The 109,724-nt window shown below is 44.8% G+C and overlaps 2 protein-coding genes and 1 long non-coding RNA gene across 4 annotated transcripts; all 3 read left to right on the plus strand.

The window, feature by feature from the left end:
- The first annotated feature begins 543 nt into the window (after positions 1-543).
- On the plus strand, positions 544-28,021 carry MRPS15 (mitochondrial ribosomal protein S15). The gene is made up of 8 exons (XM_069756877.1): positions 544-749; positions 873-923; positions 15,862-15,937; positions 20,358-20,406; positions 24,725-24,809; positions 25,539-25,597; positions 26,478-26,669; positions 27,770-28,021. The coding sequence occupies exons 1-8, from the start codon at positions 629-631 to the stop codon at positions 27,875-27,877; spliced, it is 741 nt and encodes a 246-aa protein (XP_069612978.1). The 5' UTR covers positions 544-628; the 3' UTR covers positions 27,878-28,021.
- Positions 28,022-40,563: 12,542 nt separating this feature from the next.
- Positions 40,564-49,554, plus strand: LOC138669964 (uncharacterized). The gene is made up of 4 exons (XR_011319273.1): positions 40,564-40,999; positions 44,856-44,992; positions 46,487-46,587; positions 49,297-49,554. It is a non-coding gene; the product is annotated as an uncharacterized lncRNA (long non-coding RNA).
- Positions 49,555-50,849: 1,295 nt separating this feature from the next.
- Positions 50,850-87,665, plus strand: OSCP1 (organic solute carrier partner 1). Of its 2 annotated transcripts, XM_069756880.1 has the most exons (11): positions 51,002-51,221; positions 58,883-58,912; positions 64,558-64,712; positions 64,886-65,053; positions 66,910-66,990; positions 67,364-67,467; positions 67,984-68,112; positions 68,240-68,309; positions 76,509-76,648; positions 77,687-77,750; positions 85,526-87,665. In XM_069756880.1, the coding sequence occupies exons 1-11, from the start codon at positions 51,110-51,112 to the stop codon at positions 85,640-85,642; spliced, it is 1,170 nt and encodes a 389-aa protein (XP_069612981.1). In that variant the 5' UTR covers positions 51,002-51,109; the 3' UTR covers positions 85,643-87,665. The 2 variants fall into 2 exon arrangements, with proteins under 2 accessions (XP_069612980.1, XP_069612981.1); XM_069756879.1 differs by lacking the exon at positions 58,883-58,912 and having other exon boundaries at positions 50,850-51,221.
- The last annotated feature ends 22,059 nt before the right edge of the window (positions 87,666-109,724 follow it).

Below are 109,724 nucleotides of genomic sequence, written 5' to 3' on the forward strand. Positions count from 1 at the left end.
TTAGATTCTCTGGAGTATTCACTGACACGTTATAGCCCAAAGATGCGTTCACATTGCGCTTTTCGTGGGTCGTAGTACATTACGTCTGTCTCCAGGTAACATGCCCGATAGTGATGCACGGCGGGGCGCAGGTTCGCTTTGTCGACGCCCTATAGTCTGTGGCCCGTCAGCGCATATGCCTGTACCCCGTTTTGCGGTGGAGGGTTTACGGTCGTCAGACCAGACGGGACCACAAACATGCTGAAAAGCGCAATGTGAAAGCAACCGAAGACCATTTTTACACTTCCATATCCGCATTTGGTCTGATCCCAAAGCCACACATCAGTGACTGGGTCCGTGCACACACCGTGCTGCATTTGTGTCCTGTCTGAAATACGCAGTGTGAATTCAACCTAAAGAACAAGGAGACGTCCTACTGTGGTATGGTGTGTGGACAGAACATGCCCAACGGGCCAATGAACGCGGCCAGCACCAGTCACGTGACCTGCAGTAATTCTATGCGCATGATCATATAATCACAAGGAGGAATGCGCGTGACGTCACTGCCGCTCCGCTATCCATTGCTTCAGCCTGCCAGTGCCAATATGGCTGCGCCCTTGTGAGCGCTGTCAGTGACCGCCGAGCCGAGATGTTTGCCTTTCGGACAGCCGTAATCCGGGGCATCAGGTCGGGGTCCTGCCTGGTGTCAGCCGGAGGGCTAGCTGCACGGTGTGAGACATGCCACGGAGGGACGGGGTCGCTGGCAGCAAGTATGTGGGTGCTGGGCAGTCCTCAGACCGGCTGCATGTGCCTGCGCGTCCCGTCACATAGCGCGAGCCCTCCTGAGGGCAGACAATAATGGATGGATTTACACTGTGTCTCTCTTCTTTCAGGGGCAAGTCTTCTCCATGTACCCAGGGCGTATGCCACAGTGAAGTCCGAAGGTATAGTAGTAGCAGGGGCGGACACAAGCAGCCATGGGCCCCCCTCATGCATGTACACTGTATATAAAATACCTATAATAACATATGTGTACACACTAGCCCTATATACACACACTAGCCGTATATACACACACTAGCCGTATATACACACACTAGCCGTATATACACACACTAGCCGTATATACACACACTAGCCCTATATACACACACTAGCCCTATATACACACACTAGCCGTATATACACACACTAGCCCTATATACACACACTAGCAGTATATACACACACTAGCCCTATGTATATACACACACTAGCAGTATATACACACACTAGCAGTATATACACACACTAGCCGTATATACACACACTAGCCGTATATACACACACTAGCCGTATATACACACACTAGCCCTATATACACACACTAGCCCTATATACACACACTAGCCCTATGTATATACACACACTAGCAGTATATACACACACTAGCAGTATATACACACACTAGCCGTATATACACACACTAGCCGTATATACACACACTAGCCCTATATACACACACTAGCCCTATATACACACACTAGCCCTATATACACACACTAGCCCTATATACACACACTAGCCCTATATACACACACTAGCCCTATATACACACACTAGCCCTATATACACACACTAGCCCTATATACACACACAGCAGTATACACATACTAGCCCTATATACACACACTAGCCCTATATACACACAGCAGTATACACATACTAGCCCTATATACACACACTAGCCCTATATACACACACAGCAGTATACACATACTAGCCCTATATACACACACTAGCAGTATATACACACACTAGCCGTATATACACACACTAGCCGTATATATACACACACTAGCCCTATATACACACACTAGCCCTATATACACATACTAGCCCTATATACACACACTAGCAGTATATACACACACTAGCCCTATGTATATACACACTAGCCCTATGTATATACACACTAGCCGTATATACACACACTAGCCGTATATACACACACTAGCCGTATATACACACACTAGCCCTATATACACACACTAGCCCTATATACACACACTAGCAGTATATACACACACTAGCCCTATGTATATACACACACTAGCAGTATATACACACACTAGCCCTATATACACACACTAGCCGTATATACACACACTAGCCCTATATACACATACTAGCCCTATATACACACACTAGCAGTATATACACACACTAGCCCTATGTATATACACACACTAGCCCTATATACACACACTAGCCCTATATACACACACTAGCCGTATATACACAGACTAGCCAAATATACACACACTAGCCCTATATACACACACAGCAGTATACACACACTAGCCCTATATACACATACTAGCCCTATATACACACTAGCCCTATGTATATACACACACTAGCAGTATATACACACACTAGCCCTATATACACACACTAGCCCTATATACACACACTAGCCCTATATACACACACTAGCCGTATATACACACACTAGCCCTATATACACATACTAGCCCTATATACACACACTAGCAGTATATACACACACTAGCCCTATGTATATACACACACTAGCCCTATATACACACACTAGCCCTATATACACACACTAGCCGTATATACACAGACTAGCCAAATATACACACACTAGCCCTATATACACACACAGCAGTATACACACACTAGCCCTATATACACATACTAGCCCTATATACACACTAGCCCTATGTATATACACACACTAGCAGTATATACACACACTAGCCCTATATACACACACTAGCCCTATATACACACACTAGCCCTATATACACACACTAGCCCTATATACACACACTAGCCCTATATACACACACTAGCCCTATATACACACACTAGCCCTATATACACACACTAGCCCTATATACACACACTAGCCCTATATACACACACTAGCCCTATATACACACACTAGCCCTATATACACACACTAGCCCTATATACACACACTAGCCCTATATACACACACTAGCCCTATATACACACACTAGCCCTATATACACACACTAGCCCTATATACACACACTAGCCCTATATACACACACTAGCCCTATATACACACACTAGCCCTATATACACACACTAGCCCTATATACACACACTAGCCCTATATACACACACTAGCCCTATATACACACACTAGCCCTATATACACACACTAGCCCTATATACACACACTAGCCCTATATACACACACTAGCCCAATATACACACACTAGCCCTATATACACACACTAGCCCTATATACACACACTAGCCCTATATACACACACTAGCCCTATATACACACACTAGCCCTATATACACACACTAGCCCTATATACACACACTAGCCCTATATACACACACTAGCCCTATATACACACACTAGCCCTATATACACACACTAGCCCTATATACACACACTAGCCCTATATACACACACTAGCCCTATATACACACACTAGCCCTATATACACACACTAGCCCTATATACACACACTAGCCCTATATACACACACTAGCCCTATATACACACACTAGCCCTATATACACACACTAGCCCTATATACACACACTAGCCCTATATACACACACTAGCCCTATATACACACACTAGCCCTATATACACACACTAGCCCTATATACACACACTAGCCCTATATACACACACTAGCCCTATATACACACACTAGCCCTATATACACACACTAGCCCTATATACACACACTAGCCCTATATACACACACTAGCCCTATATACACACACTAGCCCTATATACACACACTAGCCCTATATACACACACTAGCCCTATATACACACACTAGCCCTATATACACACACTAGCCCTATATACACACACTAGCCCTATATACACACACTAGCCCTATATACACACACTAGCCCTATATACACACACTAGCCCTATATACACACACTAGCCCTATATACACACACTAGCCCTATATACACACACTAGCCCTATATACACACACTAGCCCTATATACACACACTAGCCCTATATACACACACTAGCCCTATATACACACACTAGCCCTATATACACACACTAGCCCTATATACACACACTAGCCCTATATACACACACTAGCCCTATATACACACACTAGCCCTATATACACACACTAGCCCTATATACACACACTAGCCCTATATACACACACTAGCCCTATATACACACACTAGCCCTATATACACACACTAGCCCTATATACACACACTAGCCCTATATACACACACTAGCCCTATATACACACATACTAGCCCTATATACACACATACTAGCCCTATATACACACACACTAGCCCTATATACACACACACTAGCCCTATATACACACACTAGCCCTATATACACACATACTAGCCCTATATACACACACTAGCCCTATATACACACATACTAGTCTTATATACACACATACTAGCCCTATATACACACATACTAGCCCTATATACACACAGCAGTATATACACACAGCAGTATATACACACAGCAGTATACACACATACTAGCCCTATACACACAGCAGTAAATACACACACTAGCCCTATATACACACACAGCAGTATACACATACTAGCCCTATATACACACAGCAGTATACACACATACTAGCCCTATATACACACACAGCAGTATACACATACTAGCCCTATATACACACAGCAGTATACACACATACTAGCCCTATATACACACACAGCAGTATACACATACTAGCCCTATATACACACACAGCAGTATACACACATACTAGCCCTATATACACACAGCAGTATACACACATACTAGCCCTATATACACACAGCAGTATACACACACTATCAATATATACACACACACAGCAGTACACACACACTAGCTATATATACACACAGCAGTACACACACACTAGCTATATATACACACAGCAGTACACACATACACTAGCAATATATATATACACAGAGCAGTACACACACTAGCATATATATACACAGCAGTATACACACACACACTAGCTATATATACAAACAGCAGTATACACAAACGCACACTAGACAGATCAACATCCATCACATGGAATATGTACAGTACCTACAGAGAGTGCAGTTGCAGGGAGCTGGTCAGGCCCAGAACACAGGAAATGAGCAGGGGAGACATGGAGCCTGTCTAGACTGTCAGCTCTCATCCCTGCACCTGCAGACTCCCGGCGGGCCAGGCCTTCTCCTACCTAGAGTAGTAATTCCTCCTCCCCTCCCCCTATTTTCATGTGTATCCCAGTCCTGCTGATCACTGAGGCTCTGGGAAGAATGCGCACCTGCACAGCAGGGAGTCACAAGCAGAGACGCAGCTTCAGTGACTCCCTCACTCCTCTCTTCCAGCGTCTGCCGCCCCTCACCACACTGCACCAGTGACAGCCGGACAGCAGCGTAATGTATGCTAACAGGCGAGGTCAGGAAGGGGGCCCCTTTTTGACCGTCATATCATGTGTGCAGCAGAGCGGGGCCCCCTGCTTCTCCTGTTAGCAGTAATCCTGCCGCCGGCTGTCAATCACCTCACTGCTTTGTATGTTTGTCGGGGGCCCCCTCCCGCTCTGGGCCCCGGTGCAGTTGCAGAGGTTGAACCGGCGGTATGTCCGCCCATGAGTAGTAGCTCCCTGTATAGGGGGACTATTGGGGGATTGGGACGTTTTAGGGGTATTATTGGGGGATTGGGACGTTTTAGGGGTATTGGGGGGGATTGTGACATTCTAGGGGGACTTTTGGGGTAAAGATATTGTAATATAATATTTTATGACTATAGCGCAAACATATTCCGCAGCGCTTTATAAATTATGGAGGAGACTTGTACAGACAATAGACATTACAGCATAACAGAAATCACAGTTCAAATCAGATACCAAGAGGAATGAGGGCCCTGCTCGCAAGCTTACAAACTATGAGGAAAAGGGGAGACAGGAGAGGTGGATGGTAACAATTGCTTGTAATGTACGGTCCAGCCATCAATATAGTAAATCGGGTGTTCATGGAATGCTGCATGAACCGGTCACCAACCAGTATGTGTACAGACACAGAGGGCTATTAAAGGGAACCTGTCACCCCGTTTTTTCAGTAGGAGATAAAAATACCGTTAAATAGGGCCTGAGCTGTTCCTTACAATAGGGTATTTTTTGTCCCCTGATTCCCTACCTATGCTGCCGAAATACCTTACAAAAGTGGCCTTTTTCGCCTGTCAATCAGGCTGGTCAGGTCAGATGGGCGTGGTGACAGCGCTGTTTCTCCCCCACATCTTGCTTATGTTCCCGTTGGTGGCGTAGTGCTTCTCGCATGCGCAAGTGCCGAATGCACTGCGCAGCTGTAGAAAAAGAGCGCGCTCGCCGCTATTCAGCGGTTTCTCGGTGGGCACGGCCATCTTCCTGAGGCCGCGCGTGCGCAGGTGGAGTCTCCTGCTTCCCGGGGCTTCAGGAAAATGGCCGCGGGATGCCGCGCGTGCGCAGATGGACATCGCGGCGGCCATTTTCCTGAAGCCGAGATTCGAACTCTGCTTCAGGAAAATGGCCACCGCGATGTCCATCTGCGCATGCACGGCATCCCGCGGCCATTTTCCTGAAGCCCCGGGAAGCAGGAGACTCCATCTGCGCACGCGCGGCCTCAGGAAGATGGCCGTGCCCACCGAGAAACCGCTGAATAGCGGCGAGCGCGCTCTTTTTCTACAGCTGCGCAGTGCATTCGGCACTTGCGCATGCGAGAAGCACTACGCCACCAAAGGGAACATAAGCAAGATGTGGGGGAGAAACAGCGCTGTGACCACGCCCATCTGACCTGACCAGCCTGATTGACAGGCGAAAAAGGCCACTTTCTCTGTCGCCCATGACGGCACCACGGAGAGAGGGGATCCGCCCACCAAGGACAGGAAACCTACAGATAAAAAGGCGGTACCACTCTCCCGCATCAGTTGGTTTCCTGTCCTTGATGGGAGACCTACAGACTTACCAGAAGGAAGATCGTCGTGGGATTCCGGGGCCAATCAGTCCGACTCAGGCAGCTGGGGTCCCTCTGCCTCGGCTGGTGTGGTGACCCGAGGCACCACCGCTGGGGCTAGTAGGCCTTTAGGGTGTGTGGGGTAGGTGACATGGAGTTCGCGGTCACCTCCCCAGGTAAGATGCAGCAGCGGCAACATCCAGGGGGGTCCCTCTGTGGTTGCGGGAGGAGCGGCACGGCTCTCCCTTTGGAAGTGTCAGCCTGCACACTGCATAGCCGTCCAGCGTGCAGGGAACCGCGCGTTAGGGCAGGCTGCAAAAAGACCGGGAGCTCCAGTGGGCAGCGGGTCATGTGCGGCACCATCGTGAGCAAACTGCGCGTGCGCGAGCTGGTGGAAAGAGCGATAAAGGCACACTCCGCAGGCGCCGGCAGACAGCGTTCCTGCGCAGGCGCTGGAAGAGGCGCTTCTGTGCAGGCGCATAATTGGATCAAGCGGCGGGAATCGCCGCCGCATAAAAAGAGGCTGCTTCAGTAATCAGTTGTTAAAGGGCGAGCCGCAGCACAGGCCGCAGCGCAAACCGCAGCACTAGCCACAGGAAAATAAAAAAAAGATGCCGCAGCAGCGATAAACATACAGTGGGGTCCCTCTGTGGTTACGGGGAGAGTGGCGCTCTCCCTCCTGAAGCGTAAGCCTGCAATCTGCAAAAGCCGGGGCCCCAGGTGTGCAGCGTGGAAAAAAAAAAAAAAGCCGCATGCTGCCTCTCCCAGAATCTTCTCCAGAGAAACACAGGAGCTGAGCCCAGGGCTGAAACCCTCCGGGGGGGGAGTACCTCAGCCACAGAGCCCAGCGAAGAGACTCCTGGATGGAGCGCTTCCGCCCGCAGTGGAGGCACTCTGCGCCAACGCCGACTGGCAAGCCACCGCTACTTCGGTTGCCATGCCTGGACCTCATGAGGGAGAGAAAATCATTGACAGCAATACAGCATTCCTGATGGGACGCCGCTTCCCCTCATGATGGGCTCTCAGTGTTATCAGCTCCCCCTGTTTTTTAGCAGATATGGAGCCAGCACAGGTAAGTGCATGGCGGAATGTTCTGTTGATAGCTCATGCCTTTGTGCTAAGCTGTGCTAGAGCTTCATATGCGAGGTATGTTTTTACATATACACAGCCAGACCTTGGACCTCTAGGCTATAATAAGGCCATATGTCCAGGCTACATCTCATGATTTGGCTTAAGTTAGTTGCATGTCTTGTCTGCGCAGAGCCTTATGATTGGACTCAATATAAACAGGTGTCTCACTTTTCTTTGCAACTTAACTACTCTATGCCTTGGGAGGACATATAGTGTTAATGAAGCACTTTGTCTCCATTAAGACTGCCTTCAGCTGAGGCTCATTAGTTAGCTCCTTCGGGTGGGGTCAGTCGGACAAATGAGATATACTATTCAGTGGAGGCTTATCAGTATCTCTGAGAGATTGTTCTTTTGCTTTTAACTATGGGCCGGTTTGACATCTTCAAGCATGACTGTAGCTCTATGCTTTATATGGTGTGTGGCTGGACATCACATGGCATGTTGATACTTTTATGCATTATATTGAGTGCAACACGTTGCATTATGATTCTTCTATGCATCTTACCGAGTGCCCCTGTGTGTCACGGTGCCTCTAGGCATTATATTGCGTGTCTGAGTATCATATTGCTTCTATGCATTATATCGAGTGTCTCTGTATCATGTCACACCATAGTGCTTCTATGCATTATATTACATGCCTCTACGTATCATATTGCATCATGGTGCCTCTATGCCTTATGTTGCGTGCCTGCATCATGTTGCAGCATGGTGCCTCTGTGCATCTTACTGAGTGCCTCTGTGTGTCTTATGGCATCATAGTGCCTCTATGCATTATTCTAGCTGCCTCTGTGCATAATATTGCATCTTGGTGCTTCTATGCATTATATGGCATATCTCTGTGTATCATATTGCATCATAGTGCTTTTATGCATTATATTGCATGCCTCTATGTATCTTGTTGCATCATAGTACCTCTAGGCATCGTATTGAGTGCCTCTGCGCGTTGTATTGCATCATGGTGCTTCTGTGCATCGTACTGAGTGCCTCTGGGTGTCATATTGTACCATAGTGCATCTGTGCATCATGCTGGGTGCCTCTGTGCTTCATATTGCATTATTGTGCCTCTATACATCATATTGAGTGCCGCTGTGCATCATGTTGCATTATAGTGCCTTTATGCATCATATTGAGTACCTCTGCTTCATATTGCATCATTGTGCTTTTATGCATCATATTGAGTGCCTCTGTGCATCATGTTGCATCTTAGTGCCTCTATACATCATATCGAGTGCCTCTGTGTATCATATTGCATCATAGTGCCTCTGTGCATCACGTGTTATAGTGTTTCTTATTGCCTCTGTGCATCATTGTTGACAATGCCTCTGTGCATCATGTTGCATCATATTACATCATGTCGCATCATAGTGCTTCATATTGCCTTTATGCATTGTATTGCATCATATTGCATCGTGATGCTTCATTGTGCTTTTGCTTCACATTGCATCAATAGCGCCTCCATGCATCAAAATGTGTGCTTACGGTCATCTTATTGCATCATATTGCTTCAGTGCCCCTATGCTAGTACTTCGGTTGGCTCTTGGTTAGACCTTCTGATTTAGGCATGCAGCCACACACAAGGCATATCGTTGGTCTACCATTTCACATTTGTCTTGGGCCCCAACCCTGGCTTATAGAGTCCTAGTGGTTTTGTACCCAGTTCTAACTTCTGTTGATTCATTCTTTACAACAGGGCTTGGCAAGCAGCTTTGCTTTAATTGTCTGAGTAAATTAGCAGTTCTTCCGTATGAAACAGTTTTTCTCAACCTATAAAGAGACAGACTACTGTCCTGGGAGCAGAAAATACCAAGAGGTGGAAGGAAAAAATCCTTCCCAATTCCACATGTGACAATCGGGCTGGTTTCCTTGATTAACATCCAGTAGACAGATTCTCGTCCCATAAGTACAGTACATTGCATTATGGTTACCAGGGACGGCATGTCTGCCTTTGGCACCTTGTGGTGAATCAGCATCTCTCTGGTGGGAAGAATCCTGCTTTTCTCTAGCCATAGAGTATGGCTACTCCCTCCATGGCTGTCTATAATACTGACAAGCTTGCCTCTTAGGATATGTATATGCGTGTAGTGTCAGTAAAATAGGAGTGATGATCCACGTTTCCCTTTCAACATTTCTAATGAGAAGGCCAACTCTGGTGATGTTAGGAAATATTACCTGCCGGATTGTGTATTCCTTAGTTGCAATAACATCCAACCCTTGTTTAGGGTTTAGACACCTAAGGATTCGGAATAGACGTGATCTGGATGAGTAATGTGTGTACATCCTAATGCTCTGCCATTATCCATGTACTAACTGTTATTGGTTTGATCTTCCCGCAGTCCAGGACCGGAGGCTAGTGCGCATGCGCAGGGTGAGAACGCGCCCTTATGACGCAAGCAGACGTCGCGGTGCATGACTGGGTAATCCAGTCTGAACAGGCACATGTTGCTTCTCCAAGTCCCCTCCTCGTGGAAATATAGAGCAGGTGGTCGGGGGCTGGTACTCAGAGCCCTAATATATGGCAATGGTCAAAAGGCTGGTCACCCAGACTTCTCTGGTGCAACTCCTCAGAATATTAGCCATAATATTGATCGTGAATGTTTCCAGGAGTAGAGAAGACCATATAGGAACCACCAAACTGCTGGCGGGGAAGGGGGGGGAGGATACCTGGAGGAACTTCCTTTCAGGTTCCAAGTTAGAAGAGGGAGTTTCCAATAACAACTGTCTTAGCGTTTCTGCAAGGAATTGGAACAGGGACTAGCCACAAATACTTTAAAAGTTCAGGTCTTGGCTTTAAGGGCCCTGTACAGTTAAGACCCGGCTGGGTATCTGGGATATCCAGGTTCATCAAAGCGTTGGCCAGGTCTAGACCCATCCCCTCTCGGTTTACTCCTCCTTGGAATTTAAACTTGGATATTATATCCCTATCCAAACCTCCTTTTGAACCCCGGTCAGAGGCTTCTCTGGGAATCTGTCCCTTAAAACATCACTTTATGAATCGGTGGGTTTCCAGGTTCATCAGGGCAGCAGGCAGTTCGAGGCCACTTCCAGTAAAGTTCCCTTCAATGGGATTCATTTTCGGTCCTTAAAACCCTGTCTAAACCGCCTTCGAACCCTTAGAGGATATCCCATTAAAACTCCTATCCCTCAAAACATCCCTGCTCATCGCCCTCTCATCTGCTCGTAGAATAAGCAACATACAGGCACTATCTGCTAACCCTCCTTATACACGGTTTTTAGAGGATAGGGTTACTCTCAAAATAGATCCAGCATACCTCCCGAAGGTGGCATCCCGGTTCCGCAGAACTCAAGAGATATCTCTACCCTCCTTTTGTCTTAACCCTAAAAATAGGGAGGAGGAATCATTGCATACACTAGATGTCAGGAGATGCTTCATACAGTACTTAGAAGCCACCAGAGAGAGTAGGGAGGATGCCTCTCTTTTTATGTGCTTTCAGGATCCCTGGAAGGGGAAAAAGGCCTCCAAAGCTACTCTGGCGAGATGGATCACAGATGCTATCAGCCTATCATACTCATCAAGTGGAATGTCTGTTCCAGTGGAGGTCAAGGCTCACTCAACGAGAGCAGTGACAGCTTCTTGGGCGGAGAAGGCCGGAGCTTCGATTGACCAGATATGTAGAGCTGCTATTTGGTCATCACCTTCCACATTCTATAGGCACTATAGATTGGACCTTATCACCTCTTCGGACCTTACTTTCGGTAAAGGGTTCTGGAAGCGGTGGTCCCTCCCTGAATGTACTATCTATGCAAATCTCTCCGTGGTGCCGTCATGGGCGACAGAGAAAAAAATTATAGTTCTTACCGATAACGGTATTTCTCTGAGCCCATGACGGCACCCGTACATTCCCTCCCTTCACTCATGGGTGTGCACGTTAATATAGTGCCATAGTTTATTTATGACAGGTCACGCGGTATCTCAATTAAGTTAAGTAATATTGAAACTAATAAGCTGTTCCATAGTCTCCCATCGTTCTCTAGTAAACAACTGATGCGGGAGAGTGGTACCGCCTTTTTATCTGTAGGTTTCCTGTCCTTGGTGGGCGGATCCCCTCTCTCCGTGGTGCCGTCATGGGCTCAGAGAAATACCGTTATCGGTAAGAACTATATTTTTTGTAAGGTATTTCAGCAGCATAGGTAGGGAATCAGGGGACAAAAAATACCCTATTGTAATGCACAGCTCAGGCCCTATTTAACGGTATTTTTTTCTCCTACTGAAAAAACGGGGTGACAGGTTCCCTTTAACCCTCCGTCAGGGGCAACTGATCTGACAGGCGCAGCTCACTTAGTTTCATTTGTCTATTTTCAGTGGTTTGTCTGGGAAACGCCATACTTTTCTGGTTATTAAATATTTTTTTTACACCTGATTATGTGTATTCTCATTTATTACATTCCTATTAAGTTAACTGATCACTTTTAGAGCATTGACATTTTTTAAAAAAGGAAAATATAGCCAATTTTCTAGCTTGTGCCGGACAGGTGCAATGCCCCTAAACTCGTTATGAAACATATTGCCCCTGACGGAGGGTTAAGAGCATTTAATGTGTGTGAACAAATAAGAGGGTCATGATTTTGAAGACAATTTAGTCCTGGGTAATGTGTTCCAAATAACTGGCGCAATACACGATAAGTCTTGTATAAGTGATTAGGTGACTTTATTCTTTGGGTTGGTGCAATTACAGTGATACCAGACTTATATCGGGTTTTTATGTTTCGCTGCTGTCGCACACTAAAAGACATTTTTTATCGCAAAAACTAGTTTTTGCCTCACCATATTTCGAGAGCTTTAATTTTCCCATATTTTGGCCGACAGTTAGGTCATTTCTTCTTTAATGGGACGAGCTGATGTTTTTATTGGTACCATTTTCGGGCACTTGACATTTTTTGATCGCTTTTTATTCCGATTTTTGGGAGACAGAATGAACGAAAACCAGCAATTCAGGACTTTCTTTGTTTTATTTTTATACCATTCTGCATGTGGTAAAATTGGTTAGGCAGCTTTGTTCTTCGCGTCAGTCCGATTACAGTGATACCCAATTTACATTTTTTTTGTGTTTTGGGCTTTCACACAATAAAAACTATTTTATAGAAAAAATAATTATTTTTGCATCGCTTTCTTCTGAGAGCTATAACTTTTTTTTATTTTTCTGCTGATGGAGCTGTATAGTGGCTTGTTTTTTTGCAGGACAAGATGATGATTTCAGCGATACTATTTTTATTTGCATTTGTGTTTTTGATCGCACTTTTTGTTCGGCGGTATGATGATAAAAAAACAAGGCTTTACTAGGTTAATTAGTGAGACAGTTTTATAAAGCGGGTCGTTACGGACGCGGCGATACCAAATGTGTACCATATCTTTCGGATTATAAGAAGCTCCAGATTATAAGACGCACCCCAAATTTTGAGGAGAAAAATAACAAAAATATTTTAAAATAAAATGGTGGTGCTTCTTATAATCCGTGCGTCTTATTGCTTACCGGGGGTGGTGGCTGCGGAGAAGCGGGGTCCCAGGGTTGCTGCTGGAGGAGGCAGGAGTGAGGTGATGCTGCAGGCTAGGATGAGGGTGCATGTCCGGTGCTGCTGCTGGATGCTCGGCGGTTGCTGGCTGATGCTGCGTGGGTGTCCATATACCGTATATACTCGAGTATAAGCCGACCCGAGTATAAGCCGACCCCCCTAATTTTGCCACAAAAAACTGGGAAAACTTATTGACTCGAGTATAAGCCTAGGGTGGAAATGCAGCATTTACCGGTGAATTTCAAAAATAAAAATAGATCATTATTTCCCCATAGCTGTGCCATATAGTGCTCTGCACCGTTCATATTTCCCCATAGGTGTGAACCATATAGTGCTCTGCACCGTTCATTGTGCCCCCTAGCTGTGCCATATACAGTGCTCTGCACCGTTCATTGTGCCCCATAGATGTGCCATATACGGTGCTCTGCACCGTTCACTGTGCCCCATAGATGTGCCATATACGGTGCTCTGCACCGTTCATTGTGCCCCATAGATGTGCCATATACGGTGCTCTGCACCGTTCACTGTGCCCCATAGATGTGCCATATACGGTGCTCTGCACCGTTCACTGTGCCCCATAGCTGTGCTGTGCCATATACGGTGCTCTGCACCGTTCACTGTGCCCCATAGCTGTGCTGTGCCATATACGGTGCTCTGCACCGTTCACTGTGCCCCATAGCTGTGCCATATACGGTGCTCTGCACCGTTCACTGTGCCCCATAGCTGTGCTGTGCCATATACGGTGCTCTGCACCGTTCACTGTGCCCCATAGCTGTGCTGTGCCATATACGGTGCTCTGCACCGTTCACTGTGCCCCATAGCTGTGCTGTGCCATATACGGTGCTCTGCACCGTTCACTGTACCCCATAGCTGTGCTGTGCCATATACGGTGCTCTGCACCGTTCACTGTGCCCCATAGCTGTGCTGTGCCATATACGGTGCTCTGCACCGTTCACTGTGCCCCATAGATGTTCCACATAAATTTGTGCCGCCGCTGCCGCAATAAAGAAAAAAAAACACATACTCACCTCCCTTGATTGCAGCTCCCGGCGTCTCGTTCCGGCGCCTCCATCTTCCCGGCGTCTCTGCTCTGACTGATCAGGCAGAGGGCGCCGCGCACACTGTATGCGTCATCGCGCCCTCTGCCTGAACAGTCAGAGAGCAGAGACGCCGGGAAGATGGAGGCGCCGGCCGGGAAGATGGATCGGCGCCCGGCGGCTGGAACGTGGACAGGTGAATATAACATACTCACCTAGTCCTGGCGATCCTCGCGCTGTCCCCTCCTGTCTTCGGTGCCGCAGCTTCTTTCTCTATCAGCGGTCACCGGCACCGCTGATTAGAGAAATGAATAAGCGGCTCCGCCCCTATGGGAGGTGGAGCCGCTTATTCATTTCTGTAATGAGCGGTCCCACGTGACCGCTGAAGAGAGGAAGAAACTGCAGCGCCGAAGCCCGTGGGACGGCAGGGACAGCGCGAGGATCGCTGGGACTAGGTAAGTATACCTCAGCGCCCTCACCACCTCACCCGCCGACCCCACCGCTACCGTGACTCGAGTATAAGCCGAGGGGGGCACTTTCAGCCCAAAAATTTGGGCTGAAAATCTCGGCTTATACTCGAGTATATACGGTATCTTGATCCCGAGATCACCATCTGCACATGCGCTACCCCTGGCGGCAGCCATATTCCCGCAGTCCACCGCACAGGGAACAGTAGTATTACCGGGGCTCTGGCCTATCGCAAAATGTCAGCAGTGGCGGACACCTACGCAGCACCGCTGGGCACCGGAGACACCAGCAGCACCGACCAGCAACTGCCGAACACCCCCTCATCCCAGCCTACCCACGGTATCGGTAAGATATGTATTCTTTGTAAGACGCACCCCCATTTTCCCCCCAACTTTGGGGGGGAAAAAAGTGCGTCTTTACAAAGCAAAAAACACGGTACTTATTGTTTGTTTATTTACTGTTTGTTTAATGTATTCATTGGAACAATGTGGGTTTTTTTTCTACTTTATTTGGGGATTTTTTTTTAATGAATATTTTTACACTTTATTTATTTTATTTTTTTTATTTACTTTTTTACATTGTCCCAGTATGGGCATTGCTATTTGGTCTCATAACAGAGGGCTGTGTAGAGTATGTGCTTTTATGCAGCAATTAAACCGTAACATTTATGTTTTTATGGGTTCTACAAATTTTGTCTTTTGTCTCAGGAGGGCCGAGCCAACTGGATGACTTACCGCCAACAATGTTAAAGAAGGAGTATCTTGGAATAAAAAGCACAGAAGGGTAAATAAAGTATCTCATAGCTTTTGTTCATACCGTGCCGTTTTTGATGCCAACTTTACTAGCTAAAACAGAGATGAATCTTAAAAATCAAAGGTAAAGTTTTCCGTTTGCACCAACCTCATAAATAGGGTTGCGTATATTGGCTTTAACCCCTTTCTGCCAGCTGACGGAATAGTACGTCAGCTGGCAGATCCCCTGCTTTGAGGTGGGCTCCGGCGATGAGCCCACCTCAAAGCCGCGACATGTCAGCTGTTTTGTACAGCTGACATGTGCGCGCAATGAGCGCGAGCGGAATCGCGATCCGCCCGCGCCCATTAACTAGTTAAATGCCGCCGTCAAGCGCTGACAGCGGCATTTAACTAGCGCTCCCGGCCGCGCGGCCGGAGGTGCTCGCACTGCGGACCCCCGTCACATGATCGGGGGTCAGCAGTGCATCGCCATAACAACCAGAGGTCTCCTTGAGACCTCTATGGTTGTTGATGGCCGATTGCTTTGAGCGCCACCCTGTGGTCGGCGTTCAAAGCAACCCTGCATTTCTGCTACATAGAGGTGATCTGTACTTCACCTCTATGTAGCAGAGCCGATCGAGTTATGCATGCTTCTAGCCTCCCACGGAGGCTATTGAAGCATGCCAAAATTTAAAAAAAAAGTGATTAAAAATATAAAAAAAATAAAAAATATATAAAAGTTCAAATCACCCCCCTTTCACCCCAATCAAAATAAAACAATTAAAAAAAAATCAAACATACACATATTTGGTATCGCCGCGTTCAGAATCGCCCGATCTATCAATAAAAACAAAGGATTAACCTGACCGCTAAATGACGTAGCGAAAAAAAAAATCAAAACGCCAAAATTACGTTTTTTTGGTCGCCGCGACATTGCATTAAAATGCAATAACGGGTGATCAAAAGAACGTATCTACACCAAAATGGTATCATTAAAAACGCCAGCTCGGCACGCAAAAAATAAGCCCTCACCTGACCCCAGATGACGAAAATTGGAGAAGTTACGGGTATCGGAAAATCGCGCATTTTTTTTTTTTTTTTTTTTTTAGCAAAATTTGGAATTTTTTTTCACCACTTAGATAAAAAATAACCTAGACATGTTTGGTGTCTATGAACTCGTAATGACCTGGAGAATCATAATGGCAGGTTAGTTTTAGCATTTAGTGAACCTAGCAAAAAAGCCAAACAAAAAACAAGTGTGAGATTGCACTTTTTTTGCAATTTCATCACACTTGAAATTTTTTTCCCATTTTCTGTTACATGGCATGGTAAAATCAATGATGTTGTTCAAAAGTACATCTCGTCCCGCAAAAAATAAGCCCTCACATGGCCATATTGACGGAAAAACAAAAAAGTTATGGCTCTGGGAAGGAGGGGAGCAAAAAACGAAAATGAAAAAGCTGAAAAAGCTCCGGGGGTGAAGGGGTTAATTGTTGGTTGCAGTATTTGGCACTTTTATAAATTAGTTACCGTATTTTTCGGACTATAAGACGCACTGGATCATAAGACGCACCTCAAGTTTTCAGAAGGAAAATAAGGGGGAAAAAATGTCTAATGGTGGTCCATCTTACAGTCCAAATTCATCTTACTGGGGAGGGGTTTCGGCACAGGTGGAGGAGTGGTCACAGGGGTTGTTCGGTGGTCCATGCTGGTTCGGTGGTCCATGCTGGTGCGGTGGTGCTGCTCTGGTGGGGCTCCGCCGGCATTTTGCAACAGGTGCGGTGGCGGTGGTCTGTGGGGCAGCGGGCTCCGATGGCATTTTGTGAATGCCTGGAGGCCCGCGCAGATCAATTCCTGCGATGCGGTGGCCTCTGGGAAAATGGCCGCCGGATGCGGCGACTGCTCAGATTCATATCTCGGCAACGAGATCTCGTCCCGAGGTCTGAGCGGAGAGCCGCACCAGCCTGGGAAGGGATGCTGCAGCGTCGGACCGGGGCCACCACCACGGTATTTGAAAGTATATTACGACTATAAGACGCACCCCCATTTTCTCCCAGAATTTTTTTTGGGGAAAAAGTGCATCTTATAGTCCGAAAAATATGGTATACTCTGTGACTCTGGAAACTATGGACCATAAAACTGCGGCAGTAGGCTGCAGAATGTGTTAAGACGAATTGCTGTTGCCTTGACTACAACTCCTGACAAAAATTATGGAATCACCGGCCTTGGAGGATGTTCATTCAGTTTAATTTTGTAGAAAAAAAGCAGATCACAGACATGGCACAAAACTAAAGTCATTTCAAATGGCAACTTTCTGGCATTAAGAAGCACTAAAAGAAATCAAGAACAAAAAATGTGGTAGTCAGTAATGGTTAATAATAATAATAATAATAATTAATAATAATAATATTATTATTATTATTATTCCAACATATTCCACAGCGCTTTACAAATTATAGAGGGGACTTGTACAGAAAATAGACATTACAGCATAACAGAAATCACAGTTCAAAACAGATACCAGGAGGAATGAGGGTCCTGCTCGCAAGCTTACAAACTATGAGGAAAAGGGGAGACACGAGAGGTGGATTTTTTTTTTTAACCAAGCATAGGGAAAAAATTGTGGAATCACTCAATTCTAAGGAAAAAATCACCCTGGAATCACCCTGTAAATTTTCATACCCAAAAATAACACCTGCATCAAATTAGATCTGCTCGTTAGTCTGTATCTAAAAAGGAGTGATCACACCTTGGAGAGCTGTTTCACCAAGTGGACTGACATGAATCATGGCTCCAACATGAGAGATGTCAATTGAAACTAAGGAGAGGGTCCTCATCAACTTGCAAGTCCTACTCTAATATCAAAAACAGCTAACATAGAAAAACAAAAAAAAACCACAACATGAAGAGCAGACTCGCCAAAACCTTGTCAAATGACAAATGCACTCGCAGGGTGCAGCAGGCCCCCGATAATAAATGCTAGGACTTGCAAGTTGATAAGGACCCTTGACGTTGGGTTGCAAGCTTATCCATTTTGGCCAAAATTGTAACTAATACCTCATCTAATGTATTATATACATTATTCAATTTTTCATCTTTTTTGCACTTATTTTTTTTTCAGGGTGCGGCAGGGCCCCATTATGTTGTTCCTCGTGCGCGTGTGTGTGTGTGTGTATATATATATATATATATATATATATATATATATATATATGTATATGTACAGCCCGCCTGCTAACACTATGGGTGTGATCAATAGGTTGTCCAGACACTGTGCATCACATTTATCTGTGTGAATAGTGTCTTATGTAAGCCTTACCTGTGTGCATTTTTGCTACTAGGCAGCCAACCCCTCTAATGTTTGGGCGAGTGGGTGGTTGCTCTCATCAGTAGCTTGCACCTGTGCTGCTTTAGCATTTATTATCGGGGGCCTGCTGCACCCTGCGAGTGCATTTGTCATCTGACAAGGTTTTGGTGAGTCTGCTCTTCATGTTGTGTTTTGTTGACTTTTTCTATGTTAGCTGTTTCTGAACAGAACATGCAAATTTCCACAGTCATTGATGATATGGGGGCTGCATGTCAGGTAAAGGCACTGGGGAGATGGCTGTCATTACATCTTCAATAAATGCACAAGTTTATGTTGATATTTTGGACACTTTTCTTATCCCATCAATTGAAAGGATGTTTGGGGATGATGAAATCATTTTTCAAGATGATAATGCATCCTGCCATGGTGCAAAAATTGTGAAAACATTCCTTGAAAAAAGACACATAAGGTCAATGTCATGGCCTGCAAATAGTCCGGATCTAAATCCAATTGAAAATCTTTGGTGGAAGTTGAAGAAAATTGTCCATGACAAGGTTCCAACCTGCAAAGCTGATCTGGCAACAGCAATCAGAGAAAGTTGGAGCCAGATTGATGAAGAGTCTGTTTGACACTCATTAAGTCCATGCCTCAGAGACTGCAAGCTGTTAGAAAAGCCAGAGGCGGTGCAACAAAATACTAGTGATGTGTTGGAGTGTTGTTTTTTTTTGCTTTGTTTTTTGTTTTTGTTTTTCGTGATTCCCAAATTTTTTCGTCAGAATTGAGTGATTCCATAATTTTCCCTCTGCTTGGTTGAAGTAACCATTACTGACTACCACATTTTTTGTTCTTGATTTCTTTTAGTGTTTCTTAAAGCCAGAAAGTTGCCATTTGAAATGACTTTAGTTTTGTGCCATGTCTGTGATCTGAGCAACTGAATGAACATCGTCCAAGGCCGGTGATTCCATAATTTTTGCCAGGGGTTGTGATATCAAGCCCGTGATTCCAGTGCACAGAGTCCTGAATGTTTTTCATGTGATTACGGAGTGTGCTAGTGGAAGATTCATATATTTCCATCCTCCTCCTGAAATGTGGTTAATTGAGCGTGAAGTACAAATGTATATTTTAGGTGTCATTGCCTCTTAAAGTGCTATGTGTTTCCTTCCAGGCTTAATGATGTTGTAAAACGAATATTGTCTCTGGATATGGCAAGCCAGGTCAGTATTTTTTTTTCAATGACCTTTTAGTGTAATATGCAATGAAAGACATGTTAATTCAATGTAGGAGCCTTATGTGCAACTGTAAAATCCATCAATATATAAGATGGTGAAAATAGATCAAATTATACCAAATGTGTAAAGGTAGAAGAAAGAGTAATTTGTGCAATTTTCAGAACACATTCTCACATGTCAGTGGCTTATTTACTTTTTCAGAATTGTGTTCCCAAGTTTTGAAGTTATGGATAAGTAAAAACTAAATATTAGCAAAAAGTTTTGCAAGACCCTGATTCAGAGTCCATGTTGGTACAGCATGAGAGTCAGACCATGGTCCTGCCAGCTTTCTAGACTAACCAGGTCGGGCATTCACAAGGCTCCCATGACATCATGCTGTTTTGCCGCAGTCTTGTTTGCGGTTTTTGCATGCGTCTTTGTACAGCAATGAAGGCTTTTTTGAACTAAATAAAGATATTAAAAAAAAAAAAAAAAATATTGCGATTTCTTGGTTCAGCACCACCTTTTTCATTCTGATGCAGTAGCATCAGAGTAATGGGATTAGGGCTTGTTGTCAGCAGCTGTCATCCTATCATTTAGAATGCATTCTGCATGTTTTGTGCACATGATGCGTTTTTTTTCCGCGAAAAAAATGCATCGCGGTAAAAAAAAAAGCAGCATGTTCATTAATTTTGCGGATTTTCTGCGTTTTTCCTGCAATTCTATGCATTTGAGGAACGCACAAAAAAAAGCGTCAAAAATGCATGAAATCACGCAAAAAAACCGCATGCGGATTTCTGGCAGAAATGTCCGGTTTTTGTCAGGAAAATTTCTGCAAGAAAGCCCTGAACACATGCTGACACAGATCACTGATGTCCACCTGGTAGCTGATACGGTGTTAGGCTACGTTCACATTTGCGTTGTTGGGCGCAACGTCGTCGACGCAACGCACAACGCATGTCAAATGCATACACAACGCAGCGTTTTTTGACACATGTGTTGTCCTATACAATTGAAGATCCAAAACGACCCCCCAAAAATACAATTAGTCAAAAGGCGCATCCGTCAAAAAACGCGGCTCAATGCAGGCACCTGCGCCCTATGCGTTTTTCATAGACACTAATGTTTTTTTTGGAGCATTTACGACGCAGGTGAGTTGGATGCGTTTTTCTTCGGAAATGTGACGCATCAAAACAGCAACCTGTAGCGTCATCCGTGCCCTGTCTGGTGCGCCAAAAAAACGCATGCGTCATACAACGCATACCGGCGCATGTCCATGCGCCCTCCATGTTAAAGTTAGGGGCGCATGACGCATGCGTCGGTATCCGTCGACGACACTGCCCCAAAGACGCAAATGTGAACATAGCCTTAAATACACAAAACGCACAGACAGAGCGATAGCGAATCCACCAAACACAAGTGATGCTAGCACGTCCGTGTGTTTCGCTGAAAGCCCTTTATGTGCCAGGCTCCACCCCAAACACTCATGCCCAGTTGGACGGGGCGTCGCCCGTGGGCCAATCCAGAGCTGCCACATCACCAGAGCAGAAAGCATCTGAGCACCAATGATAAGGCGCCACATCATGGACATGCTCAGTAAGATGATTTCAATTTCTGGACTTAGGCTCCAGAGAGTTGGGCTGCCTCTGTATACCACTGGTTACCATAGACTTTAGCTGGAGAGCCAGCGGTAACCACACGTATTACAGGAGCCTGAGCAAGATGCTGGGACCAATGTTTGCGCTAAGCAGTAGAACCTGCGGCTGGACCTGAATGGGAGACCAGCGCAGCAAACAGTGCCTGTGATACACCCACACAGCAGGGAAGTCCTGGCCTCTAACAAGTTGTCAGCCCAGCACCCTCAGTACTAAGCTGGTAAGTAAACACACACACCTGGTCACCAGCCTACGTAGGACAATGTGTTTGTGTTAATTTAAAGAAAAAAAAAATTGCGTGGGCTCACTCGTAAATTTCATAACCAGCTGAGGACTGATGTTAATATTAATAAAGGTTCCCAGGCTATTAGTATCAGCTCACAGCTGTTTGTTTAGCCTTTACTGGTTATTTTACAGGGGGACCCCAGAAACAAAATTGGCATAGGGTCCCCCTATAAAATCTAACCAGCAAAGGCTAGGCAGACAAACTTGTCAAGGCTTAACCTCTTCACGACATGGCTATTTTGTGTTTTTTGTTTTTATTTCCTCCAATTTTTGCAAGAGCCATGACTTTATTTTTCTGTCCACACAGCCATATCCTCGATGGCTTGTACATTTGAATGACACTATATGGCAAAATTAATGGTGTACTGGAAAACAGAAAAAAATATCAAGTGCGGTAAAACTACAAAAAACAATGCAACTCCAAAATAGTGGGTTTTTTTTTTTTTAAATGTACTATTTTACTATGTTCACTAAATGGTAAAATTGACATGGTGATATGATTCTCCAGGTCGGTACATAAATATCAAGCGTTTTCATTTTTCGGCCTGTAGCGCTGTGTGAGGGCTCCCTAAGCTGATGCATTTTACTAATACTATTTTGGGGTCGATACAATGTTTTTCATTGGCTTTTATTGCAATGTTGCAGCAGCCAAAAAAAACATAGTTCTGGAGTTTGGATTTTTTCTTTTCTCTCTATGCCGTTTACTTATTGGATTAATTTGTTTTATATTTCGCTCGGCCTTTTCTAACGCAACAATACCAAATATGTGTTTTTTTTTTTATTTTTAATTGGTCAAAATGGGAGGCGATTTGAAGTTTTATATTTTCTTTTTGTAGTTTTTAAACTTTTTTTTTTTTCTTTACTATATTTGTCCCTTTAAGGGGCTTGAAGCTTTGATCATCAGTACTGCTATATGTAGCTAAGATCACGGTCTCCTATGAACGCTGCATATAACAGGAGAATTGTAATGAGACAGTGATTTTCAGCAGACCCCCGGCTGTCATGGCACTCCATCGATACCCCGTGAGCATGTCACTTGGCACATTGTTGGGTGCGTTGAATGATGCCCCCTGCCGATGCGTTGTAAATGCCGCTGTTAGAGATTGACAGATCTGTTAGAGGAAGGTTTCTGCTGAACAAGGCTATTTTCACACTAGCGTTTTTTTTTAATACGTCGTTTATGGCAAAAAACGCATCCTGCAAAGTTGTTTTCAGGATGTGTTTTTGCCCCATAGATTAACATTAGCGACGCATTGCGCCGTGTTGTGGTGGACTGCCGGGAGCAAAAAAAGTTAAATGTAACGTTTTTGCTGCCGACGGACCGCTTTTTCCGACTGCGCATGTGCGGCCGGAACTCCGCCCCCACCTCCCCGCGCCTCCCAATGGGGCAGCGGATGCGCCGGAGAAATGCATCCGCTTCACCCGTTGTGCAGCGCATCAAACGCTAGCGTCGGAATCTCGGCCCGACGCATTGCGACGGGGAGATTCCGACGCTAGTGTGAAAGTAGCCTTAGGCAGCGACACAACATATGAGATATAATTTTACGTAATGTCATGAAAAAGGTTAAGAGGTATTCCCATATTATGAAATTGGTATAGATAAACGTCTTTTCCTATCTGCTGTCATTCTCTTGCAATGAGCGCTTTTATGTTACATTTCCAAGGAGATGGGTCACCAGCTCCTGAAGAATCTACTTGTAGTTAGTCCTGGTTGAGGAGTTAACTCATGAGATACCAGTTGGATCTCTCCAGCCCATTATTTTCTATTCAGCAGTTAACTGCTCATCTTCCTAATGATCCATCAGCTCCTGATCTGTTATCAGTCCTGCAAAGTCACAATCCCCAGGTCACCGCAATGGGCAGTTTCTACAGCAGTTCTCTTATTAATTGCGCACTTGAACTGTTTGTTCAGAGGCTTTATTATCTCTGTATGCAATATGAGAATACTGTGGACTTCAGAACAAGCACTGACATTCCCTTTATGGGTCACCGCAGCAGAGGGACACAGCAATTGGAACAAAAGTGTCACTCAAGATGGAGTTTCCACCACCTCCATCCCCATTCACCACAGGGCAACGTTGTACAGCTGTGTACTGCTAAATACATAAGTGGAGAGTAACCTTTTAAAATGCTGTACAACACATAACATTTGCATAGCGTTTGCAGCACCAATAGATTTCCTATGTGTTTAGTAGTCTTTTACCTTAAGTGTATACCTTTAATAAGTGTATATTGCAGCTCTTGCTGTACTTTTATGTCGGATGCATTAGGTTAATAAATATAAAATGCCCATAGACTTTAACTTTTAATCAGAATGTGTCACATTGTAGTGGGAGAATAACCGTTTTGGAGGAATTGACATTTTTTGCGATTTACATTTGTAGTCTGATAAACTGAAAATTAAAATCCAGCAACTTGTGGAAAAAGTGAGGAGAAGTCCTGATGACAGTACGTCTACAGAAGTCTATGGTAAGTGTGACCGGTCTGATATTGGTGGTCATCAGATACTTGTCTATCTTTTCCTCGGCTACCACATTGGTCCGCTGCACTTCTATTGATTAGCCGGTCTGGCCTGGCGTCACGCCGCGATGATGTCGCTCTAGGCCTAATCCGATGAGCTATGTACGCCGTCTGGTAAGGTGTGACTCCCTCTCACGTCCAGCAGCCTCCTAATGGAATGAGAATTGATTCGCACCAACTCCAGTGGTCAGATGTAAAATATGGTTGGAGTGCATAAGTTGTATATCTGCAAATATGCCGCAAACAGCCGCTTTCGTCGGATCCCCTACCCTCAGCTAAATGATTTCATCCATGAAGCTTGTGAGACCCTTTTGTCATTGATCGCTATTGTTAACAGATCAGAAGTGTCTAAGCCATTGCATAGTGTGGTTCAGACTACTTTTCCTAAATGAAGTCTACGTAAGGTTTCTAAGAAGCCGGAGCTCCATTGGACTGGCGATCGTGTATGTGCTTTGTGTCTTGTGTAATATTCTTACAGTAATGTTTGCCATTTCCCTTTTATGGTGTAAAATAACTGATTTCAACACATTTCCACTTCAGCCGAAGTCTAGACTTTCACAAGGAAGCCATATAAAAGTGTCAGGTGAACGATATCATCCAAACCGTGAACTCTCTAGGGAAAAAAAATGCATCAAATAAATTCTTTATTTCATCCTTAACTGTTGTTCATATTTACAGTTGCAGCTTTAACGGCAAGAATCCAAAATTTTAAGGAGCATCTTCAAACTCATCCAAAGGCAAGTCATCCTAATGTCTACCCTTAAAAATCACCATGAAGCCTCCTTCACAGCTTTCTGCAGGGCTTTTTCAGCATCAGTAAAAAATTACCATATCCAAAGTGTGCAGCATTTTGAAAACCTCATTATTACCGTCTCAAAAGAAAAAAAGCACCTTAAGATTAAAATCTTGTAAGTAGTGCATTTCATATTTCCCACTATACAACAGCTGGTCGCACACACAAACACGCCATGAACAATTTTGTGTTTACCGCCAAAGCTCCAAAATTCGTTGCAAAGATATAACTATAAAACCTAATGCTTGACGTCACCACTAGAGGGAGCATGTGTGTTTATGCCAAATATCATTCATTGAACAGTATCACAGTGGCTCTGACTTGTCAGCCAATTTTTTACTTTTTTTTTTTTGTATTCTGAGACGCTGACATGATCTAAACATCATCTGGGGACTACGACGATCTGGTGACTAGTCTAAGTGGCTGGTAGCCAGCAGCTTCTCTGCTCCCCTTGAGCGACAGGTCTCTCCGCACACGTGTATAGGGAAAGATCTGTCACTAAAGTGGTGAGGGACAAGGAATAGCAGCTCTGGACCTGGTCACCCTAGCGGCCGGCTTTTAAATGAAAGTTTTCTCTCGACCACCAGTGTCTCAGTAAAAAGAGATCAGAGTCAGACTCTGATTCATGCTGCCTGTGGTTTGGGCAGCATGAAACTGACTGATAAGTGCCCTAACAGCTCCCATGCCCACTTTAGTGGTGTTTGTGAGCAATTAACATGCTACAGTATCTTTTTAACTCTTTTAGAGAAAGCGACTCCTGCTTTTTTCCTTGTATCTGATTCCTAGTGTATTCTAATCTTCTGCTGCCCTATACTTTGTACTAGGATAAAGCAAACAAGAGGCGAATGTTAATGTCCATAGATCGGAGGAAGAAGTTACTGAAGTTTCTGCGTCGCACGCGCTATGAGTCATTTGAACATGTGTGCAGTCAGCTTGGCATTGAGTACACCTTCCCTCCAGAATACTACAGAAGGGCGACCAAGAGATGGATCGCAAAGAAAGCCTTCTGCTTGCAGGTCTGCATTTCCATACAAAGACTGCTACATGTTAAATATAAAGGCTATGTATACCATTTATACTTAATTTTGTCATTCTTGCTCCAGTGCATCTAATAAAAAAAAGCACTTTACAGGAAATTAAAGGAAATGTTAATTTTCTTTTTACGGAGCCTATGCAGAGCTATGTGTTTCCATGTTTGCAAACCATTATCAGATCCTCTAATCCTGCAGTCATACACCATACTGTCCATCTGTATTGCTGCACTTCCCTCCTTCCTCCACTTCTTGGCAACTTTCAGAATGTATGTTGGCAAGAAGAGAGGACACGTGAGTATGACTGCTGGATCAAATTACACATTCATTAAAGGGGTTTCTGGTTTTGTAATATCTGTCCCCCCGGCTGCATTTTGTTTAAAAATAGAAAAAACAGGCACCGAGCTTTGCTTACTCTTACCCTTGGTCCGGTGCTGAGTCTCCGCCGTTGCTTCAGGTGTCTTATTGTCTGTAGTGCTGATGTCATGTCGACAACACTGCAGCCAATCCGTGTGCTCAGCGGCCCTGCTTGAGTCGCTAGTACAAGCCACTCAGTTATTGGCTGCTGCATTGTCGGTGGGACATTAGAGCTAAAACAATATCGGACATTGTTAGCAGCAGCGGAGACTTAGCACTGGACCCAAGAAGGGTGATTAAAGCACATTCATTTTTTTCTCCTTTAAACAAATTGCAGCCACAGTACGGGATTCCAAAACCAGAAGGGTGCTGTAGACAAAAAGTGCTCGAATATTATTAATAATATTTTATCTGCCACCTTGCTTTTATTTCAGTATGTTTGATACAGTGGAGTAATAAAAATAAAATGGGTTAGATTTTCATGCCTTTTACTATGTGAATGTCTTCTAGTTACCCTTCACTGGCAATATCAGTAATAGGTCTGTCTTACAAGCTGGTTCTCGGGATAGAAGGTAGCATCTGTCCCTGCACATTCATTGACTGCTGGAGAAGTAGAAGAATGTTTCTATTACTACTGGGAATGTGGATGTAGGAGAGGTGATGGAGGAAAGCTAAATCCTTATCTTGACCTTTTTTAATTTTCACAATTTGTGGGCTTTTCATTACAGGTACATAAGGAAGCGAAGAAACTGAAGGAAAAGGAGCTCTCTGAGAAGAAGCAACGCGTTCCCAAGACCCACCTCCCTCTGTACGTCTTCCCCCAACCAACAAATTGAGTTTGGCATGTCATCCATATTAACACCAAGTGATGGCCGATAAGAAAGACATCTGCTAAATGTAAACTTTGAGCTTTACCTCCTGAACCGATTGTTGTATTGTTTGAAAAGCTCCAGAATAAATCTACATTTTGTTATATACTGCTCCATTGTTTTTTGCGTTACTTTTTACTTGACGTTATTATACTTTATTTTTTTTGTGTTAAGAGTAAGTTTGTAGTCTATTGCTAAGGAGCAACAACGGTCAGTTTTAATTATCCATGTAAAAAAAAAATCACTAACTGTAACCGGACTTTTACTTGTTACAGTAGACCGGTAAACTTATTTGCCACCATCTTAGGCTACGTTCACATTTGCGTTGTTGTGTGTTGCGTCGGTGACGCAACGCAAAACGCATGCAAAAACGCATGGTTTTGTGACGCATGCGTCCATTTTTGGCTTGCTTTTGGACGCAAAAAAAATGCAACTTGCTGCGTCCTCTGCGCCCTGACGCTTGCGCCAAAAATGACGCATGCATCACAAAACGCAAGACAACGCATGTCCACGCGCCCCCATGTTAAATATAGGGGCGCATGACGCATTCGTCCCCGCAGCTGCGCTCGAGGCAACGCTAATATGAACGTAGCCTTAATAGTATAGTACATACTAGCCTTATTTCATGCCTTTGTAATGTTGGGGTGTGTAAAAACCCAACTAATGTCACCACATGGATCTGTAAATTAGGAAATTCTTCTTATTTTGTGACACCAGGATGTGACCCCTAAAATGCAAAGCCATTATTTTTAGCTATTCATGGACTGAAGCCATTATTGTACCCTGAAAACAGGTAAGACCGGGCTAGATCAGCACAAACCAGTGATAATTTGTGTACAAGTAAGAATTAATATGATATATGGACACCGTACTCAGATTATTTCTCCATGGGCATCAGGCGTGTGTGACGGGGAATAATTAATCTGCATAGAAAAAGCTGCTTTTTTACAGTAACAGAAAAAGCTATGTTTCAAAAATCTCATGCATATGCTTCTTTATTTTTTTTTCCCTAACTGAATTGAAAAACTGCTGTGTTTTTTAAATTTGCAACATGTCACAGTTAGTGTTTTTCCACTATATTGTGTCTTTATTACTTTGGTACATGGTCGCCATAGTGGTACCTCCACATCATTACTTTGTTCCCTTGGCTACAGCTATAACACATGTGCCCATAGTACTGTGTATTTAGTCAACTCTGACTACAGCTATAGTGCACATAGCCATATGATATCTTTATTAGTGATAAGGTCGCCATAGTGGTATCTCCACACTCCAGGCTTTTTGTCACCTATGACTAAAGCTATAATGCACATGACCATATTTTGTCTTTATTAGTAAGTGACATGGTCACCATAGTGGTGTTTCCACATTTTTGGCATTACTTCACCACTTACTACAGCTTAAGGCTACTTTCACATTTCTGTCGGTACGGGCCCGTTGCAATGCGTCGGGCCGATGTACTGACGGACGTTGTGAAATTACTGCGCGACGTGGGCAGCGGATGCAATTTTTCAAGGTATCCACTGCCCATTCTGCAGTCCGGGGTTATATTGAACGTTTTTTGTGCGTCACGTCCGCCAAAACACGACAGATCCGTCACACGATGGACGCGACGTGTGGCCATCCGTCGCTAATACAAGTCTATGGGCAAAAAACGCATCCTGCGAGCACATTTGCAGGATCCAGTTTTGGCCCAAACCGACGGATTGCGACGGAGGACAAAAGACGGAAGTGTGAAAGTAGCCTTAAGCATGTCTGCATTAGTATTCTAGTCGTCACATTATGGCTTTTTGACAATACTGACTACAGCTATAATGCACATGACTGTACTATGACTTTATTAGTTGGTAATATGATCACCATAGTGGTACCTCCACATCTGTGTTTTTTTTGTCACTAGGGCTATAATTCACAAGGCCGTATTATATTTTTATTAGTAGGTAGCAGTGCTAACATAGTGGTATCTCCACATCCATGGCTTTCTATCACCTCTGAATACAGCTATAATACTTGAAAAGAAAATGTATACTTTTTGGAGAATCTGTTCACGGTACTGTCTCTAAACATAGGACGTAACCTCTCTTTACTCTTATAGAAGTTAGAATCATAAGGGGTGTCCTGGAAGAATACTGAGGGTGTCATTTGTCACACCACAGCCTATTAAACCAAGCTTCAAAAAGTGGGCAGATGGTCATTGTAACCAGCAGAGGGAAAGCTGACACCAGCGGGTAGATGTTTATAGCTTGGGAAGGGGGTAATACCCATGGAGCTTCCCAAGCTATTAATATCAGCTCACAGTTGTATAATTAGCCTTTACTGGCTATTAAAATGGGTGACTCCAAGAAAAAAAAATGGCAAAGGGTTCCCCTATAATTAATAGCCAGCAAAGGCTATGCAGACAGCTGCGGGCTGATATTAATAGCCTAGGAAGGGGCCATGGATACTGCCCCCCCTCCCAGGCTATAAACATCAGCTCTCAGCCGCCCTAGTAAAGACGCATTTCTAAGATGTACTAAATTTCTCCATCGTCTCATTGGGGGACACAGGACTGTGGGTGTATGCTACTGCCGCCAGGAGGCTGACACTAAATAGGTATAAAAAAAAAAAAGTTAGCTCCTCCTCCATAGTATACACCTTGCCACTGGCCCTGACAGCTCCAGTTTATGCTTAGTGTCCGTAAGAGGCACATCTCTGGGTTTTCCCAGATGCTTTTTTCTCTGAAGATAAGACAGGGGCGACGGACCCTTTTGAAGGGGTCCGATCTCCCCAAACCAACAACGGGCGAGCACGTGGAGTGTCGCCTCCACGTATCCTCTCCCGCGACGTGGGATTTTTTTGCCGGACTAAGAACCTGACCACCCTGAGGTAACGGAACCCTAGGTTGTACAGGCATTCATTCCTTGTCCGTGCAGCCTCCACTTCATCACCAGTGCACGACTACGGTGTTTAAAGGAGGCAGACGGTCCCTCTCGCCTTCTGAAGGGTGTAAGGAGTTAGGGTTCCTGCACCGTCTTTTAATATTTATATATGTATATATATATTTATATGTGGATTTTTTATGTCTAACCTTATGCGCTGTCAGAGGGCTGCACAGGGGGGGGCTCCTGCTTCATCGCGCGTTCTGCTGGCGACTATATCCGGCGCTGTGCTGGTTTCCATCGTTTTTTCCCCACAAGCAAACTTCAGCAGAGGCATGGGCGGAAGTCCCGCCCCTTTTTTTTAGGCGGTTTCCTATTCGCTGAGGCATTATGGATCTTGTAGTCTGAGCATGGGCGGAAGTCCCGCCCCTTTTTCGGCGGCTTCCTGTTTTCTTTGTACAGCCTGTGGCATTATGGGTCTTGTAGTCTGGGGGAAGTCCCGCCTCCATGGCGACGGTTTACTTCCGGTTTCGAGCACCCAGCTTTCCCGGGAGAGCAGGGGAAAGAGTAAAATCTAGATCTCTGCTTCGGCCTAAACCGGGTCCATGTGCGGTAACTCCTCCCACTTTTTTCAGGCATCCGCCCTGTGAATTAGTTTATATGTGTGGTTTGCACAGGAGACATGGTTCAGTGTTTGAGAGCATATGGGGACACAGGACTGGGGTAAGTGCTACTTCCCTCAGCCTGACAACAGTATTTGTTCTAGACCTAGTAGCTCATAAGGAGATACGGAGCATAGCAGCAGCAGCAATAGAGTCATGTCTAGAAAGACTAAGACTCACTCAGTTCTGTATACCTCATGCATTACCTGTCAGTCTACTTTTCCGCATGCGCAAAGGAACCATTTCTGTGAGGCTTGTGATTCCGAGCGCGTGCAGGAGCCCCCGTCTGCTACCCTGTCTGCTTCCCCGCCGGCTATCCTGCCGGGTGGGCCTGTACCTGGGTCGGCAGTGTCTCCCCCTGAGTGGGTCATATCATTAACGCAGTCTATGGCGTCTCTAACAAAGGCGGTTGAGTCCCTTCAAGCCCCTGTCAGGGACATTCATCCGCTTGTTTTGGAAAGATCCTCCGATTTTCAGGATCCTCCGGCCTGCAGGGGCCGTACTCCCTCTAGGCAGACACAGGGGAAACGATCCCACACAGCGTCTCCCGGTCCGTCAGGTGCATCAGCATCTTTGAATCCTGTCTCTCGATCTCCCTCTCCTGCGGAATTGAGTGAGCACGGTTTGGACTATGACTCAGAGGGGTCTTTTGATTTAGAAGCTCCTGGTTATCAGGAATCTGTTGACAGTCTCCATTGAGGCCGTTAACCAGACCTTGGGAGTAGAGGATGTGGCCACCTTACCTTCTGGTCATAAGGTGTCCTTTAAGAAATTCAAGCAACCTCATAAGGTGTTTTCTACTCATCCTGAGTTTGAGGATTTAGTCCAACGTCACATGGAGCGACCGGATAAACGTTTCTTAGGCCAGAAGGCCCTAGGTGCAAGGTATCCGTTCGCTCCAGAGCTTTGTAAAAAGTGGGCAGAATCCCCTTCAGTGGATCCTCCCGAATCCCATTTGGCCTCTAGTACGTTGCTGTCTCTTCCTAATGGATCGTCTATTAAGGATCCGACTGATCGGCTCCTAGAGAGTCTAGCTCGGTCTCTGTTTGAGGCTTCAGGGTCAGCCCTTGCACCGTCTTTTGCGGCCACATGGGTTGCCAAAGCTATGATAGCTTGGTCAGAGTCTGTAACTAAGGCTCTTCAGGATAAGGGTTTTCCTGTAGAGGTGATAGAGATGTCAAATCAGATATCTTTAGCAGGAAATTATCTGATTTATGCATCCTTGGATGCGGCAAATTGTTCAGCATTGGCTGCGGCAAATGCTATTGCTATCAGAAGGGCCCTATGGCTAAGAAATTGGCGGGCGGACTCTACTTCAATGAAGTCCCTTACATCCCTTCCTTATCAAGGTGTCCGTCTTTTTGGCGAAAAATTGGATCAGCTTATATCTGATACCACGGGAGGTAAAAGTAATTTCCTTCCTCAACAAAAGGTTAAGCAACCTTTTCGTCGCCAATTTCAAGCAAGATTTAAATCCTTTCGTAACTCCCGGTGGTCTGCGGCACCAAGCGCAGGTCCCCCAAGTCGGCCTGTCCAAGACCGGGAGCACCAGGTCTCCTATAGGGCCAATCCATTGGCAAGAATGCGGTATCAACCGTCAAGATCTAGGGGATCTAGATATCCTCGATCTTCGGCTAAATGACTGGAGGCAGCCTCTCGTCGCTTCCAACAGAGTAGGCGGTCGCCTACTACTGTTCCATCAGTCCTGGCTGTCAGTTGTTCACGACAGATGGGTAAGAGACCTGGTGGTTTCAGGGTACAAAATAGAGTTTTCCTGTCTCCCTCCAGGCCGGTTTTTTCCGTCCAGTCTTCCCAGTTCAAAAACCCGTCTAAGAGCTTTATTCAGAGCAGTCGAGTCTCTTCAGTCCAACGGGGTCATTGTCCCTGTTCCAAAGGAAGAAAGGTTCAAGGGGTTTTATTCAAATCTGTTTACGGTTCCCAAAAAGAATGGGACCGTGAGACCCATTCTGGACCTAAAGTGTCTAAACAAATTCATCAGCACTCGTCGCTTCCGTATGGAATCTCTCCGCTCGGTCATTGCGGCTATGTAAAGGGGAGAATTCCTGGCTTCCATAGATATTCAAGACGCCTATCTGCACGTTCCTATTTCCATAGGCGAGCGACACTTCCAATTCACTGCATTACCTTTCGGGCTCGCCACTGCTCCCAGGGTGTTCACGAAGGTGATGGCAACAGTGGTGTCAATCCTGCACTCTCGAGGCATAGTCATTCTGCCTTACTTAGACGATCTCTTAGTCAAAGGACCAACTTTGCAGGCATGCAGGGACAACGTCAACATCTCTTTGGACACCCTAGCTCGTCTAGGGTGGCTGGTCAATTTAAAGAAGTCATCTCTAGTACCATCTCGGAAGATCTCTTTTTTAGGGATGATCTTCGACACCTCTCGGGGGCTAACTATTTTACCCCAGGACAAGGTGCTTTATCTCCGGCAGGAGGTAAAAATTCTTCGGCAGCCAAGTTTCCATTCAATCCGGTTCTGCATGAAGGTCTTGGGCAGGATGGTAGCAGCTATAGAAGCGGTTCCATTCGCCCAATTCCATCTTCGTCCACTCCAACAGGCACTTCTGTCAGCCTGGGACAGGAGTCCTTTGTCTCTCAACCTCAGGTGTCGTCTGGCTCCTGGGGTCAGGCAATCCCTGATATGGTGGATGAAGAGTTCCTCCCTACTTCAGGGGAAAGCCTTTCCTCCAGTTCATTGGCTGGTAGTCACTACAGACACCAGCCTTCTCGGTTGGGGAGCAGTGTTTCTCCAGCACACGGCTCAGGGTCGTTGGTCCCCAAGGGAATCAACCCTTCCAATCAATCTGTTGGAAATAAGGGCAATTTGGCTGGCTTTGCAGCACTTTCACCATCTTCTGGCGGGTCGCCCGGTGCGGATCCAATTGGACAATGCCACGGCCGTGGCCTACGTAAATCATCAGGGGGGCACTCGCAGCAGATCAGCCATGTGCGAGGTAGGACAAGTCCTCCACTGGGCCGAGAACAATCACTCTGTGATCTCGGCAGTTTACATCCCGGGCAAGGAGAACTGGGCAGCGGACTTTCTGAGCCGACAGGGGCTTGCGCCCGGGGAATGGTCTCTTCACCCCGATGTTTTTCGGCAGATATGTCTACGCTGGGGAATCCCGGACGTGGATCTAATGGCCACCGGGTCGAATACCAAAGTACCCAGGTTCGTTGCTCGGTTTCGAGATCCAGGAGCAATTGCTGTAGACGCACTAGTCCTATCTTGGAACCAATTTCGTCTTCCATATCTGTTTCCCCCTCTGGCGCTGCTTCCAAAGGTCGTCAGGAAGATCAAGTTAGAGGGAGTTCCGACAATTCTAGTCGCCCCAGATTGGCCTCGGAGGTCATGGTACGCAGACCTAGTTCAGCTGATCGTCGGGGTTCCTTGGCAGCTACCAATGCAGCCAGATCTTCTGTCGCAGGGGCCGATATTCCACCAGAACTTCGAGGCCCTGCGTTTGACGGCTTGGCCGTTGAATCTTGGATTCTGACACAGGCCGGTTTTTCTCAGAAAGTAGCCTCAACTATGGTTAATGCTCGAAAGGCAGCTTCAGCACGCATTTACCACCACACCTGGAAAGTCTTTCTCTCATGGTGCAGGAAGAAGGGTCTTCCTCCTCTTCGGTTTTCCATTCGTAATGTCCTAGCTTTTCTCCAATCTGGTCTAGACTCAGGTCTCGCTCCAAGTACCCTTAGGAGGCAAATATCCGCCTTATCGGTTCTTTTCCAGCGCAGGATCGCTACCAATCTGCAAGTAAAAACTTTTTTGCAGGGAGTCTCTCATATAGTCCCTCCTTACAAAGCTCCGATAGAAGCTTGGGACCTTAATTTGGTCTTGAGTGTTCTTCAGGAACCTCCATTTGAGCCCCTCCAAGATATTCCTTTAAGGTACCTTTCTTGGAAGGTTTTGTTTCTGGTAGCTATAACATCCATTAGGCGGGTATCGGAGTTAGCGGCCTTGTCCTGTCAGGCGCCGTTTCTACAATTTCATCAGGATAAGGTGGTGCTGAGACCAGCACCTTCCTTTTTGCCAAAAGTAGTCTCCTCATTCCACATTAATGAGGACATTGTCTTGCCTTCTTTTTGTCCTGCGCCTACACACCGGGTGGAAAAAGCTCTCCATACTCTAGATTTGGTGAGGGCTCTGAGAAGATACGTTTCTCGGACCGCTTCTTTTCGAAAGACGGATGTTCTGTTCGTTCTTCCTGCGGGTCATAAAAAGGGACTCGCAGCCTCTAGATCGACCTTGGCCAGATGGATAAGAACCACTATTCAGGAGGCCTACCGTATCAAGGGTGCAGCCATCCCGGCTGGGATCAGGGCACACTCTACTCGGGCGGTAGGGGCTTCCTGGGCGCTTCGGCACCAAGCTTCAGCAGAGCAGGTTTGCAAAGCGACCACTTGGTCCAGCCTGCACACTTTCTCTAAACATTATAATATCCACACTCAGGCCTCTGCTGATGCAAGTTTGGGAAGGAAAATTCTTCAGGCTGCGGTATCACACCTATAGGCGGTAAGTGCCTAGGGGTTTTCTTCCAGTGAGTCTTCTTCCCACCCTGGGACTGCTTTGGGACATCCCACAGTCCTGTGTCCCCCAATGAGACGATGGAGAAACAGGGATTTTTGTGTTACTCACCGTAAAATCCTTTTCTCCGAGTCGTTCATTGGGGGACACAGCTCCCTCCCTATTCATTTTATTTGTCTCTGGAGTTGTTCAGACTATAGTATTATTCTAGACATGTTGTCTTTGCTCTAATGCTGTTTTGTTTTCTCTATCTCCTACTGCTTGTGCACCAAACTGGAGCTGTCAGGGCCAGTGGCAAGGTGTATACTATGGAGGAGGAGCTAACTTTTTTTTTTTTTATACCTACTTAGTGTCAGCCTCCTGGCGGCAGTAGCATACACCCACAGTCCTGTGTCCCCCAATGAACGACTCGGAGAAAAGGATTTTACGGTGAGTAACACAAAAATCCCTGTTTTGGCACTTAGCCTCGCTCTTTCCACTGTAGCGGTGGCAAGTGGGGTAATAGTTGGGGTGGTTGATATCACCGTGAGATAACATCAAGCCCCGAGGTTAATAATGGAGAGGCGTCAATAAGACTCCCCCATTACTAACCCCATAATCACGTTGTTTAAAAACACAGACACAAAGAATAAAGTCCTTTAATTGAAATTTAATTTAATTGAAAAAATGACAGTCCTTTTAATATTCTTAATTAAACCATACTTATAAACTCGCCTACTTCCACCGAAGCGCTCGATCTCCTGTAATAAAACTAAAATAAAAAACCAACCATATTCAATACCTGTCCATTGTTGTGTCCCACGCTGTAATCCATGTCTGGGGGAGAAATAGTTTTCAACCAGGACGGTGCCAAGATGCGACTGTCCAGGCTGAGAACCACTGGGGAATGAACAGTTGCGAGTGCAGCCTCAGTGACCGGTGGTGATGTCACTGAGACTGCGTTCCAGCCGGGCTGAACTGCGGTGACCTCGGTGAGATCACCGCTAGCACCGTTTGAAAGTCGCACTTTTTTTTTTTTTATAGTAAAGCTTAAAATTTTAATGCGTTTGATCCTTGTATGCTCTAAAGAATCCATATTTCAGAAAGTGTTTGACCTATTTGATTGACAGTATAATATTTTGAGGACTAGTCACCCTGTGTGATGAGTGGTGGCAGCTAGTGATGCACGAGTGTGCTCGTTACATGAGATTTCCGAGCATGCTCGGGTGTTCTCTGAGTATCTTGGGAGTGCTCGTAGATTGTGTTTGAGTCCCCGTAGCTGCATGATTTGAGGTTGTATAAATCATAAATGAATCCTTCTCAGTCTCAAGAATTGGCCTTTGGGGATCCCTCTTTTTAGGGGAATTGGATGGTGACTGTGCCAATTCAAGAGACTGTTAGTACTGGTTGGGTTCCTATATATACTTGTTGTTAAACCTCCCTTTTGTTCCTTTTTACGGTAATTTTTACATCTAGGAACGCTATTTCCTCCTTATGGATCTCTGAGATGAACCTGAGGCCTACACTGTTGAAGTTTAACTCTTTTATAAGTAGATCGAACTGTTCTTTTGTGCCTGTCCAGACTACAAAAACATCGTCTATAAAACGATACCAAATGGTCACAAATTCATGCCACCACTTACGACTTTCCCCAAACACGCTAGTTTCCGTAGCCACGGGTCAGGTTGGTGGCATTTTAAGAGTTAAAATAAAAACCATATTTTATGGGATTTATTTATGATTTATACTATTGATACAAACCCCCGACTTACTATTAAAATTTCAAAAACTTTAATGATTTGAGGTTGCTAGACAGCCTGAGTACATGTGGGGATTCCCTAACAGGCAATCCATGCATGTATTTATGCTGTCTAGCAGCCGCAAATCATGCAGCTGCGGTGACAAACAATCTACGAGCACGTCCAAGATACTCGGAGAACACCCGAGCATGCTCGGAAATCTCAAGTAACGAGCACACTCGCTCACACTAGTGCCACCGTGTTGTATCCATCTTATAGACACTTTACAGCTTTTAGTAGAGGTTGAGTGAGCAGAGATAATTAGCCCATACAGAAGCACCCCATGTCACGTGCTGAGAAGTGTGTATGTGACAATACTCGTTACCGTATTATGTCTTCATTAGAACGACATAAATGTGGAGATACCACAATGGAGCCATATTGTCTACTGCCACCTCTGACTACAGCCATAATGCAATTGGCCATATTATGTTTTTATTAATGGGTAATATAGTGCATTTATTTATATAGTTCCATCACTATCGCTTTACAGTCATCACTGTCCCCATTAGGGCTCCCAATGGCAAACACAGGGAGAACATACAAACTTCTTACAGGTGTCCTTGGTGGGATTTGAGCCCTGGACCCCAGCACTGCAAAGCAACAGTGCTTACCACTGAGGCACTTTGCTGCTTTTATGTCACCTATAAATACAGCTATAATGCACATGGTCGTATTATGTCTTTACTACTTGGTAACATGGTCGCCATAGTGGTATCTACACATCACAGCATTCTGTCATTTTATCATACAAACATAGGCATTATAGGGGTAGTCAGTCTTTATCAATAAGTAATATGGTCGCCATAGTGTTATCATAATCCTTTGAAAACAAGGTCCTCTCCCCCTCTATTACTAGTTTGTCACTGTTAGCTTGTTCACTGTAATTAATAGATGAATTATATGTATGGAAACGCTCTTCACACGTACAGCACCATGGAATTACTGGTGCTTTCAAAGCTAATCAAAGGGGTAGTCCCATCTCCTAGATCCTATCCCAATATGTATTGGGTGTAATAATAATATTAGCAAATACCTCCAATCGGGGCTGGCTCCAGGTTTTCATGGGCACCACGCGAAAGAGTCTCAGTGGGCCCCTTTAATACATACACATTCATGATGCACAGATACAGCAGATAAATATGCCAAAGATTTCACTTCTTAGATTACTTGAGTGATATCTATTGTAAATTCTACAATACCATACAATAGGGGGGATTCAGGTGATAGAGAGTCCACAGGTTTCAGCACCTGTAGTACTAGAGGTAATCGGGATATTGATAAATGTATCCCACCAGTAGAAACTGTCCTCAGCAGTGTACTGTTTAAACAGTCAATTTTCTCTTATATAGTCCTCCATAGAGTATTATGGGCACCACATACTCATCCATACAGTATTATGGGCCCCACATAGTCCTCCATACAGTATTGTGGGCACCACATACTCATCCATACAGCATTATGGGCACCACATACTCATCCATACAGTATTATGGGCACCACATAGTCCTCCATACAGTATTATGGGCCCAACATATTCCTCCGTACAGTATTATGGGCACCACATACTCATCCATACAGTATTATGGGCACCACATAGTCCTCCATACAGTATTATGGGCACCACATACTCATCCATACAGTATTATGGGCACCACATAATCGTCCATACAGTATTATGGGCACCACATAGTCCTCCATACAGTATTATGGGCCCAACATATTCCTCCGTACAGTATTATGGGCACCACATACTCAACCATACAGTATTATGGGCACCACATAGTCCTCCATACAGTATTATGGGCACCACATAGTCCTCCATACACTATAATGGGCACCACATAGTCCTCAATACAGTATAATGGACCCCATATATTACTCATACAGTATTATGTGCCCCATATAATGCTCCATACAGTATATATGTATAGCGGAATATGTTGCCACTATAGAAATAAAAATTCTTATAAATTATTACAAATTAAAAAAATATATTTTTATTTTAGTAGTGTTTTTTCTTGAATTGACGTGATGCATTGAGTAAAATGTGAACTGAAATCTAGCGTAAAATATCACTCCAGTTCATACGAAGGAGCAGGATAGTGCAGTAGTCAGCTGTCGGAATGCACCACAGCTTCACCCTGTCAATCATGTCATTGCCTAACTCCCAAGAACTAAGTAGGACCATTGGCTTCAATTAACCTATCCCAAAAAATTAAGCTCCGTAATACAGAGATGCATGAGTTTGTGGGGGGTGTAGAAACTCAAAATCTTCATCAAAGCTTTTTGTTAATTTTGACCATTTTGCACCAATATGAATTGGCTCTGTCAAAATGGGCAGGGCTGGGATGGGATGTGGCCACGCTCCCCATCAAATTAATCGGAAATGACGGTGTTTTGCATGACGGAAATGTAATTTCAGTCCCTGACTGGAGTAGCATTTCTGGCACGGTACATGGAGGTGCATGCCACAGAGGAGATGCACCAAATTCATTAAGTAGCACGTGTTTTTTAACTAATTCAGCACTGTATACTCCAGCAAGACTGGCATTGTGCGAGTGTGTGCTAAGCCAGTGTTGATGAATCGGCCCCATTGTTTTTGCTGTTTGTTACCTTTTTCCCTTGTGTTACCAGTTTAACACTCTCATAGACTAAGGAAAAGTAAAAAAAAAAAAAAAAAAATTAATTGCAAAAAGAAAGCCCCAGAAAAACTTGATTTCAAGGAATATGACCATCAAGAATTTTCGATGTAGAGGTAAAAGAATAATGCATCAAATTATATGAAGCCCATTACAAGATGCTAATCCCATGAGACCAACCCGCTACAGGCCCCACAGGACAAGCGTAACATCTGATTACAACTGTTTTCAGGTTGATGGATCTGTTGAAATGAAGAAAGAATTGGCCAAGAGCTGGCTGGTGGCACATTGAGCAAACACAAGTATTGCATCTGGACATTCGTTATCTCATCTTCTGTTGTAACCAAATTGACTTCTCCTTCTGTAGACTTCATATTCCCACCAGGAAATGCCACTTGGAGCTCCAAGCCTTGGAGAGAAGGCAAGTGCACCCTCCATCTTCTGCCCCATAAACCTATTCTGGGAATGACACTTGCTGGTTTCCTGCAGATACCATGCCAGTGACCACCCAGCCGGGATATTACCCCCCGGAGTACATGTCTCCCACTGGAGAGTGGAGCACTAACCTCTGTGACTGCTGTGAGGACTGTGGCATCTGTAAGTAAACATTTTTGGGTATTCTTCTGTATAAAAATTGTGTGTTCCTGCCAGGACATGTCTTGGGCCCATTTATCTAGCCGAGGCCAAAAAAGTGTTCTTTTGTCCAGTGTTCAAGTTATAGGCGCCAACATAACTTTTTTTTTCAAGGCTATAGAAAAGCACAGCAGACACTTTCCACTTTCCTATGAGGGGCACTTTTTTTTTTTTTTTTTACAAATTTAATTGACAAAATGTGCAACTAATGGTTGTTGGCGATATATTGTGAAGATTTCTCAGTGTATGCCTCCAGGATTGGAATGCTTAAAGGGACTCTGTCACCTGAATTTGGCGGGACTGGTTTTGGGTCATATGGGCGGAGTTTTCGGGTGTTTGATTCACCCTTTCCTTACCCGCTGGCTGCATGCTGGCTGCAATATTGGATTAAGGTTCATTCTCTGTCCTCCATAGTACACGCCTGCGCAAGGCAAGATTGCCTTGTGCAGGCGTGTACTATGGAGGACAGAGAATGAACTTCAATCCAATATTGCAGCCAGCATGCAGCCAGCGGGTAAGGAAAGGGTGAATCAAACACCCGAAAACTCCGCCCATATGACCCAAAACCAGTCCCGCCAAATTCAGGTGACAGGTTCCCTTTAAATGGAATATGCCAGCTGGTTTTGGTATACAATCTGACATCAGCATGATATAGGGGCAGAGAGACTGATTCCAGTGATGTATCACTTACTGGATTGCTTGGTACAGTTTTGAATGCCTGTTTTTTCTGCTGTACTTGTAGAAATGGTCAGAATACTGTATAACCCTGCCCACTCCCCTGATTGTCAGCTTCCTGTGTACTCTGTGCATGGTCAGGAAGCTGCCAATCAGTGGTGGAGCGGAGTTACACAGATTAGATGGACTCGCTTGCATGTGATGCCTAGTCCAGCAATGATGATCTCCTGCTGATAAAACACTGATTGTATTGAAACTACAGAAAGATGCTGTGCAAGTGTCATATCATTGTAATCAGGACCTCTGTCCCTACAATGTGCTGCTCTTAGTATAAATAAAAAAAACCTCCAGACATATTTAATTTAAAACTTTAGTATATTTGGCATTTATGTGTAGTGGGTACATGGATTACAGTAGCACCCTGGCTGAGTTTCATGATACGCCACTGGTATAAAGCCTTGGCATACAGCAATATTGGTGACATTGCTGGATGATTCAGTTCTATGGCACTGTTATTGTACTGTCCAAAATTTAAACACAGTCTTTCAACTGTATGGTACGTTCCCACCATGAACATATGGTGAGATTTTGATGTTGCAGATTTTCTGCACCATTTCTGAACCCATTAAGTAAAATAGGTTACTTGTATTTTTTCAAAAATCTGCAGCATAAAAAAACTCACCAAAAACTCAGTGTGCAAAAAGTCCACTGCTTTTTACATTAGAAATATTGTCCATAAGGTTTTCTTTTAAAATTTACAGCTTGTGAATTTATTGTCACGGGTTTACCATGACAGAGAGGAGCCAGAAGACCGCAGTGTCTGATTTCTCATATTCCTCCTACACTGACTAGAAGCACTTCACCTGCATATTAAACTATGTAAATTTCTTTTAAGCAGTGCAGAGGTTAATTTGCTCAGTTTAGAGCTCCTGGAGCTAAGGCTCAGCTGTGCACTGTTAGCCACTCCCATCTCCTATATAATCTGGACCCTGGCTAGCACTCATTGTCAGAGCGAGCGTATGCTGCATAGCAGGAGGTTGTTATTGGATATTAACATCAGTATCAACAGTCACAGATAAATCCAACAAACGCCTTCTCAGATAACAACCACAAACCTCCAGCCATGCAACATAATCTATCCTCTGACAATGAGTGCTAGCCAGGACCCAGATTATATAGGATACTAGATGGAGGCCCGAGCTATCGCATCGGGGGGGTGGTGACATGCCGATGGGGGCATGCTGCAAAGCCTGCCGCCATCGACACCACCCTACCGATGCGATAGCATCGGGCCTCCATCATAGTATACAGTATTTCCTCCTGTCCTCTCACCGTCTCCGCAATTCTCTGCTCCTTGCACCTCCGCACTCGGGAGCCCCGAGATCACCAGTGCGGAGAGCAGCATCTCCAGGATCCATCTGCCATGCCTGCTCTCATCCATGTGAGCGGTGATCAGCACTCTGTCCCACCAACATGGCCACCGCTGCTAGGACTGTCGGCGGGAGTAGTTGAGGGGAGACAGGGGCTACGGAGAGGAGCAAGGTGAGACGGGGTGCGACGGAGAGGAGCTGGAGGAGCGAGGGGAGAAGGGGAGTGACTGACAGAAGAGAGGGGAGACGGGGAGCGATGGACAGAAGAGAGGGGAGACGGGGAGCGACGGACAGAAGAGAGGGGAGACTGGGAGCGACGAACAGAAGAGAGGGGAGACTGGGAGCGACAGACAGAAGAGAGGGGAGACGGAGCGAGGAACAGAAGAGAGGGGAGACTGGGAGCGAGGGACAGAAGAGAGGGGGGATGGGGAGCGACGGACAGAAGAGAGGGGAGACGGGGGAGCGAGGGACAAAAGAGAGGGGAGACGGGGAGCGAGGGACAGAAGAGAGGGGAGACGGGGAGTGAGGGACAGAAGAGAGGGGAGAAGGGGAGCGACGGACAGAAGAGGGGAGACGGGGAGCGACGAACAGAAGAGAGGGGAGACTGGAAGCGATGGACAGAAGAGAGGGGAGACTGGAAGCGATGGACAGAAGAGAGGGGAGACTGGGAGCGATGGACAGAAGAGAGGGGAGACTGGGAGCGATGGAAAGAAGAGAGGGGAGACGGGGAGTGAGGGACAGAAGAGAGGGGAGAAGGGGAGCGACGGACAGAAGAGGGGAGACGGGGAGCGACGAACAGAAGAGAGGGGAGACTGGAAGCGATGGACAGAAGAGAGGGGAGACTGGAAGCGATGGACAGAAGAGAGGGGAGACTGGGAGCGATGGACAGAAGAGAGGGGAGACTGGGAGCGATGGAAAGAAGAGAGGGGAGACTGGGAGCGACGGACAGAAGAGAGGGGAGACTGGAAGCGATGGACAGAAGAGAGGGGAGACTGGAAGCGATGGACAGAAGAGAGGGGAGACTGGGAGCGACGGACAGAAGAGAGGGGAGACTGGGAGCGATGGAAAGAAGAGAGGGGAGACTGGGAGCGACGGACAGAAGAGAGGGGAGACTGGGAGCAATGGACAGAAGAGAGGGGAGACGGGGAGCAACGGACAGATTGTTACCACAAGCGGGTGCTATATTGGAATACCCATCACTTGGGCATTCCAATATGGCGGTCGGCGTACTTCCGGTGCGGCGCGGTGGATTGTGGGATTCGAGGACGTCCAGACGGAAGTGGATGACAGACAATTTAAGGTAAGTGTATGTATATATATATATATATATATATATATATATATATATATATATATATATAGATGGGAGTGGCTAACAGTGCACAGCTGAGAGCCTTAAGGCAGGAAAGCTTCCAGGAGCTCTCAACTAAACAGATTAACCTCTGCACTCCTAAAAGAAACCTGCACCATTTAATATGAAGGTGAGGTGCTTCTAATCACTGCAGGAGTAGGAGAAATTATACGCTGTGGTCTTCTGGCTCCTCTCTGTCGCGGTAAGCCAGTGACATTTATGCTGCAGATGTTACTGCATTATTTTCAATATGAGATCACAACAGTGTGATATTTATGGAAGTTCGCAGCGGAAATACCCCAAAGAAACATTCCATTACATAGAGAACTGTGCACTACTGTTGTATTTCATTTCTGAGATGTGACTGTTTTTTTGTGAAAGTGACAAAAATACTTTAGACAGCTATCTGTTCCTGCAATTACAGGTCTCTGTGGGCTATGCTTCCCAGCATGCTTCGGGTGCTATGTAGCTAACAAATATGGGGAAAACTGCCTTTTGCCCTGTGTTCCAGGAGGAATGACTGCCATGCGCACACATATGCGATTAACTTATGGCATCAGAGTAAGTATTCAGACTGTTACTGGAGTGTGCGGGCACAATCTATACTACACACACACACCCACACACACAAACAGTTGTGCTCATAAGTTTACACACCCCGGCAGAATGTTTGCTTTCTTGGCCTTTTTTTCAGAGAATATGAATGACTAGATGGTAGCCCGATTCTAACGCACTGCAAAGCCAAGTAGCATATAACACAGCCCACGTAGCATATAGCACAGCCACGTAGCATATAGCACAGCCACGTACTATATAGCACAGCCCACATAGTAAATAACACAGTCACGTAGTATATTGCCCAGCCACGTAGTATATAGCAGACACGTAGTATATTACCAAGACACGTAGTATATTGCCCAGCTATGTAGTATATTGCCCAGCCACGTAGTATATTGCCTAGCCACGTAGTATATTGCCCAGCCACGTAGTATATAGCACAGACACGTAATATATTGCACAGCCACATAGTATATAGCACAGAGACATAGTATATAGCACTGCCCATGCAGTATATAACACAGGCCACGTAGTATAGAGCACAGCAATGTAGTATATTGCCCAGTCACGTAATATATACCACAGCCACGTAGTATATAGCACAGAGATGTAGTATATAACACAGCCCATGCAGTATCTAACACAGCCCACATAGTATATAGCAATGTGGGCACCATATCCCTGTTAAAAAAAAAATTAAAATAAAAAAGTTATATACTCACCCTCCGTCGGCCCCCCGGATCCAGGCGAGGCGTTTACCGATGCTCCTTGTGACGCTCCGGTCCCAAGAGTGCATTGCGGTCCCGCGAGATGATGATGTGCGGTCTCGCGAGACCGCTACGTCATCATCTCGCGAGACCGGAATGCATGGACCGGTCACCGGAGCGTCGCGAGGAGCGGGAAAGGCCTGGGCTGGATCCGGGGGGCCGACAGAAGGTGAGTATATAATGATTTTTTATTTTTTTTAACATTAGATCCTCTTACTATTGATGCTGCTTAATAATAGCAGCGTTAACGGAGTGCGTCACACCGCGGCATAACGCAGTCCGTTAACCCTGTGTGAGCACTGACTGGAGGGGAGTAATGAGCAGGCACTGACTGCAGGGGAGGAGTGAGCGGCCATTTTGCTGCCGGACTGTGCCCGTCGCTGATTGGTCGTGGCCGTTTTGCCACGACCAATCAGCGACTTGGGATCTCCGTGACAGACAGACGGAAGTGACCCTTAGACTATTATATAGTAGATAACACCAAAACTTTTTCTCCACTCATGGTTAGTGGTTGGGTGAAGCCAGTTATTGTCAAACTACTGTGGTTTCTCTTTTTAAATCATAATGACAACCCAAAACATCTAAATGACCCTGCTGTGATTTTTTTCTATATTGTCCTGTGGTCCATGCAGAAAATCGCTCATCTGCACTAGTACATAGACTACAAATGCTAAACGACAACTGCGTAGGACAATAACTGGCTATAAGAAGCATTCCTATTGCCTTTCAGGGTACGGTATGCAATGATAGCCTCTTGATGTGTTTCTGTGGATGGTGTGAGACGTGCAGAATGGCCCGGGAAGTTAAACGTTTGCAGAGTTGAGCTGCCAGGTAGGCGACAATCTCGGCTTTTTTATTGAATGTCTCTGTGCAAATTGATCTTCTACCTAAAAAATACGCCTCCAAAGGGTTGTAATGGTTGTAATCAGCAACCTCATAAGTGTGAGGGTGACTATGTATTTAGATAGAACACATGTTCCTTTATAAGAAATGCAGTTCACTTCTTTAAGAAAATAGAAGGTAAAACATGGATCCGTTTCTTGACTTTTATGTTTTAGTATTATGAAAATAGTTTTCCTAATTAGAAAATAGTGGTCATTAAATCACTGCAAATGTCACTCTCATCACTTGCCAGGACTACATACGGCCATATTGGAATATATCTTACCAATAAAATAATGGTTTCTGGGATATAAGGTTCCTACAATCTGCAGAAAGTGAGCTCGGCACTTGGTGGGCTTGGTGCTATGCTCCCTCTCCTGTACTTCTTGATACAGTACTGCAATCTTCCATGATGCTTGTAACTCCCGTGGCTGAGCCTTTGTTGATAAGCTGTTGCATAACTTAATAATTTTACTCGTCAGATGAGCAAAAGTAGGAAATGAAAAATAGTTCTATGGATAAAAGCTTTGTTGTACTTTATACAAAAGTAGATCCAACCCACAAAGAAAACCATTATGGAGGATCTTTCAACGTATCAACTGAAAATGATCAAATTCACTCCATGCAAGTGTATGGAAGCGAGTCTGCGCCCTCTGACCGGGAGTATGTATAACAAAAATGGAAAGACTCTTGGCTGGCTACAGAAAGCGTTTACAAGCAATGATACTTTCAAAAAGGGGTGCTACTAGGTACTAACCATGCAGGTTGCCCAAACTTTTACGTCAACCCATTTGCCTTTTTGTAATTTTTTAAAATGTAAAAGATGATAATATACACACTGCTAGATATCACTGAATGAAATATTCCAGTTGTAAATCTTTATGCATTACATAGTGGAATGTGTTGAGAACAATAAAACCTAAAAATGATCAACGTAAATCACAACTAATATCCCATGGAGGTACAGGCAGACCCAACTTCAGTGGAAATGCCTCAAGACAAGGAAATGATGCTGTTTGCTGTGTCCATTCCTGTCCTGGCCGCACCTTCTACTGTATGTGGTCACATGGGGCCGCTCATTTACTGTGATGAATATGCGGCTCCACCCCTATGGGAGGTGGAGCCGCATATTCATGACTGTAATCGGCGGCCCCACGTGACCGCTCATACAGTGGAAGGTGCGGCCAGGACAGGAAGCAGCGCCAGCGAGGGAGCCGGGTGAGTATTTTAAGAACAGCGGGCGGGCGCACAGGGAGTGGGAGGGGGGTGGGGACATGGACCTTTATTTTAAACACGAGAAACAAAGAAAAAAAAAAGGATTTATCATATCTTCTTTACAGCAAACGTTGCTGCAGACAAGATATGAATCGCAGCTTCAGCACCAGTGGGGGGGGGGCAGCGCTTACTGTAGCGCGGTCTCCTGCATGGCACACGGACTGCACACGGACGTGTGCGGTACGTGTTTTACACGGACCCATTGACTTTAATGGGTCCGTGTAATCCATGCGCTCCGACAAACACTGACATGTCTCAGTGTTTGGCACACGGAGACACGGTCCGCAAAAAATCAATGACATCTGCACAGATGCATTGATTTGAATGTGTCTACGTGTGTCAGTGGCTCCGGTATGTGAGGAAACTGTCACCTCACGTACCGGAGCCACTGACGTGTGAAACCGGCCTAACCTTGTCCCAGGTCCCGAAAAATTAAACAGTATGGGTCAAAAGACAAAAAGGAAGATTTTCTTTACAAATTTCTGAGTGTTTTTGTTCACTATTTTAAAAAAAACAAAAAAAAACTCTACATGTTTGGTATCTGCATACTCTTACTGACCTGGGGAATCATATTGCCAGGTCAGTTTTACAATATATTTAACATGGTAAATAAAAACAAAAAACAATTGTGGAATTGCACTTTTTTTTTTGCAATTTCACCAAGCTTGGAATTTTTTTTTCCTGTTCTCCAGTACACTATGTGGCAGAATGAATGGTGGTGTTCAAAATTACAACTCATCCTGCAAAAAAGTAAGCCCTCATAGGGGTACATGGATGGAGAAATAAAAAAGTTATGGCTCTTGGAAGAAGGGGAGGAAAAAAACAAAAAATGGAAAATCGCTGGTGGGTGAAGGGGTTAAACAATCCTAAAAAGTCCTATACTGTTATGCACGCTCCTCTGACTTACCTGGTTCCCACAGATTAGGAGACAGTAAGGCCGGAGTCACACTACAGCGAGATACGGCTGAGTCTCGCAGGTTAAAACCAAGTACTGGCATCGGTACTCTGGAGCGGAGCGTGCGGCTCCATGTATTGCTGTGCCGCTGCGCGCTCCGCTCCGGAGAGCCGGTGCCAGAGCTTGGTTTTGACCTGCGAGACTCGGCCGTATCTCGCTGTGTGTGATCCCGGCCTAGCGTGGCTAATCACGTGGTCGCCTCCCCGCGTTCACTCTACTCCCTGCACATGTGCTGTTTTCCAAACCTGACGGCCAGGGAAGTAATCATTACCCATGTGACTGCTGCCGCCGGACGCCCTGGTGGTCACTGCTCAGGGTTACCACCACCATTGATCCAGGGGTCTAGAAATGTAGAGCAGGGGTATACGTAATAGCTATTGTCTGCACAATGTCACGCTGCCCTTCTTACTTTTCTGCATTTTTCATAGGTTGCTGCTATATAAGATGACATCAGAGAGAGGATCCTGCCAAGTCTCCACCAACATGTAAAATGTCATCACTGAGAGCTGCGCTGTTGTTAAGGGCGTCATTTATTTGTATCATATACAAAGTGATCACTATATAACACTATGCCAATTACCATTACTGAGAACAATAGAAGACTGAAAAACCCACCGGATCTGAAGATCTACCGCAGTGATGTTATGTGCATCAACTATGTAATAAAGAAGGTGATGAATAACAAAGATTTCCAATATAATAATGAATAACAAAGCGACGAGATACAGGGGGCGGAATAAAGGGCCGGAATGGGACATCAACAGAACGCGCAGGCGGCCTATGGGTGACATGCGTCTAGTAGTGCTGAGCGGGCTCGGATAAGGCGTTGTGGGAGCGGAGTGTCATCGGCGTGCTCTAATACTATGTCCGAGTCCCCGCGGCTGCAGGTCTCAGCTGTCTGACAGTCGCACCACATGCGGGTACCTGTTCGTTGGGCAATGTTAGGCCTGTTTGTATAGTATTCGAGCACCCTCCGATAACGCCTTATCTGAGCACGCTCACTCATCGCTAGAAGGAGAATGTGCAGTGCACGCTGAGGGCGGTAGTTCTGGAGGCCATGCTGAGACCAGGGATGTCACGCGTACAGCGTGCTCCAGGTTATTCCCACTTTCTACATATATGACCCTCCATAGTTCCCGTCACGGCGCCCTGTGTGCTAACAAATCCACTTGAGCACTGTCCCAGGCTGGTGCTGGTGTTTCCATAGCTCATACATATCCGCACAGGAGCGTATGCCGCGGCACCCTCTCCGGTATGGCGCCCGCTGTTATACCGCCTCCTACATGAATGACGGGCGGATAAAGGCCGAGCGCAGGGGCTTGTAGGCCGCCATTGCCCCACACCCGCCGACAGTGGATCACTGAAATCTCACACGCAGCTTATTTTTCCCCTGCACATTTTAACCCTCACATCTCCAGCAGGTCAGTGCTTTCAGTGTGTTTTCAAATGAGTTAGGCCCCTTTCACACATCAGTTTCTGGCCGTCAGTCACAATCCGTTGGATCGACGCATCCGTCTCAGATTGTGAAAAACTGATGCGACCGATTTCATTTTTCCACGGATCCGACTAGCGGATCTGGCTAATTGGATCGGAGCATGCCCAGTTTAAAAAAACGGAATCTGTCACCCATAGGCTTCCATTCTAACAAACGATGGATCCGTCGCTGTCCGTTTTTTCGACGTACACAAAAAACGTTACTTTGTCCGTTGTCTCCGGCCGCCGGGCAATTTTCGACGGACGATGGATGAAACGTGAGGCAATCCCTTGCTAAACAGATTGGGCGGCATCAGTCACCGGATCCGTTTTTTTGGGGTTTTTTTTTCAAAATTTGACGGATTGCGACTGACAGCAAAAAAGTGATGTGTGAAAGGGGCCTTAGGGGCACCTCACAGTACACAGCGGTTTTGCTGCAAATACTGAACGTGCACACAGCCCAATGTCTGGCCAAGGGGTGATGGAAGGCTCGCCTCCTCCCCGGCACACCCCATACGGGCCATGGCCGCTCAGCAGTGCGGCTCCCCCGCCTGGTACGGGAACACACCGCCATTGCTAGATTTTACATCGGCGAAGGGAAGCAAACCCCCTTAAGAGTCGCAGATATAGCAAGGCGCTCTGTGATTGGCTGAGCCGGAAACCTAGCAACCGAGTGTCGGCGTCTGAGGCCTGAGCTCCCGGGAGAGCTGAGCGCGGAAGGGAGCGGGACTGTGGGGCCTGTTCTCCCCGTGTGTGGCCGGCCCCGCCATGTCTCTCCGCACACTGCCGCTGCTCTTCATCAACCTGGGCGGGGAGATGCTGTACATCCTGGACCAGCGGCTCCGGGCCCAGAACATCCCTCCAGATAAGGCCAAGAAGGGTGAGTGCCGGCCGGAAGGTCATGGGGGACGGATTTGGGGGCTGCTTTTTTCCCCTGCTCCTCCGTGTGTGTTCCGTATTCATGTTTATCATCATTTCCTCTGCCATGCCCAATGTAGGATAGACGGGTCTGGGTGGGGGTTGGAGTGTGTTCTATGTATTTATGTCGTTTTTTGCAGACTGTCCCGTCCAAAATCAGGAAAGGAGATTGGAGAGCTCTATGAATAAATATATCATTTAAAAACTATTATATGAGGGGCACGGAACTTAGATTAGTAGCACTGAAATAAAGCGGCTGGACTGGCGCTTTGGGTTACCGCCAAAGGCAGTTATGTGGCGCTGAACATGGCCATAGTATATGTCGGAGGCAGGAGCGAGAAGTGAGGGGAGCCGGACAGAGATATTGTTCTGCCAGGGGGCATCAACAGGTCTGTGCACAACCCTGTCATGTGAGGGTTAATATAGATGATTGGAAGGTCAAACACGTGTCATAAATGGTAATACGCTGGGTACAAGAGGTGTATGGGTGGTGGCCAGTGTCAGGCAGCTGCTGCCAAGGCAAATAAAATAATGGGATGCATTAAAAGAGGCATAGATGCTCATGAGGAGCTTTTCCTCTATACAGTCGCTAGTGCGGCCACACTCACATACTGAGTGCAAGTTTGCTCTCCAGAATATGAGAAGGACATAGCGGGAACTAGAACGGATGCAAGGTTATGAAATATTTCCGTGCCCTTCTAATTGGAAGCATATCGGTGGTGGTCCAGGTACTGAGACCCTCACTGATCTCTAAAACTCCCCACCACCCCCCTTCTTGAGGGGTTCGCAGCTCCTGGCTGAGCTCACACAGAGTGTAGTATGGTGGGCTTACGCTTTCTCCTGGGCCCGCACTACACTCTTTTATTGCCTCAGCCCCTGATGACGCCAGGTAAGCTGGTGAAACATGCTGGGGAGGCTTACGGCAATCCTTTATTAGCACTAGTCAGTGAATCTATGTGGTGGCAGTAGATGTGGTATGTAGGTAGCGGCCACACCGGATCCATACGCCTGAATGAAATTGAGCTATAAGCACTTTATAGGACACGAGTCTAATTGATAGTACACCAGGGTCCACTATGATAAACTGACCAGTGCGAGTATTAAGATTTCCTTTAGTAGTATTATTAAGTTACATTTTATGGTCTTCAGTTAGGGACTATTTGCCATTTTGCAATTTGTGATTCATATTTGTTACCCTACTCTGACTTTGGACAGCAATTTGTGTGTTAATATACAGAAGCACGCACACCACTCACATATCAGACACAGGCAGCACACGCACACCGTTCACATATTAGACACAGGCAGCACGCACACCATTCACATATCACACAGGCAGCACACGCAAACCGTTCACATATCAGACACAGGCAGCACACACAGACCGCTCACATATCAGACACAGGCAGCACACACACCGCTCACATATCAGGGATATGCAGCACACGTACACTGCTCACTTATCAGACACAGGCAACACGCACACCACTCACATATCACACAGGCAGCACACGTACACTGCTCACTTATCAGACACAGGCAGCACACACAGACCGCTCACATATCAGACACAGGCAGCACACACACCGCTCACATATCAGACACAGGCAGCACACACACCGCTCACATATCAGACACAGGCAGCACACGCACACCGTTCACATATCAGACACAGGCAGCACACACACCGCTCACATATCAGGGACATGCAGCACACGTACACTGCTCACTTATCAGACACAGGCAACACGCACACCACTCACATATCAGACTCAGGCAACACGCAAACTGCTCACTTATCAGGGACATGCAGCACACGCACACCGCTCACATATCAGACACAGGCAACACGCACACCGCTCACATATTATGGACATGCAGCACATCGCTCACATATCAGGAACATGCAGCACGCACACCGCTCAAATATCAGGGACAGGCAACATGCACACCGCTCACATATCAGACACAGGCAGCACACACACCGCTCACACACTAGGGACATGCAGCACACGCACACTGCTCACATATCAGACGCAGGCAACACGCACACTGCTCACATATCAGACACAGGCAACACGCACACTGCTCACATATCAGACGCAGGCAACACGCACACTGCTCACATATCAGACGCAGGCAACACGCACACTGCTCACATATCAGACGCAGGCAACACGCACACTGCTCACATATCAGACGCAGGCAACACGCACACTGCTCACATATCAGACGCAGGCAACACGCACACTGCTCACATATCAGACGCAGGCAACACGCACACTGCTCACATATCAGACGCAGGCAACACGCACACTGCTCACATATCAGACGCAGGCAACACGCACACTGCTCACATATCAGACGCAGGCAACACGCACACTGCTCACATATCAGACGCAGGCAACACGCACACTGCTCACATATCAGACGCAGGCAACACGCACACTGCTCACATATCAGACGCAGGCAACACGCACACTGCTCACATATCAGACGCAGGCAACACGCACACTGCTCACATATCAGACGCAGGCAACACGCACACTGCTCACATATCAGACGCAGGCAACACGCACACTGCTCACATATCAGACGCAGGCAACACGCACACTGCTCACATATCAGACGCAGGCAACACGCACACTGCTCACATATCAGACGCAGGCAACATGCACACTGCTCACATATCAGGAACATGCAGCACGCACACCGCTCAAATATCAGGGACAGGCAACATGCACACCGCTCACATATCAGACACAGGCAGCACACACACCGCTCACACACTAGGGACATGCAGCACACGCACACTGCTCACATATCAGACGCAGGCAACACGCACACTGCTCACATATCAGACGCAGGCAACACGCACACTGCTCACATATCAGACGCAGGCAACACGCACACTGCTCACATATCAGACGCAGGCAACACGCACACTGCTCACATATCAGACGCAGGCAACACGCACACTGCTCACATATCAGACGCAGGCAACACGCACACTGCTCACATATCAGACGCAGGCAACACGCACACTGCTCACATATCAGACGCAGGCAACATGCACACTGCTCACATATCAGACGCAGGCAACACGCACACTGCTCACATATCAAGGACATGCAGCACACACACCACTCACATATCAGGAACATGCAGCACACCTGTCATATAGCAGGTCTCCTTTCCCATCAGATGATGGCTTTGTTATTCAGCCATCATCTGCCGCTAACAGCTGTGGGTGGGGCAAAGCTGGATCCTTATCTGTTAGCCTGTTAAGTGTCAGAGATTGCAATAACCACCCATTATCACACTTGCAACCCAATCAATGGGTTTTAATGACAGCAGGGGGTCTGCTGGTGTTCTCCGTGCATATTATAAAGCGTGGTCCTAATAAAGCCAGCTCATGACTGGCATGTATTGAGGAACATGATTTTTGCTATACACTCCCTGACAGAAGTTATGTCGCTTATCCATGTTATGTAAATAAAAGCTTATAACCTGACGTTAAATTCATCCATTGGTTGTATAAATTATTCTTTTGAAAGCTGAAACCCTCCGAAATGTGGTTTAGGTTAAGAAAATAAATTGGCATCAATGCAGAAATATTGATCAGTTAATGGACATAGAATGGTCAGATTTTGGCAAGACAAAAGTTTTGTCGCCTGCTCATATAATGCACCCAATCCTAGTTTACATCCTTACCTATGCTCAGTAAATGATCGGTTAATTAAACTTGTGTATAAAAAGAAACCCAGCACCCCAGACCTTCACTTGAACTGCAACTTGAGCTTTGACAGCATGCCAAAAATCCTCCCTGCGACCAGAGCCTGGATTATCAAGAGGCTGAAGACCAGGTGCACTGCAAAGGTGGCTGGCACCTTTAATGTGTCTCAGCTTCAAGTACAAAGAATTAAAAATTTGAAGAGACTGGAGATGTGATTGACAAGCCCAAGTCCGGCAAACCCCGCAAGACAACTGCTCAGGAGGAACGTTTGTTGGTTAGAAAATCCAAAACGAGCCCCTTTTCCACTGCAGCAGAACTCCAACAGGCCTGTCACCTCAAGTCTCTGTGTCAACTAGAACAGTTTGTAGGATTCTGTCTCGAAATGGCCTCCATGGTCGAATCAGTGCCCAGAAGCCAGTACTAAACAAAAGGCAAATAAAAAACCGTGTGGCAATTGCAAAGTCCCACAGCCTGCTAAACAAATGGTTGCTGGAAAAGTGGCAGAAGATGGATTTCTCTGATGAATCTTCAGTACAATTACACCACAGCCGCTGCAAATACTGCAGGAGACCTACTGGAGCCCGTATGGATCCAAAATACACCCAGAAAACAGTTAAATTTGGTGGTGGAAAGATCATGGTCAGGGGTTACATTCAGTATGGGGGTGTGCAAAACATTTGCAAGGTGGAAGGCAATATCATTAGCCGAAAATATCATGAAGTATTAGCTACCTCTTATATTCCAAATCGTAAAAGGGGTCAAATTCTGCAGCAGGATGGTGCTCCATCTCATGCATCCATCTCTACAACAAAGTTCCTCCAGGCAAAAAAGATCAAGGTGCTCAAGGACTGGCCAGCCCAGTCACCAGACATGAACATCATTGAGCATGTTTGGGGTAGGATGAAAGAGGAAGCTTGGAAGACAAAACCAAAGAATCTAGATGAACTCTGGGTGGCATGTAAGACTACATTCTTTGCTATTCCTGATGACTTCATTAATAAATTGTATGAATCATTGGTGAATCGCATGGATGCAGTCCTTCAAGCTCATGGAAGTCACACAAAATATTAAATATGACTAATAGCACCACAGCTTCATTCACTAATGTTATGCAACATATATTTGTGTTTTAAGTTAATTGTTTGAATATCACATTACTTTCCGTGGGCGACAAAACTTTTGTCTTGCTAAAATCTGACCATTCTGTGTCCATTAACTGATCAATATTTCTGCATTGATGCCAATTTATTTTCTTAACCTAAACCACATTTCGGAGGGTTTCAGCTTTCAAAAGAATAATTTATACAATGAATGGATGAATTTAACGTCAGGTTATAAGCTTTTATATTACATAACATGGATAAGCGACATAACTTCTGTCAGGGACTGTACACAGCAATAATTCAGTATTTTTTTGTACAGTACAAACAATCGGCCTATGGAAAGCCAAAGTCCCCTGAAAGGACTACAAAATATAGTGAAAAGTTAAAAACATAATAAAAAGTTCAAATCACCTCTTTTCCCCTTATTAACCCTTTGTTGACATATGATGTACAGCTGCATCATATATCGGGTCCCTGACTTCCGCCATCATCTGGCTCCAACAGCTGTGGGTGGAGCGGAGCCCGCAGCTGTTGACCTGTTAAATGACGCTGTCAATCTCTCACAGCGGCATTAAGTGAATGGATGCATGTCGTTCTATGCCCCCATCAGCACGCCCGTAATGTGATCGTAGCGTGCCAATGTTTTGCCATATCAAACGGGGTCTGCTGAAGATTCCTGTGCCTGTCATTACTTTACTCCTGTGAAAGCCAGTCTGTAGGTGGCATTCATAGGAGACCATGCATAGGAGACCATGATTTTCGCTATATATCGCATATAGCATTGCTGTGTATAGTACAAGCAATCGCAGTTCAAGTCCCCTAAGAGAACTAACAAATACAATAGAAAGTGAAAAAAAACACGTTAAAATGAAAAATCTAAAAGTTCAAATTACCACTCTTTTGCTCCTTTAAAAATATATAGTGATGAGCGAGTGTACTCGTTGCTCGGGTTTTCCTGAGCATGCGTGGGTGGTCTCCGAGTATTTGTGACTGCTCGGGGATTTAGTTTGTCGACACAGCTGCATGATTTACGGCTGCTAGACAGGCTGAATACATGTGAGGAATACCTGGTTGCTAGGGAACCCCCACATGTATTCAGGCTCTCTAGCAGTCGCAAATAATGCAGCTGTGTCGACATAAACTAAATCCCCGAGCAGTCACAAATACTCGGAGACCACCCGAGCAACGAGTACACTCGCTCATCACTAAAAATAAAGCCATTAAACAAAATGCACATATTTGATATTGCTGCTTCACAAATGACCGATTATCAAAATATATAAAGTAAATTACGTAACGAGAAAAAAAATAGAAACACCGAAATTATGTCTTTTGGTCACCACATGATGAGACAAGGAAAAATAAAAAAAAACATTTTTTCCCAAATTTCCATTTTTTTTTCCTCCATTTAAATAATAAATGTTTGGTATCAGCAAAATCGGAATATCAAATACAATAAATTGCTATGTCGGGAAGGGGTTAAACAGGCCAATAAATAAAAGCTGATTGGCAATCGATTAACAGCCGCAGTTGCCAGTATGAATGGGCCCCCAGGTGTCATACCGGTCTTCTCTTGCAGGTTAATCACGTACATACTACCTTCTGGTCCACACAGGATCATTAAGCCCCACCATGTGTTAATTTCCACCCACCACCTGCTAATCTCTGCCCCCGTACACAGGCTGAGAGTAGGGGCAAATAAGAAACACTTTCATTGTGCTTAAAATGAAGATGAACAGCACATTACACAAGTTGAGGAAGAATATTGTCCCTCAATAACACAGCAGCAGAGCCCTGCTGCATTGGACGGGCCTACAGTACCCTTATCACGCAGTGCAGGGATGTGACTGTGATAGGCGCCTCTCAGTAACCAATTAGCGCTTTGTGTTACAGTCACGGAGAACTCTCATTGGTTAATGCAGATTCCCGTCACAAAGTCTGTGCCGCTGATGGGAGCTAGAGTAGCCAATGAGTGCTCTCCTCTGCAGTGAAGGAAAGTGCTGATTGGTTTCTGAGCAGCACAGTAGCTGCCGGACCCCAGTGTTCTTCAGACACTGCCCATTGCAGTTCATTGTTTCTGGTCAGCACTGCGCAGGCCACAACTAGGGGCAGTACAGGCCACATGTGGGCCGCGGGTTGTGCACCCCTGCTTTAAAGGGAATCTGTCAACAGGATTTCACCCCCAAACTATTCATATGTGTCTGAAACTCTTGCAAAGACAAGTCCAGGAGTACCTTTACAAGACCTGTCCATTCCTCAATTACTGAGATACCAGTGATGTCAGCTTATGGGCAATAGATGCAGAACACAATGTGAGAAGACCCTCAGATGTGTTGTGGTAGAGTTTTAATCAGGTCTGTGGGGTCGGTAAGTCAAGCCTCCGACTCATCAATTTCCATGACACCGACTGCACCAAAATGAATTCCGACTCTACAACTCCGACTCCACAGCCCTAACAAGGCTGTGGAGTCGGTAAGCCAAACCTCCTACTCCTCAATTTCCATGACTCCGACTCCACCAAAATGGACTCCGACTCCACGACTCTGACTCCACAGCCCTGGTTTTAACCTATTCCCCTTTTTGGCAGAGAAATTCCCAAAATTCTAATTTCACCTAGCCAATTGATACGAGCATCAACCCTCTTAGACGGAAACTTGATTGGTCTTCTACTGACACGTTTGATAACCTATGTGTCTTTATTCACAGATGAGTATAGATTTGTAAAGCCTACTGTCTCCATGTTTTGATCTGCCATTTTCTTTTCTCTGACCTACCTCCACATAGACGATTGGACAGATGAGGAAAGACAACGAGGTACGGGGTGCTGTAGACAAGATGGCTCTTCTATTGCCCGCCATTGCCCTATTGCTTCTGCCTGTAGCGCCTTTGTTATGTTTTGCTTTCGGTCGCTTGCAATTTGTCTTCCAATAAAGATTAGCGTTTGTACTAGGAAGTATTGTACAATTAGATGGGGCCTGTGGATACCGTGCAGTGTCAGAGCTTTGAAGGGTTTCCTATCATTGATCTCATATCTTTTGCATGTGCCATTTATTTCTGATCAGTGGGGATTTGGGGCTAGGAAGGCTGAATAGTGTTGTGACCCCACATCGGCTGAGCAAGCTTTGCCCCTTACAGGGGAATTAAGCCTTTCTCTAGTCTGTCTCCAATGTGAACTTTTCTTACTCAAATGGCACCATGTCCAAAACTAAAGCGATGGCATTGACCCTCCGTCGGCATTTGGTAGCAGGTTATGGTAAATACACACTGTGTATTTGGTGCAGATTTTTTGCGCGGATTTGCATGCGGAAAAAACAGTGTAATATAATACCAGCTAAGTACATCGAAAAATTACCAGAACATAAATTGACCCTCCTTGCGGACATTAGAAAGTAAATTCTTTATGAGATGCATTGCCGTCTCCAACCTTGCACTGCCTCGGGTGAAATCCTCAAAATAATCAGCATGTAACGCATTCGGATTGTAATGCGGAAATGCTGCAAATACACTATGGATAAATAGCAATGTGTGTGTGCAGCCGGCCCTAGGCAGTGAAAGGGTGGCGAGATTAAGTTTGTGATAAAAACTGGTGTGTGTATTGTGTAAAGGTATTCTCCAGGAATCTGACCATGTAAGGAAAGCAAATGTCATAATGAATAAATTCCTAAATATGTTTAATTAGCAAATCGCATTTATTTTGTTTAGGGAACTAATAACCATGGTACATCATAATGGCTGTTGCATTGTTACACTGACAGAAACCTGTCCTAGAGTGTTAATAGTACTTGTACCTGTGAGCATGTGTAGTAGAAGCTCCGTTCCCTCCTTTTTGTGAATATGTGTCCCCAGTGGATATTCTGATCTAATACTGGAGATATCAGGGATGCTGAGGTAAGAAGAGGCCCCTCACACTGCTGTCCATCCTGTCTATTTGATCTAATGCTGGAGAATCCAGGAGTGCTGAGGTAAAAAGAGGCTGCTAGCACTGCTGTCCACCCTGTCTTTATGACATACTGGAGAAACAAGGAGTGGTGAGGTGAGGTAAGAAGAGGCTGCTAACACTGCTGTCCACAATGTCTATCTGACATAAAGAGATACTAGGAGTGCTGAGGTAAGAAGAGGCTGCTCACTCTGCTGTCCAGTCTGGCTTTCTGACATAATACTGGAGATACCAGGAGTGCCGAGGTAAGAAGAGGCAGGCTTGCAGACTGCGCGTGTGCGGACAGTGCGGCCACCCACCTTGGGAATCCCAGCACCGCAGTGTGTTATGCATTATGCACAGTGCGGGGCTGGGATTCATAGGCAGGGCGGCCAGAGCTCACTGCGCCTGCCCCACACAGTAGTACACAGTGCAGGCGCCGGATTTCATGCGAAAACAGCGCAGAGGGGGTGGCGCCCGGAGCCCCTGAATATTCGAGTGACGGCAGTGTGGCGTTTCAAGCATGGGTGTGAGGGCTCCCTGACTCAGCACCATAGTATGCGTAATAAATAAATAAGTTTAAAAAAAAGACTTCGTGGGGCCCTCCCGTAATATTCCAAACCAGATGAGGCTTGAGGTTTTTTTTTAGTCTGGGAGTAGGCCAATATCCATTGCCCCTTCCTAGGCTATTAATGTCATTCCGCAGCTGTCTGCATAGGCTTTTCTGGTAAATATATGGGGGACCCCATGTCATTTTCTTTTTTGGGGGGAGTGTCTCCCCTATATTAACAAGTAAAGGCTAAGCAAACAGCTGTGGGCTGATATTAATATCCTGGAAATCTTTTATTTCTATTGGCCCCAAGCAGTTTTTTTTTAAAATATACTTCTTTACTATGCACACTACCATGCTGATTCCAACTCTCAGCATTGTCGCCTGGTCGTGCTGATCTCAGGGAGACCAGGCGACAATGATGAGAGTTGGATTCAGCAACCAGCACATGGGAACAACAACACCTACTGCTTTTCCCAGCCACTGGTACGTGTCACACTGATGACACACGGATGTCATCCATGTGTCAGTGTGCAGCATGCATTTTGTCCGTGCTGCGTTTAAAAAATGGACATGTCCATTGTTTTTTCACACAGACACATGGTCGTGTTAAGGCTACTTTCACACTATCGTTTTTTTCAATACATCGCAGTGCGTCGTTTAGGGGAAAAAACGCATCCTGCAAAGTTGTCTGCAGGATGCGTTTTTGCCCCATAGACCAATATTAGCGACGCATTGACACACGTCGCAACCGTCGTACGACGGTTGCGCCGTGTTGTGGCGGACCGCCGGGAGCAAAAAACGTTACATGTAACGTTTTTTGCTTCCGACGGTCCACCATTTCCGACCGCGCATGCGCGGCCGGAACTCCGCCCCCACCTCCCCGCACCTCACAATGGGGCAGCGGATGCGCTGGAAAAATGCATCCGCTGCCCCCGTTGTGCGGCGCATTCACTGCTAGCGTCGGTAACCTCGGCCCGACGCACTGCGACGGGCCGAGACCGATGCTAGTGTGAAAGTAGCCTTACCTGACGTGCGCACCACCATTGATTACAATATATCGATATTTGTGCGGTCCTTAAAAAAACGGATTTGTGAAGAAGGCCTTAAATGGTTTCCCCCTGGTGAACAGCAATCTTCAAGTCTGACCACAGATTCTCAGTTGGATTAAGGTCTGGGTTTTGACTTTGTCACTCCAAAACATTTACACATTTCCCATTAAACATTAAACCACTTGAGTGTTGCTTTAGCAGTATGCTTTCGGCTAATATCTTGTTGGAAGGTGAACCTCTGTCCCACTCTCAAATCACTGACAGCTGACAATCAGGTTTTGCAAAAGAATATCACTGTATTTCGCTCCATCCATCTTTCCCGTGACTCAGACCATTTTCGCTGCCCATGCTACCAAAAAACATTCCCACAGCATGATGCCGCCACCACCATGTTTCACTGTGGGAATGGGGTTCTTAGGGTGATGAGCTGCGTTGGTTTGGTGACAGACATAGCGTTTACCTTCGTGGCCAGAAAGTTCAATTGTGGTCTCATCTGATCACAGTACTTTCTTCCATACATATGGGGAGTTTCCCGCATGTCTTTCGACAAACTCAAAGCAAGCCTTACAATTTTTCTGTGTGTAAGTTCAGGCTTTTTCCATAAAGGCAACTTCTACTGAGCCTATAGCTTATTGTTTTTGTATGGACAGATACTCCAGTCTCTGCTTGGGAACTCTGCAGCTCCTTCAGGGCTACCTTCTGGTCTAAGTGCTGTCTCTCTGATTAATGCCCTCCTTGCCCTGGCTGAGAGTTTTGGTGGGTGGGCTTCTTTTGGCAGGTTTGTTGTGGTACCATGTTCTTTCTATTTAATTATAATGAATTTGCTGGTGCTCTGGGGCATCATCAGAGATTAGGATATTTTTTATAACCCAACCCTGACTTGTACTTCCCAACAACTTTGTCACTGACTTTTCTGGAGATCTCCTTGGTTTTCATGGTAGTGTTTGGTTAGTGGTGCCTCTTGCTTAATGGTGTTGCAGCCTCTGTGGCCTTTTAGAAAAGGTATGTATATAATGACAGACCATGTGACACTTATTTTGCACACAAGTGAACTTCCTTTCACTAAGCCTGTGACGTATGAAGGTAACTGCTTGCACCGGAAATTTTTAGGGGCTTCATAGCAAAAGGTGAATACATATCCGCATGCCAATTTTTAATTATTTGATCCCATAAATTTAATTTATGCCTATATTTTTCTCACTTCACAAACTTAGACTATGTAGTGCTGATACATCACACGCAATTTGGATTACAATATTTATACACAGGTTGTAATGTAACAAAAATGTAAAAAGCCAAAGGAGGTAGCCAATGTAAATAAGCTCTGGGAAATGACCATGTGCTTGACTATTTACAGAGGGACACTATTAGTCTGGCTTTTTAAGGGTGTATACTTACCCTAGTTGTCTTCTGCCATCATCAATGCTACTTCTGTTTGTGATCTAGCTATTCTTCATCAATGTGCGAACAGGCAATAGAAGCTGGTAATGGGACCTGTGGTCCTTCCATTGGGTATGGCTTTTTTACATTGAACTAGTCCGCAAGATTTAGGCCCCCAAACCATCACCAAACTGTTATTCAGGTCTTCTATTTTTCGTCTGGCAGTGAAAAGTCATAGGGGCGGACTTCTTTTCCTGAACAGTCAGGCTGGCTGGTTTCCCGCCTAGGTTGACTGATCTACAGGTCACCTCCTGTGAATGCACACTGCGTATGCGCAGGATGGATACTACTGGTTGTGGCTTGTAATGACATACTTGGTATGTGGGAAGCCAGAATGGGGCCAGTGTTATGATTAGGTGGCCTTGGAGCAGCATGAAAACCTTCACTGGAGTAAGTGGTAACTCTACTGACCGCAAACCCTGATCTTATCACCGCAACTAGAAGTAGCCGTGGGGTGTGCCTAACAAAACCTAGACACCTCGACACAGCCGGAGAACTAAATATCCCTAAAGATGGAAATAGGAATACTGTCTTGCCTCAGAGCAGATCCCCAAAGGATAGGCAGCCCCCCACAAATAATGACTGTGAGTTGGAGAGGAAAAGACACACGCAGGCAGAAAACAGGCTTAGCAAAGGAGGCCAATTCTAGCTAAATAGAAAAGGACAGGACATGATACTAAGCGGTCAGCATAAAAATACTACAAAAATATCCACAGCAGAAAATACAAAACTCCACCACCTAACTAAAGATGTGGAGAGTATATCTGCAACTCCAGAGAATCCAACCAGACTGAGAAAAACAACTGACACAGTCTAAGCTGGACAAATAGAAACAAAAGATCAGCACTGAAAATAAGCACACAGCATATGTGCTTCAGAAAAAGAAACAGACACTTATCTTTGCTGAACTGGCAGTGAAGCAGGTGAGGCCAGGCAGAGATCCAATACTTCCAAAGAAACATTGACAACTGGAAAGGGCTAAGGGATCCTGCACACCTAAATATCCCAGTCAGAATTGTAATAATCCGATACACCTGGCCAGGACTGCGAGTCAGACAACTGCATTCCCACCAACAACCACTGGAGGGAACCCAAGAGCAGAATTCACAACAGGCCAGTAACTTGACTCTTCCACAGAGTGGCTTCACCCTGTGACATCTTACTGCCTTTTGAGAAGAAGCATCACCTGGTTTTTTTTTTCTGTTATGCCGAATCTGTCAGAAGATCATTGTGGCAAATCTTTCACGGTCATGGAAAACAGATTGATGGCCACTCGGCGGCCTAGATGATGCTGACAGGTTCCTGTTAAATTGTTAAAACTTTTAATGAATCCAAATTGTGTGCACGTATAGTAACTATGAGGACATTTGTGTACTTTTTTGCCAATTTTTTACTGGTTTGTATGTTTCTCAGAAACATGTTTTCAATAATATGGATAGAAATCGCAGCCGTATTAGCACATATTATTGGAAACTCATTATTCTTATTGTTTGTATTACAGTTATGAACGATATCATCACCACCATGTTTAACAAGAAGTTTATGGAAGAGCTGTTTAAGCCTCAAGAGCTGTACTCCAAAAAGGCTCTCAGGACAGTATTCGACCGTCTCGCCCATGCCTCCATCATGAGGCTGAACCAAGCAAGTATGGACAAGGTAGGCAGACATAAGATCTGGGGGTGAGAGTCTTCATTCTCTGAGCTATGTGAAACGTTCAGCTATCCTTCCCTAAACAGGGACTGTAATGTCTGCTTATACAGTGAGCTGAAAATGTTCTAATCATGTGTGGCACAAGCCTGATCTGCTGTCTTCTGCTTTTATTCACGCAGCTTTATGATCTGATGACTATGGCCTTCAAGTACCAAGTCCTCTTGTGCCCTCGCCCCAAAGATATCTTGTTAGTTACTTTTAACCACATGGATGCTATCAAAGACTTCATCCGGGATTCTCCAAGCATTTTGAACCAAGTTGATGAGACTTTCCGGCAGCTTATTGACGTAAGATGGTATATCACAAGGGGTGCGTAGGCTTAAAGTTGGGTGCACGTTGGATATCCCATATTTACATTGTAGGATGTTTCAGCACATCCCTAGGACCCTTGCTGTGCATGGAACACCAACAGAGTGCCATCACTTATGGTGGGAAAACCACTGTAGAGCTTAATTAAAATGTGCTAGTATTTCCAGCATAGGCTTTGTTCACATTTCATTTCCCTGTAAGTATGTATGCACTTGGGAAAGCTCCTAATATATGCCCTGAATAAAAAGGCCAAACCTACTACATTATATGCCTTACAGTATCATATTTTTTTTGCATTGGCCCAATGAATAAGAAAATGCAGCAGATTGTACTGTAATTTGTAATAAAAAGCATAAATAAAAAATTGTTAAAAAAAAAAAAGCATACTGACAGATAGACAATCTCGACCTCCATGGGGTAAATGAGGGCCTTTGCATGACTTTGGCATATGCACTGGGAGTCCTCCTGGACCATACAACATACACAACGATAAAAAGAAACCTGTGAATATATTTGTGCTGCTCTCTACACCTGCGGCTCGTCCACTCGTCAGTTTTTCACGTATGAGTGCTATCTCATGAGAGTATTTTTCACAGATACCACTCATACCCATGGTGCGGTTCACGTCTGCGATAGTGGATCGAGTGGTCTAATCGCTGAGACATGTCCCACATTTATATGAGTGTCAGATTAAACTCGAAAGTCAAAGTCAAATGGATCTGAGAACAAAAATCTGAGAAAACGCCATCCAAGTGCTGTCTGTTTTTCATGGACTGATAGAAGTAGGTGGAGACAATTTTTTAATTAGAGAAAAGAAATAATGAAACCCTGAGCAAACTCTAATGAAAATCTGACCAAAATCATTGATTAGAAGCTGTCGGGGACCAGAGTCGGACTGGTCATCTGAAACATAGTCCCCTTCAGAGGAAAATGGACATAAAAAAATTCTGCCTTTTTTTTCTTTTCTCTGTATGGCATTTACCATATGGGTTTAATAGTTTTATGCTTTAATTAAAGATCTTACGTTTACAGACGTGTAATAGCAAATATGCTAACACTTTAGTATTGCAGCATATTGTCAAATTAGCACCCTATGAACCCCAGCTATAGGATATTATAGTACTCATACAGAGGTCTGTAGATCTCTGTTCAATCATGGACTACTACTGGCTGTGGATGTCTCAACCTGAGCATGAGAACCTCATAGAAATATACAAAGCTGTCACGCTCTGGTTGGGAGACCCGCGGCCAGTCCGTGCATTGCGGTCTGTGATTGGATCAAGATCCATGGAGATCTGCATGAGTCCTTCGTAATGCAAATATGGAAAGTGGCCATAGAAACAACAGCAGCAGCACCCCGGTATCAAGTTAATTCTTTCCTAAGATCGAACATCAGTGCTGCAGTCAATGACAGCACCATCTAAGGCCGGGATCACACACAGCGAGATATGGCCGAGTCTCGCTGGTTAAAACCAAGCTCTGGCACCGGCACTCCGGAGCGGAGCGTGCGACCACATAGCAATACATGGAGCTGCACGCTCTGCTCCGGAGTGCCTGTGCCAGAGCTTGGTTTTAACCAGCGAGACTCGGCCATATCTCGCTGTAGTGTGACTCCGGCCTAAGAGGGTAAACGGCATTGAATGAATTTATTTATTTATTTTACTCAGTAATATAGTGCCATTAATTCCACAGTGCTTTACAGAAAACGTTAGAAAAAAGAAAAGATTAGCATAAATTAACTCCTGCATGTAAGGCATCATCTTATGGTAATACCGTATTTTGTAGGTCCCATAGTTTTACGTTACTTACTCTGGTAATGTTATTTTCTGTCCAGATGTATAACTGCCTTCCTGCTGGTGAGTTTCAGCTGATTCGGCAAACCTTGCTGGTCTTCTTCCAGGACATGCATATCCGGGTAAGGATACAATCCCAGTGTTGTGCTCAGTTACAGGAACAGGACAACAAAATTAACAGAAGTGCCAGATCCATCTCCTAACTGATAACAATGCATCAAATGGACTGTTATGGGGTCTGTTGAGTTTTCACTATGTCATTTTCCCAGAGAAAATAGCACAGCATCCTTTGCTGTTTTTCTATTAGTTTGGACAGATCTGTTACAGAGACCTTTATCACTGATAAGCCATATCTATTGGTTACCATCATGACGTGTCACACAAAAGTTACAGATTTGTTTTTATACAATTGCCTAGATCAAAAGGTAATTTTGTACGTTGTGATTTGTGTATTTTACAATTTTTTTTTATATTTCATTGCGATTTATTTTTTAGGTTTCTATTTTCTTAAAAGACAAAGTCCAAAACTCTAATGGACGTTTTGTTCTTCCAACATCTGGTCCTGTTCCTTGGGGCACTGAGGTACCTGGACTCATCAGGTGAACACTTACTCATATGTTCCATAGTTTTTTTTGATTGGTCATTATTGCCCCAAGAAAAGTTGCATCCGCCAGTTTCCCTGTCCCTTTAGTGGCCCGAATGTATGGTTGACCACAATATCAGTGAACGGGGCTTTTTCTGGAGATCAAGGGTGGAGGACCAACCCACTACCATGTCCATATAGTTTAGATGGGCTGAAGGATAGAGGTTTTTGTTGAGAGACCTAGCATATATGAAAAGTTGAACAATAAAATAATTGTCCAGTGATCATCGAGGGACCGTTGGGAACCTGACTGAGCCTAACAACAGAGGTCCCGTGTGACCACTTCTGCATTCAGTCTGTGGGACCTGTCGTGACACATGCATTGCTGCTTCCATAGAAATGAATTGAGTCATTGTCACACATACTGATTAATTTAATTCACCTAGGAACTTGGAACTCCTGCTCTTCTGATGTACGGAGGTCCCCAGCATTACTTTCATCTTTCATTTATCTGTTGTTTTGCCAACTGTAGGATATTCAGCTTAAAAGGTGAGGAGTTGAAGAGAGCGGAGTTTCAGAATGGTGGAAATTATGTCAGTCCACTGCGGGAAGGGTCTTATGATCTTTTCGGTGACCGAGTTCTCAAGCTAGGAACAAATATGTGAGTATCTACTTGCATAGCTGCTGTAATTTTAGTGTAATTGGTTGAAAATAAGAAACAATAATGTGAAAGAAACCATTAAATACAAGTTGTGTAAAATCAAGTTTAATCTTGTATGTGTTGACAGGTACAGTGTAAGCCGCTCTGTGGAGACTGACATGTCGGGAACCTTAAAAAGCTCGGCATCCCACACCAAGGTAAAACACAACACGACCGATTTGATCAATATACAGTATATGCCCTAAATCAGGGTTGCACAACCTTTTTGGTTTTGAGGGCCACATTGTCAGGTAGAACCAACCCCATGGGATTGAGTATTACCAAAGGCTTTCCTTCTGAGACATTTACTGCATATTAAAAGTATGTGCCACAAATATATAATAAGTGCTAGTTCCACTCCCACATATCAGGTACTCTTCTCTACATTGTAGCCAGATGCTGAAACTGTTGATTAGTTTTCCTTCTCCCATAAACTACAATGAATATAGCAGAAAATCGTAATGATCCTTTGACAATTTAGTCATATAGGGATCTGTTATGACCTGGTGGTTAGGAGCACCCGGCACGACCTAATAGTTAAACTCACACAGGACAAGCTCTGGAATGTGGGAGCTCTGCTGACCGCAGGCCCTAATCTTATCACAACAACTAGAAATAGCCGTGGAGCGTTCCTGACTCTAGCCCTAGCTAGCTAGCCCTAGAGATAGAAAATAAAGCCTACCTTGCCTCAGAGAAATTCCCTAAAGGAAAAGGCAGCCCCCCACATATATTGACTGTGAGTAAAGATGAAAGTCACAAACGCAGAAATGAAACAGGTTTCAGCAAAGGGAGGCCAGACTTACTAAACAGACAGAGGATAGGAAAGGTATCTTTGCGGTCAGCACAAAAAACTACAAAAGACCACGCAGAGTGTGCAAAAAGACCTCCGCACCGACTAACGGTGCGGAGATGCCACTCTGCATCCCAGAGCTTCGAGCTAGCAAGACAAAATCATGATAACCAGCTGGACAAGGAAACAATGAACAAATAATAACTATCAGGAACTTAGCTTCTGCTGGAGAAGACAGGTCACCAGAAAGATCCAAGAGCAAACTGAACCAATGCAGGAACATTGACAGCTGGCATGGAGTAACGATCTGAGTGGAGTTAAATAGAGCAGCCAACCAAAGGATAAACCACGTCACCTATGTAAGGAACCTCAGAAGCAGCAGCTTCACTCACAGCCACCAAAGGGAGTCCATGGACAGAACTCGCCGAAGTACCATTCACGACCACAGGAGGGAGCTCAACAACAGAATTCACAATAGTACCCCCCCCCTTGAGGAGGGGTCACCGAACCCTCACCAGAGCCCCCAGGCCGATCAGGATGAGCCAAATGAAAGGCACGAACTAGATTGGCAGCATGAACATCAGAGGCAAAAACCCAGGAATTATCTTCCTGACCATAACCCTTCCACTTGACCAGGTACTGGAGTTTCCGTCTCGAAACGCGAGAATCCAAAATCTTCTCCACCACATACTCCAACTCTCCCTAGACCAACACCGGGGCAGGAGGGTCAACGGAGGGAACCATAGGCGCCACGTATCTCCGCAACAACGACCTATGGAACACATTATGGATGGCAAAAGAAGCTGGAAGGTCCAAACGAAATGACACAGGATTAAGAACTTCAGAAATCTTATATGGCCCAATGAAACGAGGCTTAAACTTAGGAGAGGAAACCTTCATAGGAACATGACGAGATGACAACCAAACCAAATCCCCAACACGAAGTCGGGGACCAACACAGCGCCGGCGGTTAGCGAAACGTTGAGCCTTCTCCTGGGACAATGTCAAATTGTCCACCACATGAGTCCAAATCTAATGCAACCTGTCCACCACCGTATCCACACCAGGACAGTCCGAAGGCTCAACCTGCCCTGAAGAGAAACGAGGATGGAAACCAGAATTACAGAAAAAAGGAGAAACTAAAGTAGCCGAGCTGGCCCGATTATTAAGGGCGAACTTAGCCAAAGGCAAGAAGGACACCCAATCATCCTGATCAGCAGAAACAAAGCATCTCAGATATGTTTCCAAAGTCTGATTAGTTCGTTCGGTTTGGCCATTAGTCTGAGGATGGAAAGCCGAAGAAAAAGACAAATCAATGCCCATCTTAGCACAAAAGGACCGCCAAAACCTCGAAACAAACTGGGAACCTCTGTCCGAGATGATGTTCTCTGGAATGCCATGCAAACGAACCACATGCTGGAAAAACAATGGCACCAAATCAGAGGAGGAAGGCAATTTAGACAAGGGTACCAAATGGACCATCTTAGAGAAGCGATCACAAACCACCCAAATGACCGACATCCTTTGAGAAACAGGGAGATCAGAAATAAAATCCATGGAAATATGCGTCCAGGGCCTCTTCGGGACCGGCAAGGGCAAAAGCAACCCACTGGCACGAGAACAGCAGGGCTTAGCCCGAGCACAAGTCCCACAGGACTGCACAAAAGAACGCACATCCCGTGACAAAGAAGGCCACCAAAAGGATCTAGCCACCAAATCTCTGGTACCAAAGATTCCAGGATGACCAGCCAACACCAAACAATGAACCTCAGAGATAGCTCTACTAGTCCATCTATCAGGGACAGACAGTCTCTCCGCTGGACAACGGTCAGGTCTATCAGCCTGAAACTTCTGCAGCATGCGCCGCAAATCAGGGGAGATGGCAGACAAAATTACCCCCTCTTTAAGAATACCCGCCGGCTCCGGAACACCCGGAGAGTCAGGCACAAAACTCCTTGACAGGACATCAGCCTTCACATTCTTAGATCCCGGAAGGTATGAAACCACAAAATCAAAACGGGAGAAAAAGAGCGACCATCGAGCCTGTCTAGGATTCAACCGTTTGGCAGACTCGAGATAAGTCAAATTCTTGTGATCCGTCAAGACCACCACGCGATGTTTAGCTCCTTCAAGCCAATGTCGCCACTCCTCGAATGCCCACTTCATGGCCAACAACTCTCGATTGCCAACATCATAATTGCGCTCAGCAGGCGAGAATTTTCTAGAAAAGAAGGCACATGGTTTAATCACCGAGCCATCAGAACTTCTTTGCGACAAAACAGCCCCTGCTCCAATCTCAGAAGCATCAACCTCGACCTGAAACGGGAGCGAAACATCTGGCTGGCACAGCACAAGGGCAGAAGAAAAACGACGCTTCAACTCCTGAAAAGCCTCTACAGCCGCAGAGGACCAATTGACCACATCAGCACCTTTCTTGGTCAAATCAGTCAACGGTTTAGCAATACTAGAAAAATTAGCGATGAAGCGACGGTAAAAATTAGCAAAGCCCAGGAACTTCTGCAGGCTCTTCACAGATGTCGGCTGAGTCCAATCATAAATGGCCTGAACTTTAACAGGGTCCATCTCGATAGTAGAAGGGGAAAAAATGAAACCCAAAAATGAAACCTTCTGAACTCCAAAGAGATACTTTGACCCCTTCACAAACAAGGAATTCGCACGAAGGACCTGGAACACCATTCTGACCTGCTTCACATGAGACTCCCAATCATCCGAAAAGACCAAAATGTCATCCAAATATACAATCATGAATCTATCCAGGTACTCTTGAAAGATGTCATGCATAAAGGACTGAAACACAGATGGAGCATTAGAAAGCCCGAATGGCATAACCAGGTACTCAAAATGGCCCTCGGGCGTATTAAATGCTGTTTTCCATTCATCGCCCTGTTTAATTCGCACAAGATTATACGCCCCTCGAAGATCTATCTTGGTGAACCAACTAGCCCTCTTAATCCGAGCAAACAAATCAGACAGCAGCGGCAAAGGATACTGAAATTTGACTGATCTTATTAAGAAGGCGGTAATCAATACACGGTCTCAAAGAGCCATCCTTCTTGGCCACAAAAAAGAACCCTGCTCCCAATGGTGACGACGACGGGCGAATATGACCCTTCTCCAAGGATTCCTTTATATAACTCCGCATAGCGGCGTGCTCTGGCACAGATAAATTAAACAGACGGCCCTTAGGAAACTTACTACCAGGAATCAAATTAATAGCAAAATCGCAATCCCTATGAGGAGGTAGGGCACCAGATTTGGGCTCTTCAAATACATCCCGGTAATCTGATAAAAACTCAGGGACTTAAGAAGGAGTGGAAGGCGAAATTGACAACAATGGAACATCACCATGTACCCCCTGACAACCCCAGCCGGACACAGACATAGATTTCCAATCTAACACTGGATTATGGACCTGTAGCCATAGCAACCCCAAAACGACCACATCATGCAGATTATGCAACACCAAAAAGCGAATATCCTCCTGATGTGCAGGAGCCATGCACATGGTCAATTGAGTCCAGTACTGAGGCTTATTCTTGGCCAAAGGCGTAGCATCAATTCCTCTCAATGGAATAGGATACTGCAAGGGCTCCAAGAAAAAACCACAGCGCCTGGCAAACTCCAAGTCCATCAAATTCAGGGCAGCGCCTGAATCCACAAATGCCATAACAGAATAGGACGACAGAGAGCAAATCAGAGTAACAGACAAAAGAAATTTAGACTGTACCGTACCAATGGTGGCAGACCTAGCGAACCGCTTAGTGCGCTTAGGACAATCGGAGATAGCATGAGTGGATTCACCACAGTAAAAACACAGCCCATTCCGACGTCTGTGTTCTTGCCGTTCAGCTCTGGTCAAAGTCCTATCACACTGCATAGGCTCAGGCCTATGCTCAGAGAATACCGCCAGATGGTGCACAGCTTTGCGCTCACGCAAGCGCCGATCGATCTGAATGGCCAAGGACATAGACTCATTCAGACCAGCAGGCGTGGGAAATCCCACCATGACATCCTTAAGGGCTTCAGAAAGACCCTTTCTGAAAATTACCGCCAGGGCACACTCATTCCACTGAGTAAGCACAGACCACTTTCTAAACTTCTGACAGTACACCTCCGCTTCATCCTGACCCTGACACAAAGCCAGCAAGATTTTCTCTGCCTGATCCACTGAATTTGGTTCATCATAAAGCAATCCAAGCGCCAGAAAAAACGCATCAACATCACGCAATGCAGGATCTCCTGGTGCAAGGGAAAATGCCCAGTCTTGAGGGTCACCACGCAACAAAGAAATAATGATTTTTACTTGTTGAACGGGGTCACCAGAGGAGCGGGGTTTCAAAGCTAGAAACAGTTTACAATTATTTTTGAAATTCAGAAACTTAGATCTATCCCCAGAAAATAAATCAGGAATAGGAATTCTAGGCTCTAACATAGGATTCTGAACCACAAAATCTTGAATGTTTTGTACCCTTGCAGTGAGATGATCCACACAAGAGGACAGACCTTGAATGTCCATATCTACACCTGTGTCCTGAACCACCCAAAGGTTTAGGGGAAAAGAAAGACAAAACACAGTGCAAAGAAAAAAAAAATGGTCTCAGAACTTCTCTTATCCCTCTATTGAGATGCATTAATACTTTGGGCCAGCTGTACTGTTATGACCTGGTGGTTAGGAGCACCCGGCACGACCTAATAGTTAAACTCACACAGGACAAGCTCTGGAATGTGGGAGCTCTGCTGACCGCAGGCCCTAATCCTATCACAACAACTAGAAATAGCCGTGGAGCGTTCCTGACTCTCCCTAGACGCCTCTTCACAGCCTAAGAGCTAGCTAGCCCTAGAGATAGAAAATAAAGCCTACCTTGCCTCAGAGAAATTCCCCAAAAGAAAAGGCAGCCCCCCACATATATTGACTGTGAGTAAAGATGAAAGTCACAAACGCAGAAATGAAACAGGTTTCAGCAAAGGGAGGCCAGACTTACTAAACAGACAGAGGATAGGAAAGGTATCTTTGCGGTCAGCACAAAAAACTACAAAAGATCACGCAGAGTGTGCAAAAAGACCTCCGCACCGACTAACGGTGCGGAGATGCCACTCTGCATCCCAGAGCTTCCAGCTAGCAAGATAAAATCATGATAACCAGCTGGACAAGGAAACAATGAACAAATAATAACTATCAGGAACTTAGCTTCTGCTGGAGAAGACAGGTCACCAGAAAGATCCAAGAGCGAACTGAACCAATGCAGGAACATTGACAGCTGGCATGGAGTAACGATCTGAGTGGTGTTAAATAGAGCAGCCAACCAAAGGATAAACCACGTCACCTGTGTAAGGAACCTCAGAAGCAGCAGCTTCACTCACAGCCACCAAAGGGAGTCCATGGACAGAACTCGCCGAAGTACCATTCACGACCACAGGAGGGAGCTCGACAACAGAATTCACAACAGGGATCATGGAGTGTTTAAACAACATTATTGATAAAAACCAATACTTTATTGACAATACATGTTAAAACCATACATGACCATTGTGAAAACGTGCCTCAAACCAAAGCAAAAGGGAAGAAGCAAGGAGAAACGTGTGTCGGGGTGAGAGGAAGGCAGCATGGATTCACTCCTTTACTTAGCCAGCACCTTTGCATGAACAGGTAAAATGTTCACACCAAATTAATTGTGCGGTCTGGCTGGTCCCTTATACAATACATGATACAGTTGTACTTAAAAGTTTACATACCTCGGCAGAATTTTTGCTTTCTTGGCCTTTTTTTTTAGAGAATATGAATAACACCAAAACTTTTTCTCCACTCATGGTTAGTGGTTGGGTGAAGCCATTTATTGTCAAACTACTGAGGTTTTTCTTTTTCAATCATAATGACAACTCAAAGCATCCAAATGACCCTGAACAAAAGTTCACATACCCTGATGATTTTGGCCTGATAACATGCACAGAAGTTGACACAAATGGGTTTGAATGGCTTCTAAAGGTAACATCCTCACCTGTGACCGGTTTGCTTGTAATCAGTGTGTGTGCATAAAAGCTGAGTGAGTTTCTGGGATCCAGACAGACTCTTGCATTTTCCATCCAGCCACTGATGTTTCTGGATTGTGAGTCATGGGGAAAGCAAAAGAATTGTCAAAGGATCTATGGGAAAAGGTAGTTGAACTGTATGAAACAGGAAAGGAATACAAAATCCAATATCCAAGAAATTGATAATGCCAGTCAGCAGCGTTCAAACTGTGATTAACAAATGGAAAATCAGGGGCTCTGTGAAAACAAAACCACGGTCAGGTAGACCAACAAAAATGTCATCCATAAATGCCAGGAAAATTGTTCGGGATGCAAAGAAAACCCACAAATAACATCAGCTGAAATACAAGACTTTCTGAAAACTAGCGGTGTGGCTGTTTCAAGATGCACAATAAGGAGGCACTTGAAGAAAAATGGGCTTCGTGGTCGAGTCGCCAGAAGAAAGCCATTACTGCAGAAATTGCTATAAAGTATCTCACCTACAATATGCAAAACAGCACAGAGACAAGCCTCAAAACTTCTGAAACAAGGTAATTTGGAGTGATGAGACCAAAATTTAACTTTTTGTCCACAACCATAAATGTCACATTTGGAGAGAGGTCAACAAGGCCTATGATGAAAGGAACACCATTCCTACTGTAATGCACGGAGGTGGATCGCTGATGTTTTGGGGATGTGTGAGCTACAAAGGCACAGGAAACTTGGTCAAAGTTGAAGGAAAGATGAATGCAGCATGTTATCAGCAAATACTGGAAATTTGCACTCATCAGCCCTGAAGCTGCACATGGGATGTACTTGGATGTTCTAACATGAGAACGATCCAAAACACAAGGCCAAGTCGACCTGTCACTGACTACAGCAGAACAAAGTGAAGGTTCTGAAGTGGCCATCTCAGTCTCCTGACCTCAATATCATTGAGTCACTCTGGGGAGATCTCAAGCACGCGCTGTTCATGCTAAACAGCCCAGGAACTTACAGGAACTGGAGGCTTTTTCCCAAGAAGAGTGGGCAGCTTTACCATGTAAGAAAATAAAGAACCTCATCCACAACTACCACAAAATACTTCAAGCTGTCATTGATGTTAGAGGGGGCAATACAGAGTATTAAGGAATGGGGTATGTGAACTTTTGATCAGGGTCATTTGGATGTTTTGGGTTGTCATTATGATTTAAAAAGAGAAAACACAGTAGTCTGACAATAAATGGCTTCACCCAACCACTAACCGTGAGTGGAAAAAGTTTTGGTGTTATCATTCATATTCTCTGAGAAAAGGCCAAGAAAGCAAAAATTCTGCCGGGGTATGTAAACTTTGGAGCACAACTGTACTATGCAGATGGTTAAGAGCCACAAAGAAGGGTACCACGGACTGCAGGTTGTGCACCCCTGCCCTAAATCATGCAAAACTAAATAGTCATTTTACTCTTTATAAGAGGAAAAACAAAATAATCTCAGAAGCTACGAAAAACAGCAATGTTATATCTCTGCTTGTAAGTAAATATCTTAATTTGGTCTCCATTAGGAGAATGTAGTACCAAATCCTCTGGCTAAAGAAGAACTCAATCTCCTTGCCCAGCTCCTAGGTGGTTTGGAGCTAAAGAAGCCCCCTGGTTCGGACCACAGCTTTCGACTTAACCTATTCATGAATGACGAGGAAGAAGAGTAAGTGGCATTGCCAACCTTTTCCTTGATTGTACAGCAGTAATGTTGGGAAAGTGGCAGTCAATATTTGTACTCCATTGCCATGAATTATACAATATAAGGCCGGGATCACACATATGCGAGATACGGCCGAGTCTCGCAGGTGAAATCCCTCCTCTGGCGCCGGCACTCCGGAGCGGAGCATGCAGCCGCACAGCAATACATGCTTTTATTTTTTTAAGTAGACCGTTGTATACAACACAATCTTTTCAACCCATGACAGTATGTTAAAGGGGTTGTTTAATTCTTCAGGAGCACACTGTTTCCCAGCCTTTCCACTTCCTGATCACTGAGGTGTGGACATGCCTGATTGATATCTAAGGCCAGCAGCATTGTCAAACTGCTGATCTCACCTGTACACATGCTCTGATGTGATGTTTTGCAGCACCAGAAGCTGGGCCGGATCACAAGCGTTCTCCAGCAATCTCGGCCAGCCTCAGAATAGTGCTTACGAGCTCAGCACCAAAGAGCTTGTAAGCACTGCGCATGTTTGGCCACTGCTACTGGACAGCAGGGGTGGCCGGTCCCCACTGACAACCAGCACCAAACAAAATAAAAAAGTAAAGATATCGGGAGAACAGGGCAGGAGATTAGTATTAGAAGTCTAGTAATCCTGTTCCCATTTAGTCCGTCCTATTCATGAGCGCTGTATAACCCCACCCACACCACTGACTGGTAGATTTCTGCCTATGCACAGTGTACCCAGAAAGCTGCCAATCAGTGGTGTGGGTGGGGTTATACAGAGCTCCGCATTAGAGGACTGCTACATCTGCAGCAGATAAACAGGGATTTTATCAAAACCGCTGCCCAGTAAGTGACACGTCGCTGGATCCAGAGTCTTTATCTCTATATCATGCTGGTCTCAAATGGGATAGCAAAAGCTTGGTGACAGGTTCCCTGTAAGAATAGAACATCAGCACACCAAGCTAGGACACAGTTATGAAATGTTATGCTTGGGCTGTATCATTGCCAATACATAATACAGTTTTTTTTCCTTAGACAAGCGGCGCTTTCAAGGCCAGAAGAGCTTTCTTATAAAGTTATCAACATTCAAGCCAGTGAAGTAAGTAAAGTGTTTATTTCCCATCCTGCACTCCGAAGAACCAGGTGTATTCCCCAGATGGCATCTGCTTTTTGCTACACAGCGAGCGGCATCGCCCACAGAAGCCGCATTTTGTAAATCCAAATATTTACAGACAATATTTTCATTATTGCGGCATTCAAATATCAGAAAGGCCTTAAAGTGAAAATCTGATAGACATCAATGTAATAATCAGAGAATATGGAAAGCGCTAAAGGAAGGTTGGTAGCAGGGAAAGGACATGGCGTGCAGTGCTAACGATACAGTGGGAATTCAGCGGAACTGATCGTGTAGCCATATAAACCTGCAAGGCCACCAGAGTTAAAGGGCTATAAACTGTGCTTGGGTGGCCCATCTCCGGGGCCCAATAGTCTCCTTATAGGGAGCACATAGTGTAGCAAATGGGGCTAGTTAGCTTCCCATCATCAGCAGGACAATATTCAGCCCAATACTGTTTTATTACTGGCGGCAGCACCTCCGTCTTTCCACAAGGGGTAACAGAAATGCCCACTTTTCTTTTGATCAGCAGAAATGTTTACAGGAGGCAATGATCAGAACGGGATGGTCACTCAGACAGTCACCACTTGTGTGGCTTCTCTAAGGTGATATTGACATTTCACCCCCTGTGATAGAAGAATGTGGAGGGACAAAGAAGAAATGTAGGCCTTTGGCAAGCTCAGACTTGCACTACAGTATGCAGCTAAGCAAGTAGCTCATCTTATTAAAGGGAATATGCCATTTGCATTTTTCAATCAGTACAACCAGATACTGATATATATTCCTTTTATTTTAACTCCTTTGTACGTTCTATATTTTCTTGTGATTTTTTTATATATTCTATTTGATGTATGTGACTATAGAGCAGCCATCATGCCTGAGCTGCTTTTAGTTATATGCTTTGCTGCAGTAACATGGACCTAGAAGACAGTTGTCTAGAAATGTTTATTGACTGCTGTAGATGTTTTTTTAGGCATGCTATGTGACCTTTGCAAGGTCATTGTGAGGGGGAAGGAGGGTTGTGTACGTCACCTATTTGTGACGATGAATCCTATGTTATGTATATACATTCATGGCCAAAATTGTTGGCACCTTTAAAATTGATTGGGGATGAAGTATTTCTCTCAGAAAATTATTGCAATTACACATTTTGCTATTGGACATCATTTCACACACAACCCCAAAAATTGGCCTGACAAAATTGTTGGCACTTTTACAAAATTGTGGCTAAACAAATTTGTTTCAAACATGTGATGCTCGTTCAAACTCACCTGTGGCAAGTAACAGGTGTGGGCAATATTACCTATTTATTAACCAGAATCCCATCATCTCTAGTGACTATTTCATCCTTCTTCTGTGCACGATTTCTCAAACTTAACATGGATAAAACAGAACTTGTTACCTTTTCTTCACCCCCCCCCAACAGACCTATCCATCAAAGTCAATGGCTGCTCACTCTCCCCAGTCCCACAAGCTCGCTGCCTTAGGGTAACCCTTGACTCTGATCTCTCCTTCAAACCCCATATCCAAGCCCTTTCCACTTCCTGCCGACTCCAACTCAAAAATATTTCCCACAATTGTACATTCCTTAACCAAGAATCTGCAAAAACACTAGTACATCCCCTCATCATCTCCCTCCTTGACTACTGGAACCTCCAGCTCTGTGCTCTCCCTTTTAACAATCTCGCATCCCTCCAATCTATTCAAACTCTGCTGCCTGACTAATCCACCTGTCCCCCCGCTATTCCCCGGCCTCTCCCCTCTGTCAATCCCATCACTGGCTTCCCATTGCCCAGAGACTCCAGTTCAAATGCCTAACCATAGCATTCAAAGCCATCCTCAACCTGTGTCCTCCATACATCTGTGACCTCTCTCCCGATACTTACCTGCACACAACCTCCGATCCTCACAAGATCTCCTTCTCTACTCCTCTTCCCTCAATTGCATACAAGCTTTCTGCCGCGCATCCCCCCAACTCTGGAACTCTCTACCCCAAAATATAAGACTCTTGCCTACCGTGGAAACCTTCAAAAGGAACCTGAAGACCCACCTCTTCCGACAAGCCTACAACCTGCAGTAACCCTTACTTCACTAAACCACTGCACAACCAGCTCTCCCATCATCTACTGTATCCTCACCCAATCCTCGTAGACTGTGAGCCCTCACGGACAGGGTCCTTTCTCCTCCTGTACCAGTCGGTGACTTTTAATGTTCATGTTCATTGTACTTGTTTTTTATTATGTTTACCCCTTTTCACATGTAAAGCACCATAATAATAAATACTATGAAAATCACACCTGAAACCAGATAAAAGGGGAGAAGTTGACTCAATCTCTGCAATGTCTCTGCATGAAAAACACAGAGGAGAAGAAAACTGTCTGAGGATTGGAGAACCAAAATTGTTGAATAGCAACAACCTCAAGAATGCAAGTCCATCTCTGGATATCTTGATGTTGCTTTGTTCACTGTGTGCAACATAATCAAGACGTTTACAACCCATGGCACTGTAGCTAATCTCCCTGGATGTGGACAGTAGAGAAAAATTGATGAAAGGTTGCAACGCAGGATAGTCCGGATGGTTGATAAGCAGCCCCAATCAAGTTCCAAAGAAATTCAAGCTGTCCTGCAGGCTCAGAGTGCATCAGTTTTAGCGCAAACTATCCATCAACATCTGAATAAAATGAAACGCTATGGCAGGAGACCAAGGAGGACCCCACTGTTGAAACAAAGACATAAAAAGCTGGAGTGCAGTTTGTCAAAATTCACGTGAGTAAGCCAAAATACTTCTGGGGAAAGCATCTTGTAGACAGATGAGACCAAGATAGAGCTTTTTGGTAAAGCACATCATTCTACCGAAAATGGAATGAGGCCTACAAAGAAAAGAACACAGTACCGACAGTCAAATATGGGGGTTGAAAGATGCTTTGCTCTTGCACTGGATGCCTTGACTGTGTGCAAATCATCATGCAATCTGAAGATTACCAAGGGATTTTGGGTCATAATGTAGTGCCCAGTGTCAGAAAGCTAGGTCATGAGTCTTCCAGCAGGATAATGGCCCCAAACATACTTCAAGAAACACCCAGAAATTGATGGAAACAAAGCGTTGGAGAGTTCTGGAGTGGCCAGCAATGAGTCCAGATATACAGGTCCTTCTCAAAAAATTAGCATATAGTGTTAAATTTCATTATTTACCATAATGTAATGATTACAATTAAACTTTCATATATTATAGATTCATTATCCACCAACTGAAATTTGTCACGTCTTTTATTGTTTTAATACTGATGATTTTGGCATACAACTCCTGATAACCCAAAAAACCTGTCTCAATAAATTAGCATATTTCACCCATCCAATCAAATAAAAGTGTTTTTTAATAACAAACAAAAAAAACAACAAATAATAATGTTCAGTTATGCACTCAATACTTGGTCGGGAATCCTTTGGCAGAAATGACTGCTTCAATGCGGCGTGGCATGGAGGCAATCAGCCTGTGACACTGCTGAGATGTTATGGAGGCCCAGGATGCTTCAATAGCGGCCTTAAGCTCATCCAGAGTGTTGGGTCTTGCGTCTCTCAACTTTCTCTTCACAATATCCCACAGATTCTCTATGGGGTTCAGGTCAGGAGAGTTGGCAGGCCAATTGAGCACAGTAATACCATGGTCAGTAAACCATTTACCAGTGGTTTTGGCACTGTGAGCAGGTGCCAGGTCGTGCTGAAAAATGAAATCTTCATCTCCATAAAGCATTTCAGCCGATGGAAGCATGAAGTGCTCCAAAATCTCCTGATAGCTAGCTGCATTGACCCTGCCCTTGATGAAACACAGTGGACCAACACCAGCAGCTGACATGGCACCCCACACCATCACTGACTGTGGGTACTTGACACTGGACTTCAGGCATTTTGGCATTTCCTTCTCCCCAGTCATCCTCCAGACTCTGGCACCTTGATTTCCGAATGACATGCAAAATTTGCTTTCATCAGAAAAAAGTACTTGGGACCACTTAGCAACAGTCCAGTGCTGCTTCTCTGTAGCCCATTTCGGCACCTGTAGCCCATTTCCTGCACACGCCTGTGCACGGTGGCTCTGGATGTTTCCACACCAGACTCAGTCCACTGCTTCCTCAGGTTCCCCAAGGTCTGGAATCGGTCCTTCTCCACAATCTTCCTCAGGGTCCGGTCTCCTCTTCTCGTTGTACAGCGTTTTCTGCCACATTGTTTCCTTCCAACAGACTTACCATTGAGGTGCCTTGATACAGCACTCTGGGAACAGCCTATTTGTTGAGAAATTTCTTTCTGGGTCTTACCCTCTTGCTTGAGGGTGTCAATGATGGCCTTCTTGACATCTGTCAGGTCGCTAGTCTTACCCATGATGGGGGTTTTGAGTAATGAACCAGGCAGGGAGTTTATAAAAGCCTCAGGTATCTTTTGCATGTGTTTAGAGTTAATTAGTTGATTCAGAAGATTAGGGTAATAGGTCGTTTAGAGAACCTTTTCTTGATATGCTAATTTATTGAGACAGGTTTTTTGGGTTATCAGGAGTTGTATGCCAAAATCATCAGTATTAAAACAATAAAAGACGTGACAAATTTCAGTTGGTGGATAATGAATCTATAATATATGAAAGTTTAATTGTAATCATTACATTATGGTAAATAATGAAATTTAACACTATATGCTAATTTTTTGAGAAGGACCTGTAAATCCCATTGAACACCTGTGGAGAGATCTTAAAATTGCTGTTGGTAGAATTCATCCTTCAAATATGAGAGACGTGGAGCAATTTGCAAAAGAAGAATGATCCAAAATTCAGTTGAGAGGTGTAAGAAGCTTGTTGATGGTTATAGGAAGCGATTGATTGCAGTTATTTATTCCAAAGGGTGTGCAACCAAATATTAAATTAAGGGTGCCACCATATGTGTCCTGCCCATTTTGGGGGTTTTGTGTGAAATTATGTTCAACTTGCTTTTTTTCTGTTTTTTGTATTGTCCCAGTGCACAAATACGAGGGGCGATCCAAAAGTAATGATAATCAATACTAAATACAATGAATATAGTCAAAAAATAAATTTATTTTTCTACATAGTCTCCTAACAAGTCTATACATTTAGTCCATCTCTTTTCTAAACTTAGAATTCCCTTCGAAAAAAAATTCTTGATCTTGACCCTCAAAAAAATCCCCAACAGCGGTTATCACGTCACTATTGTCGTCAAATTTCTTGCCCCGGAGGTGTTCCTTGAGCCGAGGAAAGAGAAAGAAGTCACTGGGGGCTAGATCTGGTGAATAGGGGGGGGGTGTTCCACCAGTTCAAAGCCCGCTTCTTGAATGGTAGCCATGGCAACAGCAGCTTTGTGAACCGGCGCGTTATCTTGGTGAAACAACACTCCAGCCCGCAGTTTGCCGCGCCTTTTCTCCTTGATAGCCTCCCGCAATCTTCTTATTTGTTCTGCGTAGTAGGAGCCCGTAATAGTGGCTCCCTTCTCCAAGTAGTCCACCATAATAATTCCTTCAGCATCCCAAAAAACGGACGCCATAACCTTCCCTGCTGAGCTTGACACTTTGAATTTCTTCGGCGTCGGCTCGTTTCCATGTCATCGATTGTTGTTTAGTTTCGGGATCAAAGTGGTGGATCCAGGTCTCGTCCATGGTCAAAAAACGTGACAAAAAATTTTCCTTGTCTGCTTGGAACTTTTTGAGATTTGCTATTGAAATGTCAACTCGTTTCTTCTTTTGTTCGTCGGTTAACATTTTTGGCACCCAACGCGCGGAGACCTTTCTCATATGCAATTCTTTTGCAAGGATTCTTTGAATACTGCCATATGAGATCCCTGTGACCTCAGCTACATGCCTGATAGTCACTCTTCGATCTGCCAATACAACTTCTTCAACTTTTTTCACGTTTTCTTCATTGAGGGACGTGGATGGGCGTCCTTGACGATGTTCATCTTCCGTCTATGTTCTTCCCAGCTTAAATTCCTTGGCCCAGCATGCAACTGTTGAAATATGGAGGAGAAGAGTCCCCCAATGTTTCCACCAAGTCGCTGTGTATGTCTTTGGTAGTCATTTTTTTTCAAGCAGAGGTATTTGATGACAGCTCTGAGCTCGTTTTTTTCCATTTTGATGTTCACTCCTCGGCAGTTCATATTCAAATGAATGTAGCTCCCGGGAATCGTGGTCTATTTAAGTGATTTTTTTTTCCTGGACTAGTGGGTACCTAAGAGAGAAGAAAACATTTTATTTTAATTTCTGTGTGTAATAGAAATAACCGATTATCATTACTTTTGGATCGCCCCTCGTAAATGTGTATATCAAAACATGTGTAATTGCAATTATTTGTCTGGGATAAATACTTCATTTTTGGATCAATTTCAAGGGTGAAACACTTTTGGCCATGGCTGTAGAGGTGTTAATGCTGTCTGGGATGACCGTGAGAGAAATGCTGAGTGTGATCTCTACAGAACAGGAAATGTCAGTTGATTATAAAGTTTAGCAGTGAGTGTGAAAACTGCAACATTTTTGGATATTTTTAAAACTGATCTTGGCATAAATTATGAATTTTATTTCAAGAACTTGATGAGTTTGGTGAACTTGCTATAAAACTCTGTGTACAAATGGCTCCATAATCCTGATATTAAAATACAAAAGCCCAGCTAAACCGTGAGAAAGTTCATGAGTCCAAGTGTATTCAGTCTCTTCCCATCCAGCCTGAATGACAACTGCAGCTTGTAGTGAGCAATGTGGAATTTAGGAGTTTGGAGGGGCACTGATGAGCTGTCATTGAGGCGTGATGAGTGGAGATTTGAGTTTCAAAGTAAGTACACCAATCTGATCAGGTCTAACGATTTAATTATGTGTAGTTTATTACTGTTTAACCCCTTAATGACCGCCAATATGTCTTTTTACTGACCTGAGATATAAGAGACTAGCCTCCCCATACAGGTGACAATCCAGCAGCTGTCGGCTGTCCACTATAGCTGACAACTTGCTGCATCAGCCACGATCAGCGTTGGCACCGTCCATATCTGTTTAACCCCTTAGATGCTGCTTTCACTAGTGACTACATCATATAAATGGTTAATAGAGTGCGGGGGCTTCTTCTTTATCCCCGTCCGCACCCTGAGATCATGATTGTGTGGTCCTGATGTTTGCCATGGCAATTCATGACCAAATAGCGGCCTCAAAGTCGGGCGGCTACGGCTGCCTGTTCAGAAGTCAGCAACATTTAGATGGTAAAAATACAGTTTTTCATTTCTGTCATGTCACTTTGCATTTATTCCTGAACAGCACGTGAAGGGTTAATAATCTACCTGACTGCAGTTTTCAGTATGTCCGGAGATGTTTTAAAAATGGTACCAGTTTTGGAGGTTTCCCAATATATAGGACCAGCAAAGTCACTTCAAACCTGGATATGTCCCTCAGAAATATAAATTTTGTAAATTTCCTGGAAAAAAAATAAAAATTGCTGCTACATTTTTAAACCTTCTAAAATGCTAACAAAATAAAATAATATTTTACAAATGGTGCTGATGTAAAGCAGGCATGTGGGAAATGTTATTTATTAATGGTTTGCTGAGGTATGATGATCTGGATTAAAGGGATAATCATTCAAAATTTGAAAATTGCCAATTCATGCATAAATTCTGTTGTATGTAGGTAAAAGTTGCATTCTGGTTTTCGGACGGTGATTGATGTAGCTACTGAACAACTGCAGTGATAAACTAAAAAGTTTTCTTTTTGATTTCTGATCTATTTTTTAGGACCAGGATAGAAATAAGGAACTTTCTCGAATAATGGGCGAGTTTCAGTCAGAAGAGACCCATGTGCAGAGTACTAGCAAAGGGGAGGATCTCCTGGCGCTAATGGATGGGCTGTGACGATGTCTGGGGCTGAGATGGTGCCTGCTCGTACCGACTGCCACGTGGAACTTGTGCTGAACCCGGCGAGCAGCTTGGACACTTATAGCCCAGATCTGAAATATAGTCTGTCTAGATGCAGGATGCGTGTCCTTTCTTGCGAGATCTGTACAGATGTCTTTACATCTTCTTGAGTCCTATGTATAGTGAGGATGAAATTGATTCCTTTTAGGTTAGTCATATGTGTAATATGTTCAATATTTCCAAGGAAGAAATCTTGGAACCTGCAAACATGCCAGACTGTGCCCTCCATGCTTTATCCTGGATTTTCTTTATGATTTTGTAATGTTACTGGTTTTCAGTAAAATAGGAATAAGGAGGTTAAAGCCTATAATGTGGAGTGATATTTGTTGTATGCGTGCTGTTCAGACTACAAAAGCCGGGAGGAGTTTTCATCCAAAGAAAAGTAACACTATGATCTCGATATTTCTTTCGGTCTACTGTTAAGGAATTTATAGAAGTAGCTTTCATCCAGTTTTGACCTTCAATGTTCTTTGGAACATGGCTGTTCATTAAGCAGGCCTCTCGTGTGTCTGGCTGATCACGAGGGTTGTTCTTGCTTCTCCTTCCCACTGATCAGCTGTTGAAACCATTGGGTAGCACTTAGTGAAGGGTTAAGGAAAAAGGGAAGCATACCCTAGCGTTCCTTGCAGTCATTTTGGAGGTCTGTGAAAAGACTGCTCCCTGCACTAGCTAATTGGGGGGTAACGGATTATGGGAACCCCCTGGCTATTACCGTCATAAGTCCCAGTGAGGGGGTTGGACCTTTTAAGGAGCTGTAGAAAGTGAGACTGCTGGAATTTGCTGATAAATACTCGATATTCCTGTACATAGTCTGATGGCAGCCTGTCACTGAATGTTTTATGGCATAGATGAATAAATAATAATCTAAATACTGTATATGTATGGGAGACTAGACGATCTGTTTTCTGTATATCAGATATGGCGCAATAGTGTTTAATCAAGTTTATTGTGAGCAATGGGAATCCAAAATCAGAGGATGATCACAATAGCCGGTATCTGGTTACTGAAAGAGGACCATCACAAAGATGACATTTCACTGGATTTTTTTTTAATATAAATAGGTTACCTTCCCCAATTGGTGCTGCTCCACTGATTATGGAACAGTTTTTCTTTATTTTTATTTTGTGCCTCTCTGTTCCAAAATTATGCTTCCCCCAGTAATAAGAGCTCCAAAATATGAAAACTTTCCCTTCAACCTTTTGGGCATATACCACAGATCTTTTGTCCACGTTTGCTTTATATCCTCTATGACACTAGCCAGTGAAAACATGGCCACGTCATGGCTCGTCTGTGTTCCAATAGCAGGAAGGGATGTGGGAGCTGTGAAGATCTGAGTGGTCATGTGAAACAAATCTGGTGAAAACGTTGATCCCGGCTGCAATTGTCACCTTTTCTGTGGGTGATTGCTTTTTCCCCTATATTGCATGGCCATGTGTGATGTAGACGTCTTTTAATTGGCCAGGGTCATAGAGGGGAGAAAAAAAGCAAACGCCCACAGAGAAATTCAGAGGTATATATGCCCAGTTAGTTAAAAAGAAAATGTGCATATTGGGGGCTCTTTACTTCCATGGGGCATAACTTTGGAAAGAAGAGGCACAGAAAAGAATACAAAACTGTTCCAGAATCAGTGGTACAGCACCAATTCGAGGAGGTACTCAGTTTTTAAATTGAAAACTCCAATGAAAGGTCATCTTCAAGGAACTTTGTGATGGTCCCAGACCCTCATTTACGTCATTGGTATGTATGTGTTTTAAAGGGTTGATAGAATAAAAAAGTGGGATATCTTCAAACAGTGTTGTCCAGATAAACTAGGATAGACTGAAGAAATTGGGAATATATGAAAATACTGTACATGAATTTGATGTTTTACTGAATTGATACACAATAAATACCCAAATGGTTTCTTCCTTAAAATACACTGTATGGGTTTTAAAAAATATTAAAATCCATGTGGAATGCTCGTTTCAGTGGTAGTCTCTGAATATTCTACCTTGAGGGAGCACGGTGTTTTACAGAAGAGATGTATGTAATGGTATGGTGTTCTCAGTGTGTGACTGTCTTCCATCATCCTTCTGTAATTAATCGTTACAGCTTTCTCCTACATATATAATGGAAAAATGTGAGGTTAGACATTGACGGCTACCTTTACACAAACAACCCCAGGAAGCAACTTCTGGGACTCCCATTGCTGTATTGTGGCCTTCAGGGAGATTTATGCTATTAGTAGTAATACCTCAGAGGTATTCCGGTCTAATAATGTCATAGCTTATCAGGTGGGATGGGCCACAACATTACGAGCTGTAGGGGTCCGACTTTTGAGACCCAAATCATCAACTTGCTTTTCATGCATTAAACTATGTGATTCTGATGAAAGGCATTCACTTACTTTGGTGAGAAAGCTCAAATGATTATTTTTGGTTGAAGATGCAAATCTCCAAAGAACTCTGCTAATATTACACTGGTGAAGGAAGTGAAACGTGGCATGTACCTTTTAGGTTTCCCATTTGCTTGTTTTAAGGATGTGTTAATTGAAGGGAACCTGTCTCGTCCAGAAATGCAATTTACCTGCAGCTATATGGGAAATTTGCAGGTAAATAGCATATAAACCCAGTAGCCAGAGCAGCGGCAACAGGGAGAAAATGAAATTATATCTTCCCTGTAACTGCTCACTTCCAGTCATCAGGGCGGTGTTTCCCATAAAGCAGCCAAATATTTTTAAAACGGTTTGAAGTTGCAGAATCCCTTTACAACGGCAGGTAAAAAGCGTTTCTGGACGTGACAAGTTCGCGTTAAGCTTCACGAGGTTACCGTGTAATTGATAATTGCAATGGTTGATTCTTGTGGACATTTTTAATTGCTTGAAAAAAAAAGGTCAACTTGTTTCTCCTTCATGTTCACCACTAGAGGGCATTAGTTTCCTAATAATAATAATAATAATTTTATTTATAAAATGCCAACATTCCGCAGCGCTTTACAAATTATAGAGGGGACTTGTACAGACAATAGACATTACAGCATAACAGAAATCACAGTTCAAAACAGATACCAGGAGGAATGAGGGCCCTGCTCGCAAGTTACAAACTATGAGGAAAAGGGGAGAAACGAGAGGTATCATTACATCTTCCTGTTACCTTCCGGCCATGTGACTTCGGGTCTTGCAGTGTAAATGCCCCTTTACATCTGTGCATTGTGTTATCTTTTTAGACAGGTATGCACTGCTATTTACCTGCGGATTTCCTGCGGTTTTTGTGCGGAATTCACCTGCGTTTTAACACCTGCAGATTCCTATTGAGGAACAGGTTTAAACCACTGCGGAATCCGCACAAAGAGTTGACATGCTGCGGAAAATACAACGCAGCGTTTCCGCGCGGTATTTTCCGCACCATGTGCACAGCGGATTTGGACTTCCATAGGTTTACATAGTACTGTAAACCTGATGGAACACTGCTACAGATCCGCAGCCAAATCTGCAACGTGTGCACATACCCTTACATAGAAAACATCTGCCATGTTAAGACTAAACCTTAGTCCTGGTTCTACAAGTCTCGCACCACATATTAACCTGTACAGGAAAATAATAAAATAGGGAACTAAGAATTTATTTCTTGTTCTGCACAATATATATATATATATATATATATATACTAGATGGTGGCCCGATTCTAATGCATCGGGTATTCTATAATATGCATGTCCACGTAGTATATTGCATAGAGCCACGTAGTATACAGCAGAGGTGTCAAACTGCATTCCTCAAGGGCCGCAAACAGGTCATATTTTCAGGATTTCCTTGTACTGCACAGGTGATAATTTAATCACCTACACACATAATGATTACAGCACCTTGTGCAATGCTAAGGAAATCCTGAAAACATGACCTGTTTGCGGCCCTCGAGTAATGCAGTTTGACACATCTGGTATACAGCACAGACACGTAGTATATTGCCCAGCCACGTAGTATATTGCCCAGCCACGTAGTATATTGCCTAGCCACGTAGTATATTGCCCAGCCACGTAGTATATTGCCCAGCCACGTAGTATATTGCCCAGCCACGTAGTATATTGCCCAGCCATGTAGTATATTGCCCAGCCATGTAGTATATTGCCCAGTGACGTAGTATATTGCCCAGCGACGTAGTATATTGCCCAGCGACTTAGTATATTGCCCAGTTACATAGTATACAGCACAGAGCCACGTAGTATATTGCACAGCGATGTAGTATACAGCACAGAGCCACGTAGTATATTGCCTAGCCACATAGTATATTGGCCAGTCACGTAGTATATTGCCCAGCTACGTAGTATATTGCCCAGCCACGTATGTCACAGGTTAAAAAATATACTCACCTTCCGAGGGTCCCTTGTAGTTCAGTCACATGACCGTGACGTCATGGCAGGTCCTTCTCGCGCAGGCATGCAGGGCCTGTGATGACGTCGCGGTCACATGACCGTGACGTCATGACAGGTCCTTCTCCCATACCATTCTTTGCACCGGACCTGCCGGAGGTCACCGGAGCCTCGCGAAAGGTGAGTATATAATGATTTGTTTTGTTTTATTATTTTTAACATTAGATGTTTTTACTATTGACGCTGAATAGGCAGCATCAATAGTAAAAACTTGGTCACACAGGGTTAATAGCGGCGGTAACGGAGTGAGTTACCCGCGGCATAACGCGGGTCCGTTACCGCTGGCACTAACCCTGTGTGAGCGGTGATTGCCGGGAGTATGGAGCGGGCGCCGACTACAGGGGAGTAGGGAGGGACTAATCGGACTGTGGCTGTCGCTGATTGGTCGCAGCAGCCATGACAGGTAGCTGGCGAGACCAATCAGCGACTTGGATTCCATGACAGACAGAGGCCACGACCAATGAATATCCGTGACAGACAGAAGGACAGAAAGACGGAAGTGACCCTTAGACAATTATATAGTAGATATAGATAGATATATATATATATATATATATATATATATATATATATATATATATATATATACGACATTACCAAAGGGAAGTGGTCTGGTTGGGAAATGCCATTTACCTGCACACAGGGTGGTAATTGGCAGGTAGTGTTCAAATCCTGTTAGGCTGCCTTATGGAGCAGCAGCTGCAGAGAGAAACTGACGTTCTATCCTCCCTGCAGCCCCTTGCTTCCTCTTATCGGGCATGCTGCAATCACTTCGCCACACTCTGTGCTGCGCACACACACTGCTGAGCAGGCTGGCACAGCTTACCTTCAGGTAACGTGTAAGTGCCATCTACTATATAATTGTCTAAGGGTCATGTCACAATCTATGTTTGGATCTGTGGCAGATCTGGTTTCCTTCAGATTAAAACGTTTTTTCCTTTCTGGTCATTGGGGGTTAATGCAGTTTTCTCCCCCCGGTGGACGCTGGTGATATTGCATTGCATTGCTGCTGGGTCAGCTGATGTTTGTTACCACTCCCACCTTCCTTTAAAGGGTCACCTGGTGCATCAGCTGACTGTTGGTTATACAGGTCCTTTGGATACCAACCGTGCTTTAGTTCTGCAGCTGAATCCTCATTCCTGGTGCCTTACTCTGCTGTTCGGTGCATTGCAGCAGAGAAAGCTAAGTGTGGTGTTGTTGTTTCTTTGTCCCTTTGTTGTGTAACTTTCCTTGTGTTGTATTAGTGCAGCGGTGGGACCAGTGCTCTCACCTGCCAGTTCCTTACATAGGGATTAGAGCAGGGAAAGTGAGGGACAAGGTATCCTGGTCGGCGATGGGTTGAAAGAACCCGTATAGGGACGGTAGTAAGATCAGGGCACAGCCTCAGGTGAGTGCAGGAGGTGCCCATTCCCCGTTCCCTACCGTCAGGGCCCACCGTTGTTAAAGTGTCCCCGGTGTACCCTTGTGTGTTTCATCGTTTTGTGACCGACCCGTCAGGTCGTGTTACACCAGGACAGTCACTTCGTGACAGGTCACTTCCGTCTGTCTGTCTGTCCTTATGTCTGTAACGGTTATTCGTTCGCTGATTGGTCTCGGCAGCTGCCTGTCATGGCTGCCGCGACCAATCAGCGACGCGCACAGTCCGGAAGAAAATAGCCGTTCCTTACTCCCCGCACTGACTGCCTGGCGCCCGCATACACCCCACCGCTCACACAGGGTTAATGCCGGCGGTAACGGACCGCGTTATGCCGCGGGTAACGCACTCCGTTACCACTGCTATTAACCCTGTGTGACCAAGTTTTTTACTATTGACGCGGCTTATGCAGCGCCAATAGTAAAAACATCTAATGTTAAAAAAAATAAAAAACGATTATATACTCACCTACGCCGCTTCTCGCGATGCAACCGCCACGTTCCGTTGGCACAGATGGTCTGGCAGAAGGACGTGCCGTGACGTCACGGTCATGTGACCGCGACGTCATCACAGTCCCTGCGCGAGCAGGACCTGCCGTGACGTCACGGTCATGTGACTGCGACGTCATCACAGGCCCTGCGCGCCTGGGCATGGACAGCCCTCTTCAAATGATCCCACAGATGTTCAATGATATTCAGGTCTGGGGACTGAGATGGCCATTCCAGAACAGTGTAATTGTTCCTCTGCATGAATGCCTGAGTAGATTTGGAGCGGTGTTTTGGATCATTGTCTTGCTGAAAGATCCATCCCCTGCGTAACTTCAACTTTGTCACTGATTCATGAATATTATTGTCAATAATCTGCTGATACTGAGAGGAATCCATGCGTCCCTCAACTTTATCAAAATTCCCGGTGCCGGCATTGGCCACACAGCCCCAAAGCATGATGGAACCTCCACCAAATTTTACTGTGGGTAGAAAGTGTTTTTCTTGGAATGCTGTGTTTTTTGGCCGCCATGCATAACACCTTTTTGTATGACCAAACAACTCAATCTTGGTTTCATCAGTCCACAGGACCTTCTTCCAAAAAGAAATTGGCTTCTCCAAATGTGCTTTTGCATACCTCAGCCGACTCTGTTTGTGGCGTGCTTGCAGAAACGGCTTCTTTCGCATCACTCTCCCATACAGCTTCTCTTTGTGCAAAGTGCCTTGTATAGTTGACCAATGCACAGTGACACCATCTGCAGCAAGTTGATGCTGCAGCTCTCTGGAGGTGGCCTGAGGATTGTCCTTGACTGATCTCACCATTCTTCTTCTCTGCCTTTCTGATGTTTTTCTTGGCCTGCCACTTCTGGCCTTAACAAGAACTGTACCTGTGTTCTTCCATTTCCTTACTATGTTCCTCACAGTGGAAATTGACAGGTTAAATTTCTGAGTCAGCTTTTTGTATCCTTCCCCTGAACAACTATGTTGAATAATCTTTGTTTTCAGATCATTAGACAGTTGTTTTGAGGAGCCCATGATGCCACTCTTCAGAGGAGATTCAAACAGGAGAACAACTTGCAAGTGGCCACTTTAAGTAGCTTTTCTCATGATTGCATACACCTGGCTATGAAGTTCAAAGCTCAATGAGGTTAGAAAACCAAAAAAAGTGCTTTAGTAAGTCAGTAAAAAGTAGGTAGGAGTATTTAAAACAAGAAAATGATAAGGGTGCCCATACTTATGCACCTGTCAAATTTTGTTTGAATGCAGATTGCACATTTTCTGTTAGTACAATAAATCTCATTTCAAGGCAGAAACATTACTGTGTCCAACAGTTATTAGATATATGAAACTGAAATAGCTGTTGCAAAAAAAAAACTATTTTTATAAAACATTAAGCTTAAGATTAATAGGGGTGCCCAAACTTTTTCATATAACTGTATATACAGGAGGAGATGACATACAGGTATATACTATGTATAGGAGGAGATGACATATAGGTATATACTATATAAAAGAGGAGATTACACATAGGTATATAGAGGAGATGACATACAGCAGGTATATACTATATACAGGGGAGATGACATACAGGTATATACTATATACAGGAGATGACATACAGGTATATACTATATATAGGAGGAGATGACAAGGGTATATACAATATACAGGAGGAGATGACATACAGCAGGTATATACTATATACAGGGGAGATGACATACAGGTATATACTATATACAGGAGATAGCAGGGAAAATGAAGATCGGTGTCAGGAGCGCAGAAAGAAGACTCGAACACCTGGTTGTATTTGAACCACAACGCGTTTCAACGGGTTTTATCCGTTGAAACGCAATGTGGTTCAAATACATCCGGGTGTTCGAGTCTTCTTTCTGCGCTCCTGAGACCGATCTTCATTTTCCCTGCTATCGCGTCCTCTACTGGAGGTGTTCGGCGGGAAGCTGCGGGGGACTCTGCACCTTTTCTTCTCTCTCCCCTCTCTGGGTCTATCTCCTGGTGCTCCACTACAAAACCGCCTATTACTATAATCCATATACAGGAGATGACATACAGGTGTATACTATATATAAGGGAGATGACAAACATGTATATACTGAGGGGAAAATAAGAGACATTTATTTGATCTATTCTAACCTGACAATGTGATTTTACTGTTCACCGCTCTAAATTACCGGCTTTTCTCTAAAACACCGGTGCGTATTTCTCGCAAGTCACACTGATGGTCCGTGTGTAATCCGTATTTTTCTCGCCCCCACAGACTTGCATTGGCAGATTTTTTGCACAATACGCTGACAAACACAGCATGCTGCGATTTTCTACGCCCGTAAAATACAGCTGAGAAATATATGGCTGATAGTAGCTGCCCCATAGAGAAACATTGGTCCATGTGTAATGCGTTGTTTTTGCGCCTCTCATACATCTGTAAAACTAGTGTGACACCGGCCTAACACTCTCGCACCCCTCCAATCAATTCTAAAGTCTGCTGCCCGACTAATCCACCTGTCACCCCGCTATTCCCCGCCTCTCCCCTCTGTCAATCCCTTCACTGGCTCCCCATTAGGCCAGGATCACACATACGTGAGATACAGCCGAGTCTCGCAGGTGAAAACCCAGCTCTGGCGCTCCGGAGCGGAGCATGCAGCCGCACAGTAATACATGGAGCTGCACGCTCCGCTCTGGAGTGCCAGCGCCAGAGCAGGGTTTTCAGCTGCGAGACTCGGCCGTATCTCGCGTATGTGTGATCCCGGCCTTACCCAGAGACTCCAGTACAAAACCCTAACCATGACATATAAAGCCATCCACAACCTGTCTCCTCCATACATCTGTGACCTCGTCTCCCGGTACTTACCTACACGCAACCTCCGATCCTCACAAGATCTCCTCTACTCCCCCCTTATCTCCTCTTCCCACAATCGTATACAAGATTTCTCTCGCGTATCACCCCTACTCTGGAACCCTCTACCACAACACATCAGACTCTCGCCTACTATCGAAACCTTCAAAAAGAACCTGAAGACCCACCTCTTCAGACAAGCCTACAACCTGCAGTAACCACCGATCGACCAAACCGCTGCATGACCAGCTCTACCCTCACCTACTGTATCCTCACCCATCCCTTGTAGATTGTGAGCCTTCGTGGGCAGGGTCCTATTTCCTCCTGTACCAGTCGTGACTTGTATTGTTTAAGATTATTGTACTTGTTTTTATTATGGATACCCCTCCTCACATGTAAAGCGCCATGTAAATAAATGGCGCTATAATAATAAATAATATATCTGTCTGGCTACTTTCACACATCAGGTTTTTGCCGTCAGGCACAATCCGGCGAGTTTTGAAAAAAACTGATCCGTTTTTTTTCCGCTGGATCCGTTTTTTTCTCATGGAGTTGTATTAGCGCCGGATTGCGCCTGATGGCCACACGTTTATATAATAATAATTTTTATTTATATAGCGCCAACATATTCCGCAGCGCTTTACAAATTATAGAGGGGACTTGTACAGACAATAGACATTACAGCATAACAGAAATACAGTTCAAAACAGATACCAGGAGGAGTGAGGGCCCTGCTCGCAAGCTTACAAACTATGGGGAAAAGGGGAGACACGAGAGGTGGATGGTAACAATTGCTTTAGTTATTCGGACCAGCTATAGTGTAAGGCTCAGGTGTTCATGTAAAGCTGCATGAACCAGTTATCTGCCTAAGTATGTAGCAGTACAGACACAGAGGGCTAATACTGCATAAAGTGTATGAGAACATGATGCGAGGAACCTTTTTTTTTTTTTTTTTTTTTTTATTATAAATAGGCCACACAGGGATCGTTAGGTTAATGCATTGAGGCGGTAGGCCAGTCTGAACAAATGAGTTTTTAGGGCACGCTTAAAACTGTGGGGATTGGGGATTAATCGTATTAACCTAGGTAGTGCATTCCAAAGAATCGGCGCAGCACGTGTAAAGTCTTGGAGACGGGAGTGGGAGGTTCTGATTATTGAGGATGCTAACCTGAGGTCATTAGCGGAGCGGAGGGCACGGGTAGGGTGGTAGACTGATACCAGGGAGGAGATGTAGGGTGGTGCTGAGCCATGGAGTGCTTTGTGGATGAGGGTAGTAGTTTTGTACTGGATTCTGGAGTGGATGGGTAGCCAGTGTAATGACTGGCACAGGGTAGAGGCATCGGTGTAACGGTTGGTGAGGAATATGATCCTGGCTGCAGCATTCAGGACAGATTGGAGCGGGGAGAGTTTTGCAAGAGGGAGGCCGATTAATAGAGAGTTACAATAGTCCAGACGAGAATGAATAAGTGAAACAGTCAGAGTTTTTGCAGAGTCGGAAGTAAGAAAAGGGCGAATTCTAGAAATGTTTTTGAGATGCAGGTAAGAAGAGCGAGCCAGTGATCGGATGTAGGGGGTGAATGAAAGGTCAGAATCAAGGATGACCACAAGGCAGCGGGCATGTTGCTTTGGAGTAATGGTGGAACCGCACACGGAGATGGCAATGTCAGGCAAAGGTAGGTTAGTAGAGGGAGAGAACACGAGGAGTTCAGTTTTTGACAGGTTTAGTTTCAGATAGAGGGAGGACATGATGTTAGAGACAGCGGTAAGACAATCACTGGTGTTTTCTAAAAAGGTCGGTGTGATATCAGGAGCAGAAGTGTATAATTGGGTGTCGTCAGCATAGAGATGGTACTGGAAACCAAATCTACTGATTGTTTGTCCAATAGGGGCAGTATACAACGAGAAGAGGAGGGGGCCTAGGACTGATCCTTGAGGAACCCCAACAGTAAGGGGAAGGTGAGAGGAGGAGGAACCAGCAAAAGATACAGTGAAGGATCGGTCAGAGAGATAGGAGGAGAACCAGGAGAGAACGGTGTCCTTGAGGCCGATGGAGCGGAGCATAGTGAGGAGGAGCTGATGATCCACAGTGTCGAATGCTGCAGAGAGATCCAAGAGAATTAGCATGGAGTAGTTTCACGTTTCATCTGTTTTTTGCCTGATCCGTCAAGAAAAACTGCTTCCAGTGAACGGAGAAAACGTACAGAGGAATTTTTTTTCTGTCTGGCGAAAAAACGCCCAGCGACGGATCCGGCGAAAAACGTATGATGTGAAATGATGAATCCGGCCTCCGAATCCGTTTTTTCATGCATTTTTCCATTCAAATCATGCACATTTTCCGTTCTCTCAAAAAAACGGATCAGTTGCATCAGTTTTTCATGATTTGCAACGGATCCGTTTTTTAAAAAATTCGCCGGATCCTGCCTGACGGTAAAAAACTGATGTGTGAAAGTAGCCTAACCATATATCTATCTACATCTATCCATAGATATATCGATAGATAGATACATATCTATTCATATATCTATAGATCTATCTATCTATATTTATATCTATCTAACATCTATCTATCTGTATTGGAGTGTGAGTTGGACACATGTAAAAGAGGAGGTTGGACAAGAAATGACATCACAATTTTTTTTTTTTGCTCAATAATATATCTTTATTTAGCTTTCAAAAACGCATACAAAACCGCACCAAAACCGTGCAAAAAACGCACCTGCGTTTTCTGTCAAGAGCTGTGGCTTTACTGCAGAAAAATCCGCAGGCAAATCTGCAATGTGTGCACATACCCTTAGGCCGGTTTCCCACGTCCATTTATTTCCAGTACCAGAAAAACGGTACTGGAGTTATCCGTGTCCATGTGTGTAATATTTGCGGCACACTTATGGCAACCCTGTGCCGCCCATGTGCCGCATCAGTACCACACAGACAGCCGGCAGGGAAGAAGCGCTACAGTAAGCGCTGTTCCCTGGTGCCAGGTGCACAACATGGCTCTCATCATTCTATGCTACATGTATTTCTATGCAGCTGAACGCTCCGGTCCCGAGTGCCGGCGGCAGTGCAGGGACTTGATGCGTGAGTTTCTCGCATTGAACTCGCAAGTGTGACCCCGGCCTTTTATTCAAGTCAGAACAATGACAGCAGGTGGGGGCTTTTTACTTAGTTTTCGGTGGAAGTAGGCGAGTATAACTGTGTGTGTTATTTTTAAATAAAAAAGCAAAACTGTGTTTTGTTTTATTTCTAATAAAGGACTTTGTTCTGGCTGTGGCTTTATTTACCATACAACTTACTAACGCTTCTTCCCCGATGCGTGTCACGCGGAGGACATCAATGTGTGTTCTCCATGTGCACGTCTATGGGACGTCTTGCCGTCTGTGCTGACGGTAATAAACGGACATGTCTACGTGTGGGACACACGGTCCGTGGAAACACACGGACCTGTGCACAGACCCATTCATTTGAATGGGTCTACGTGTGTACGTGTCTCCGATATATGTGAAAACTGTCACCACACGTACTGGAGACACGGACGTATGAAAGAGGCCTAAGAGCTGTAACTTTGACTTTGTCAGTGGGAAAATAAAAAATGTTGTGGGGGCTTGTGTTTTTATTTTATTGGGGTGAAGAAATTCATAGCAAAAAAATTACAAGAGCTGCAATTTTCCAAAACATCTGGGACTTATATACAGTATATTAAATGTTGGGGTACATGATGCTTTGATTGCTTCTTAATGCATTTTTTGTGGCATTGTGACCAAAACTCCAAAATTCTTGCATTATTTTTTTTTCTTTTATAGATTTTTACAGATCATGTTAATTTTATATTGAAATAGATTGTACTTTTGTGGACACTTTTATATTTTTTTAAAAACGCACTTCTTTATTATGGCTCTTTCACACGTCAGTATCTCAGGTACATGTGGTGACTGTTTCCGCACGTACCGGAGAATAGACCCATTAAAATAAATGAGTCTGCGCACATGTCATTGTGTTTCCACAGACTGTGTGTCATGGATGACAGCACGGATCACACGCACCTATTCAAGTCAATGAGTCCGTGTGACACGTACCCCACATGGATGCCATCCGTGCAACGCGTATTGCAGCCTGGGAATCAGTGCACAGTTTGCTCTGTTCCCGAGTGCTGGACGCTGCCCTCATCATGGTTCCCAGCACCAGCAGGGGATAATGATGAGAGCAGTAGTCTGCTCCCACTGTCTGCACCTGTAAAAATAAGGATAAAATACAACAAATCCTTAGAGTATGTTCCCGCGTTCAGTATTCGCTGCGGGTTGGACGCTGTGTACAGCCACAGCGTCCAGATGTTCCAGCATATTGGAGGGGATTTTATGAACTCCCATCTTCACTATGTATGCAGGGACACCTGCAGCTTCCCTGCGTATACGCACATATGGCGCATCTTTCCAGACCGCAGCGTGTCTATTTATCTTGCAGAGACGCTCAGTCTCCCCAAGGTAAATATCACTGTCCAATGTATAGGACGTGATGATTCCGCATGGTTCAATGAACACATCTGGAATCACAGGCGCTCAAAAGCCGGCAGCACTTTGGACGGAGCTGCGTCCAAAGCGCTGCCGATACGGACTGGGGAAACATACCCTTATACTCACGGTGTCCTGTCACTCCTCACTGGGGTCCGGAGCCGCTCGCTGCAGGTGTCATTCTCCCCGGCTCCGCTGCGAGAGCATTAGAACAGGTGAGTATATGGATTTTAGAAAATAACACAAGTCAGCAAAACAGATGAGGAGCGAGGGCCTGATCCCAGGAGCTACAATCTGAGAACATGGCAATGCTAAAAAGCCTTCACTAGACAGCTGTAAAGGTGTATAATGAGGCCCAGGCTTTAGGCCGGCGTCACACTAGCGAGTTTTACGGACATATGAGTGCATAAAATACGTCCGTAAAACTCGCATTACACACGGCCCAATTATTCTCTATGCCCCTGCTCCTATCTGCCGTATTTTACTGATCTGTATTATACGGTCTTCTACGACCATAGAAAATTGCAGCATGCTGCGTTTGTCACCGTATTGCGCAAAAAAAATCGCCAATGCAAGTCTATGGGGGCCTGAAAAATACGGATTACACACGGACCAGCAGTGTGACTTGCGAGAAATACGCAGCGGTGTTAGAGAGAAAAGCCGGTAATTCAGTGCGGTGTACAGTAAAATCACACTGACAGCTTACAATAGAATAGGTAGAATAAATGTGTACACATAGAATAGGTAGAATAAATGTGGACACATAGAATAGGTATATATATATATATATATATATATATATTGTCAGTAGACACATATATATATATGTATATTTCATCCAGCGCTATATATCTTTAAAGCCGGTAATTCAATTACCGGCTTTTGCTATCTCCTTCCTAAACCCGACATGATATGAGACCTGGTTTACATACAGTAAACCATCTCATATCCCTTTTTTTTTTTGCATATTCCACACTACTAATGTTAGTAGTGTGTATGTGCAAAATTTGGCCGTTCTATCTAGTAAATTAAAGATGTTTTTAGCCGGGGGGGGGGGGGCCAATAACCGTGGACCCTCTCCAGGCTATTAATATCTGCCCTCAGTCACTGGCTTTACTACTCTGGCGGAGAAAATTGCGCGGGAGCCCACACCAAATTTTTCCGCCATTTAACCCTTTAATTTAATAGCTAGAACGGCCATATTTTGCACATACACACTACTGACATTAGTAGTGTGGAATATGTAAAAAAAATGGGGATATGATATGGTTTACTGTATGTAACCATAATTCTACCCGAACCCCCTCAATTCTCCTAACACTGGATGCCGAGAAGGCGTTCGATAGAGTCAATTGGGCTTACTTAAAAAGTGTTCTTTTAAATTTTGGTTTCAACAACAAATGGATAGAAACTGTTTTTACACTGTACTCCAAGCCAAGTGCCAAAGTTTACATAAATAGCACCTTATCAAAGTCATTCTATATAAATAATGGCACAAGACAGGGGTGTCCCCTCTCGCCACTGCTGTTCGCCTTGGCGATAGAACCATTAGCCGAAGCAATTCGCATAAACGAAAAAATCACGGGGATTTACACACCGACTAAACAATTCAAAATAAGTCTATTTGCAGACGACATGCTGCTTTCACTCACAAATCCGTCACAATCCATTGCAACACTTCTTGAGATAGTAGAGGAATTTTCACAAATATCAAACTTTAAAATTAATAACAGTAAATCGAAAATCCTACAATTTTACCTTACAAACACCACAATAAACTCTATTAAAAATAATTCAGAGTTCGGCTGGGAAGAACAAATATCACACCTAGGCACTGTGTTCAAAAAAACAATACGTAGCACAGTTAATGCAAATTGCGAGACATTTCTGACCAATATCTCAAGAGATCTCCAACCCTGGGGAAATATAGGCTTGTCGTGGATGGGTAGAGTATTAGCGATAAAAACGGTGATACTTCCGAAAATTTTATACATTTTTAGGGCTCTCCCTCTTATCTTCCCAATAACTTTTTTTAATAGCTACAACAAAAAAATCTTCTCCTTTGTTTGGGGAGAGAAGAGAGCTAGAGTAGACAGAACAGTTCTTTCTAAACATAAATGTAATGGAGGAATGGGGATACCAAACATTTTAGCTTATTACCACGCTAACCTAATCAAACAAAGCCAATACTGGATAACTGAATATGTCAAACCATCTTGGATGGATCTAGAAAAGGACCATAGCATCTCAAGCCCTCTTAAAAATCTCCTCAATCATATATTCAACTTAAAAAAATACAAACTAAATCACCCTATTTTTCTGGCAATTACCCAATCTTGGGATCATCTTGCCTCATTGAACAAAACGGAGAAGTCAAAACTGAAAGAGAATTTTCCAATTTCCCTGATTGCTTCTGTTTACGGATTCTCGGTACCTGAACTCTGGACAAAAAATGGCATCCGAAAGTTGGGAGACATTCTCGCAACTGATAGATTGCTCAGTTTTTCCGACATTAAAAACAAATTCAAGATACCCTCCTCAGACTTTATGCAATATTGCATGGTTAAGGAGTACCTTCAAAATTTCATCTGTATGGTTCCCCCGAAAACAGAAGTAATCCATCTCCTTCTAAACAACCCAACTCATAAAATCTTCTGGAGCACTAAATTTCTTTACGGTACTTTCAATAAGGATAGCGAGTTCATAAAAAATAAATATATGGTCAAGTGGGAGAGAGATCTCCAGTTCTGTGCAACAAAGGAAGAATGGGAGAAAGCAATAAAAAATTCATACTCTTCAAATATATCCATACCGCTACATGAATCATTTTATAAATTATTAACAAGATGGTATCTGACTCCGTCTAGGATAGCACACTTCAAACCTGGCTCGTCTCCATTATGCTGGAGAGGGTGTGGGCTAAAGGGAGATCTGAAACACATATTCTGGACATGCCCAGTTCTCACAGAGTTATGGAATAAGATTTCTACATATATCGGTGAACTTCTTGATAAGAATTTCACTATTTCCCCACAGACAGCACTCTTTTTCTTGGACCTCGAAGAGGTACATCACTCAACCAAAAAGTTCATAATTCATTTGTTACTGATAACTAAAAACTTGATTGCCACCTTCTGGCGAAGATCTGACATACCAAGGTTCTCTGACATTGTGGACAGACTAAAGACGCATAATACCCTGGATTTAAAATTTGCAATAGCTAATGGATGTTTGCATAAATACGACAAAAAATGGAGCATTTGGAACACTAAACACCAAACCTTAGATTAGTTAATGTTATTTTATTAAATTTCTTTTCTAGATTAATGGTAGCTGCCGTGCTACTTTGATGTATATAGTTCTGAATTTAGAAATTCATGGAAGCTTATCTATTCAAGACAGCTCAATACTGTAGCAAATATACAAATAATTACAAATCTGTCTATTACCAATAAAGTTGTTTTTCTTTCCCCTCCCTCTCCCAACCCCTCACCTCCCCCCTCTATCCCAATTACTAATGCGAAATATCACACATATAAATAAAATGCAGATGTCTTGAAATTGTTAAAATGTTCAATAAAAATGTTTGAAACTGTATGTAACCATGTCTCATATCATGTCAGGTTTTTGAAGGAGATAGGAAAAGTCGGCAATTGAATTACCGGCTTTAAAGCTATCTAGCACTGTATGAAAATATTAATATATATACATATATATATATATATATATATATATATATGTCTCACTAACATATATATATATATATATATATATATATATATATATATATATATATATATAGACAGTATATATGTTTTTATTATTTTTGAGCACATGGATCCCTTGTATAGCCGTATGTCGGTTTTGCAAGCCTGCGAGAAAATCTTGCAGTACGGATGCCATACGGATTACATACGGAGGATGACATGCGCAAAATACGCTGATACACCTTGCCTACGGAGGAGATACGGACCACTATTTTGGGGACTTTTCAGCGTATTACGACCGTAAAATCCGGACCGTATTGTCTTACGCCGAGTGTGACGCCGGCCTTAGGCTGTGTGCACACGTTCATGTTTTTTTTTGCTATAAAAACGAGAAAAAAACGCATACATTAAGCATCCTATTATTAGAATGCAATCCGCAATTTTTGTGCACATGTTGCATTTTTTTCCACGGTAGAATCGCATTCCGGAAAAAAACGCAGCATGTTCATTTCTTGTGCGGAATTGCAGGGATTCCGCACACATAGGAATGCATTGATCCGCTTACTTTCCGCATGTGGCAATGGCATACCTCCCAACTTTTGAAGCTGGGAAAGAGGGACAAATTTTAGGCCACGCCTCTGATCACACCCATTCACTAGTCACACCCATATCCACATCCCAACCACACCCATTTAGCACTGCTGATCACACTACTGTTCATAAAGAATAATTATAAACAAAAGAATATGGCCACACAGTGCTCCATACTGTATAATGGCCGCACATGATGCTCCATACTCTACAATGGCCACACATGATGCTCCATACTGTACAATAACCACACATGATGCTCCATACTGTACAATGACCACACATGATGCTCCATACTGTATAATGACCGCACATGATGCTCCATACTGTATAATGACCACACATGATGCTCCATACTGTATAATGACCACACATGATGCTCAATACTGTACAATGACCGCACATGATGCTCCATACTGTATAATGGCCGCACATGATGCTCCATACTGTATAATGGCCGCACATGATGCTCCATACTGTATAATAGCCACACATGATGCTCCATACTGTATAATAGCCACACATGATGCTCCATACTGTATAATGGCCACACATGATGCTCCATACTGTATAATGACCGCACATGATGCTCCATACTGTATAATGGCCGCACATGATGCTCCATACTGTATAATGGCCACACATGATGCTCCATACTGTATAATGACAGCACATGATGCTCCATACTGTATAATGACCGCACATGATGCTCCATACTGTATAATGACCGCACATGATGCTCAGTACTGTATAATGACCACACATGATGCTCAATACTGTATAATGGCCGCACATGATGCTCCATACTGTATAATGACCGCACATGATGCTCAGTACTGTATAATGACCGCACATGATGATCAATACTGTATAATGGCTGCACATGATGCTCCATACTGTATAATGACCGTACATGATGCTCAGTACTGTATAATGACCGCACATGATGCTCAATACTGTATAATGGCTGCACATGATGCTCCATACTGTATAATGACCGCACATAATGCTCAATACTGTATAATAGCCACACATGATGCTCCATACTGTATAATGGCCACACATGATGCTCCATACTGTATAACGACCCCACATGATGCTCCATACTACACAACAGAGAAAAAGCACACGACAAAAAACTTCCAAAAGTACAATATATAAACAAAATACTAATTTTATTAATAAAATCCAATACAGGTAACACACGGAGGAGGGGAACAGAACACCCACTCGCACGTGTCCAGAACAAGACGTCCACAGTAACGCAAATAGTAGATAAACATACACTATCACAAATAATGGCATCCTTCTATTGCGGTATGATAGCCACATAAGTTGGAGCAGCCACAATAGCTGAATAATTACCTATGCAGTTAGTATATACTGCGGGCGTCCTCCCCGACGCGCGTTTCGGCGATTTGTAGCCTTTCTCAAGGGGTGACGAAAGAACAGGAAGAGGGAGTTTAAAAAGCCCCGAGGACCAATCACAACCCGATGTATTAATTCCCAAATCTGGCACAGGTGTAGCGGCCAGTAGCTAGCCGCTGAATGCATCGCTGCGCGTCTTACTGCAACTTCCTGTGACGCGCGCGATGCCATGGTAACTAGATGCCCCGGCGGCGGCGTCACGTGCCGCGTGACGTCATATCACATGACCGTCACCATGGCACTAAAGACGCCGCAGGCCGACGGGGGAGCCAGGATCATGGCGCGCGTGCGTACTGATGCTGGTAAGAAAGAATAGACACAGCGAGGTGCATATAATTAAGGTAATACCAACACGGCAGCTCACTGTATTGATGTTTAAACAACATGCCAACCATGTATATGCATTTAAATCATTCAGAGACCATACAGAGTCGAACTTTCCCAGGAGTACAGGCATTATTAGATAAGAAAGCATAAGAATAATATCATAGTAAAAATGCAAATATTGCCAAAACACTCCGCCGGGGCAGTATCTACTAACTGTATAGGTAATTATTCAGCTATTGTGGCTGCTCCAACTTATGTGGCTATCATACCGTGTGTGGGCAATACTATGCTATGGACCCATTGGGTTAAGTGCGCAATAGAAGGATGCCATTATTTGTGATAGTGTATGTTTATCTACTATTTGCGTTACTGTGGGCGTCTTGTTCTGGACATGTGCGAGTGGGTGTTCTGTTCCCCTCCTCCGTGTGTTACCTGTATTGGATTTTATTAATAAAATTAGTATTTTGTTTATATATTGTACTTTTGGAAGTTTTTTGTCGTGTGCTTTTTCTCTGTTGTGTTCTATTCAATCTTGCGACATTCCTTATTATGTCCAGAAGCTATCACAGTTATTTAAATATTCAAAATCTATGTTATTATTACTGTGATATGCGTATTCATGAGGTGTTCTAAAATGATGCTCCATACTGTATATTGGCTGCACATGATGCTCCATACTGTATAATGACCGCACATATGCTCCATACTGTATAATGACCCCACATGATGCTCCATACTGTATATTGGCTGCACATGATGCTCCATACTGTATAATGACCTCACATGATGCTCCATACTGTATAATGACCGCACATGATGATCCATACTGTATAATGACCGCACATGATGCTCCATAATGTATAATGACCTCACATGATGCTCCATACTGTATAATGACCGCACATGATGCTCCATACTGTATAATGACCTCACATGATGCTCCATACTGTATAATGACCGCACATGATACTCCATACTGTATAAAGGCCACACATGATGATCCATACTGTATAATGACCGCACATGATGCTCCATACTGTATAATGACCTCACATGATGCTCCATACTGTATAATGGCCGCACATGATGCTCCATACTGTATAATGGCCGCACATGATGCTCTATACTGTATAATGGCCGCACATGATGCTCCATACTGTATAATGACCTCACATGATGCTCCATACTGTATAATGACCGCACATGATGCTCCATACTGTATAATGACCGCACATGATGCTCCATACTGTATAATGACCCCACATGATGCTCCATACTGTATATTGGCCGCACATGATGCTCCATACTGTATATTGGCAGCACATGATACTTCGTACCGTATAATGGCCACACATAGCTACTCCTACACACGCGGCTGCGCTCCGTACACTTTGCATACATGGCTCCGCTCCGTACACACGGCTCCACTCCATACATCTCATACACACACGGCTCCGCTCCGTACACCTTGTACACATTCAGCTCCGCTCACCTTGTACACATTCAGCTCATCTCCATACACCTCATACACGGCTCCGCTCCATACATCTCGTACACACGGCACTACTCCGTACACCTCGTACACACCGCTCCTCTCCATACACATTGCACACGCTGCTCCGCTCCGTATACCTTGCACACACACGGCTCCGCTGCGTACACCTCATACACATACGGCTCCTCTCCATACATCTCGTACACACACGGCACTACTCCGTACACCTCATACACACACGGCTCCGCTCTATACACATTGCACACGCTCCGTATACATTGTGCACACATGGCTCTGCTCCGCACACCTCGTACACACGTGGCTCTCCTCTGTACACCTCATACACATGTGGCTCCGCTCCGTTCACCTCGTACACACGACTCCGCTCCGTACACCTTTCACACGCTGCTCCGCTCCGTACACCTCGTACACACGCAGCTGTGCTCCGTACACCTCGTACACGCGGCTCTGTACACCTCTTACACATGACTCTGCTCCGTACACCTTTCACATGCTGCTCCGCTCCGTACACCTCGTACACACGCGGCTGTGCTCCGTACACCTCTTACACACGCGGCTGTGCTCCGTACACCTTGTACACACGACTCCTCTCCGTACCCCTTTCACATGCTGCTCCACTCCGTACACCTCGTACACACGCGGCTGTGCTCCATACACCTCGTACACATGGCTCCGTACACCTCTTACACACGACTCCTCTCCGTACACCTTTTACATGCTGCTCCGCTCCGTACACCTCGTACACACGCGGCTGTGCTCTGTACACCTCGTACACACGGCTCCGTACACCTCTTACGACTCCGCTCCGTACACGTTTCACATGCTGCTCCGCTCCGTACACCTCGTACACACGTGGCTGTGCTCCGTACACCTCGTACACACGGCTCCGTACACCTCTTACACACGACTCCGCTCCGTACACGTTTCACATGCTGCTCCGCTCTGTACACCTCGTATACACACGGCTGTGCTCCGTACACCTCGTACACATGCGGCTGTGCTCTGTACACCTCGTACACATGGCTCCGTATACCTCTTACACACGACTCCGCTCCGTACACGTTTCACATGCTGCTCCGCTCCGTACACCTCGTACACACGCGGCTGTGCTCCGTACACCTTGTACACATGGCTCCGTATACCTCTTACACACGACTCCGCTCCGTACACCTTTCACATGCTGCTCCGCTCCGTACACCTCGTACACACGCGGCTGTGCTCTGTACACCTTGTACACATGGCTCCGTACACCTCTTACACACGACTCTGCTCCGTACACCTTTTACATGCTGCTCCACTCCGTACACCTCGTACACACGCGGCTGTGCTCCGTACACCTGGCTCCGTACACCTCTTACACACGACTCCGCTCCGCACACCTTTCACAGTACGAGGTGCACCGAGCGGAGCCGCGTCTGTGTACGAGGTGCACTGTTATGGCTGGCAATCAGGCAACACAGCGTGCAGTAATCAGCGCACATACAGAGATCTGGCAATAACCAAAAACAATAGGACGAGCTCTGAGACGTGGAATCTCTGTAGACTGCAGTACCTGATCTATCCTCACACAACTATAAGCAGCAGTGGATTGCGCCTAACAACTACCTATGCAACTCGGCACTGCCTGAGGAGCTGACTAGCCTGAAGATAGAAATACAAGCCTGACTTACCTCAGAGAAATACCCCAAAGGAATAGGCAGCCCCCCACATATAATGACTGTTAGCAAGATGAAAAGACAAACGTAGGAATGAAATAGATTCAGCAAAGTGAGGCCCGATATTCTAGACAGAGCGAGGATAGCAAAGAGAACTATGCAGTCTACAAAAAACCCTAAAACGAAAACCACGCAAAGGGGCAAAAAGACCCACCGTGCCGAACTAACAGCACGGCGGTGCACCCCTCTGCTTCTCAGAGCTTCCAGCAAAAGACAATAGCAAGCTGGACAGAAAAAAACAGAAAACAAACTAGAAGCACTTATCTAGCAGAGCAGCAGGCCCAAGGAAAGATGCAGTAGCTCAGATCCAACACTGGAACATTGACAAGGAGCAAGGAAGACAGACTCAGGTGGAGCTAAATAGCAAGGCAGCCAACGAGCTCACCAAAACACCTGAGGGAGGAAGCCCAGAGACTGCAATACCACTTGTGACCACAGAAGTGAACTCAGCCACAGAATTCACAACAGTACCCCCCCCTTGAGGAGGGGTCACCGAACCCTCACCAGAACCCCCAGGCCGACCAGGATGAGCCACATGAAAGGCACGAACAAGATCTGGGGCATGGACATCAGAGGCAAAAACCCAGGAATTATCTTCCTGAGCATAACCCTTCCATTTGACCAGATACTGGAGTTTCCGTCTAGAGACACGAGAATCCAAAATCTTCTCCACAATATACTCCAATTCCCCCTCCACCAAAACAGGGGCAGGAGGCTCCACAGATGGAACCATAGGTGCCACGTATCTCCTCAACAACGACCTATGGAATACATTATGTATGGAAAAGGAGTCTGGGAGGGTCAGACGAAAAGACACCGGATTGAGAATCTCAGAAATCCTATACGGACCAATAAAACGAGGTTTAAATTTAGGAGAGGAAACCTTCATAGGAATATGACGAGAAGATAACCAAACCAAATCCCCAACACGAAGTCGGGGTCCCACACGGCGTCTGCGATTAGCGAAAAGCTGAGCCTTCTCCTGGGACAAGGTCAAATTGTCCACTACCTGAGTCCAGATCTGCTGCAACCTGTCCACCACAGAATCCACACCAGGACAGTCCGAAGACTCAACC

Source organism: Ranitomeya imitator, chromosome 3 (genome assembly GCF_032444005.1).
Source record: "Ranitomeya imitator isolate aRanImi1 chromosome 3, aRanImi1.pri, whole genome shotgun sequence".
NCBI lineage: Eukaryota > Metazoa > Chordata > Amphibia > Anura > Dendrobatidae > Ranitomeya > Ranitomeya imitator.

Excerpts from the sequence above, each read along its gene's own strand:
- OSCP1 (XM_069756880.1), top strand. The coding sequence starts at position 51,110 with ATGTCTCTCCGCACACTGCCGCTGCTCTTCATCAACCTGGGCGGGGAG. Across the intron at positions 68,113-68,239 it reads CTCAAGCTAGGAACAAATAT|GTACAGTGTAAGCCGCTCTG; the intron begins GTGAGTATCTAC and ends ATGTGTTGACAG. Across the intron at positions 68,310-76,508 it reads GCTCGGCATCCCACACCAAG|GAGAATGTAGTACCAAATCC; the intron begins GTAAAACACAAC and ends GGTCTCCATTAG.
- MRPS15 (XM_069756877.1), top strand. The coding sequence starts at position 629 with ATGTTTGCCTTTCGGACAGCCGTAATCCGGGGCATCAGGTCGGGGTCC. Across the intron at positions 750-872 it reads GACGGGGTCGCTGGCAGCAA|GGGCAAGTCTTCTCCATGTA; the intron begins GTATGTGGGTGC and ends CTCTTCTTTCAG. Across the intron at positions 24,810-25,538 it reads TACGTCTACAGAAGTCTATG|TTGCAGCTTTAACGGCAAGA; the intron begins GTAAGTGTGACC and ends TCATATTTACAG.